General features: G+C 38.6%; 4 protein-coding genes across 6 annotated transcripts; 2 read left to right on the top strand and 2 right to left on the bottom strand.

The window, feature by feature from the left end:
* Nucleotides 1-3,517: 3,517 nt before the first annotated feature.
* On the top strand, nucleotides 3,518-12,324 carry EEF1AKMT1 (EEF1A lysine methyltransferase 1). Of its 2 annotated transcripts, XR_011600405.1 has the most exons (6): nucleotides 3,518-3,583; nucleotides 5,861-6,012; nucleotides 7,565-7,647; nucleotides 9,707-9,987; nucleotides 11,028-11,217; nucleotides 12,144-12,184. XR_011600405.1 is itself a non-coding variant. In XM_070943915.1 (5 exons), exons 2-5 carry the CDS (start codon nucleotides 5,863-5,865, stop codon nucleotides 12,284-12,286), a joined length of 657 nt encoding a protein of 218 aa, XP_070800016.1. In that variant the 5' UTR covers nucleotides 3,518-3,583; nucleotides 5,861-5,862; the 3' UTR covers nucleotides 12,287-12,324. The 2 variants fall into 2 exon arrangements, 1 of the variants encoding a protein (XP_070800016.1); XM_070943915.1 differs by lacking the exon at nucleotides 11,028-11,217 and having other exon boundaries at nucleotides 12,144-12,324.
* A 7,139-nt stretch (nucleotides 12,325-19,463) lies between these two features.
* Nucleotides 19,464-23,997, bottom strand: IL17D (interleukin 17D). 2 transcript variants are annotated; one of them, XM_070943918.1, is made up of 3 exons: nucleotides 23,983-23,997; nucleotides 20,778-21,073; nucleotides 19,464-19,785 (listed from the first exon to the last, which is right to left on the bottom strand). In XM_070943918.1, the coding sequence occupies exons 1-3, from the start codon at nucleotides 23,995-23,997 to the stop codon at nucleotides 19,464-19,466; spliced, it is 633 nt and encodes a 210-aa protein (XP_070800019.1). The 2 variants fall into 2 exon arrangements, with proteins under 2 accessions (XP_070800019.1, XP_070800018.1); XM_070943917.1 differs by lacking the exon at nucleotides 23,983-23,997 and adding an exon at nucleotides 23,605-23,691.
* Nucleotides 23,998-27,024: 3,027 nt separating this feature from the next.
* IFT88 (intraflagellar transport 88) lies at nucleotides 27,025-67,278 on the bottom strand. The gene is made up of 27 exons (XM_070943919.1): nucleotides 67,151-67,278; nucleotides 67,011-67,065; nucleotides 61,349-61,444; nucleotides 60,311-60,373; nucleotides 58,556-58,612; nucleotides 57,502-57,555; nucleotides 55,802-55,865; nucleotides 54,586-54,655; nucleotides 52,958-53,048; nucleotides 51,923-52,027; nucleotides 49,345-49,447; nucleotides 48,097-48,211; nucleotides 46,785-47,016; nucleotides 46,067-46,137; nucleotides 44,899-44,985; nucleotides 43,442-43,541; nucleotides 42,519-42,605; nucleotides 41,365-41,551; nucleotides 40,394-40,502; nucleotides 40,097-40,247; nucleotides 37,771-37,886; nucleotides 35,846-35,898; nucleotides 35,677-35,742; nucleotides 34,296-34,402; nucleotides 32,914-32,974; nucleotides 31,036-31,137; nucleotides 27,025-27,153 (listed from the first exon to the last, which is right to left on the bottom strand). Exons 3-27 carry the CDS (start codon nucleotides 61,436-61,438, stop codon nucleotides 27,032-27,034), a joined length of 2,463 nt encoding a protein of 820 aa, XP_070800020.1. The 5' UTR covers nucleotides 61,439-61,444; nucleotides 67,011-67,065; nucleotides 67,151-67,278; the 3' UTR covers nucleotides 27,025-27,031.
* A 5,441-nt stretch (nucleotides 67,279-72,719) lies between these two features.
* On the top strand, nucleotides 72,720-121,521 carry CRYL1 (crystallin lambda 1). Its single transcript, XM_070942843.1, has 8 exons — nucleotides 72,720-72,784; nucleotides 82,339-82,446; nucleotides 87,144-87,270; nucleotides 94,823-94,984; nucleotides 95,818-96,012; nucleotides 103,836-103,941; nucleotides 117,916-118,022; nucleotides 121,095-121,521. The coding sequence occupies exons 1-8, from the start codon at nucleotides 72,744-72,746 to the stop codon at nucleotides 121,221-121,223; spliced, it is 975 nt and encodes a 324-aa protein (XP_070798944.1). The 5' UTR covers nucleotides 72,720-72,743; the 3' UTR covers nucleotides 121,224-121,521.
* The last annotated feature ends 22,658 nt before the right edge of the window (nucleotides 121,522-144,179 follow it).

The raw sequence follows: 144,179 nt of genomic DNA on the forward strand, positions 1-144,179 counted from the left end.
CTTTCAAAAACTGCAATCCAGAAGACAAAAGAAGTTTATGATGTGACCTGCAGTCAGTACTAGCATACCAAAAAAAGTAGTTCCAAACAATGCAATAATATTTCATTGATTAGTCTACTATAACATCAAGTTTGTACATGCAGAATTTTGAAATCTTACCAAGTAATAATTTTGAAAGCATTTATTTTTGTCATTTTTAATACTGGCTTTCAATCATGTTCCAAACAGATTTAAAAAAACAACTGTAGATTTACTCAAGTTCTGTTTTTAAAAATAAAGACCTTTTTTTTTGCTTTTTCTTAGAATTTAGTTTGGGATTATTCTTCCACTGTACTCCGTAATTTCTTGCAGCCATCTAACATTTCAAAGGCAAGCACATTTGGCACTATAATCATGGTGTCATGTGCGCAACATCAACTTAATAACTTTTTCTTCTTCTGAATTTTTCGTTGATGATTATGGTAGAAAAACATCTCCCATTAAATAAACAATTGGGGCTACCAGGTCTAGATTGCAACAGTGCAAATAACTATTTGATGGCAACCAAAAGATACAGAAATCTCTACCTCTCTGCTTCCACCCTAGTGATTCTGCAGATGAAAGAGCCCTAACAGGCATCTAGGAATTTGGTAGCCCTTGTTTAGTGTATCTTATATTGTGTCTGTTTGAAGTTACAACAGTGATAAAAAAAATTAACTTTGCAAACAGTCCTCTCATTAACTTCCTTTGCAGATCTATAAAGGAAAGGAAAGTTGAAGTAAGATTTAAGCAGAGTCATGGCTTCACTTAGCAACTGCCTTGTTTAATGTCCAAGTTGTGAGTCCCAATTGTGATTACTCTAACTCAGGGGTGTCAAACTGGCAGCCCACGGGCCAAATGCGTCATAAACAGGTCACGTCCACCCCAGCTCCATGAATGAAAAAAATGTCATGAAACATCAGGTGTCGGCAACGTGATGTGGCGAGTTTCACACCTGTGCTCTAACATATATAGGTTAGATATATATACCTATAACCTATATATAAACCTATAACTGAGTTAGAGTATACAGAAAATCTCATTCTATTCCTGCAGCACTGCATCTTATTTGTAGGCTTTTAATTGACAAGTATCAAAAATCCAATGTATACTTGTTCATTTCCTAAGATAAAATTGCAGGAGATTCTCTGCAGAGCCCATCTATCACATTTAACTATATCTTTAGTTAATTTCATCATGGTAATACAAGTTTGGGGGCCCAGTTTGGCCTAGTGATTAAAGTGTCTGATGAGAAACAGGAGACAGTTCTTGTTGTATTTTAGGCATGAAGCTAACTGGGAGACCTTGGGCCAGTCATTGTCTTTCCATCTTAGGAAACAGGCAATAGCAAACCACTTCTAAAATCTTGCCAAGAAAACTGCAAGGACTACTCAAGGCACTCACCAGATCCAAATGTTAATACTGACTTGAGCATACACCAAAAAGAATTTGGACAAATTATTAATTACACAGATGGGCTTTGCATAACATATTAAGCTAAAATATGGCTGACCAGTCTGCCATTCAATTATTTAATAGTCATAGTATAACATAGAGCAGGGGTCTCCAACCTTGGCAACTTTAAGACCTGTGGACTTCAACTCCCAGAATTCAGGTCTTAAAGCCAAGGTTGGAGACCCCTGACATAGAGAAGTATAAACTTCAGTAAACGTCAAATTAAATTTTAAATTCAGATTAGATAAGCATTCATTCAGCTTCAATCTGAAGCGAATGTCAGGAGTCAATGGTGGGAGATAGTTGACATTTCACTGGACTGTTCTATTTGAAACAAAGGGCATTTTATAATATTGCTAGTCCTGCAAGACAGACCTGACTAGGAAACCATTGCCATATAGATCAATACTATTTTTACTGTAAAGCTTAATTCCAGAATTTTGCAAGTCTACAGTACACTACCTCCTCCCAGGTTCATGTTCTGAGACTTTTCTCAAGGTACTTTTTCTTGGCCCCAGCTCAGGCTCATTTTATCTGATCATTTCATTGCTTTGGTAGGCACTTCTAGTCCTTCAAGGCCATTGCTTCTCTTTTCTAGAAGTGTGCCTGTAAATGGCCTTGTCTTAAATGTAAGAACAAATCCCGCCCCCCCTAAGATGGAACTTCAGTTCAGTAAAATAACATCTTACCGTTTTTGGTAAGAGCCATATTCACACATATTCATCTGATTTCACTGGCCTCACCAGAGGTCTGTGCTGGATCATTTCTATTTAAGGACGAAGTAGCAAGAAATAAGTTTTCTGGGGGGGGGGGGAACCACGCAAAGTGCTACATTTTGTTTATTTTCAACCAAAATCTATAAAAAGGCACCACTGGGAATCAATTTATCATAGAATTCACAGACACTTGCCCGTAACTGGTGCCAACACTGAATAAATCCCATTTGTGATGCTGTTGAGCAAAATTGCCATTTACACAATTAGACGTTTGTAGCAATAGTGGCTCATGCAAACATCATTTTGGTAGGCTTGTTTTAGACATGGAAACTGAGTGGAAAAGTCCTCCCCTGCATTGTGCGGTAAATAAATCTTACCATTTGAAAAAGCCTTCTAAGTCCCCCCAGTGTTTTACCGTGACAGACGATATTATCTCTCTGGGCATTGATATTAGATAGAATATAAAAAGAATGGGAGGCTCTGTAAATCCTACAACAACCCAGCGACCCGACCCGACCCATCCCACTCTTTTTTAGCTATAATATGCCCTTAAAAATGTGGTGCTTGACAAGAATCAGGGAAGTCATGCTCTTTAGCTCCCTTTTCCTTGGCATGCTATTTTACCATCTTTTCTTTCTTTCCTCCCTCCCTCCCCTCCCCTCCTCCTTCTTTCTTCCTTCCTTCTCTTCCTTTAATTCCTTCTTTCCTCCCTCCCCTCCTCCCTTTTTCCTTTCCTTTTTTCTTTCCTTCCTTTCCTTCCTTCCTTCTCCCCTCCTTCCTTCCTTCTATTCCTTTCCTTCCTTCCTTCCTCCCTCCCCTCCTCTCTTTTTCCTTTCCTCTTTCCTTTCCTTCCTTCCCTTCCTCCCTCCCTCCCCTCCTCCTTCCTTCCTTCTCTTCCTTTCCTTCCTTCCTCCCTCCTCTCTTTTTCCTTTCCTCTTTCCTTCCCTTCCTTTCCTTCCTTCCCCCTCCCCTCCTCCTTCCTTTCCTTTCCTTTTCTTCCTCTCTCCCCTCCTCCTTCCTTCCTCCCTTCCCTCCCCTCCTCCCTTTTTCCTTTCCTTTCCTCTTTCCTTCCCTTCCTTTCCTTTCCTTCCTTCCCCCTTCCCTCCTCCTTCCTTTTTCTTTTCCTTTCCTCTTTCCTTTCCTTTCCTTCCTCCCCTCCTCCTTCCTTCCTTCTCTTCCTCCATTCTTTCTCTTCCTTCCTCCCTCTCCTCCCTCTCCTCCTTCCTTCTTTCCTTCCTTTCTTCCTTCCCAATAGCACCTGTTAAAATAGCAACCAGGCGAACGGCTCTCCTTCCGCGCTAGAGGGCGCCGGAGCTGCCTGGGTTACCGGGCGGAGGAAAGGCGGAGCTCCGGGAGAGAAGAGGCGGGCGGGAGCCCAGAGGCCTAGGCTGCTGGTGAGTGGAGCCGACGGAAGGCAAGGAGAACGAGCTGCCGGGGAGGGGAGCGTCAGTGGTGGAGGCAGAACCAGCTTTGGGTAGCCGAGAGCGGGCGCACGAGTAGGGTTTAGGGTTCGGGTTTAGTCTCCAGGGCTTTCCACGAGAGTTTGTGGCCGAATGGCCACCCTGCACCCGCCATGTACCTTTTGCCCTCGCGAGATATGCAGACCCAGCCCGGGCAATTAGTTCCGAGTTTTAGCATGGGGCTCCTCTGTCTGCAAGTAAGCGGCAGACCGCGAGATGGCAGCAGCGAGGGTTCTCTTTGCTGCCGCCTACTGGTTGCCTATATATACCTATACCTGTATTAGTGTGCCGCGTGAACGCAGAGCCTTTTCATCGCGGTGCAGCGTGGGTTGTTGGCTGATTTACAAAGGCAACCACTGTGGGCCCATGTCGATGTTAGGCCTTTTTGCCTGGGCAGCAAAAGAATGTGAGCAGAAAAGAGGACCTTTGCAGTCTCTCTCTCTCTCTCTCTCTCTCTCTCTCTCATTTTTTTTTAAAAAACTAGAATTCTTTATTGGCCAAGGAATTTGTCTTGGTGCATACATTCTTGGTGTACATAAAAGAAAAGTTATGTTCAACAAGAATCATAAGGGACAACATTTAATGATAGTCATAGGGTACAAATAAGCAATCAAATCATACTAGGAAACAATCAATATAATCGTAAGGCTACAAGCAACAAAATTACAGTCATACAGTCGTAAGTGGGAGGAGATGGGTGATGGGAATGATGAGAAGATTAATAGTAACGCAGACTTAGTAATTAGTTTGACAGTGTTGAGGGAATTATTTGTTTAGCAGAGTGATGGCATTCGGGAAAAAAATGTTCTTGTGTCTCGTTCTGCTGTGCAGTGCTCTATAGCGTCGTTTTGAGGGTAGGAGTTGAAACAATTTATATCCAGGATGTGAGGGGTCTGTAAATGTTTTTACAGCCCTTTTTGACTCGTGCAGTATACAGGTCCTCAATGGAAGGCAGGTTGGTAGTAATTGTTTTTCCTCCTTCAGAAGAGTAAAAGCTAGAAGGGTTCCTCTAGCTTCCCCGTCTGTTACCATCATCTCATAACTTGGCCGGAATTAAACAATCTGAACAGGGACTTAGGTTTATCAAAAATCAAAAGCAACACTACTGCTTTTCACGCAAGGACAAGGACCACCTCTATGAATCTTTGAAATGTTAACAGTGATAAATACAGCATATGGTGAACGCACATGAAGATTGCTGTTTTATAAGAAAAATTATATTTCATAATTGTGTTCAGAAGTCCTGAGCTCTGTTTGCTGGCAGATCACCTTTTCCCAATACAGGTAGTCCTTGACTAACGGCCACAATTGAGCCCAAAATGTATGTTGCTAAGTGAGAAAACTGTTAAATGAGTTTTGCCCCATTTTACGACTTTTCTTGCCACATTTGTTCAGCAAATCACTGCAGTTGTTAAGTTAGTAACACGGTTAAGTGAATATGGCTTCCCCATTGACTTTGCTTGTCAGAAAGTCATAAAAGAGGATCACAGGATCCCGGGACACTCCGACCGTCATAAATATGAACCAGTTGTCAAGCATCAGAGTGTAAATCACATGACCATGGGAAGGCTGCAATGGTCATAAGTGTGAAAAAGAGTCAAAGGTCACTTTTTTTCAGGGCCATTGTAACTTTGAATGGTCACTAAAGGAACTGTTGTAAGTTGAGGACTACCTGTAAAATGGACCCAAAATATATGGCCTTTACAAGTCTATAAAGCAAAGGAAAGCTGAAGTAAGTAAGAAGTAAGCACAGTTATGGTTTCACTTAGCAACTAACTCCCTAATGCCAAGGTCCCAATTGGTGATCACTAAATGAGGATTACCTGTATTGGCATTCACAAGTTTCTGGGCTTTTTGTATCCTGCTGAAAAGCAACAACTCTGTGCTGCAATTTGGGAGACTCAAATAGCTATTTCTGCCTCATAAGGCATCATCAGTGAGCCACATATACTTGAGAAGATACTTGAGAAGAGGGTTTTGCTCCTGGAAGCACGAAGCCAAGAACACCAACCTGAAGATGACGAATGAGACTTCGTCGAAACGTCGCCAAGACACTTCCAATTTTACGTGGGTGAAGACCCCTCTTGTTTTTTATTCATAAAAATCTTTTCCTCTCATGGCAAAATATTTGAATTTTATAGCTAAGTTGTTTACCTTTTGCCAATTCCTTTCAGCTGATAAAAGGCCTTTAATCTCATGCTTTATATCTAGAAATGAGTAATGATGATGATGATGATGTTCCTCAGCTTTCATCTGAAGCTTTAGCTGCTCTGCAGGAGTTCTATGTCGAGCAACAGCAGAGAGAAGCTAAGACTACTGATAAAACTCAAAGTTATTCGGTTGGCTCTATTGAAGAGAACTGGGTAAGCATTTTTGCTAAAATACGCTAATGGTGACTCCTGTGTAGAAAGGCTCACGAGTTTTCACTTCCAGTTTCCATGAATGGAAATAGCAGTGACTAAGTTTCCAGTGAGCTTAGAGCACTGATTAATGATCTATGCAAAAAAAAACAATGGCATTTGCACCTTGGCAGCCATTACTTATATCTTGGTGTATCATGTTAGTCCAGCTTTATTTCCCATTCTCCAGCCGTTGCATTCATGGCTGCTGTGAACTGGGAGCAGATACAGATAGTCCTCAACTTAAGACCACAACCGAGCCCCAAATTTCTCTTGTACAGTTGTTAAGTAACTTTTGCCCCATTTTACGACCTTTCTTGAAACAGTTATTAAGTAAATCACTGCAGTTATTAAGTTAGTAACATGATTTGTTAACTGAATCTGGCTCCCCATTGACTTTGCTTATCAAAAGGTCGCAAAAGACATGACCTCGGGATACTGCACCTGTCGTAAATGAGTCAGTTGCCAAGCGTTTGAATTTAGATCATGTGACCGTGGGGATGCTGCAAAAAAAATCACTTTTTTCAGCACTGTGGTAACTTTGAACGGTCACTAAATGAACTGTTGTAAGTTGAGGACTACCTGTAATTCTCAGGAAAATATATGTATAATTCCCAAACAGACCTATTCATTATTGAATTCATGGAACAATTTGTGAATGGTAACTTAATTCAGTGGTATGCCTACTCACTCTTAGTTTTTCTTTGAAACTAAACCGATTTTCTAGATTTTTGTTATTTTTGTCTTGATATCATCTAATTCAAATCTGCCAGTATTTCAGTACCAAGGATCCTTGTTTTATATATATATATATATATATATTTATTATTTTTTCTTTTCATTGTTTTTTCTTAATATAAAATAAAATTTAAAAAGACAATGGCAAAAAGGGGAAGGGAAAGGGAGAAAGGAAATAGGCGTAGGAAAGAAAAAAGAAAGAAACAAAAAGCAGTGTCTTCCAGCTTTTTTTGGTGCAGTAAGATGCATGATAGTTATATGATTAACTTTTTACTTATATAAAATAATTAATACTAGCCATTTCTATAACAACAACATACAAAATTCAGACAGTGAGAACAATCAACCAATGGAACAGCTTGCCTTCGGAAGTTTTAGGAGCTTCATCACTTGAGACTTTCAAGAAAAGATTGGACTCCTGCTTGAGTGGGGGGTTGGACTAGATGACCTATAAGGTCCCTTCCAACTCTGTTAATCTGTTAAAAATGATGAAGGCCCAAAATCAAAGTTTAATTTTTGTCTCTTTAGAGCACAAAAACCAGAAACGGTTTCCAAGTGGAAACAAACTACATTCTTTCCCCTAATTTGTATAATTAACTTCGTTATCTCCACCAATTCCTTCATCTTTTTGATCCCTTCTTCCATGGATGGATATTAATTCTTTAAGTTGGTATTTCAGCCAAACCAGACCTCTGGGTTGTAGCAAATAATCTTCTAGGATAAATGTTACTGAAAAAGTTACGCTGTTAACATTTGCACCTTTTTTTAACCCTTTCAGCAACTGAGCCAGTTTTGGTATGATCCTGAGACGGCATTTTGTTTAGCTAATGAGGTCATAAGAGCAGCTGGGAAAGGTGGCAGGTAAATTCTGTTGGCTCTCTACAAACCAAGCATTGTGACTACAGTAGAACCTCTGGTCACGAACGCTTCTGACCACGACCATATCGGGTTCCGACCAAAAAATTCACGTTTTTTTTTTTTTTTCACGGCCGATTTCCCTTTCCACGCCATTTTTTTTGTAAGCTCCAAATTTCTAAAATTAGGTTCGGGTCATGACCAAATCAGGCCTCAACCAAAGTTATGGAACGAATTATGGTCGTGACCAGAGGTTCTACTGTATCTTGTAAAAATGCTGCTTATTCCTCCATCAGCCTTCCTTTTCAGCGCATTAAACTACAAGTAGTCCTTGACTTGCAACCATTTGTTTATTAACCATTTGAAGTTAACGATAGCACTTTAAAAAGTGACTTACCACCGGCCTTCCCACTTACAAGCATTGCAGCGCCCCTACAGTCACATGATCAAAATTTGGGTGCTTGGCAACTGGCATATATTTCTGATGATTGCAGCATTCTGGCTCATGCAGTCGTTATTTGTGACCACCTCAGCTTTCTTCTGACAAGCAAAATCAATGTGGAAATTCTTATTTGCTTAATGACTGCACAATTCATTGAACAGCTTCAGTGATTTCTTTAACAACTGTAGCAAAAAAAAAAAAGATCGCAAAATCAGGTTCAACTCACTTTACAACCTCCTTGCTTAGCAACAAAGTCTGGTTTGGAATTGTGGTTGTAAATCCAAGATTACATGTATGATGCAGTTTTGACCATGGGGGTGGGGGTTCACGGTTAAGACACAGGACTGTCAGACTGGAGATAAGAATCACTAAATAGTTTTTTACATTGATCTCTCAAGCATCTGCAAACAGCTCTGGATTGTCACAATATCCTATCTTCCCCTTTTATGGATGAGGGGTTGAGACCATTCTTTTAATGAGTCTTTGATCTATAAGTAAAGGTTCTCCTCAAACATATGTGCTAGTTGTTCCTGACTCTAGGGGGTGGTGCTCATCTCTGTCTCAAAGCCGAAGAGCCAGCGCTGTCCGAAGACGTCTCTGTGGTCATGTGGCTGGCATGACTAAACACCAAAGGCGCACGGAACACTGTTACCTTCCCACCAAAGGTGGTCCCTATTTTTCTACTTGCATTTTTTAAGTGCTTTCAAACTGCTAGGTTGGCAGAAGCTGGGATAAGTAACGGGAGCTCACCCCATTACGCGGCACTAGGGATTCGAACCGCTGAACTGCCGACCTTTTGATCGACAAGCTCAGTGTCTTAGCCACTGAGCCACTGTGTCTCTTTGATCTATAGAAGAATTTGAATCCAGAGTTTTATCCAGGATTATCAGGGCAGGGGGAATGTCAAAAAAATAAAGAAAATGGCTATGGCTATGCAGTTAAGGCCCTGCACATTTTTACATGTGTAGAAACAATGGTGAGGCCTCCATCCTGTGATCGGGGTTTCCATCTTCAATTTCTGACTATCTTCTCCTCCCCACCCCACCCTACACATTTCTGCCTTTATTAGCGCAATCAGCAGATTTTTGTTGCACAGAACTCTGAGGCTGCTTCTTTAAAAAGCATTTAATATTTGGACATGTGTTAACCACAAGTGCATAAGAGAAGTGTACTTATAATAGTAGAAATAGAAGCAGCATACTTTCAGGAAACCACACCCTGTTTCATCCTATCCTGTGTATAAAATAGATGGACAGGGACTATTTATGCAGCAATCCAGAAGGTACATGTTACTTTTTCAGTGATAGGTTATTTGTAAAGTTGACTTTGGTTGCAGTACTGTGCATATTCACCCAAGAACAAGATTGCACTTGTGCAATGAATAATTATTCATGATTTATTTGTAAATAATCATTCATTCAGTTCTGTTGAATTGGCAGAACGTCCTGTCAATTCCAGAGATTTTCCTGTCCCTGGTGAGGGGAAAATAATTCTACAGGTATATTATTGAACAAGAATGATGTTTGTGGACTCATGTAAGTGGTTAAATTCAGGAAAAGGTGTGAATTAAACATTTTGATGTATTAAATAACCACTTCTTTCCTTGCTTCATTATCCTTGCAGGATAGCTTGTGTCAGTGCCCCGAGTGTTTATCAGAAACTAAAAGAGCAGGACTGCCAAGGTTTTTCAACCTGCATTTTGGAGTATGACCAGAGATTTTCTGTGTATGGAACCGAGTATGTTTTCTACGATTACAACAGTCCTTTGAAACTTCCAACCCACCTTGAAGCACATAGTTTTGATATTGTCTTAGCAGATCCACCCTACCTATCTGAAGAATGTCTCCAAAAAATAGCAGAAACCATCAAATACTTAACTAAAGGAAAGATTCTGCTCTGCACAGGTACATCACTTGTTTTCTCAAATTCATTTGCATCGGTAGTTTATTGAAAGATAACGGTAGCCATTTGTAAAATCATTATTATATAGCTGCATACACTGAAAATAAGTTTCTATAGAACAGGGGTGTCACACTCAAGGCCCAGGAGCCAGATCTGGCCTGCGGGGCGCTTAGATCTGGCCCGCGGGACCACCCTGGAAACAGTGAAGGACTGGCACGTGGTACCTCTGCCAGCAAAAATGCAGCTTGGGAGCTCTGTTTTCAGTTGCAACAGCCTCCTGCAACCCTCTGCCATTTTCACTGGCAAAGTGCTCAGGCCACCACAGGCGTCCCCGACACAAGTGACATTGAGCTGGCTACATCCACCCTGGCCACACCCACCCTGGCCCCCCAAGGTCAAACACAGCCATGACGTGGTTCTCAATGAAATTGAGTTTGACACCCCTGCTATAGAAGAATGTTCTGATAAAACTTCAGGTAGTCCTCACTTTGTGACTGCCTCATTTAGTGACCATTTACAGTTATGACTGTGATGAAAAAGTAACTTTTATGACTAATCCTAAGATTTACAGCCTTTGCAAGTCTGTAAAACAAAGGAAAAGTGAAAGTAAGATCCTAGCCACAGTTGCGATTTCACTTAATAACTGCTTCTCTGAATGGCCCACAAGGACTACCTGTAATTAAATATTTCTCCTATCATTGTTGTGCCAAAGGGGACCAGCAGACAGCATTGGAGGTTAGGGAAAGTAAAAAGGGGAGAAAGTACAGAGAAATAACAGCATTGTCAGACATATCAAAGGGCAGTGGCTTTGAGTATAAAACTATAACTGAAAACAGGTATTTAAAGCTTTAGAGGACCAGCAATAACTCATTCAGAAGTTGATGGCATTTGGAATAAATTTCAAAAGCATGCTCTGTTTCACCTAAGATATGTATTCAGGTAGTCCTCGACTTAACAACAGTTCATTTAGTGACAATTCAAAGTTACGATGACACTGAAAAGAGGGACTTATGATCATTTTTCACACTTACAACCATTACAGCATCCCCATGGTCATGTGATGAAAATTCAGATGCTTAACAACTGACCCATACTTATGACAGTTGCAATGTCTTGGGGTCATGTGATCACCTTTTGTTACCTTCTGACAAGAAAAGTCAATTGGGATGACAGATTCATTTAACAACCATGATGCTAACTGAACAACTACAGTGATTCACTTAACAAATATGGTAAGAAAGGTCGTACAATCAAGCAAAACTCACTTAACAAAATGTTTCACTTAGCAGAAATATTTGGCTCAATTGTGGTCGTAAGTTGAGGACTATCTATATTGCCATTGTATGACCAGATATGGGGAATGTGCCAGGACTAATCTATGAACATAGTATATTTGATTTATTGCTTAAAAGAATGCTGTACGAAGTGTTACTTGATTCAGAACATATGGTAGAACAAATATTCCTTTAGTGTATTTCATGGCTGGTATCTGTTGAACAGCCATTCTGTTTTGGATTGTATTTTTTTCACAATGTTCCCATTTGGGAACCAATCAGCTCTTCCCCACAGTGTAAGATTTGTAAAGTGAAAAAATGGATATCCTGGGGAAATAGTTTGAGAAGAATTTGTACTTTTGATAGCTTTATCATAACAATGGTGCTGTCTGAACATGTAGGTAGTTCTCGACTTATGACTTGTTGCTTAACAACTGTTCAAAGTTATGAGAGAGCTTGGCAACCAGCCAGCATTTACTGCCATTTGCAGAGTCGTGCAATCACATGGCAAGGATTTATAAATAAACACATTTATTTCTGGTTTCCAGCAAAAATCGTGCTGTAGCAATGAGTTCGCTGTATGACCACCATCTTTGCTTTACTGCCTGTTTACTTAATGACCAGCACAAAAGAAGTTATACAATCGGGCACAGTCATGGGTGACTGACTTAACAACCTTGAATAACAACCATAATTGCAGGCTCTGTTAACGGTCATAAGTCGAGGACTACTGTAGCAGCTTATCTGTGGATAGCAGGAAAGAATTTTCATTTTTACACCCAATTTAGGAGCTTTCTGGGAGCAGCTGATTGGACCATAATTGGAAATACATAAAACCTGTTCTGATCTAGAAGGACTATTCTAAAGTTTTGTTTTGTTTTCAGGTTTAATCATGGAAGAATATGCTGCAAAATATCTTGGTGTGAAAATGTGCAAGTTTATTCCAAAACATGCTCGAAATTTAGCTAATGAATTTCGATGCTATGTGAATTATGATTCTGGACTGGATATGGATTCTCTCTCTTGATAACCCAATAAATATTAATAGGATTTTTCAAGCTGGAATGATTTTTCCGTTTCTGACAAAATAAACACCTGCCATTTCTTTTTTTAATGATGCATCCATCAATATTTTTTGTTTCTGGTTACATTTCAGCTGATATGAATCCCTTTGTAAGGGAGATGGGCAATTTCTAAATTCGATAAAAAATATTTTTCTAGGTTTGCTTTTTGGTATCCTATGTAGAAGGAGGTGCTAGTATCCATAATTAGTATAAAGTGTTGATTTCAACTATTTAAGATACACATATTGGAGCATACAGAGCTACCTGTCTGAAATAGAGAAGAGATAATAATTATTTCAATACATTGAATTTCCTCACACTTGTTTTTAAGGAGTCTAATGAATATTGCTTCTTTCAACCATCAGTGCATTAAAACATTAGGAATGCATTCACAATATTATTTTACTATACACCATTCTGCATGATCTGTATTTTACTTTGTACAGTAATATGTGTGTGAAGTCACTTAAAAACATCTTTTGATGGAGGAGATAAAAAGTTCTCTTTTTTAGAGTCCACACTGGGCTTGATAAGACAAGCTGCAATAAAGTGATTTTTTCCCCCAACAAATCCAGTTAAACTGGATTGCAGATGAAAATTGAAACTGATGTGGAAGTGCCCTTAGAAGTCCCCCCCTCCCACTTTTCAGGATCTGATGCATTGGGCTACAACAATACTGTTGGTCATGTGAATATCACTATACAGAGGGTCAACCTATTCACCAAAGCATCTGAAGGCAGGGCAAAAAGAATGGATGGAAACTAATAAGGAGAGAACCAACTAGAACTCAGGAGAAATTTCCTGAGAATTAAACAATTAATTAGCAGAATGACTTGCCTCCAGAAGTTGTGGGTGCTCCAACAGTGGAGGTTTTTAAGAAGAGATTGGACATTTATTTGTCTGAAATAGTATAGGATCTCTTGCTTGAGCAGGGGGTTGGACTAGAAGACCTCCAAGATCCCTTCCAATTTTGTTATTCTGTTACAAATAGTTTTTTCATAAAGGTTAAAGTAAAGATTCCCCTCGCACATATGTGCTACTCATTCCCAAATTTAGGGGGTGGTGCTCATCTCCGTTTCAAAGCCGAAGAGCCAGCGCTGTCCGAAGACGTCTCCGTGGCCATGTGGCCGGCATGACTAAACACCAAAGGCGCACAGAACGCTGTTACCTTCCCACCAAAGGTGGTCCCTATTTTTCTACTTGCATTTTTTACATGCTTTCGAACTGCTAGGTTGGCAGAAGATGGGACAAGTAATGGGAGCTCACCCCGTTACGTGGCACTAGCGATTCGAACAGCTGAAGTGCCGACCTTTCGATTGACAAGCTCAGTGACTTAGCCACTGAGCCACCGCATCCCTTTCCTCCCCCTCCCCATAGATGTTAATAAATTACTACAGGAGCCAAAGTCATGTGATCACCTTTTGCGACCTCCTGACAAGCAAAGTCAATGGGCAAGCCTAATTTACTTAACAACCCTGTTACTAACGCAACAACTGCAGTGATTCACTTAACGATAGTGGTGAGAAAGGTCATAAAATGGGGCAAAATTCAATTAACACATGTCTCACTTAACAACAGAAATGTTGGGCTCAATTGTCATAAATCAAGGATTACCTATAGTGGACGCTTGAAACCAACTGAGATAGTGAGTCAATCATCAAGTAACCGAGTTTAAACATGCTTGGGATAAACACATGTCCAACATTTGACAAAAATTAAAAATAACAAAAAAATATAATAATTAAACATAATTATTTAAAAAGAAAACAAAAGACACAGTCAAAGGGCAGACTCAATGGACCGCTAGGTGTTTTTCTACCATGAGTTTTCTGTTTCTATGATCATTCCAGCTGAGAATTTAAACTACAGGCACTAGCCACAGAAGAAATTGTATAGCATTGCTGAGAGCAATAAAGGAAAAAAAACCTTGCAATTACAATAACAGCTTCAGGACAGATGACTATTTCAATTATCGGGGAAAGACACTTCCACCAGACTGATTTAAGGCCGGTTTCCCCTCCCTTTCTATTAACAGAACGCTACTGTGGGGTTGCTGTAAAACAGTTATTCCTAAACAGATGTCTTCAAAGGATGACTGCAATGTGAAGCTACTGAGAGTACATCAAGAGTCTCGGTTCCATAACCTGTGGCTTCCACTGGAATAATTTATATTTAGGTTACCGATGTCCGGATGTATATATTATCACCAGCAACTGTTCAGGGAATGGCTATAGTTAGAAACATTATAATCTCTTTCATTACTTCATCTGTGCCCCCTTTGTGCTCCTACCCAGTTTCCAAGGTTATAAGGCAATCGCATTTCCCATCTTGCTTGTAAGAGCCTTTTGTCAAACTTCATGTAAGATTTGATTTTTTTTTTGACATCGTCAGTGTCTTCTGTGTTTGTGTTTTATAGTAGAAAAGATGTGTGTATGTGTGTGTGTGAATGCATGCTAAGTCTATTTGGCCTGGATTTTCAAATATTTGAGTGCTTTCTGTAACTACAGGGAATCTTGATTTTTTCAGTGTTTTACAAATGAGGGCCATCGCGCCATTGGCTTGTATATTTTAATATTATAAAACCGTTTAATATTTATTTTAATGTAATGGAAGAGCAGAAAGGAACATTTGACTTGGCACAAAGCACTGTCTCATAACATGGATTGCATTCATTATCTTCAGACTTCAGTCTGAGACTAGATACTATTTTTGAAGTCTTGTTCGCATTTAAGTTGTCAAATAATTTCCTTGGATTGGAATTTTTTTTTAATACAATCATTACTTAATTCCCGTGATGAATAAATTGCCTAAACAATATCAGTAATATTAAAAGCGGGGAGAGGGCATTTATTACCATTATAAATTGAGGACACAAGCAATATTGCCCAACCTTTCTGAAGTTCTTTGGAAATTTAACCAATTCAGTGAATGCTCTAAGATCAATAAAGTGTCTCTCAGTTTATAATAAGGTTGGAAAATAAAGTCAGCATGCAAAGATCAGATGTAAGCAAGCTAGAACAGATGAAAAGAAAAGCCGAAGAACAAGACGACCAAAAAATAACTGAGCTGGAAATATCACGAGAAACAAGGAAAATCAAGGTAGGGCTAGAAATAATAAAAGCAGCAAATAACAGCTATAGCCAAGAAGATCAGCAAATGCATATTTGCAGAATCTCCAAATTCAGCTGAATTAGAAACATTTCTATCAATCTGTCAATGGAGAGACTGCAATAAACCAGTCAAAACCTGACAGAAGAAAGCAAACGTCTGGTCGCAGCTATGGGGCAACCCAAAGAAATACAAGAATGCAACTTGGATAAAAGAGGTAGATATGAATTCAAAAAAGAAGCTGAAATGAAAAAAAAAAAACTTGTAATAACAGCAGAAGTGGTTGAGAAAAGGATCAAGAACTGGTCCACACCAGGTGAACTGCATGGTTTTGGTTGAATGGTCTACACCAGGGGTCAGCAACCTGCGGCTCTGGAGCCGCATGTGGCTCTTTCACCCCTCTACTGCGGCTCCCTGTCACTCAAAATATGTGTCACAACCGCCAATGTGCGACACCCGCCGGCATGCGATTTATTGAGCTTTTCAACCCCCGGTAGGCCAACCATGGATAAATAGAAGAAAAGTTTCAGAATATTTAATTCAACTACATATGCTAGTTTTGTGGCCGCTCAAGAAATAGTCAGGCACGGGAAAGGTTTTGTGGCTCCCGGTGTTTTCTTTTCTGTGGGAATTGGGTCCAAATGGCTCTTTGAGTGTTTAAGGTTGCAGACCCCTGGTCTACACCTACTCATTGCCAAGCAGTTTAACAATATACTACAAGGAGGTAGCAATATCAATAGCACTTAGACTTATATACCACTTCACAGTGCTTTTACAGCCCTCTCTAAGCGGTTTACAGAGTCAGCATATTGCCCCCAACAATCTGGGTCTTCATTTTACCCACCAATAACTTACCAATAATTTTCAAATTGTTACTGGTTTGATAGCTGATGTAGTCCAAGTGCATCTAGTTGGAAATAAGCTCTTTCCACTTGAGCAGAAAGAGCTGTGAGTTTTTGTTCATGTAATAGTACCGAAAAACATTTTTAGAATCTTTAGAGTCTTTAACAACAGTGAATAGAAAATCAATTTTCTGGCATGAAATAAATTAAAATCATATGTTTGCCTTGATGAAATCATGTGTCATTTCCCCCCTTATAAAGTAAAGACTATTTGAGTTTTTTTCAACTGCAAATGTTCCTGTTTTTCAGTACAGATACTATGTGAGCCATATGCTTGGTCTGGGAGATAATTTAAAGAGAATGTTTGGTGGGAAAAGACACATATCAGTGATAGACATAGAGACAAATTCATCAATTGGTTAAGTTTTCTAGAAACGGAGGACACCTTAAATGATTAATCTATGATATAAAAGTTTAAAGATTTCCAGAGACGCAAGAGATGATAGGAATCCAGTACAGATACAAAAGTTCTTACCTACATTGTTCCTTAGATTTTGATTAATCCATCTTGTTTCCTAGATGGAACTGGTACTTTAGGAATTCACCGTGGCTCTGTTTTATTTCCATATTGTATGCACGGGAAGAAAGCATTCTGTTTTGCTTGAATTCTTGCTTGGATGCAGTGGCTATGATTTCAGACAAAGGGTTTTCACATTGCCCAGAATTTGATCTTCCTGTCTTTTGGATCAGGACAGAATAAACCCACTTAATCTCTGAATAACAGCCTTATAGAAGACAGCTATCCTTTCTCTTCAGTTTTCTCTGTTGGGATAAATAAATTGTATTTTCCATTATTCTTTCTAAGATTAATTTCCAGGCTTTTCTTTTTCCAGCCTTCTCAGCACATGATTCATAATTGCCTTGGAGTTGGGCAGTACTGTACCTAAATCTAATAAAATAATTATCCATTTTGTCAATATCAGTTGAAGAAAAACACATTGCTTGAAATCTGCTTCTGATTCTTTGGTCTCCTCAGCCTAGGCTGGCACCTTCAAACAAGCTGATAAAGGAGCATGTGTACACACACACACACACACACACACACACACACACACACACAGAGAGATTCCATAGCCAAAATTAACCATTATAGTATACTGCTTTTTATTTCTATTGCAAAAAAAATAAAAAATAAAAATAAGGTCCCAAATAAATAAATTCCCAAATCTCATCCCCAAATTTGGATGCAGACACTAAAATTGTCACATTTTATTTCTGCATTTGGGGGAGGGAGGGAGAGGTAGAGAGATGGAATGATGGAAACAGGAATCCAGTCCCTCTTGAAGTGAGACCCAATTCCCAATCAAATGCAGATTTAATCACCAATTCGGTGATTAAATCACCGGTGTCACGGTTTGCTCTTCTTCCCCACCTTAGTCACCCCTCCTGCCTTGTAGCTGTTACAAACAGATGGCTCCAAGGATAGTCACCAATGAATAATTTGGAAAAGAAATCAATTTGAGAAATGTGTATTTAGTATGGCAATTGCAGTTGGGGGGGGAAAGGAGCTTGAAATGATTAAACTCCAGGAAAACAGGGCTAAGCAGTTTTTCCTGCGTCTTGCTGTTTCAGGAGGTAGTGGCAGATGCCTTGTGCATACACAATTCAGAGAACTTTTGCTTTTCAAGAGTTTGGCTCATGTTTTCCTTGAATTTGGCCATTTCTCTCTCTTGAGAAAGGAATGCCAAAACACATTTGTCTGCCTTTTTTTTTTTTTTTTTGAACTCTCCATGATTTCATTTTATTGATGTTCGTTTATGTATTCCCAAAGCTGCTACCAAAAGTTAAAATAGTTTAGAGAGGCAATCGGCATATTTCCAGGTGTCTGAAAGGGCTCATAAACCAGACAATGCTTTGCTTTTCACAATGGTGCGAGAAGTAACCTCTGTCACAGGCAGCTTTCTCCAAATTGGGGCTCTTCAGGACTTGGCCAGCTACTGCAGTGTAGCTGAAGATAGTCTGATTGAGGTCATCTCTTGTAGTGTAGATGGCAAGATTTGCTCCAGCACAAATAATGTTTCAGGATCACAATATTCCTAGAGCTATGGCTAGCATGTGCCAGATTAGGATGTAAACCCAGTAAAACCCAAACCTGAATGTTTTTAAACAATGGTTATTTATTCTATGAACATCGATTGACAAGTACTTAATGTTTCTATAGTTGGCAACCCACACTCCTTTAGTACATTTCTGCTAGAGCTAATAAACCAACCAAGATCAATAGTCACTGACAGATCTATTCTCTATACATTTATTGAGTCTCTTTTTTAAAAGCATTTACATTGATAGCCATCAGCAAGCTTAATGTATTTAATAGTTTTTAACAGTTTTAAAATAATTCTAGTGCTTTTGACACAATACCCTACTCAACTATATTTGGTCCAGAATATAAGATTCTATATACCAAGTCAAAGCTAATTACACTTTTTAAACATCAGTTGCAGAGGCACAGCTAATGTTTCAGCATTCTTTGAAAAAATGTTTTATTCACCTATGTTGTTCTCGCTTTCATTTTCAGGGGCCCTCACTTGCATCCTGTGTACGGATTGTGAGAAAATGCAATGAAACATTGATTTCATAGACCACTGAGTGGGGAGGGGACATCCATTAAGTCTGAATGTTTGCTAAATCAGAATTTGTCATTTGCATCAATGTATGTCGTGTGTTATGTAATTGATACAAATAGCATAACTTTCAATAAAAACTTCATTTGATCGATAAACAATCCAAATGAAAAGCTTGTCCATTGTATCCAAAACCTGTTGAACCAAGATTTTATTGTACACAAAAAATCAATGCTGCATCCCTGCTCAGCATATCTTGAGTATTTGATAGCAAAGCACTGGAATATAGAACACCTATCTAGCACTTTTAAATATCTTAAACTGCTTCAACGTAAGTGTTCCCCAGCATTACAGTATTGCAACTCTCCATGATCTGTCAAACCTCCAATTATGAGGAAAAAAGCATCTTGCAAACCCCACTGTTTTTTTAAAGGAAGTACAATTTTAATTACAATTGACCCCAAGTTCTGTGAAATAAACTCTGTTGCAGGAAGTGGAGATTACAGTTCTCTGAAACAGAAGTTATGAACCAAAACATCCTTTGTTTCTGGCCTCTTTTCTGTTCCTCATTTGGATGCTGGCTTGTCATTATTCTGATTCCCCAGCAATTTTACTGCTCTTTTATCTATGCTGGAATTCACTTGCTGTGCTTCTTTTTCATGTTCTGGTACACAGGTGCAGCCCACAGGAATAGAGACATAATCCTCAGTGTAAACGTAGCGGCCTCCCGTGCAGGATGTGGTTCGGTGCAAGATGACTGTCGGCATAAATACTGGCGTACTTCGAAAATGGAGATTTTCTTCTCCGTAATCACCTGTAAGACAGCCCTTGCAAAGGCAGTAGGCTTCAGGAATGTATTTTGGATACCTGGTAGAATCGTAGGAGATTCTGTGCCAAAGGAAAAGAAGAAAGATTCACTTTGGACATTTTGTCCCAATTTCCCCCGCTACCTCTCCTGTTGCTCTTTGTCCCTCTATTTCTTGGTTGATCTGAATGGAGAGGAATGTTGTATAGCAGAATGTTGAGATATTCTTTACATTATCATGCTGTTATTAGGCCAAGAGGAAAATAAAGAACTGGACAATTTACTGTCACCTGGAATAATGCGAGTTGAGTTCCCTGGTTTCAATCAAACATCAATATGGAAACATTTGGAGATGATGGGCACAACTGCACAATCAACCCCCTTTTCTATTTTATTATTTATTTTATCATTCATTCATTTCATTTCTAGGCTGCCTGACTCCCTGCCAACTCTAGATAGCTTACAAATAAAAAGACATCGAAAAGCCACTGCCTACTGGAAAAACATATGCCTCATGTGCAAATGGATTGCATACCCACTTTTTTTAAAAAAAGAAAAGGAACTATAAATTGATGACTGGCTGCTATGAGTAAACAGAGCACCCTCCCATATCTTAATATTAACTTTAACCCAACTCTTTTTCTTCCTTCCTTTAATTGTCCTTTTAATTATGAATAAATTTAGGCTTATTTTACATATTTTATGTAAAATGAAAGCTCGTTTGCTACAGTAGTTGAAGCACGATGCTGGAAACATTTCCACTTAAACCCATTTTTTTTTTAATTTGATTTATATGCCGCCCTTCTCCGGAGACTCAGGGCGGCTTACAATGCGTTAAGCAATAGCCTTCATACTTTTGTATATTTATACAAAGTCAGTTTATTGCCCCCACAAACTGGGTCCTCATTTTACCTACCTTAGAAAGGATGGAAGGCTGAGCCAACCTTGAGCCTGGTGAGATTCGAACTTACAGTAATTGCAGACAGCTGGTGTTAATCACAATGCTTTTAGTCTGCTGAGCCACCAGGCCCATTTTAAAATGTGAAAGGTAAGGAGGAGGAGAAGATCAGGTTACCTGTAGGACCAAGGGGAGACACTGTTGAGATTGATGGGGAGCCGGTATTTCTTGTCAGTAGCTAGCCTGCCTCCCACTGGACAACTGATGTTCTGGTCATTTTCCATGGGCTCCAATTGCAGGGTGTGATGGAAGGCACTGAGCATGCCAGCTGTGAGTCTTCCATACAGCTGTTCCAAAAGCTCCTCAGGTCGGTCTGCACAGGATCGAGAGCGCATGGGACGCTTGCTTATTTTGACAGCTTCAACTCTGGAGAAACCCAGCCCACACAAAAGAAGAAAAACCAGTATCCATCCCTGTAAAGACCAGGAGATGAAACAATATAAAAGATATTTATAGCTGGGGGAGAAACAAAGGGATTCATTTCCCCCTCCCAACCCCACAAAATGCTATAGAATTTGACATGCAGAAAAAGAATATTGGTTAAAAACAATTTTAGGGAGTTTTTCTTGACTGATCATATTGTTTGCTTAAGCCTGAATTTGGAAACATTGCATCTGAGATCTTCTCCAATTCTCCAAAGAGCTGCTGATTCAGTTCTACAGAGAAATTATTGAGTCTTGTCATCTCCGTAACTGTCTGGTTTGGTTCTGCAACCAAACGAGACAGACACAAATTTCAACAGATAATTAGAACTGCAGAAAAAACAATTGCTACCAACTTGCCTTCCATTGAGGACCTGTATACTGCACGAGTCAAAAAGAGGGCTGTGAAAATAGCTACAGACCCCTCACATCCTGGACATAAATTGTTTCAAAACGACGCTATAGAGCACTGCACACCAGAACAACTAGACACAAGGACAGTTTTTTCCCAAATGCCATCACTCTGCTTAACAACTAATTCCCACAACACTGTCAAATAATTTACTAAGACTATATTACTATTATTCATCTCTTCCTTACTAGTATCTATCTCTTCCCACTTATTACTATAACCATGTTGCTTGTATCGTCCAATTTATGTTTTATTTATTTGTTTCCTATTACAATTTGATAGTTTATTAGTAACCTTGACTATCACTAAGTGTTGTATCTTTTTACTCTTGAAGAATGTATTTTATTTTCCTCATTTACACTGAAAGCATATACACCTAGGACAAATTCCTTGTGTGTCCAATCACACTTGGCCAATAAAGAATTCTATTCTATTCTATTCTATTCTATTCTATTCTATTCTATTCTATTATTCTATTCTATTCTATTCTATTCTATTCTATTCTATTCTATTCTATTCTATTCTATTCTATTCTATTCTATTCTATTCTAAACTTTGGAACCCATATCCAGAGATGTGGTGTTGGATCCAGCTAAGGTGCTGGACTAAGAGTGGGGTGATCCAGGTCTAGTCCTCCCTTACTAATGGAAGCCAGCTGGATGACCTTGATGCTTTAGTATGGATTCCTGTCCTATTGCAATGGTTTGATTCAAGTGTTCTTTTCTACCTCTTGGTTTCTGGCCCATTATTGCTAGAAATTGACTCAAGAACTTCCTGTCAGGTGCAAAAGAGCAGGACCACACATGAAGTTCAAATTAAACTAATTTAATATTTCTCATGCCTATGCACAGGATAGGACTATTTGGATGCTAGAATTCAAGAGTGGTTGAACTCAGTCCACTTATGGCTAGGTAGAGAATTCTCTTTTGACTCCATCTTCAAATTCTGCCACTTCTCCTACACTCACAGCCCTAATCAGGATCAGGTTTTGTGATGTTGGCTGATAGACGAATCCCCATTGTACTGACAGTAATACTGTTAGAAGTAGCCAAGTCCAATGGATCACCCCCCCAGCAGACTCTGCAGCCACATGGGACAAATCCTTAAAAAACCCACAATTAATTAGTGCAATTTATACCCATAATTGTTGGTTCTACAATATATCAGGATTGTACAATACTTTGGAAATAGCCGTCCAGAATCATTGATTGGGATGGGTACCTATAGAAATTGAATGAACGAGTGAGTAATATAGCTTATATAATATAATAATAATATTCAATATTCTTGCTGATATTCAAGTATTCTTTTCTACCTTTAGGTTTCTGACTGAAATTGCTCACTGTTGCTCGAAATTGACTCAAGAACCATTGGCTGGTAAGATCAGCTACAACAGGGCACCAAAGTTATTCATATAAATACGTTTCACCCAGGGGTAAAATCCAGCAGATTCTGACAGGTTCTGGAGAACCGGTAGCGGAAATTTTGAGCAGTTCGGAGAATGCTTAGTGCATTGTAAGCCGCCCTGAGTCTCCGGAGAAGGGTGGCATATAAATCAAATTTAAAAAAAAAACTGGCAAATACCATCTCTAGCTGGCCCGGGAGTGGGATGGGAATGGAGATTCTGCAATATTCTTCCCCCATGAGTGGTGAGGGAATGGGGATTTTGCAGTATCCTTTCCCTGGAGTGGGGTGGGAATGGATATTGTGCAGTATCCTTCCTCTGCCACGCCCACTAAGATGCCCAATAAGACACACCACGCCCACAGAACCGGTAGTAACAAAAATTGGATTTCACCACTGGATTCACCTGAAGCGCCGCAGCGATCAGCGGCTCTTACAAGTGAAAAAAGCAACGCCGCTTTCTTGCCACAGCGAGGATCTACGGGGCTCGTTCAAGCAGACGGCTCTTCTGGGCTTATGCCTGATTTAGGTGGCTCAGTGGCTAAGACCCTGAGCTGACTCCCTAGTACAGGTCTCCTGCGTGAGCAGGGGGTTGGACTAGATGACCTCCAAGGCCCCTTCTAACTCTGTTACTGTTGCTGTTCTCCGCCTGTTACTTTCCATAAGCAGCCTGGCCAGCCGTCGCAGTTCCGCCACTTTTACTCACCGCCGCCAGCCCGTCTCTCCAAAGGCGCGCTTTGCCTTTCCTCGTCCCGACAGCTCGCAGTCCAAAGCGCCTTGCCGTCGCCTTCATCTTACCCCGACGCCCGCTCTTTTATTTCCCACGCGAGCTCGCCAGAAGCAGCACCAGTAGCAGAGGCGAAAGGAGAAGCGTGGCCCTTGAGTGGCTGGCCTTAAGCTGCCCCGCTTGCCCGCGATGCCGAACGGGGAAGAAGAAGCGCAAGAGCGCACGTTTTGCAAAGCGATCCAGGCTGGAGCAAAACGGTCTCCGAACCCGTCGGGTCGAAGTTGGCACCGCGGGCAGGTCCAAAGGCGTCGCCCCGCTTCTTCCCCGCCTCGACACGCGTTCCCGCTCCGTCTTTACCTTGGCCGTCTGCATGGCAGCCAGGGGCGCCTCAGCGCGCGGAGCGGAGGGAAGGGCTGGCTTGGCGAGCGCTTGGGGTCCTCCTGGCCCTGGACTGGGGGGGGGGGGAGCGGACGAAAAGTTGGAAAAGCGCCCGGCTTTTCGCAGCAGAACCGCCGGCTGCCGGTGCCAGAACCCTTCGAGGCGCCGGAGGAAAAAGGCCGGTTGCTCGAGCGTTTTTCTCGCTGGGCTGAATGAAGCGGGGGACGCCGGGTTCTTTCGCGCACCGATCCGGAGGACGTCGGAGGGGACTCGGCCTTGCATCGGAGCCCCGGGACAAAAATCATCTCGAAGCGATAATTCGATGTTGTAGCCAAATTTCGAATTACTAAGAGCCGTTGATTCAAAAACGTGGGTAAGAACCCCACCCCATCCCCAAAAAGGGGGAATGGAGAGGACAAGATGGCTGGTGCTTAAAGTAAGTTCTTTATCTGGATGCACTATTTAGAAACACATTTTAAGTCCTATAAACTGGATCGTGACATATGTAAAGAAATAGTTGTACGACTTACAATAGTTCGTTTAGTGACTGTTTTGAGGTTACAAGCCAGCACTGGAAAAAAGTGATTTATGACCATTTTTCAAACTTACAAGTATTGCAGTATCCCCATCATCACGTGATCAAAATTCGGCCGCTTGGCAATTGACTCACATTTAGGACGGTTGCGGTTTCCTCTCATCTTTTGCGACCTGACGAGCAAAGTCAATGGAGAAGCCAGATTCACTTAACAACCTGGGTTACTAATTTAACAACTGCAGTGATTCACTTAAGAAGTGTGGCAAGGAAGATGTTAAAATGGGGCCAAAATTCACCTCACAAATGTCTCACTTAGCAACATAGATTTTGGGTTCAATTGTGGTCATAAGTCGAGAACTACCTGTATAGTAAGCACTTTTGGCAAAGCCTTCTGGGACGAATCCCCCTGTCACAAGGCAAATAATTGTTGGCTCACATGGTTGTTGGAAATACGAGTTTTTTTTGTAAATATTTTTTAGTTCCACTTTCTCTCCAGAGCCCACATACCAATTTCTGCATTGGTGGATCTGCAGTCCATTGAGATACAGAGTGACCGTGAAATTAGAATTAGAATTTTTTATTGGCCAAGTGTGATTGGACACACAAGGAATTTGTCTTGGTGCATATGCTCTCAGTATACATAAAAGAAAAGATACGTTCATCAAGAATCATAAGGTACAACACTTAATGATAGTTATAGAGTACAAATAAGCAATCCGGAAACAATATCAATATATTATGATGACTTACAGCAGAGTGTACCATTCAGTCATACAAATCCCAACGTTTTTGTGCTTATTACTACAAGGAGGTACAAGATCCATGACTGGGAGAGAGTTACCTACAGAGCACTTTAAATGTATGGCTTACTTTTGTGTGCGAGTGTGCGTGCACAATGCCTATACCCTATCTCTAGAAACAAAATGGTTGCCCAAACTTGCTCTGATATACTTGCCTAGGGAAAATACGGTCAGTGTTGATAAATTAAGCATTGGACATTTCGCTCCGTTTCAAATTGTAACATGGTGCAAATTGAAAACATATTTTAAAAAGGCAATGCTGCTCTAAAGTAGTCTTCATCTTTAAAACTTCAATAAACCTATTTGTGATGGAAAGATGTTTTAGAGAGCATAAGATTAATTTATCCCAGTTTTGCTTTTTTCTTGCTTAAAACTTTATGTAATGAAATATGTGTAATTAATTAAAATTTATCATTATTAACTGCAAAGGATATTTGGGCATTGCTCCATTTTTCTACACTTTCCAAATAATGACGAAGATGCAGAAAATAAAAGGCCTCTATAGAGTCAAATGGGTTTTGCTAATTTATAAGTCCAGCAAATATCTAAATTATGACTCCCTAAAGCTGGATGTGATGTCATACTATAGATCTGTTTTAGTAAGCATGGAAAAATATGTAGGCTTCCTAATCTGTCAGTTAATTATTTATTAGCTAATTAGAAAAAGTGAAGCTCTGAAACATTCCCCCCCTTTTTTTTATTCAAATCTATCATTTCTTAGATGTGCTCAGTGCTACTTCAGTTTGTGGAGCAATTCCCACAATCTCTGCAGAAAACGAACTTGACTCTAAGATTAGAACGTTGTTAGACACAAGTTCTTGACAGATGGTGTGCTGCAGTTTTTTCACAGATGCAGAGAAAATTATGGAATAGAGTTAACCTAGTAGGTATAGGATGGTTTATAGAAAATTGCTTCAGTTACAATAAGGAACAACTTCACTTGGTTAAAAAAATATTCTGAGATTATCATATCATGGCATAAATAAATCTCATGTGCACAGAACTGAATAAAATTTGGCTGTGTACAAGACAGGAAGTTCACATTTTGCAATTTGGAAAACATGGATCAATTGTGGTAAAATATAATCAAATAATGATTAGGAATGATTAAAATTTCTTACACTTAGAAATTGTAATTTATCTCCATAGATAGCATTGTTAGATATTCTCAATTCATTTTCTAAAGTATTCCCTCAAATGCCCTGGAATGGTTCTCCTGAATCAGTCATGAAGAGCTGGGAAGGGCTGATACGATTAACAAATCCACCAGCCATCACCATTGTTTTTGGCTTCCATGACTGATGTCCTCCCACTCATGGCTTGCCTCTTAAGCTTTCCTTTCAGTGGCAATACTTCAAGTAGACATCTTAGGATGAGCAATTGCTCTCCAACAAAACTCTATGCTTATCAAGGCAAATATATGGGTTATGATATAAAGATGCTTAATGCTTCAGCCTTAGGCTGTTCACTGGTCCCATAGATCATCATTTAGGCGGTTTGGGTGAGTATAAAAGATATGAGACAAAAGATATGATTGATAACAAATGCACAAAATTTTAAATTCTTACTATAAAAACTTTACTTAAAATAAAGATTTCATATATATATATAGTGTTCAAATAAATATAAATGTCTCTTAAGAATTTATTTTTCTTTTGAAACTTTTAAAAAATAATTGAACTGGTCTAAAAAGTTATTCTGGAAGCAGATCATCGCCTACGTCTTCATCAGCAAACTCATCTTCATCCATTTTTTTCCTTAGTGCTGTTTTTGGCCTCTCAGCTTGAGGTCCAAGTGGATCCAGGTAGGAAGCATCTACATTTTGAAAAGAAGGAGAAAAAAATAGATCTAAGGGATTTATTCACTTACTGAATAGCTGGAACAGCTCCTCCAACTTTTTATATTTATCCACTGGGTGGTATCAATATACTAATAATATAATCCAAAATTATCTTATTAGGTTAGAGAAACGGGCTGAAAGTTAAAATCATTACATTAAACAAAGGCAAATGCAAAGTCTTTAATTCAGATAACAGAAATCAAATTCACAGATTTGAAAATACAGAATACAAGGCTTAGAGGAATATTTGGGAAGGCAGGAAAAGGAAGGAAGGAAGGAAGATAAGTGAGAAGTGTGATGTGACTTCAAAAAAAGCAAATGCAATTTTAGACTACATCAACATGAGCATAGTTTTTAAACTGTAGGAAACTTTATTCTACTTTGCTCAAAAACCCAACTTTCAGGCACCTGTTCTTTAAAAAGGTTTTACAGAAATGAATAAATTCACGAAGTACAACAAGGATAACCAGGGACTAAAAATGATGTCATACAAAGAGACTGAACAATTAGGGAATTTTTAGCTTTGAAAAGGTGTGGGGGGTGGAACAGCACTTTTCAAATACCTGAAAGGGTATTCGCTCAGAGGAAGGTCATGACCTGTTCTCTATTATGTCACAGTACAACATACAAAATAAAGATTAAATTGCAGGTAAATGGATTCTAATTAGATGTTAAAATAAAAACTTCCTAATACTAAAAGCAATAATACTGTGGAACCAATTGCCCAGTAAAATCAATTACCCGGTGAAATCAATTATCCAGTGCATGCTTCTCTTCACTAAATGTATTCACATGGAGGCCAGGCAGCCATCTGTTGCACATGTTTGAATTTGGATTCTTGTACCCAACAGAAGCTTGATTTAGAGCCCCCCCCCTTTAATTCTGTGTTAGAATAAATCACATTTCACAGTCCAAGGAAAGTAGTCGTCCACTTTTCTCCAAAATTGAAGGCTCTCGTGTCATGTCCTATCAAATTTTAGAGATCTTTTTCCCAGTAATACTACCGTATCTTCTCTTCTGCACCCATGAAGACAAGAATCTCCAATTTGGGAGCAAAGAAATGTCATGAATCAGTTATGTTGGGGTCAGTTGCAAAATACATATTCTTCAGAAAAGCAAGAATACTAGGCACATAACTTGAATGAAAAAAAGTAGTTGGAACACAAACTGCTCCATTAAGCCCACATTTCACAGGCAAATGGCTGCAGCCACAATATAAGTAACTTGCCTCAGATCTTGAATATCTGAAGAAGGGAGGAATCAGCCTCAAACTGTAAACTTTTTCTCTTCCCATACAGTTCTGGCTTTCTCTTCCAAACTCTCAATTCAATTACTAATTCCTCTCTATTTCTATCTATCCCACTGGAGGCTCCTTCACTCACACAAACATAAATTCAATATCCCATAACAGACAAATATCCAAAGACTCTTGGCTTCCTTCCCTCCCTCTTCTTATAGTCTCCCCAATTCCATCCCTACTGCTTCCATTTTTCATTTTTTCAGTTCCACTTATTGCCATAATAATTAGCCCCAGTCTGCTTATAACCTCCTCCTTCAGCTCCAACACTGGGTAATAATCAGCTCCCCTCTTGGTTGCTCAACTTCAATTTCCAACTCTACTTTCTACCAGCCAATAGACAGAATAAGTCATCTGAGTGTTTCTGGCAAGTGGAAATTTAATGTAACCCCTGAAGCCATTCTTTGTAACTTTAACAAAAACAAGAATTATTGCAGGAAATACATGAAGTTGGGTACAGGCTTCAGGGAAAACATGGCCTATAATTTCTCATTATTTTCATATATTCAATCTCTGGAAAACATTTCCTGTAAACCACTTTCAATGCTTTGAAACTCATCAAATTTGGTACTCAACGCATTTTGATGAAAACTTTTTGTCCCAGTACTCATCGCTTGTTTGGTACTCAATGCACAAGCTAGAACTTGTCTGTGTCAGCTGCCTTGTGACTCATTACATTACTCCTTATGGGAAAAATTTGTTTCGATACTCATCATATTTGGTACTTATCGTGCCTCCCGGAACCAGTTAATGATGAGTACCGAGATACCACTGTAAATAAATCACCATGAATTATTTTTAGTGGGCATATCATCAATGTATTTAATTTCAATTTATCCTACAACTTAGTTTCATTTCCATAGGAAACGCTCTAGGAGCGTTACCGTTTGCAAAGAGAAAATTTCACTACTGGTGTTCTAAGTTAATATATAAACAGAAGAAACATTTTATACAGCTCACTTTGCATTCTACAGGTTTGCAGAATGTACATGCAGGCTATTACTGAAGTACACTTTATACATGATGCTATTGAATTTCATAAAGCTACATTGATTATATAAGTGAATTATACTTTGATGTGACTGTTCAGTCAATCAGGAGCTTCTTTGTGTTTCAATGGACATTATTTTGCCAGGATTATTTACCGGTATAAGATCGTACCCAGTAACAGTAACTAGTGACTTTATCTTATGTCACTCTTTTTCAATTGTCTTTATCCTTCCAAGCACTGAGTTCTTCTCCAAGGATTCATATTATATATGCTACATATTTAAGCTACATTATCAGCACTCTCACTGAGCAGCCTGTTTTATTTCATTTAGAATTGAATAATATACTCTTCTTGTAGTCCATTATAAGCACTGGTGGCGCAGTGGTAAGAATGCAGTATTGCAGGCTAACTCTGCCTACAGTCTGGAGTTCAATCCTGACAGGACTTGAGGTTGACTCACCCTTCCATACTTCTGAAGGTCGGTAAAATGACGATCCAGATTGTTGGGGGCAATAGACTGACATTGTAAACCGCTCAGAGAGTGCTGTAAAGCACTATGGAGCAGTATATAAGTACTGCTACTGAAGTCCAAAGTATTCTCAACAATTTTCTCTAGCAACATGCTTCAAAGGCATTGACTTTTCTTCAACCTTTCTGATGGTCTGGCTTTCATGCAAGACTTTAGCATTAATAACTGGGAAAACAAGAGCCTTGGTAGTACAGTGGTTTAAAGCACCCTGTTATTAAAAACAGCTGCCTGCAATTACTGCAGGTTCAAATCTCGCCAAGGCTCAAGGTTGACTCAGCCTTCCATCCTTTCTAAGGTAGGTAAATTGAGGACCCAGTTGTGGGGGCAATAAGCTGACTTTGTATAAATATACAAAAGAATGAAAGCTATTGCTTAGTGCATTGTAAGCCGCCCTGAGTCTCCGGAGAAGGGCGGCATATAAATCAAATTAAAAAAAAAAAAAAACATATCCCATTTCTGATATTTCTTCACATGTTGGTTAGATATATCAAACATAATGAAGTAACGTACCTTTTTTATGACTAGTCACTGTCCCTGTAAATTTTTGAGCCTACAAAGATATCTGTTACTATGTCAATGTCTCTACTTGCATTGCATTTGTCATAACCTAAGGTTTTTTTTACAAAACAAGTGAAGAATAATCTTATTTTAGCATTTTTTTCACAATTAACAGAAGACTCCATAAGTCTTTCTTACTTCTGGATACCAAAGTGTCATCGCCGGAATATCTAGGTTGATGTTTCTTCCCAGATATGCTAATGATGTCCCTTTGATATCACTTTTAAGCTGACAGGCAGTTTTAATTCCACTTTTTATTTCTTCTAGTTCAGCAATGATGATATATTTTGCATACTGGAAAAAGTCCACATGGTAGTTTTATAAACTATTTTTCTCATATAAACATTTGCTTAAAGAGTAATAGTTCCCCTTTTCTCCCACTATAAAACCTTACTTATGCCAATGACGTAAAGCGTTAAATTTTGGGCTTCTCTGTGCATCTGACCAATTCTGTGAAAGTAAATAATTAGGCACACACTTACCTATTTCTTTATTAACACTACTTTCATATGGCTCATTTGTTCCTGGCAAAGATTTCAATTTCGCACTCAGACGTTCTCCTTTAATTGTTGTGCTACCAGGTTCTGACATAAGAAAGAATAATGTTCAATATGATTTTAGGTGAACGTAGCACAAACAAAGTCTGTATGAAATATGAAAGTTAGAGCATTCCACATGCCCTCCTGGCTCATAATCAACGTTCCTAACTACAACTTGTACCCACAATATGCCACCAAGGCACAATAAGGTAAATAACGCATGTCATAATATAATTTGCCACAAAGGCAAGATATAAATCTAATAAATACCAATGGCATAGCACATGATGTCACGTTCTTCTCCTCCAAGGAAGGCTACTTTTTTTTCTATCTGAATCAGAATCATCGGGAATCTTATAATTTGTTAGTTTGTTAGTTATGACATTTCATAGGTTCTTCCCTACCATTCCCTGTAGACCTTAAGAGGCTTCCTTAAACCTGGTTCTCTTGGAGCAAATATTTTCATGAAAGTATGTTTCTTACTGAAATTACACACTTCCATAAGGTGCATGTTTCTGTTCTTTAACAGAGAAGCACTGTTTATTTTCATTTGCTTAACAAGTTGCTAAATTGCAAATTAACTACCTGCATTTTAGTTTTGCTGAGACTGAATTTTATTTGAATGACTGCTCACATTGATTGTTTCCATATATTTTAGAGATCCGAGTTTAAACATATGATTCTTTCATTTTGATGTTTTAGTTCTCTGCTGGGTTTTATGGAATGTTGCTCAGAAAAAAATAAAACATTTGGCATAAAATTTTCTAGTCAATCATTTATTCTTCCTGTCTCTTTCAAGCAGTGTTTCCCAAACCTGTGTAAATTACCTAAAATTGATAAAAAATGGTTTTTCTTTGACACAGGAATCCATTACCCAATCACAACAAGGACATTTAAATTGATTTAAACTGTTTTACCTATATTGGGTAAAAAGGACTTTCTGATAAGCAGTTTTGGATAATAAAGAAAAAAGTTTGGGAATCATTGCTTTAAGAGAATATACCTTAATAGCACTCAAATTTCTATGACAATGTTTCATGGTCTGAATTAAAAACATTATGCAGTATAGCATGCCAAAGAGAGAGAATACAGAACATCTGTTCTTTAAAAAGTTACATAACAAACAACTTTTGAAATTTGTCCCAGGTTCTAAAGCATGGGTGTCAAACTTGATTTCATTGAGGGCCACATCAGGGTTGTGTTTGACCTCGGGGGGCCAGGGTGGATGTGGCCAGGGTGGGCATGATCAACATGATGTCACTCATGTTGGGGAGCGCCTATGCTGGCCCAAATGCTCTGCCAGTGAAAACAGGCTCCTGAGCTCCGTTTTCGGCTGCAACAGCCTCCTGCAACCCTCTGCCAGCAAAAACAGAGTTCAGGGGGGCCACACACGGCCCTTGGAAGTTCCATTTTTGGTTGGGATGGCCTCCTGCAACCCTCTGCCAGCAAAAACAAAGCTTAGGAGGACCACATGCAGGCCAGATCTAAGCACCCCCCCGGGCTGGCCCGCACCAGCCCCCAGGCCTTGAGTTTGACACCTCTGTTCTAAAGCAATGCGTGATGCCATGGCATTTGTGTTAGACCAAATACTTATAAAAATGTAAAAAATATGTACTGTAGTAGGCAAATTGTGTATGTGTAGTGGATTGTGCATGAAAGCATGTAACAAATTTGTGCGTCGCAGTTGAAAAAAATCTACCAAATTTAATAAAGCAAACCTGACAGATCTGCAAGATGAGGAACAGAGATAAACTAAATTGAGACATTGCAAAAATAGTTCACCCTAATTCTAATCCTAATCTTAATTAGAAAAGTACTCACCACCTCCAGCACTCCCTTCTCTGCGGGCACGGGCGCTGCCATTTCTGCCAGACCTGACACGCTACAAATGATAAAAAAGACAGAATTACTGTTTAATATCAATAATTATTACAGCATTCTTTTACCAGAATGGGACAACTTGCCACAGACAACTCACTTTGGCCAGCTTGCCGCAACCAACTTACCACAACCAACCTGTTGCAGCCAATTCACTATAGACAATTCGCCATGGCCAACTTGCCATGAGACAACTAACTGCGGGACAAGAGTTACACTAATATCGAAGAAATGGTGGAATGGAATCATTAAAGAAAGTATGCCAAAGGAGGGACAAATTGAATTACAAAAATTAAAATATTTTTAAAATTATTTTAAATAATTAAATTGAACTATTGAATTGTCCTGTGGCAAGTTGTCCTGCAGCGAGTTGTCGTAGACCCTTCTTTTATACAAATTATACCTCACAATTCTTCCTGAGACTACTTACTAAGTTTTAAGGCTAAGAAAGGATTGATTGGGAGGACAAATACATATACATTTGTCTAGCTTACTACATACTTCTCAAAATGTAATATATTTCTCTGAACTTCTTGGATTGTGAGCCTTAAACATTAATAATGCAACTCCTGTGGCTTGAAAAAGTGATGAGAGATTGAAAATTGCCTTTATTTAACAGATCTCATTTGCTGAATTAATAAATGCATGATTTTATTGGAGTGATGGACCATTAATCCTGTTTTAGCAATAGGAACATCTAGGGGCATGCAGAAAAAGCTTCAGTAATTTCTTTAAAAATTTTATTGATCTGCATTTATTTATTATTATAGAAGAGCAAGCTATTTGAACTAATGCAATTAAGAATTTTAAAAAATCATCAGATGATTCAAAATGCGAATTGTGCAAAAAAACAGAAGAAAAGGCAGATCATATATTCCAGTTTATGCAAGATGATTATACAAATTAAAAACAACTATGTCACACTGTCATTAAAAAGGTAAAAATTAACTTGTGCCCGTAATGAAACATTAGTGGCAACATAGAGTTGAAGTAGTTGTTGAAAATGAGCAGGTTTAAATATGGTGGAATTTTTTATTTCAAGCTAATAACATGTTGATACATAACTGTGATTGAAAAGAAGAAAGCGTGGATAATTCAGATGGGAGACAGTAGAATAAAAGATAAAGAATGGGAGAAAATCAGAGAGTATCAAGATCTGAAAATCACAGTTGACATAAAGAAGTTTTTACCATTATGTGCTGTAGCACTCAAAAGCTATTTTGGTAGAATTATATTATTAGAAAGTCTAAGGGTGTAACATAATAAAATCAGATTGTATTCTTAAGAGCATTTAAGTAACCTGTGCTTTTAAAAATGACTTATACCTGTTCCCTTAGTTCTTTCAATTTTTCTACTCTTTTAAGCTTTGTTGCATATTCTTGCATTTCTTTCATTCCCATATCTGTGCAGAGTCGAACCAAGAACCGTAAACCTAGAGTATAATATACACAATATTAAGATCATAGCAAAACTGAATGGGAGTAAAAAATGCATTCACAGGTGCAGCAATACAACACAACACAACACAATATGGATCGGGAAACTTTTTCTGTAAAGGAGCAGATTCCTTTCACTCCTTCATCTCTGCAGTTATAGATGGAAGTTTTGCTGGTCAAGAAGGCTGGCAGCCCCTTGACAATGCTAGCTTGCCAACAAGGAAGTAATTGAATGGACAATATTTCATTGTGGCATTAAATTGGCTAGATTTCATAGCACCACATTTGAATTCTTAGACAACAGGAGTTATTAGAATCCTGCCTACGAAACCTCTTTTTGTTTTTGTTAATAAAAGAGTGCATGTCTTTTACCAAACTCTCATACTTCTATAATAAATACTGAATAATAAGAGGGATAGTTTTTAAATTGAATAGACTAAAGAGTTTTAAAAGTCACTTTTAATTAGATAATCTATCATCATAAATTTATTAGGTAGTAATGCCTATTAAATATTATAGCACTTACTTCGTACACCATACATCAGAATGTACTTCTAGAGAGTACCTGTGCCTGACAGACATTTATGAAGTCTCATAAGAATCTACTTTGTGCAATCGAGATTCCATCAATCTCATTTTGCTCTCTATCACATTTGATGCCCTGCCATATAACAGAATTGGAAGGGACCTTGGAGGCCTTCTAGTCCAACCCCTTGCTTAAGCAGGAAACCAGGGATGGATTCTACTTACCTTTACTACCGGTTCGTAATGGGGTCACTCGCGCGCTTCGCTCGCATGCCTTGCTTCCATGCATGCGCAGAAGCTTCTGTGCATGCGCAGATCACTTCTGGTGACGTCAGGCTCAGTGGGTGGAGCCTCCCACCGGTTTTACTACCAGTTCTATAGAACCACTGCAACCCACCACTGCAGGAAACCCTATACCATGTCAGACAAGTGGTTGTCCAGTTTCTTCTTAAAATACTCCAGTGTTGGAGGCAAGTCATTCCACTGACTAATTGTTGTAACTGTCAGGAAATTTCTTGTTCATGGCGACATCATGTGATGTATTGGGACTTTTTTCCCCTTCGTTAAACTGGGCATGGGCATGGCCAGCGCATGACTGGGAGTTTGACAGCCCTGCTTTAGACTGACTAGGACTGCCCCTAAGTAATAAGGCAAATATTTGTGCATGAAATAATCCAGCAAAAAAGTGAGAAATGCTATAAATACTATAAAATGCAGTGAGCATTATATTAGATAAATTACTTACATTCAGCATTATCTGGAAACCTTCTATGAATTGTCTTGTAGGTATCCAGAGCTTTTTGATAGTTACCTATTAGCCAGTAAATAAAGAAGGAAACAAGCTCAGGCAGATAGGCTAAATTATAGACAGGGAAAACTATTTAAACTAAAATGCAATAGGTATGGACACTTACCACTTCTTCTATAGCAGCTGGCAACCATCAATTGCCATTTCACTTGGGTTGGCCTGTAAGTACACATATCACAGTGCAATGAAACTGAAAAACTTTCCTTAAATATCTAGGATATGGATGAAATTAATCAAAATGGAACTGCTCAGTGTGAATATTTTCTTGGACAAACTAATGATTTCTTTCTCTCTAAGGGAAGGTAAAAATATGCATCTGAAGTAAGTTTCATTGCCAATTTGTAATCTGAAAAGAACAGCACTGAAGATCGTACTCTATTCTGGATGGATGAACTCCAACCATTTTCAACACTACTTGGTCCAGCTAACAGGAACATATGTGTTTCAACTCCTTCATCTGGAGAGCAGAAAGCACATGCATATGAATTATTAGATGGTTATATTATCTCAGCATCACACAGTTTTTGCTTCTTAAGTCAAACCATACATTCACATAATTTATATTATTACGTTGCCTCAGAGAAATTCTGAAGCCCATTTTCCCGCAGGCCCTACCGAGAGATGCTGTGAGTTATGTTTGGCATATAACCACTGATTTTAAAATTTAAAGCAGAAACCTATTTCCCAGAAAGCTGATTTCTAGAACAGGGGAGATCATTATTGAGATTATACATTTAATGCTCAGTGTAACATACCAAGGGGAGCACAACTTATTTGAAGCACAGTTAGAGGCCAAGGTTATTATATTGCCTTCTTTTTGTAATTTTAAAATTAAAATCTTTTCTATTTATCCATGACTATTGATTTTGAAATACTCAACAAAGCTTCAAGTTTCTGTAAGTACCTCTATTGATCTACATTCATTAAGAAATAAGTACTTTTCTATTGGTCATTTCCTAAAAGACTAGTGAATGAGAAAGTATTTTTCCTGAATTACCAAGATATAATCATAAAATGTTTTTTGATATATTATGAAATTCTTACTAGGCTTCATTTAAAAGATGATTCCATCTTTTAATAGCATAACAATAAAAGGAAAATGGTTTAGTCCTGTTGAATTTATTTCTGTTAAATTCTTAATACTTTCATGAACTGAGATTCTATTGAAATCAGGATTATACCATTCAATTCTAAATCTTTCTCATAAAAAAATAATGTTTATGAAATAGTTCTGATTTGTTTGATTTTGTTTCAGTGGTTGCCGCTGGTTTATACCACAGACAATACCTGAAAAAAATTGGGTTCATATGATGCATGAATACAAACAATGGGATCCATCAACAAACTCTACTACCCAATTCATGAGAAGCACTAATATGGTATTATTTCAAAAGAGTTTATATTTAAATTGAGGAAACTGGAAGTAAACTTTAAAATCTATCATAGCTATTGGGTTCTATAAAAGCAATGTTTTTAGAAAATAGTTGTTTCAAAGAATTATATCCCACCTCAACATTCTTTAAGAAGAAAGCATGTCTGTCTGTCTGTCTGCCTGCCTGCCTGCCTGCCTGCCTCCCTCCCTCTATCCACCTACCTACCTACCTACCTACCTATCTGTCTAATCTCCTGGCTCAGATAGAATGTTTTCAGCTATTCCTTTGTCATTTTTATTGTCACCACTAAAGTTTTTAACGTTTATCAAGTAAACCCAGTAGAATCTAGTCAAAATATTATATGTATTCTTGGCTAAACCGGAATAGTTTAAGGATATCGACCTCTTTATATCAGAAAAGATCTAGAAAACTGTAATCCAGAATAATTCATCCTTCTAATTTCTTGAAGAGTTACTTGATTTTTTTTTAAAGTTAAATCATAGCATAACTATTTTAAAAGCATCAAAGAAACACTGAAAATAATTCTTGAAAAATCACCCAATTTTCTATATCTAATTTATGTCAGTGATAACAATATTGCAGAAAATGCCTGTAGAAGTGAAATGACTCTCAACATACAAGTGTTGTGATTACTTACTGAATAAGTGCTGCTCTTTCAAAGTAGTGAATGGCTTTTTCACAAAATTGTGTGTCAATGTAATAGGCTCCAAGCCATTCTATGACCTCAATGTTTGAAGGGAAATACCGATAGGACTAAGAAAATAAAAGGATTGAAAGAAATGTAAAATTAGTGATAAGGTTTATTTCATTTCTAAAATACATTACACATTTATGTGTAATTCTCCAGCTACTGAAAATACATAGTACATATATGTATAAAAGTAGTGTACTAATACATTCATTAATCACTAAAGAGAAGGTAAAGGTAAAAGTTCTCCTCGCGCATATGTGCTAGTCGTTCCCAACTCTAGGGGGCGGTGCTCATCTCCGTTTCAAAACCGAAGAGCCAGCGCTGTCTGAAGATGTCTCCGTGGTCATATGGCCGGCATGACTAAACACCAAAGGCGCATGGAACGCTGTTATCTTCCCACCAAAGGTGGTCCCTATTTTTCTACTTGCATTTTTTACGTGCTTTCGAACTGCTAGGTTGGCAGAAACTGGGACAAGTAACGGGAGCTCACTCAATTACACGACACTAGGGATTCGAACCGCTGAACTGCCAACCTTTCAATCGACAAGCTCAGCGTCTTAGCCACTAAGCTACCACATCCCTTAAAGAGAATGTATCCATTTGCAATTAAGAGAAAAATCACAACATTTGATTTAAAAAATTGTTTATTTCTTGCATATTTCATTTTCAAGCATTTTAAAAATGAAGTAAGGAATCACTCCCTCAAATTATGATTTTTACTGGTCAATAATACTGTAATAAAATACAGTATATGACATTTGTTACAGTGTATTACAATTACAATGTATGATGTGTTTCCTTTGAATCTATACAGTAGCCAAAACTAATTTATTTTGGGTAAGCAAATTATATAGCTTAATAATTATGACCCAATTGTAAAATTTATATGTATCATAAATCTATTGACAATATAGGAAAAGAGCTCTGATAGCCTATGGTAGCTAAACATGGTGGCCATTTCATGCATTGGAAAACATGAGTCCTGAAGAGAAAAATTATATAAAGTGATCATCCCATCACCTCTTACTCTCTCTGTAAACAATTCAAAATGTCGGTTGCCAGGGCAAGGCTATAGTCAGAATATGATTCAAGGGATCTTTGTGTGTTATATAAAGAAGCCGCACATCAAAGCAAGGAGGATAATTTACTAGCAAATGTAATAAAATTATATTGAATTTTAGGTGAATGTTCTATAATTGAAGTATTTGTATTTAGACAAGCCCAATTCAGATATGACACATATAATCAGACAGCAATTGTGGATGGCTCTGGAGGTGATGGATTAGCTATACCTTTTCCAATCTGCACATGTCACCAAAACCAAGTTAACTGTATTAATTGTTCCCTTTGTTAAAGAATGTTATCTACGAAGTTTTTGGAGACAGGAATTCTAAATGTGGCCCTATTCTCTGAAACTGCATTCCCCTGGGAACTCAACTTGCTCCAATATTATTGGGGTTTAGGAAAATAATATTTTTTTAAAACAGAGGTACAGATGAATTAAGAGAGGTTCCTCTTATGTATGAGTAATGTAGGATATAGGAATATGACATTGGAATGTTTTACTATTATTGTATTAAACTTGTGGATATTGTTATTTATCTAGTGCTATTTCTTAGTTATTTGAATCCTATTTAAACATGGCAGGATTTTAAATCGCTTAGATCTGATTAACAATTGGAGAGGCTTAATAGTACTAAATTATCAGCATTTTTTAAAATAAATCTCTGGTTCTATGGTAGTGATGGATTTATTAGTCTTCCCCAACCCAATGCCCTTTAGACATAAACTCCAGGAATATTCATAAGGGGAGCACTCTATTTCTCTTGATCTCTTAATATAGATTATCTCAAATTTTCCAAAAAAATCTTTCATATTACCATGGTGAATGACAATATGTGTATAAGGGAAATCAATCTATTTAATCCTGTATGAGGATTTTTCCATGTGAAGAATGAGGTTAAAAATCAAATTTAAGTGTTGTATTACTTAATAAAATGTTTTCACTATGAAGTCCATATTCTTGACCAATAAAAATGTATTTAGATTAGAATTATTTTTATTCATCAGAATGTTTACTTCTTTGCCATCTTAAAAGTATCAAATTAAACTTATTTTCACTTACATAATATGCCTATTGTATATAAGAAAAAACAACAAATTACCCTTCCTTAATAATGACCCTCAGACGCACCAGATTTTAATTCCATTAAGCCCCAGATAAGGTGCAAGATGAAAGCTGATACAGAAATGTAATTTTTAAAACACCTACCTCATAATAATATTGAAAAGCTTGAGACTTGTCGCCTTCACTGTCATAGAGTTCCCCAAGCTTTGCCAATGCGTGTGAGTCCGTGGGAACAACACTAATAAGTTGCATAAGCCACTCAATGGCCTGACTAGGGTCCTCCATTAATTCATATCTGAAATATTGTCAGTTAAGGAATATCTTATGAGGACTTTATTCATACCCTTGCAAGGTTTAGATGCGCACCTGCTGTGCTACAGTTGAGAGCCACAGGACGCTGAATATCTATAGTGTTAAACATTGGATTTGTTGAAAAGATACATGCTTGCAATTTGGAAAAGAACTTGGGCACTATTTCGAAGAATTGCATGAAGCTTCAGAAAAGAATCCAATGCTTCATCTAGTCTATTTAGCTTTTTGTATGATAAACCTGCAAAAAGAGATCATATTTGTTATGAAAAATAGAAATAAAGTGAGGTACATCATTTTCCATGATGTAACTAAATGCAATTTCACACATGCTCGAAGGTTATCCGTTTTGGGAATCTTTTTAATAATAAACGGTGACAAAACTCTGATACGGAGCTTAGCCTGCAGCTTTGGCATCTTATGGCACTAATTAGAAATTGTGGATAAAAGTGTCCTGGGAGCTTCTATTGCTTTGCTTTATTCCCACTCCCTCACAATGCCAAAATGGGATAATCATGGGTCTTCAAAACTCTTTGATTTTATCTAAGGCATCTATAATAAACCACAATAATTTCAAAATGACATGCAAGTAATCGTCCACTTATGACTCTTCGTTTAATGGCAGTCTGGAATTATGACAGCCTCAGAAAAAGAGCTTTATGGCCCACCATATACCCCAGTGGTCAGCACTTGCCAAGCACCCGGCAATCGTGTAATTGTCATTTGCGATTTTCTCTGCTGGCTTCCCCAGAAAGTCGGTGGGGAAGCAGGCAGGGAAGGTTGTAAACTGCTGCTGGCGCCTGTTGAGAGAAGTCCCTCTCAACTCTGTGTGCTGGCTGAAAGAGCTGCCTACCGAGGGCAGCTACATTCCTTCAGAGGGGTAGCTTCTGTCTGCACTTGAACTTACCATCTTGGCCCTCCGACTGTGGACCCCCCCAATTAGCTCTTAACTTGTGGAACTCCCTCCAACTAGCTCTTAATTTCCAGTTTTAAAAATGACACATTCTTATCCAGAGTTCCAATCATCTCATATCGCCATCCAAATTGACTCATAACTAGTTCCAATCATCTCAAATTGCAATCCAAATTGACTCGTGACTTACCAATATTATAAAGCGCTTCGGTGCATGATGAATCATTCCTTAAGGCTTCCTTATAAAACTCTGCTGCCTTCTCATAATCTCCATTTATGAAAATGGTGTTTCCTTTATTTGTCAGAGCAGCTGGATTGTATCTGTCAGAATTTACGGCTAAATCTGCATAATTGCTTGCTTGTGTGATCTCATTTTCCTAAATTAAACAAAGAAAGTATCTTATCTGGTTGCTGATGGTTTGGAAATTGACCATTTAAAAATATATTTTGATTCCTGATATACAGGAATACAGATATACATTTGTTAAGTGTTGTTTCTAGCCCAAGGTTTTTATTAAAACCATACACCACCATTAGATTTTAGTACCTATTAAGATTATAACCCATTGGTTAAGTGATACAATAGTATATCTACTTTCTAAATATTTTGCTGGCATGGTTTTAAACAGATCAAATTCTTACGAATTTAATGAATCCAGTTCAGTTATCTTTTTCTTCAGACATTTGACTACCAGAAGTATTTCTACTCCCGGTTCCTCAGAATTAGTTTGAATATGACCCATGGTTCTCTTCATTGCTTCTTTCCTCTGAGAATCCATGAGCCAATCAATGTTGCCTTTCACTGACCAATTAAATATTAGGAGAAAAGATATTTAATCAATCCTGTTTCCATTATCAATAGTTTAACTTTATATCTTGCATATATTTTGCTGATGATTTCCCCAAAGATCCAGGCGGTCGTAAAGCAAGGGAATTTCAAAGTTGCCAAAAGGGTATCATTCTAATCCATGTTAAGCACCTATTAAATAATACATCTTGGAAAGTTGCTGTGGCAGAAATGGATAACCTGTGGCCTAGAATCTATGTCACTTAGAAGAAACCAACTGATGTCAACATGTACCACTGAACTCACTGCTCTGTTACTTAGGAAAGAAGATTAGCCTACTTGAACTTTGAACTGTTATCTTTAAGAAAAGAAGCACATTTCACTTGAAGTAAACAATTTCAAGATAATTAACTTCAACAATTAATAAAATATACTCTGTGGTTATTTGTTCTTAAAACTACTGACTATATTTAAAAGTAACCATATGAGAAAATCCAGAGAAGCTCCATATCCTCAGACTTAAATCATTTTTTTAAAAAAAATCTTTATTTACTCACCAAAAAGTATAGAAAAGAAAGATTTGTTGCAGCTGCACTTTTAACTCTGCTATCCTTTTTTTCAAACATCTTTAAAGTGTCAACAGCCTAGAAATAATTACAAAAGTGAAATTACTCTCAATATAAAAAAACTACTCAACTCTACTGGATAGTTGCAGAAGCATGAGCTGCTTCTGAAAATTGTTCTAAAACTTCAGTTAGTGAAACTCCTGTTTTGAACTAGTAGATGTTGACAATAATTGATTCCAAACTCTACAGCACCTGCATGATCTTCCAGTCTATTTCAGGATCAATTTATATACTGATGCTAGAACTGCCAGATCTAGCCAGGAGAAATCCATCTGTTCATTAGATGGCAGTAACGAATTAGAATTTTCTTTTGACTTGTCTACTTTTCTACAGCCCAGAAATTGTAGTCCTGTTAATATCAATCTTAAAATCCTTGAATGGGTTGGAACCAATGCAACTCCTTCTGGGTGTACTAGCCTGGACAATTAGCTCAGTCCTGAACCCCCTTTCAGGTGCTACTTCTGAAATCTAGTGGCAAAAAAAGAGAGAAGAAATCTGTATCAGAGGGTGCTTCTAGAATGTCACCCACAAGAGAGTTCAATCCTACAGAATCTTTCTCTGAGAAAGAAAATGATGGGACATTGCCCACTTATGCTCAGGATGCTTGCTTCTCACAAGCTCAGGACAGTAATTTCCCTCAGGAGTGCCATGAGATGAAGAGAAGCCATCAAGCTCTCAACAGCAACAGAGTCTTTATAAGGACACTGGGTTCATTAACCTCACTTTTTTAAATCGTTTCATAAATTGACTCATGGAGTAAAATAATATTTCAATTTGTTAAAGATATGAAATTATATTCTGTTCATGATTCAATGTAAAAATTTACCAGTAAAGTGTTTATGAAAATACTATACCTGATTAAAATCTTTTTGCCGCAAATAGGTAATTGCTTTATTGATTTCCAGGTCATTGGCTAACTCTACATATTGAGATGTTTTTACCATTTCTACACACCTTCAAGATAAAAAAAGAGATTTTTTTTCTTATAGTGAGTCTTTCTACATTAAGAAGGTAATTGTTTAAGTTGATCCTATAAACTGATTTAGATACTTGACAATTGTACAGACCCAAATATTTAAAAGGAGACTCACTGAGTACCCAATAAATTACCAAAACATAGATGAGTTTGAGAAAGGTTATATTGTATGTTACTATACACCGGGGGTCCTCAAACTACAGCTCATGGGATGGATACGGCCCGCCCACTCAAAGTATCAGGCGCACAGAGTGGTGGGATTCAGCCCTGTCTGTCACCCAACCCCTCGCCATCAGCCTTATCTTCCAGCATCCAGCTGCACTTCTGGTTATTTTGATAGTTCAACTGCACTTCTTCTCATCACATTGCTGCTGCTGAAGGTAAGGCCAAAGGGCGCAGGTGGTTGGGGGAAGGCCGGCTGACCGAGGGGTGATGCTGCCGGTGCAGCCACGTGTTCTGGGTCAGTGGGTGGGCAGGGGAGCAGCTGCGGCCAGCTGGTGGAGTAGTGATGCCGCCGGCGCAGCAGCCATGTGCTCCCAGGTTGGCAGGTGGGTGGAGGAAGGGCTGGCTGCAGTGGTGGGATTCATTCTAGCAAACCTGTTAACTGTTTGCTCAGTTCTGCGAACTGGCTGAAGCCTCACCCCTCCCTCTCAGTCTCTGCTTTCTGGGCGGCTTGTCTCGCTGCCCAGCCGCTCACCCAAGCTTGCTAGAGCCACTTCACGCCTTGATGCCACCCGAGGGGAGGGGGGCAGGAGCAGGAAGGCTCGTTTCTCTGTATTTGCGTTGTTTGGCCTTTCAGGATGTTTTTCAGCTCCCAATCTCTGTCTCCTAGCTTTTTCAAAATCAGCTGAAGTTGGCTAACACTCATTCAAATGCTCTTTAAGACAACCGCTGGAGTACCTGAATATAATGCTTCGAGGAGAATTCACCCACTGATTTGATTCTTGCCATATATATAGTACATTCTTCAAATTGGTTGCTGAACAATTTTGATAGATATATTCATGTGTGTGTATGCTAAACTGATAAATTGGCCATGCCCCCCAAGTCATATGATCACCCAGTCACATGACCACCTAGCCACGCCCACCCAGCCGGTCTGCCCCCCCAACACTCTGAGGGACCATGAATTGGCCTCCTGTTTAAAAAGTTTGAAGACCCCTGCTATACACGATCCAGGCTTTCAAGTGCAATCACACAATCAATAAAATAGAAATTATTTCATTTTACTTCATTCATTGCATATGACCATGACATAATATCCAATCTTTAACAGAATCAACCAAAGGATAACAGGTGAACAACAAAGGTCCATAGTTAAAAACTGACACCTACCAGTCATAACCTACTGCAAATGAAGTTTCAATTGCTGGAGCAATTAGTTTAGCAGCTGTCATAATATACTTTTCTGCTGTAGCTTTCCTAAAAAAAATATTCTAGTGAAAAAGGGCAAAGCCTATATAGATATAATAGCTAACACAAAACTTTATTGAAAGAATTATTAAATAAATATTAGATTTAAATATTTAAATAATAAATACTAAATAAAAACTTCAAGATACTTTGAAATGAACTGATTTGTGGCTTAAGATAAGCTTTTAGGGTATAATCCTCCATTAAAAGTACTGATTATAACACTCATCCCATCCTTATTTTGAACCCTGATTCTTTTGAGTATGAAAAATAAAGTAAAATACCAGTAAGCTTGGGAAGTTTGAAGATTTTGCAAAAGTACTGTTTCTCCAAAAATAAGACCCTGTCTTATATTTTTTTGAACCCTGAAATAAGCGCTTGGCTTTATTGCCATGAGCTCAAAGCCCGATTGGGCTTATTATCAAGGGATGTCTTATTTTGGGGGAAACAGGGTACAAATATTTAGATTATCCTACCACCCATCCAACTCTAAAGAGCAAAGAGTTAAATAGGACTGAACCTGCTTCAGGATTGTCCCAAATGAATTTCGCTTCTCATCCAAGTTCTGAAGAAGCTTCTTGGATGAGAAGTGAAACGTCTTCAAGGAAAAACAAAGTCCAGTTGCCTTTTGAAAAAGCTCCTTTGGGACTGACCTCGATGACTGAAAATCTCCATAGACATTCTGTTCCAGGATTATGGGATATTGCTAATATTACTAAATCATAGGAAGAAAGACGGAATAGAAAATCAGGAGTGGGGGAATGGAATCAAATACCTTGAAGAGGGAAAGACTATTTGGCTGGCAACTTAACTAGGAGCATTCCATGGTGTAACCTATTATTAACATGTCACCTGTCCAGTTTTTAAACCTGCCTTCCCACATATTTTCTCAAACCCTTTATGAGATTGCAGAGGTGAGGAAATTTGGTAAATAAATGAAAATAAATTGACTTCTAACTTAGCGTAACCAAAGTAGACAGATAGAAAAGCACACTGAATTCATTTACTTGTTCACTTGCTTAAACATAGCCACAAAATACGAAAAATAATGAAAGGCCTTTGGAAATACAGTAATATGAGAGAGACTTGCCTTTCACGTTCCATTTGTCGTAAGCTATCATTCTTAATAGCTTCTATCAACAGGTTTGTATGTGGATCATCCTAACAGCAAAGAGGAAAATTTAGTCCTTGACGTTACATAAAAAACAGGAATGGATATATGGACACAGAAATGTGTTCATGAAAACCATAACGTTTTATGTGTCACATTTTGTAAACTATTTTTATTCAGTCAATAAAACAGAATTACTTAACTTAGCACATCTCATTGCAAGATTTCAGTAGTCCAATCTAAGCAAAAGATTTATTTTTAAATAACTGAGTTATGTTTGTATGGCAGGTTTGATGCTTATTTCTGTGCTGAGCTGAGGATATATTTCAATTCCAAATGTATCAATTTCTATTTACTTTTTGATCTAAAAATCCCTTTATGCACATAGGGACTTTATTAAATAATTTTGTACTTATTTATAATCTTATTTATAATCTGTAGGATGATATACACATCCAAATGAGAACTATTTAAATATTGCTAGAATGCAACTATCTCATCTGTGTAATAAACTTTGCTTCAAAACTGCATTTAAAATATTTGTCTGTTGGAAAAAAAAGATCTGCTGGGATGAAATTACCATTGCTTGATATTGATCATAAAGAGTTTTTATGCCACTGTTATAGTATATGGAACATTGTTTTCCTTTCTGCAACTGTTTTTGTCTATAAATGGCAGCTTATTTGTGCATACTTACTCCTTGTGAAATATATTTGTCGTCATCATCAATTTCTAGTGGAACAGCAAGCAGTTTTTGGAAGGCTTTTTTCATTTGATCTCTGTCTCCAGTAGCAAAGTAGCACAAGATCAAATTGAAGCCTGCTTTCAAGTTTGGTGATGTGCTCATAATGTGCTCAAAAGAACTAATGGCATCAGTATATTGGCCGGTTTTAATAAACGCAACTCCAATGTTCTGCATTATTTTAATCCTAATGAAATACACCATTGTTAGAATCTAATATTAAACTGTATCTTAAAATAAATAACCTAAGACTACTGAACTCTGCTTAGAATACAGTCAAAAGTGCAATTTAACCCTGTGTACAAGAAAGTAGTAACAATACCAAAACAAATTCAATATGAAAAATTGTCGGCATAAATTCCCGTTTGCATGCAAATATCAGAGTAGGGATCTGATATTTTTACTCCACTGATTCAATTTATAAATCCAACTATGAATACCCCTGGGCAATATACAATAAAACATTATAAAAGTATATCATTATAAAAGCAATAACCACAAGTATGTCATACAAAAACATTTGAAAACAATATTTATATTACTACAATTAAGAATGGATACAAATCAACCATCGACCATTAAAAACCATCAGAACTGTTTTTCTGCCTATTTAAAGCAAAGTAATATGGGGTGATAATCTCATCTCCCTTAAAAGGAAAATACACAATAAGGGCTCACTACTGAAAAGGCCTTTTTTTAAATTACACCAAGTTGTAACTAATGACTGATACGTTTATATGGAGGAAAGCAATTCTTGACAAAATTGGCCTAATCATTATAGCCTTCATCCAATTCCCACTTAAGATGTCTCTTGATCAACAAGGTCTTTATTCAATACCTTATTGAATATCAGGTAATGTTATAGGACATTTGCTATTTTCTCTGAGTCAACTAAGTTGGATCACAAAGTATTATCAAACTATTAATGAGAGGTAGATGAAAGAAAATCAGGTATCAGCTACCTACAACCCTTAAAAGGAAGACTTATCTGTAAAAGATACACAATTGTAAGGACACTAAATTGCTTTCCACCTTATTTCCATATGCTCTTTTGGTTGAAGATCCCACATCATATTAAACAGGGCAGATAACCAAAATGCTTCCTTCTGTCATGTCTATTTTGCCCTCAAGATAATATGAAGATAGCAGTGAAATAAATGAAACGTCATAAGTAGTCTCAGTAGATAGCATATAGACGAGACCAGCAGGCCACTGTAGACAGAAAATTACACTAAACAACAAATGGTCAGATCTTGTTGGAATTTACCTCATCTCCTTGTGGACACTTGCAATCTGATCTAGAGCCATTCGATAGAACTTGATAGCCTTTGAATAGTTCCTTTGTTTCAAATAAATATTTGCCATGTTCACTTTCAGCATACCTATAAAACAATACAGAATGAGATGTAGCTCATATCCCAGTAATTTTCCAAAATATCGTTTAGGCTATATGTAGATATATAGTTGATTTGGAAGAATTTGGAGAAGAGGGACTACTTTGGACAAAAAAGAAAGGGAATGTTTGGCACCTTTATTTTCCATAATTATATACACAGCGGTCCATAATTATATACACAGTGGTCTTTTTTACTTACTTTGGGCTGCAAGTGTACTTATTTATTTGCAAACCATAATTTCTATGCCACTTTAGTCAAACTTGCTTTATTTGTATCCTACCTTTATTATTTTTAAGAAAATAATAGGCAGTGAACATACGTAACATTCCTACCTTCTCTTATTCTCCTCACAACAACCCTGTGAAGTGAGTTGGGGAGAGAAAGTGACTGCCTAAGATCACCCAGCTAGTTTTTATGGCTAAGGCAGGATTTGAACTTAGTCTCCTGGTTTCTAGCCTGGTGCCTTAACAACTATCCCTAACTGGTTCTCATTTTACTTAAAAACAACATTTAAATAGTAAAATGCTAGCTTTATTGGGCCTGCCTAATTTACAGACCTGAAAAAGTGGGCCTCAAGAAAAACCTCAATTCTTTTATCACTTGAGAATTATGCTGGAACAAATATCAAAATTTAATTGGGGGAAAAGTACACAGATTTTTCCTGTAGCTTGTAACTAGCAGGCAGTTATCAGAACACATACTTTTAAGAATACAATAACTAAATGCAGAGATTATCAGAGTTGTGATATCTGGACTGCAAAATATAAATGATCAAAAGATAGCTGCAAAATTCACTTATTCCTGACTTAGAGGAATTTATTAAAACTCAAAGGTACTACTGAACTGGCAATCTCTTTTGCTAAATAATTCACAAAAAGTTGTTACTTCAGATTTGAAAGCATATCTGACAAAAGAAAAATATCTCACTGGGCTTATAAAATGGCACCAATTTCTACATTTCTACATTCCAATATCAACGAACAGACTATGATAAATGTTATACACTGTTCAGAATCACCTATGTATGTGCTGGGTGGCTATTTAAGTTTATAAATAAACAAATAGTTTCCATTTGGTTTAATTATTCAGCATGATTTGATTTGATAAAAGTAAAGTACCTCCATTGACAAACATTTTGTTTTTTACGATGACCTGATATGTATTTAGTGCTTCTGCATACATTTCATTAGCAGAGTATTGGCTAGCCAAATTGAAGAGTACCTAAAAGGAAAGAAATGAGAATATTTCCATTGTCCTCCACAAGCAACAGTTTTAAATTTCTTCATCATAAAATTGCAGCAGTCAATAGTGTAGCAACCATATAGGAAAAAGGAGAACCGCTGCCATTTGGAAGAAAACAGAAAGCAGCTACTGTACACCAAGGGAGAGATCACAATAGCAGAACATTATTGAAAATTTGGTGTGGTATACCCTATTCCTCAAGGAAAGGGTTGAGATATGTGGTCTTTTACTTCTGAACCAGGAGCCCTTTGAGCTCACTGGTACATTTGGAATTGCAAGAACCCCTTGTGAGAGCTTGTGCATGATGGGTACTGGCCATGAAGCCTTCCCCATTCACACATGGCAACTCTGGGGACACAACTGATTAAAATGTAAAGGAAGTCAAGTGAAGCTTGACGCTGCAGGCTTCATGGCAACAATAGGAAAAGATTTCTCACTGCCTTTTTCCAGGATTTTTTTAAAAATATGGCAGCCTAGCCAAAATAATTGATTTAAAGCAGTTTTTTCCAGAAAACATTCCCTATTGCCCTATTTAACTTTGCTCTTTTTAAAGGCAAACGGTCATATTTTCAAGTAAAGTGGTGCTGTCATTTGTATTTCCTAAAAAAGCCAATTTGGGACCCAAGTGCATTTTTAGAAATAAGGGTGATGCTAGTGAATAGGCTTTGCTTTGCAGCATGTCAACTTCTTTTGAAATTTTACAATGAATTACCTACAACCTCCTCGCTATCTATTACACTCCCTCTCTACTTATCTTTTTATTAATAAGGTAAAGGAGGTATGAGCGTGTTATCATTTCCTTTACCCAAATACCATCTTCCTGAAATGCACATCTAAGATTTGCAGATAAGCCTATGAAAGGATACAGCTGTGTTAAGGAGATACTGACAGGTATCATGTACATATCCATTTAGATATGAAGCCTTACGCATCCCTACTGCAAGGCGTAGAATATGGCAAGCAGATGCTGTTAACATATAGAGCTAGGTTTGAAGATACAGACCAGAAGTCTTTCATTCCTTTCCTCATATTTAGATATCATTACTTCTATTATTTTGGAAATCATACAAATTTAATAAATAAAAATATTACAGTATTATTTTTATTCTAGAAAAAAAATGAAAATTACTACTAAAATGTTCTGTGTTGCGTTATAAACAGAAATACAAATAAAATCTATTAGCACATTCAATATTTATAGAGCACTTTCCAGAATACATTTTGCAGATGCCAAATGTGGGGGAAATAAGCTACATGTAATTTATCTAAAGTAAATTAACTCTTCAGAAATCATTAATTTAGTTCAAATTTATATGATGGTTCAACAGCTATAGGCTTTAATTCTAGATTAAAACGACTGGTCTAAACTAAAGTTTAGCTGTCATAGCTTTAATTTTGTGGGGTTGTTTTATTTAGTAATATTGCTGTTGCTACTTATACAGGGTTATATTGTATAAGATGGGTGGGCATATAAATCTTTAAACAAATAAACAAATAACATATGCCTACTATCAATATTGGCAAGTGCAAGCTTACAGTTCTAGGATAATTTTGAGCCATCTGATTTATGATGTTTATGGTCTTTAAATTCAAACACGAATGCTAACATTCAATTAAATATAATTACAATAAAGTAAAGGTAAAGGTTCCTCTTCCACATATGTGCTACTCAGTGGTGGGTTTCAAATTTTTTTATTACCAGTTCTGTGGGTGTGGCTTGGTGGGCGTGGCTTGGTGGGCGTGGCAGGGGAAAGATACTGTAAAATCTCCATTCCCACCCCACTCCAGTGGAAGTATACTGTAAAATCTCCATTCCGTCCCCAATCCAGGGGAAGGTTACTGCAAAATCCCCATTTCCTCCCGCTTAGCTGGGACTTGGGAGGCAGAGAATAGATGGGGGCAGGGCCAGTCAGAATTTTTACTACCGGTTCTCTGAAGTACTCAAAATTTTCACTACTGGTTCTTCAGAACTGGTCAGAACCTGCTGAAACCCACCTCTGGTGCTAGTCATTCCTGGCTCTAGGGGGCGGTGCTCATCTCCGTTTCAAAGCCGAAGAGCCAGCGCTGTCCAAAGACGTCTCCTTGGTCATGTGGCTGGCATGACTAAATGGCCCAAGGTGCACGGAATGCTGTTACCTTCCCACCAAAGGTGGTCCGTATTTTTCTACTTGCATTTTTTACGTGCTTTTGAACTGCTAGGTTGGCAGAAGCTGGGAAAAGTAACGGGAGCTCACCCCGTTACGCAGCACTAGGGATCCAAACTGCTGAACTGCCGACATTTGGATCGACAAGCTCAGCATCTTAGCCACTGAGCCACCGCATCCCTAATAATTACAATACACACCCTTTAATATGTACATACAAATATTCATCTGAGAGGGTCATCATTCAGGTATGATTAACCCCATTCTTAAGATTCTGAATGTGCACTGAGTGCTTTTATGGTTTACTTACAGTATAAGTAAGATCAAGGTTAATATTAGCAGGAGACATTGTCTGTTCACGTTGTCTTACTAAGGCTCTTTCTTTTCTTCCAGCATCTTTCGCCTTTTCTAGAGCCTTAAAGAAAATAGTTTATGTTTTACTGGTGTCTTATGCCCTCCCTTAGACAATGCTGCATAAAACAATTTTCATACTGTATATATTTACACAAACCTATTTCTATGCTTATAAAATCACTAATAAGATGCAACAGCAATGAATACGTTCATGTCGTAAGGATACTCAAGTAGGGAATGCATCCCTCACTAGCATATTTTAATGCTGTTCTTTGGTAGAAAGTGAGTTTACAAATTCTATTTTTGAATACTAATATGAAATCTAAAAAAAACTATATATACTAAGAAAGAAATGAACAATTATTTGGACACCTGTAGCAAATTCCTTCTCAACAAAAATTGGTTGTCTCCCATAGCATAGTTTTACAGGATTTTTGGATTTTTGGAACATGGAATAACATATTACCTTTCCAATTTGAAATTCTCACTGCTCTCATCATGTATTATAGATAGATGGACTTTTCTTTAAATGAACACAGAGGAAGCTGAATTCCAGTCCAAACTTAATTCTAAAACCCTCAGACTTACAAAAATTGCAAAATATACACATTCTAGATTATGGACTCTTTCAGCATTCCTTAGAAACAAATATTTTATCATTTTCCATAAAAGGCCTTAAACAAATACAATGGTGTCCAGAAGCAAAAATATGAGCAGGCCACTAATGATAATTTTATATAAGCATACTTGCCTTATGAATCAATTGGTTAATCAAGGGAGTTGCGTTAGTTTTTTTAACTTTATATATAATGGATGAATTCATATAGCACCTATATCTAGATGTGATGAGATTTGTGCTGAATTTTTATCCAGCTAAGATTTTTATGATGGTTCTTCATCTTTTATTACTAAAGAGAAACTGGCAATTTGAAAATTATAAAAGCGAGAGTACAGTTTGCATCTTAGGCTGAAGTAATAATTTACATCTTACCAATTTTAAATCTCCACAGCTGTGAGCAATGCAGCTTTCTTCAACCAACTCATTCACTTTTTTTTCTAACTGTTTAATCTTTCCTTCTGGACTGAAATAAGGAAAGAACAGACTCATAAGGCATCAGAAACACCAAGGCAAAAAATCTACCCTTTGTATATATATTAGGTGTACAACATTATGTTCTGCTTGGGGCTGCCCTTATTTTTATATATATTTGTTTTATACAGATAATTCTATGCTTATTTTTCTAATGAAATATTCAGGCTGGACTATTTCTGAATAAGAAATTCAAAAATACACGGTCCCTCAAAAGATCTCCCAAGAATTTTTTGCAGCAAAAACTGTTGAGGTATTATGATTTTTAGCTAATGAAAGATTCCAATGCTACTGTGTATGGTGGCCAATCTGATTTATAAAGAAATGATTTCCTGCCCACCTCTCAAATATGCTCCCAACTATCCAGGACAAATTTGAGAAGCATACACAATAGCATGAAGTGAAAACAATCCGATTTATAACAATGACTGTTTAATCTGCAGCCTAACACTAGATACAAAAAAGGCTGGGTAATTTATATTCTGCCATTCTTTCAACAGCTCAACACAACTTCCATGGCATCTCTGTTCATCATATGAAGCTAGCCTTGGCTGAAAAGAAATGAGTAGCCCGAAGTTATTCAGTTAATTTCCATAGTTAAAAGTGAACAACCTGCCCCCAATCCCCACCCCGTAGTCCAACACCATACTATTGCAACACAAATCATCATAAGGATTTAACACTCTTCCGAAAGGCGCTGAAGACATTGTTCAGAGAGGGATGGAACCCATTAAATGGCTCATATAAATATGTGCTGTTGCCAGGATGGGGGTGGGTGAGAGGCTATTATTTTATTAAATTATTGTTTTTTTATTTTTTATTATTTTTTATAATTCTTATATGTTGTTTTAATATTGTGTAAGCGGCCTTGAGTTGCCATGGGCGAGTAGGCAGTAATATAAATTTTCATAAACAAACAAACAAACATATAAACAAACAAGCAAACCTGCAAGGTGATATCAACTCTACTGGAATGGATATTTGTTAGTATATGTGACTCAACACAATTGATTAATTAGTATATTTTTTAAAATTAAAACACTGAAATTAATAATGAATCACATCTATCCAATCATAGGAAAGTATTTGAAGATGGATTTGTGTGACATCAAAACATTCTCCCACAGTAATTAATCCACAATACAAATATCACTCTTTATAATTTGGCACTAAATTTAAAACAAACACTGTTTTTTAATAATGTCATATTAGAACAGTATAGAAAAATGAAGATCCGCCTTTTTCCAATCAAATTCTGTTTTATTTCCTTACAATGAATGATGTATTCGCTATTGATTTTTTCCCCAGAAAGACATGACAAAGTAACTGTAACAGTGGTGGGTTGCTCCCGGTTCGGTCCAGTTCTGTAGAACCAGTAGTAAAACCGGCGGGAGGCTCCACCCACCTCCCCACAACATCATCAGGGGTGTTCTGTGCATGCGCAGAAGCGAGCAAAGCGATCCCGTTCCAAACTGGTAGTAAAGATAAGTAGAACCCACCCCTGAACTGTAACAATACTATCTACATACCTATCTTCATTCTTTGTTTCTAGAGGAGGAGCTGGGCCTCTTGCCTGGCCAAGAGGATCAAATGCAGAACCTACAAATTAATAGATGTAACTGAGAACTCTAGTAATGTTTCTCTATTGAAGCCTCATTTTTAATAATTTTTACAATTTATCTTTATTTGATATATAACTGCTCTTTCTACACAAATAAATATATAAGGCACTTCCAAAATTAAAAATAAATACAATCCTAGAAGATAAAACTTAAATTTAACAGTTTAAAGCCTGATAAATGAATTGTCTACAGAGTTTTCTAAATACCATATATGTTGCACCAAGCACCACTCCTGAGGAACGATGTTTCATAATCTGGAAGCAAGGCAGGAAAAAGCACTCTCTGACATGGCATGTCAGTGAACCTATCTTCAGCCCAGATAGGTGCATAACAGGATAAATGTCCCTTAGATAGTGAAATTCTAAGCAAGTTGTTTAAAGCTCTAAAGCATTATATATGACACTTTAAACCGTGCCCAGTACATGCAAGCAGTGCATGTCTTTAAGTACAAACAGCACGTAATCTCTGTATCTTGCAGAGTTAAGAGTCTATTGCTGGATTTTGTACTAAATTGCAATTTCTAAACATTTTTCAAGGGCAATTTCAAATTTCCAGGAATCAAAACAGGACACAACTAAGGTATGGCTAACTGTTGCTAAATCTGACTGGTTTAAGAAGAGTTGCATCTGGTGTGCAAAAATCTAATGTCAGCTGAGGATCGAAGAAAAACTCCCCAAATTTCAAGTCTACTTTTTCAGGTGAAATGCAATCCCATCATAAACTTCAGTACCCAAGTCCATTTTCTTATTGACCGAAAGCATCTCTCCCTTGTTTGGTCTAAATTTCAGCTTAATCTAGCCCATAACTGAATTGATGCAACACTCAAAGATATGAGTTGCTTCCATAGAATTGAATAACAGGGAGAAGTATATCTGGATGCTACCAGCATAATAATCTCACCCCATTCCAAATCTTTGAATTATTTCTCCCACCAGTTTTATGCAGATATTAACACAACAAGGGCACTCTGTGGGACACTATACAGCCGCCGTCAAAATGTCACTTAGTTGTTCTTTAGCATCACAGGAAGGACTAGAACTGCTTTTAAATCATATCCTCAACAGACAACTTTGTCAGGTGCTCTGGAAGGACATCATAGTTGATGACACACACAAAAAAATACCTCTTGAAGCTGCTTTGGTGTAACCTGCTGCCTGCACTGCTGTCATAGGCCGAGTAACACCGTCCTTAAAGAACAAATGATGAAAATCATGAGGGAAGCAGGTTCTTGCATTATTATTATATAATGCTCATATTAACTGTCAGAGTAAGACAAATACATGAAACTGAACTGCATTAATATTTCAATACAGTAATTTCAGTTTGAGAATTTCAATAATAACTTGTAGTGCGTAGGATTTTTTAAGTTAGTTGTTATACAGATACTGTGTTTCCCCGAAAATAAGGCCCTGTCTTATATTTTTTTGAACCCCAAAATAAGCACTTGGCCTTATTTTCAGGGAGGTCTTATTATTTTGGGATGCGTGGAGCAAGATGGGGCTCCTCTTGCCGTCTTATCTATATGATTTCCAGCTCTGCGTTTAAATATTTTCAGGGAGGGCTTATTTTCGGCGGGAGGCTTATTTTAGCGCATGCGCTCAAAGGCCCTATTGTGCTTATTATCAGGGGATGTCTTATTTTCGGGGAAACAGGGTAGTTATCAATTTACAACCATTTGCTTAGTGACCGATTGAAGTTACAACAGCACTGAAAAAAGTGACTTATGACCGTTTTCACATTTACAACCATTGCGGCATCCATGTGGTCACATGATCAAAATTCAGATGATTGGCATGTATTTATAACATTTGCAGTGCCCCGAGGTCATGCGATCACCCATTGTGACCTTCTGCCCAGCAAAGTTAATGAAGAAGCCAGATTCACTTAACAACCATGTTACTAAACTGCAGTGATTCACTTAATAGCTGTGGCAAGAAAAGTTGTAAAATGGGGCAAAACTCACTTAACTGTCTTACAAAAGAAATTTTGGGCTTAGTTGTGGTCATAAATCGAGGACTATCTCTCTCTATATATATATATTTAAAAATTATTTATTGTTTAATACTGTGCAATGAAATCATTAGTTTAATTCAAAGGGGCTATCTGCATATATTTCATTTATCCCATCATTGTGAATTTACAGAAGTATTACGAAGTTTACTACTGTAGGTTCATAACCCATTTTTTTTTAAAAAAAAAACAAGTTTTATTGGTTTTTTTCTTTTCTCCTCTCCCACCTTCACCCACATCTTTCTTTCTTTTTTTTTTGAACAGAGTGTTGGTCGTTTCTTATTTTATACAATTAGTCAAATTCAAATACATTTTACTCAATTACAATTTTTGTCAATATTGTCTTCCACCCTTTCCTTTTTTTTTTTTAATATACCTCAGTATTTCTATACTTGCATACGTAAACATCTTCTTTATTTATCCCTAAATTCTAACTTTACTATATACATATTTATCCTCTGTTATTCTTAAACAATTCATTCTTTTTCTTAATATATTTACATTTGTTTGTTCAGAGCTGCCTTTCTTCCATTTTATCTTTTTTTTATTGTACAGCAATCTTTCTCCTCAAACATAACCCATATTTTAAGGAAAATTTTATTTTTCAAATTTTCTGCTATAAATGGAAATATACCTTTTAGGTAAGAACTTTTTATTAAATGCCAAAATTGAGTACCTAATGACATATTCTCATTTTCACACGTTTTATTCCTTACATTTAAAACCAGCTGTTCCCCATCATGACGCATATAGTCTTAGATTCACTAACTGCTGTCTATGAATTAATTTTAGCAAAAATTATAACAGTATTACCTGTACAGCTGCTGTCATTGGTCTGCCCATTGATGAAGACAATGTTGTCTTTGACTATCATGATGCAAGAAAATATTTTGATCAATCATCACTGAAAGTTCTATTTCTAGGGGAATAAGCAGGTCTGGAGCACAAAAATCACTATTCTAGCAGCGCAGAAAGTAACACTGCTCAAATACCAATGCAAGAGCCAGAAATTTTTATTATGTCTATGATATGGAATTCTCACTTCAAGCCTCAGATTTATAAATTATGGCATTAGGGGACACCAGGCTAATCTCCTATTTGTTATTTGTTTTTTAAATATATTGAAATATGTATATAAATTAAAACTGGTGCCAGAGAGCAGAATAGCATCTGGCCTTTTATAAGAGGAATGGCTTCTGCTCAATTCATTTCAATATCCATAAGCCACTGCCATAGAAAACTGCTTAAACTACTTTCTTTCATTTCTTGCAACAAATTCAGCAGTTCTGTTCCTAGTCTTTTGTGTTTTTCAATTGTGGTTCCATTTTCCAGCTCTCTTCATTCATAGGATACCACTTTCCCTAACTTGGTGAACATACATTTACAGGGTTGCAGCTCCCAGAATTCCCAGGCAGGATGGTCATAACTACTACTGGTTGAGTATTCCAACTTCCAACAAATCCAGAGAATAAAGATTGGAAGGGTATTTTATATTCTGATTATTCCTGATTTCAACAACCTAACAATAAGTTGCATTTTTTCCTTTTCCCTTTCTCTACCAATACTTGATGTGACTTAATGCATTCTAAAATGGGACATGTTGTTTCAAATGACTGAAATAAGTATCCCTAAGTAATAGTTTTTGCCTTTCTCTCTAGCTTTCAAGAGATATCACCCCTCAACTGTGGAACTTTGCTTTTCCCTTCCAGGTTTTTAGTCCTCCTTGTGAGCATTCAAAATATGAGAGCTACATAATTTCACAGGCTGACTGGGATCAGGAACTTTGCACTTAGTATGTCTTGTTGGTGAAAAAGCATAAGCAAAGAAAGAAGAGCAGGAGAAAAATATGCAGAGAATAACAACTTACCATATACCCTGTAGCTAAAGTCCGTGCACTTGATGTACCTGGAACTTTGGCCGTAAGCTTGTAAAAAGGAATTAAGTGTTAATTAAGCCTTAATTTTACAAGAACTAGAATGCAGTAGTTTAAATATAATTACTATGTATAATTACAATGAAATTATATAATTATCTCTATAAAATTACATCAAACCTGTCAATACTGTTTTAGCATCATTTTTGAAAAGCATAGAGTAAACATAGAAGTTGAAAAACATCACATAAGCAAACCATTGTGATCACTTGCCAAGGAAAATGCATGAAAACATCAAAGAAGTTACCAGGACTTGAGCTTCATTCAAAGAAATCTTGACTTTGCTGCTTTGAACTTTTGGTACAAACTTTTGAAGAAAATTTGTTATCTCCAAAGCGCAATCAAAGATAAAATCTCCGTTTGTGTTCATTATTGAACAGGTAGGCAATGGAGAATAGCAATAGCAATAGTACTTAGACTTATATACCACTTCATAGTGCTTTACAGCAGGGGTCTCCAACCTTGGCAACTTTAAGACTTGTGGACTCCCAGAATTCTTCAGCCAGCAAAGCTTGAGAAAGAGTTGGAGTCCACAAGTCTTAAAGTTATCAAGGTTGGAGACCTCTGCTTTACAGCCCTCTCTATACGGTTTACAGAGTCAACCTATTGCCCCCAACAATCTGGGTCCTCATTTTACCGACCTTGGAAGGAATGAAAGCTGAGTCAACCTTGAGTCTGGTGAGATTCGATCTGCCAAACTGCTGGCAGCTGATGATCAGCAGAAGTAGCCTGCAGTACTGCACTCTAACCACTGTGCCACCGTGAAATTGATTGTAAGTACAAAGGTCCTCAAGACTTAGCTGCTTTTCTGGCATGGGGAATCATGAGGTAAAGTGAGTCCCATAATGTGTTGGTTGAGTGGCTTCCTGAGTTGCCATGTTTTTACTCTGGGTCATTATTGTTATTTATTCTTTCAATTTTTTGTATTTTGTGTTCTGTTAACCACCAGAATCACACTAGGAAGAGAGGTTGTCATATAAATCTATTAAAATAAATATATAAATATTTGATCAATTATCAGCATTAATGAACAAACTGATATATGTCCTCTGTAGGTATGCAATTATTCTGGAGATCTGATCTCCAAAATATCCAACTAAGTGATCAACTAGTAATATTTTTTTTATATTTTTTAAAATTCTGTTCCAGATCCAGATATGCGATCTGTTGTTAATTGATATTGTTATTGCCTGGCTATGTGAAATGGACTAGTGGCCCTTTATTTCTGTCAAGGTAAATTTGTATGCTCTTGTATGATTTTCTTCGCTGACTTCATTTAATTGGCTAATAATTGCATGTATTTTGTAATTCATGAAAATGTGTTGTCTTTACATCTAGTCTGGAATACCAGAATGATTATCAGAACATGATATTGTTGTTAAGTTACAGTATTGACATACATGTTATTCATGTTTGTGCAGGTATGTGTTCATATACATGTTTTAGAAAAGTAAAAAACCCTGGCAAAGGAACTTTTTAAAAAGTAGAAGCAAACAACTAAAGAACAACATCATATATATTATTCCATTAAGTGTAAAGTAAGGAAGGACTTAATTTAAGTCCTTAAAGTACCTTAAACAAGTACTGTAAACAAAGATGTGGGACTAGGTTAAAAATATCATAAAAGAACTGTGGCTCTGAAGAAGTTTTGTAAATGCTTAAACAGATGCTTTGTAATTTTTAACTTACTGGAGGCCTTCTACCATGGCTAGTTTTCACAGCTTGTTGAAAAGCTGGATCATTCTCTAAATCCTAGAAAAACACACAAAACTATGAATGTCGACTTTACAATAATTAAATAGCATTTTTCTTTTTAAAATTGCATGTATTAGCATATATATTTATCTTGCATTAGTATATTAAAATGCATCATGTGGATTGAATTTATACTAAACATTTATTTATGTTTCTATACAAATGACAGATACATGTCAGCTACTATTCCTTCTTCTTCTTTTGTTGTTAGTTGCAAAGTTGTGTCCAACCCATCGCGACCCCATGGACAACTTTCCTCCAGGCCTTCCTATCCTCTACCATTCCTCCAGAGACCATTTAAGATCACGCCGACTGCTTCAGTTACTCCATCCAGCCACCTCATTCTCTGCCATCCCGTTCTTCTTTTGCCCTCAATCGTTCCCAGCATTAGGCTCTTCTCCAGTGAGTCCTTCCTTCTCATTAGGTGGCCAAAGTATTTGAGTTTCATCTTCAGGATCTGGCCTTCTAAAGAGCAGTCAGGGTTGATCTCCTCTAGGACTGACTGATTTGATCGCCTTGCAGTCCAAGGGACTCGCAGGAGTCTTCTCCAGCACCATAGTTCAAAGGCCTCAATTCTTTGACACTCAGCCTTCCTTATGGTCCAACTTTCACAGCCATACATTGCAATTGGGAACACCACAGCCTTGACTATACACCCTTTTGTTGGCAGTTACTTCCTCTTTACTATTTTGAGTGCTGATATAATATAATAGACTACTATTATATTATACTACTACTACTATTCCTTAGCATAATAAATCTCATCTATGGTATCCTATGATATTCAAATGAATTTTAAAATATATGTTTTACCAAATTTACTATGTATTTGTATTTGTGCAAACCTGATTTACTCAAACTTTGTTTCTTTTTATCTTATCTCTTACCTTTAATTTATTATTTTTTATTCTTTTTCTGTGCTTTAATAATATTACAACGCAAAACAATGGGTAAATATGTAGTATATTTTACCTCTGTATCAAAAGTAGGGTTATAATCATTATAACCAGAATAAAGATCATCTTCATCTGCTTCGGGTGCCAGGTGGACATTTTTCATCATTTTAATCTATGAAACATTAAAGGTGTCAAAATACTGACTTTCAGTTTTAGCAGTCAGTAAATATCTATCAGACCCTGCAATGTTTCCATAAGTAAATCTACTTGTAATTATAATAAATGACTTCATCATAAACTTATTTTTAAAAACAAAGTTATGCCTGAAAATGACATCAAGAATGTTCCAGTCTAAAATTGTAAAATCACAATTGAAGTCTGCAGACCAAAGGCTGCTCTCTTTTTCTTTTTCTTTCTCAGTACTCCTTCATACTTTCTCGAGACAAATTGTCAACAAGGACAGTTTTAAGCATCTATTCCATAGTGCATGTGAAAGAAAGAATACGAGAAGAAGCCAAGGCACTGAGAGCCCAGTTTTCATTATGATGCAGCAGCAAAACAGCAAATGATAAGAGAATGCAGCTTTATGTCTATTCACTAAGAAGTCCCACTGACATAATCTGACTTTATCTTAAGAAAACACATTTTATCTTTCTGTTCAATCTTGTCTGATTGTGGAAGACTGCGTAGATAAGTCCATGCAGTTTTCTTAGGAAGTTTTTTTTTCCTCCCAGAAATGGTTTGTCATTGTCTCCTTCCTAGGGCTAAGAGGAGGAGACTACAAGGTCACCTTGCTGGCTTTATGCCTAAAGCAGACTAGAACTCACAATCTCCCAGTTTTTATCCTGATCCTTCCGCTATACCAAACTGACTGTCAAGAAAACAAGTACAGTATAAGACAGTAATCTTAACACTACAATTCAGAAGCTAGTCTATTGAATTTAAAAGAACTTATTCCAAAATTAGTGTCAGAGGACTGAGGTTTAATCTGTGTATGTGATCACAAGCACACTTCTAAGGCAGTAATTCTGGAAAGTATCATTCATTCTATTAATATTTGCACATGCTTCTCAGGAGCTGTTATATCACTGCCCTGTTAGTAATATCGGAAACTCATTTCAAAAATAGTAAAAAAATTGATCATAGCTCATTAAAATCTCATATTAACACCAGCACTAAAATGGGCACCAGGGTGCTGGGATACTAACCCCAAATTTAAATCAAGCTGATTTTTCTATTGTATGGTGAGTATGTTTCTCCATTTATGCAATCCCAAAGTTTATAGGTTTAGGCTAGCCCTCTGAATTAGTATCAGATATTGGCAGCCACTGGCACAGAATCATACTGCATAGCTTCCAAATAACTATGGCAACCAGATCATCTTCAAATCAAAGGGATTTCCATGCAAAACATGTGGCAACAACCCTGTCGTGGAGGAAATAAATTTACCGTAAACCTTTATCTCTATTAAGATCTACTTTAACAAATGAGCCTCTGAAGTAGTTAACAATAAATATTTTATTTACATAACAATAAATATCCTGTCAGATATATATATATATATATATATATATATATATATATATATATATATATATGTAGGTCTTTGGTTATTCGGGTCTTCTCCCACGTAAAATTGGAAGTGTCTTGGCGACGTTTCGACGAAGTCTCATTCGTCATCTTCAGGCTGGTGTTCTCGGCTTCGTGCTTCCAGGAGCAATGTGAGATCGCAGCTGTCTCTTCCTTTTAACTGCTAGTGGAGGTGTGAGCTGATTGGGTGGGAACTTGGCTGTGTTCTGATTGGGTGGAGGTGTGTTCTGATTGGTTAGGGGCTTGGCTGTGCTCTGATTGGCTGGGGTTGTGTTCTGTTTGGGTGGGGGCTTGGTTGTGCTCAGCTTAGTCTGAGTTGCAGGGGGATTTGAGCTGGTGAGCTGCGTTGTTGTTGTTTGGCTTCGTGTTTGTGGCCGTGCGAGCTCTTCATGGTGGGTGTCAGTCTGCTTCATGTATGGATTGGAGGGGTTTAAAGTGGCTAATGATGCAGCTGCGGTCTGGCTTCTGGTCCTTGGTCGTGGCTCATTATCAGTGTGGGTTTGAGTCTGCTTTCTGCGTGGATGTGTGGTGGTGACATCAGGTGTGGCACTCGTGAGTGTGGGTCTGGTGTCATTCGTCGTGTTAGGGACTCGTTTGTCAATAAGGGCGGGTTTCCAAATGGCTGGTAGGCGGGAGGTATCGTCTCGTTTGTTCATGCTGTGTGGGCGTTTTTCTATCTCAATGGCTTCTCTGATTATTCTGTTGTTAAAGTGTTCAGTTTTGGCGATAGTTCTGGTCTTTTTAAAGTCAATATCATGTCCTGTGGCTTTAAGGTGTTGGACCAGGGAAGAAGTTGGTTCCTCTTTTCTGACTGAGTTCTTGTGTTCTTCTATGCGTGCACTTATTCGTCTGTTGGTTTGTCCGATGTATGTGGTGGGGCAGGCGGTGCATGGGATTTCATATACTCCTTGATTTTCTAACTCAATTTTGTCTTTGGGGTTCCTTAGGATGGTGGATATTTTTCGGTTTGTGCAGAATGCTGTCTTGATGTTATGTTTGTGGAGGATTTTGCTTATTCTGTCTGTGGTGCCTTTTATGTATGGGAGGAGGGCCTTGCCGTTTTCTTGTTCTCTGTCTTGGATTTTAGTGGGGGTTTCTTTTTGGATTAGGTTGGTGATCTTATTTCTTTGGAATCCATTGGATGTGAGTACGTTAGTGAGGGTGTGTAGTTCGGTTTTTAGGTGTTGTTCGTCAGCTAAGCGTTTTGTTCTGGAAATGAGTGTCTTGGCTACAGAGTTGATCTGGGCAGGGTGGTGGTGTGAGAGTGCGTGCAGATAGCGGTTTGTGTGTGTTTTCTTCTGGTATATAGTGTGTCCTAGGGAGCCATTGGATTTTCTGTAGACTAAGACATCCAGGAAGGGAAGTTGGTTGTTCACTTCTGTTTCCATGGTGAACTGTATTTTGGGGTGTAGGCTGTTGAGGTGTGTGAGGAAGTTGTCCAGTTTTTCTTTCCCATGTGGCCAGATTATGAAGGTGTCGTCCACATATCTGAGCCAGAGTTTGGGTTTGTGATCGGATTTTTCTAGAGCTTGGGTTTCAAAGTATTCCATATAGAGGTTGGCAATGACAGGTGAGAGGGGTGATCCCATGGGTGCTCCTTCTGTTTGTTTGTATTTCTGTCTATTATAGATGAAGTATGTGTTGGATAGGCAGTGGTTGGTCAGATCTAAGATGTGCTTGGGGGGGTTATATTTGTTTTGGATAACTGTCAAGGCTTCTTTGATTGGTACTTGGGTGAAGAGGGATATGACATCAAAGCTCACGAGTAGGTCACTGGGCTGTAAGTTTTGTTGCTTTATGATGTCTATGAACTGGAATGAGTTTTTTACGTATGAGGTGATGGATTCTGCATAGGGCTGCAGTTGTTTGGCGAGAAATTTGGCAAACAGAACACAACCCCAGCCAATCAGAGCACAGCCAAGCCCCTAACCAATCAGAACACACCTCCACCCAATCAGAACACAGCCAAGTTCCCACCCAATCAGCTCACACCTCCACTAGCAGTTAAAAGGAAGAGACAGCTGCGATCTCACATTGCTCCTGGAAGCACGAAGCCGAGAACACCAGCCTGAAGATGACGAATGAGACTTCGTCGAAACGTCGCCAAGACACTTCCAATTTTACGTGGGATCCACATCCACGCAGAAAGCAGACTCAAACCCACACTGATAATGAGCCACGACCAAGGACCAGAAGCCAGACCGCAGCTGCATCATTAGCCACTTTAAACCCCTCCAATCCATACATGAAGCAGACTGACACCCACCATGAAGAGCTTGCACGGCCACAAACACGAAGCCAAACAACAACGCAGCTCACCAGCTCAAATCCCCCTGCAACTCAGACTAAGCTGAGCACAACCAAGCCCCCACCCAAACAGAACATACCCCCATCCAATCAGAGCACAACCAACCCCCCATCCAATCAGAGCACAGCCAAGCCCCTAACCAATCAGAACACACCTCCACCCAATCAGAACACAGCCAAGTCCCCACCCAATCAGCTCACACCCCCACTAGCAGTTAAAAGGAAGAGACAGCTGAGATCTCACATTGCTCCTGGAAGCACGAAGCCGAGAACACCAGCCTGAAGATGACAAATGAGACTTCGTCGAAACGTCGCCAAGACACTTCCAATTTTACGTGGGAGAAGACCCGAATAACCAAAGACCTACATACAAACACCCGTGAAAACCTGAGAAAACATATATATATATATATATATATATATATATATATATATATACACACACACACACACACATACATATATGTGTGTGTGTGTGTGTGTGTGTGTGTTTCCTCTAGCCAGGTTTTCCCTACGTAACCAAGGTTTTTCTGCAGCCCTAGCTCAGTAGAATCACATCCACTCGATTCTGGGCTTTTTTCTTTCTGGGAATCCCACCTAGCAGGAAGAACTTGCTGGCTGCTAGAAAAGAAAAAAGCCCAGAATCAAGTGGATGTGATTCTACTGAGCTAGGGCTGCAGAAAAACCTTGGTTACGTAGGGAAAACCTGGCTAGAAAGAATATGCATATATATATATATATATATATATATATATATATATATATATATATATATATATGTAATTGCACTAAGTGATGTTAGTTCTGGCTATTCTTCCTTAGAAGAAAGATTCTTGTAAACCATCAGAACTGCATCAGAACTGCCCTTCTAACTGACTTCCAAACTGCCCACAGTTTTCTAACAGAAGAGCTGAACAGAACTCTCCGAACTGCCTTCTGGACTGCCTTCTGGACTGCCAACGGTTTTCCGTCAATAATCTCCTTTTATACTGTCAACTGTGACACTTAGGGTAGGGAACATAAAAACCCTGGAGATTCAAACTCATCAGCTGCCTTCTGATTGGCTCACCCACTTGTCCATTCCAAAAGCCATTAATAGGTTGCCCACCGGGCTCCGGACGGCCCTCGACCTCCGTACCTTCCGCGCTGACCTAAAGACATTGCTCTTTCAGCAACTTCCCTGATCTGCTGTGGATTTTAACTTGGGGATTTGGGGTTTTTAATTGGTTTTTAATATTATTTAATTTTTATCTATTGTCGGGTTGTTTTATTGTTGTGAGCCGCCCCGAGTCCTACGGGAGAAGGGCGGCATATAAATCTGACAAATAAATAAATGATAAATAAATAAATAGGCACAGCAATTGAGAAATAACGTTTCTCTCACAAATCCCCTCGAGAGATAACCAGGGCAAGTCTGGAGAACACAAGGCTATATAGCCAGTTTCTTAAAAGATACTTCTGGCCATTTCTGTTCCCAAATTCATATCTGGCCACTATCCAATTCCCAGGATGCAGTACCACATCCTAGCTATGATTCTTTAACCATTAGATGAAAAGTGGTTTTTGGGAAGGAAAAGCCTTCGTTGTAATTCCTTGGTGTTCATTGTTGTGAGCTGTCCAGAGTCATTGGAAGTTGGACAGCATACAAGTTTAATAAATAAAAAAAAAATAGAAAGTCCTTCCCTGACTTGAGCAGGGGGTTGGACTAGATGACCTCCAAGGTTCTTTGCTACTCTATTCTGATGGATTGACTGAACGCACAAGCCTAGCTGCCTCCAGCGATTCTCCAATCGTTTATTTTCTGTCAAGCAACAGAGGGAGAGTTTTGATTTAATGCTCACCTGGCTGAGCCGTTCCAAAATCGAGAGCTCCAGCAGTGATGGAAACGATCAGAATCTGTAAAAATGCAGGAAAAAAGGAAGGATGTTAATTGGCTCAAATCCTTTCTTAAAACAATCCTTAGCAGCCACCCCCAGCATACTTGGAATTTTTCCGTGTCCCGCTATCTCCCAGATAGCCTAAGCCTCCCTCCCATTAACGCGTTTTTTTTCTTTGGCTCTTCCCAAACAAAGTGGCTTCGCAGGAGAAAAGCGACCCTCGTTGTTTTGGAAATACAGGGCCTGGACTCTCAAGCCCACAATGCATCACTTCCGGTTGCTAGGGAACAAGAACGCTCTTTTAGGAGGAAGAAAATATCCGAGCATGCGCAGTAGCCCCTAACGAAGCTCCCGCTAGACCAGGGGTCTCCAACCTTGGCAATTTAAGACTTGTGGACTGACTGGCTGAGGAACTCTGGGAGTTGAAGTCCACAAGTCTTAAAGTTGCCAAGGTTGGAGACCCCTGCGCTAGACAATTATTGCAGCATCCTGTTTGCCAGCGGTGAGTCATAGCTAGAAATTTGGCAGTAGAGGTTAAAAAAAGAAAGTAAGGAGCATTTCAAAGAATAGCTAGTAAATATTGATTTACAGTACTTTTTTCCAACTTTTCGTGCTTCAGATTCCACCAAGCGCCAGCCAATATATCATACCTCTATATCATACTATTATACTTCTATATATCTTGTAGTACAAATATATTTGTGGAGGGAATAAGGGATTATGTCTTGGCTGATTTAAAAAATCAAGCAATGTCACACCTGGTTAGAAATTAGATAGGGGATTACCAGAAAATTCCAGGACTGTAAATTAGTAAAAAATAATTAGAAAAGGCAATGGCAATCATTTTCACAATGTTGTTAAGGAAACTGTATGGACATGGTCATCAGAAGTCAAATTCAATTTGAGAAAATCATTTTTAGCTTTTTCATTTGTGCACCTTTCTACTGGCTTACTGAAAATGGGCAGTGTTTATTATAATGAGGAATAAAATTCTGCTAAAGGGGTGGGGGGGTTTCTAATTCCACAAGTATTATGTAAGATTAATTGAAGGCACACCTCTTAAATCACTACACGCATTTATAATTATTTAACTGGAAAACAATTGTGCAACTAACATGGCACAACTTGATGCTATTTAGTGGAATTTGTTCTTTAAAAGCAGCTGTGTGGGGTGGAATCAGATCCAAATCTATATCCTTATGCATCACTAGCTGGACGCCCATGCTTTGCTACGAAACTATGTGATCGGGCGTGATAAATTGACACTTAAAGCCTGAAACTTAATGTAGAACGTATAACTCGGTAGCAACTCACCAGCATCAAGAAGAGTCAAGAGGTCTTTAGTTCCTCTTCACTTTCTGCCATTAGAGTGGTATCATCTGCATATCTGAGGTTGTTGATATTTCTCCCAGCAATCTTAATTCCAACTTTTGCTTCATCTAGCCCCGCCTTTCTCATGATGTGCTCTGCATATAAGTTAAATAGGCAGGGTGACAGTATACAGCCTTGTTGGACTCCTTTCCCAATTTTGAACCAATCAGTGATTCTGTGTCCAGTTCTCACTGTTGCTTCTTGACCCGCATAATAGGTTTCTCAGTAGAGAATGAGTAGAGTAGAATGTCCCAGCCTGCAGGCCAGATGAGTCATGTGCTGGCCACACCCACACCCGGTTTAGCAAAAGGGTAGCATCAGAAAGTGTTAATTTAAGGCAACTGGCAGTTGGGACAGAGTTCCTTTCAGGTGGGGAGGGGGAGTAGAATGTCTAACTCCTTAGCATCAGAGCATGTGAATATAATACTGTATATGAAATACTAATGATCTGATGGTCATTTTGAAAAATCCTTTCTTAGCGAGGACCTTACACAGATACAGATATAGATATATAGATTTGCTGGGTGAAATGTTGCATGCCTGCTATATAAAGGGAGAAGAAGCCGAAATGGTGCATTAAACCACCATGATTGTTAAATGACAAATAAATATCACTAGCTTTTACAAAATAAAATAATGGTTATGCTTATTACTAATACCTTGAGAAAGCTTGAAGTAAACCTGGAGGTTTATTTGTAAGAATAGGAACAAATTTAAATAGAAAACCCACATTTCTATCAGTTATTTTAAATGAACTTTCCTATTATTATTCCTGATACAATCCTGATTGTGTGGCTCACAACAAATTATGGCAAGTTCTTAAAGAGATGGGAGTACCAGACCATCTTATTTGTCTCTTGAGAAACCTATTATGCGGGTCAAGAAACAACAGTGAGAACTGGACACAGAATCACTGATTGGTTCAAAATTGGGAAAGGAGTCCGACAAGGCTGTATACTGTCACCCTGCCTATTTAACTTATATGCAGAGCACATCATGAGAAAGGCGGGGCTAGATGAAGCAAAAGTTGGAATTAAGATTGCTGGGAGAAATATCAACAACCTCAGATATGCAGATGATACCACTCTAATGGCAGAAAGTGAAGAGGAACTAAAGACCTCTTGACTCTTCTTGATGCTGGTGAAGAAAGAGAGTGCAAAAGTTGGCTTGAAACTCAACATTAAGAAAACTAAGATTATGGCATCCAGTTCTCTCAATTCATGGCAAATAGATGGTGAAGAAATGGAGGTAGTGACAGGTTTTATTTTCCTGGGCTCCAAGATCCCCGCAGATGGGGACTGCAGCCAAGAAATTAAAAGATGCTTGCTCCTGGGGAGGAAAGCTATGGCAAATCTGGACAGCATACTAAAAAGCAGAGATATCACCCTGCCAACAAAAGTGCGCATAGTCAAAGCTATGGTTTTCCCAGTTGCAATGTATGGCTGTGAAAGTTAGACCATAAGAAAGGCTGAGTTCCAAAGAATTGAGGCCTTTGAACTATGGTGCTGGAGAAGACTCCTGTGAGTCCCTTGGACTGCAAGGTGATCAAACCAATCAGTCCTAGAGATCAACCCTGACTGCTCTTTAGAAGGCCAGATCCTGAAGATAAACTCAAATACTTTGGCCACCTAATGAGAAGGAAGGACTCACTGGAGAAGAGCCTAATGTTGGGAAAGATTGAGGGCAAAAGAAGAAGGGGACAACAGAGAATGAGGTGCCTGGATGGAGTCACTGAAGCAGTAGGTGTGAGCTTAAATAGACTCCAGAGGATGGTAGAGGACAGGAAGGCCTGGAGGAACGTTGTCCATGGGGTCGCAATAGGTCGGACACGACTTTGCAACTAACAACATATTATAATCTTATTTAATTCAATATATTTCATGTGATGTACTAGTACCCATATAGGATATGGTTTAAAAATTACTATAAAAATAACACATTTTAAAAGTGTTTTTAAAAAGGTAGGAAAATGAACTTTAAACAATTACTGCTTTTTATTCAAGCACGTTATCAAGATCACTTTTGAAAAAAAGTTCACAAACAAGCAATAGTACATTTTTAAAAATAATTTTTAATGGCTCCTTATTTTTCAATTATTTAGGCACATGAAAATGAAAAGAAGGAAAGCAATATCTCTTTGTATTGTACAGCATATGGAGCTGGTTTGTAAAGCCTTGTTGATGAAGGCCTATCAGTAGACAATCAGTGTAAATATTTGCTCATGATACCCTTTAGTGTCACTTTCTCCTCCTGTCTCATCAGTGGATTAAACATACTTGCCTGCATGATAAAGCTTTCTCTAAATGAAGAAGAATCTGCCTACAAAGAGGTGGTTATCCCATGAATCCCTTCCCTTGGTTCTTTTGGAAGAAAACAGCCTATCGTTATCTTTTATTTGCAGATCCTCTAAGGCTCTTTCTTACCTGGAAAATGCTCCTCATAATTTTTTTCTAGGATAATTAGAATAAGAATAGACTTGCTGCAATATTTTCAAGTTTAGTTTTAATACTATCTACAATCTTATGCACAAAAAAGTATGCAATTAAATATTTCTGCCAGGAGGGAATTCAGTGTGACTTTTGCTTTTGCTACAATAGGCATATATAACAATAACTTTTTACTTGGATTGGTTTTATTAACAGGGCTAATTTAAACTTTGAGGGAAGAAGATCAAAAGTGGATAGCAGGCCATGCTTTTCTAAAACCCAAATAAAATTTACATAATCATGTGGTTATAGATTGGGTTTTTTTTAATCTATTATATTAAAACTTCATCTAAAATTTTAAAATAAAATGGTAAATTTCTAATATTTTAACAACCTGAAAATGGAAATTGTAGGTCATATTCTGATCAAGATCAAATAAAATGTATTGAAATTTGTATATTACTAATAAACCAATGTTTTAATTGTTCAGCATTAGTATTTTGTTATTTTTATGCATTTCATGCTTTTTTTTCAAATTATACCATCCACACATCCAATCTTAAAATCTTGCTAATTATGTCGGCATGATCTTTTAACGCCTTTGCTTTTCCCATGGCTTCTCTTTCTTTCAACATAATTTTGCCTGGAGCTCTCTTGAACTTGTAACTCCAGAACAACAAAAAGCAAAGTTTAAATAATGGCAATTAAATTCATATTGTTCCCAAATAAATGTGGGCAACCACTTTCCACAAAGCAGGCAAACATGAAATACAAAAATATTTCAAAACTATATTGATTTGCATAGCAGGAATTCAAATAGACAGGATGATGTTGGAAGCCCTGTAGGGTCTGTTCATATCCTGTTCTTATGACTTGGCACCTCCATCATTGACATTGGAAACTCACACCAGTAGCTTAGTTTTAATATGAAGGACTCACAAGGTCCCCAGTGACTCCCAGAAAAAGGGCAAGCAAGTGGCAGCGGGTGAAGATTGACTCTGTTGGGTTCATGACTTCCATGGCAGAGATTTAGAATGGAATGGAATGGAATGGAATGGAATGGAATAGAATAGAATAGAATAGAATAGAATAGAATAGAATAGAATAGAATAGAATAGAATAGAATAGAATAGAATAGAATTCTTTATTGGCCGAGTGTGATTGGACACACAAGGAATTTGTCTTGGTGCACACGAGACCCAGAAAGGAAAGTGAGCGAGTGAGCTTTCTGATCCTTTGCCTCGAGACACGCGCTGGATCCCTGGATCCTCCACTGGCCCACCCGGAAAAAAAAGAGCAAAAACAAACTTCTCCACCTTTGATACCTTCAACTCCCTTCATTCCCCAAACACTAATGGGTCGGGGATTATGGGATCTGGGTCCTATAGCACACGTGGAGAGGACCAGGCTGAGGACAAGGGCTAAAAACCCTAAAGGAAAAGAATAAGGTTCGGATCCCTGGTTTTTCCGAAAAAGGAGAAAGGGGGAGGAAAGATGGAGGGAGAAGAGACACAGTCGGAAATGGGGTGGCTTCGAAGGCACGGTCGCTCTCCGCCGATTTCCAACCGGAACCAATCGGAAGGAAAGAAAAGAGACCTAAGCGACAGGGCTCCCTGATCCCGAGGCGCCTCCCCGTATCGACTCTATCCTATAATAAATCATGTGAACGTGTTGGGTAACCCCTCGGAGTCTCGGGTTCGAGCAGTTGTTTGGGGAACTCGGGCAGCCAATAGGAACCATCCTTTGCTGGCAACCAATGGCAGTGGCCGTAACATCCCAGAAGTTGGGGGTGGGGAGAACGCGTTCCCTTTTTAAACGGGAGGTGGCCCAAGTGGCCCAGAGGTTGTCCTCTTTGCCAAGCCCGCTTCCTCTGCCGAAGGCTCTGCGTTTCTCCACCATCATGAATCCTACCCAGGAGGGGCGAATTGTGATAGTTGGCAGGTAAATCTTTCCATGCACTTGTGTTGCTCCTGCTTCCTGTGCCCAGAGAAGAGGAAGAAGAGGTAGGACAGTTCAAACAGGAGGGGCTCAGAAGGTACTTGACGTTTCCCAGCCCCCCACGTCCAAGGTGGGGGGGGGCAGGTTGATGCAATTTTAGGTACAGAATTTAGCAGTCATGAAAAGCCCCAGTAGCACAACCTCCATCAGCACTTGTTGCACAGAGCCTTGAAACAAGCAAATGAAGACTCTAGTCTATCCCATGTTTGATCCCTTTACTATTACTTGGCAGGTTATCTTGGATCAAGAGATGGTTCCAGGAAAAGGAACAATTCTTTTCCTCCTCTTCCCTCTTATCATTTGGAATGGGTATTTATTTATCAGCCGTATCATTTCAAAAATTCTATAAATGAGAAATACAACTTGTGAGAAGCTCATTTGCAATGCAAGCATCCGTTCTTATCTTTTGGGAGTTAATGTAGAAGTAAGTCCCATTTTGGCCTTCTGTAGCCTTTTAAAATGACATCCAGGGGGTCAAATAGTCATCTTTTCTTTTTCTGAATTGCATCGAGTTGGAAAAGTGACAACAACCTTGTAGCTGGAATTACTTCTATTTTATATAAACAATTATGGGATAAAATTAATTTATATTGCGCTTCTACAGTATTTTTTCTGTTGAGTGAAATCTTAAGATACTGTTGTATTTCATTTTATTGCTGATTTTTCCACCCTATTTATGATTCAACCTTAGCCCTTCAAATAAAAGGGTATGAACAGAGGTTTCCACAATGGCTTCCCAATTGTAGAATTTAGAGGTATTTGGAGCATGTTTATCTTAGATTGTCACATGGTCTTTGGTTCAAATAGCAGTTAAGGTCTACTACATGAAGTCATGCCTCATTCACCAATGGTATGTAGAGTCAAGTCAGGTTTTGCCCAGTTTGCCACAAGTTTTGTGACAGCAACCAGGAAAGAATTTAAGTGTCAGCATTTGAAACGATTCAGTGATCAAGGAGCAAAGCTCAGTCACCAGCGTTTTCTGCATTTAAAATGTTGATTAGCTACCTTGTACTACACTGCAGCGTTTGCTTATGATATATGATTAGAAATATGTGATTGCAAATTTAGGGAGGAAGTAGGTCACATTGTGGAATAGAACAGTGAAGAACATGTCTCTGTTTTTATTAAGCTGCAGATAGAATTGTCTGTCCTTCTAACCTGAAGTTTAGAACATAAAAACATTATTAACATCCTAGAAAAGTTTGGGCTACCAAAGTAGACCTGGAAAAGGTTGTACCAAAGAGATGCAGAACACTTTCTTTGCTCTTATCTAGTGAACAAGTGGATTCTGGCTCACTTTGCAGGCCAAATGCGATAGCAATAGCACTTAGACTTATATACCGCTTTACAGTGCTTTACAGCCCTCTCTAAGCGGTTTACAGAGTCAGCATATTGCCCCCAACAATCTGGGCCCTCATTTTAACGACCTCGGAAGAATGGAAGGCTGAGTCAACCTTCAGCCTGGTGAGATTTGAACTGCCAATTTGTGGTCAGCCAGCAGTCAGCAGGAGTAGCTTGCATTCTAGTATTGCACTCTAACCACTGCGCCACCGTGGTAAACCTAATAAAACATGTAATGATTATTTTGTGTAACACATATAACTAACTATTTAATTGGAATTTCAGTACATTGGATTATAAACCACGTGTGCCATAGGTTCACCATCATGGATCTAGGGCATTAGCTATTTCTGCCAGCTTAGTGTCATCAGCAAATTTAATGAGTTCTCCTTCTGGCCCCTTATCTAAGTCATTTATGAAAATATTGAAGAGTACTGGGCCTAAGACAGAACCTTGTGGTATCCCATTGCTTGCTTCTCTCCTTGTAGATGTAGTACCATTAAGGACTACTGATTGAGTATGGTTTTCAGCCTGTTACAAATCTGTATGGTAATTATGCTATGTATCCCACTTTTTTCTAGCTTACCAAGAAGTAGGTTGTAGTCTACTTTGTCGAATGCCTTACTGGTCTAAATATACTATGTCCACAGCATTTTGCTAGTCTACTAATTTAGTCAATTTGTCAAAGAATGAAATAAGATTGTTTTGGCATGATTAGTTTCCATCCATTGTTTCTTGTTCTGCCTTCAGGTGCTTTGGAGAATAAGTTGAGCCTCCAGTTCTTAGATACTGGAACACTACTATCATGTCATCCCTAGTCCTTCTCATTAAAGTAGACATACTCAATTCCTGCAACTGTTCTTAATTTATTTTTTAGTAACATTGTTTAGTAACAATGTTTAGTAACATTGAGTACATGACTTTGTTCTACTGTATTTTTTAATCTATTTGATTGAAAGGCAATAGCTTCAGACTTGAGGATCTAGGGCAGGGGTGTCAAACTCAGGGCCCAGATCCGGTCCGAGGGGTGCTTAGATCCGGCCCATGGGACCAGCCTGGAAACAGCAAAGGACCAGTACACGGTGCCTCTACCAGCGAAAACAACTCAGGTTTTGCTGGCAGAGGGCTGCAGGAGGCTGTCACGGCCAAAAATGGGGTGTGGGCTCCGTTTTTGCTGGCAGACGGCTTTCAAAACAAACTAAAAACAAAACAAAAGGAGAAATGCTTCCCCTTTTGCATTTGAGCATGCAAGAAGGGACAGGAAAAGAGAAAGGGAAAGAGGAAAGACAAAGAAAAAGATGGGAAGATGAGAAGAGAAAAATAAGGAAAGAGGGGAAGGAAGAAGAAAGGAGAAGAGGGAGGGAGGGAAGGAAGGAAGGAGGGAAGGAAGGAAGGAAGGAAGGAAGGAGATTATAATGAGAGCGAGGGCAAGTCTCAGGGAAGTCCTGCCTTAGCACTTGGCCATCACAGGTGCCTTCAACATGCCCACCATGGCCACACACCTCAGCCTTCTGAAGTCAGACACAACTGTGGTGCAGCCCTCAATGAAATCGAGTTTGACACCTCTTATCTAGGGTCACCAAACTTGCCTTTCCCCTCCCCTAAGTGATACAGAACATCAGAAGAATAACTGAAACCATAAATATAATATTTACAGAATCAGAAAGAGTTTCTAATACGATGCATTATGTATGCATCTAATATGTAGATTAGATGCATACATCTAATCTACGTATGATATTCTTCATTAGTATGTGGAATAGGGGTGGCAGTCAGATTACATGTCATAGTTATCCTCTGCTTACAGATCTTGGATACCCAGGGAAGATTTAAGGACAATAGTGGGTGGGATACCAGTTTCAGAAATTGAACATAGAGAAACTAGAACATAGAATAAAAAATTACGCTAGCAAAAAAAAAATTAAAAATACTGTGGCTTTTAGCCCAGAACTCTGCTATCCATTAAGCTTGTTCATAACAAACCACCAATCTTCTAATCTTCACCTTCTATAATTTGCCATAATGATTATTTTCAGTGGCTGATAAAGAACAGAGAAGAGTTTTTGTTTTTGTTTTATATGATTCATATCAGTAGTGGGTTCAGGGGCGAAATGCTGCCGGATCGCCCGGTCCGGTAGCGATCTTGGCCGGTGGTTTGGCAATCCGGTAGCGATGGCGGAGCAAAGCTCCGCCCACCTGCCTGGGTGTCATTACTTCCTGGTTTTAACCAGAAGTAATGTGTATTTTACCTTCTGCGCATGCGCAGAATGTCTGCGTGTGTGAGCGCTTCCAAACTGGTAAGGAAGGTAAGTAGATTTCACCCCTGAGTGGGTTTCAATTTAGTTCGCTACCAGTTCGCTCATAGGCGCGCGTGCATGCATGCATGGGCGAGCGTGCATGTGCATGGGTGCACGTGCATGCATGCATGCAACACTTCTGCGCATGCACAGAGACGTCCTGGCGGGCAGAGCCTCCTGCCGCCACTACAGGTTCGCCCAATCCGGGGGAAACACATCACTGATTCATATGCTTATTTTGTATCTATTCATGCGGCGATTGCTGTAGTTATTTAATGAAAATGTTTTTATTTATGAAAAAATTAACAGAAATCTGATGGATCTTGTTAGTCCTGACATCACCTGAGATTCATGAAAGAGTATTCATGATAACAAGAAATTTTGTGGCAATGAGTAAGACTCTGTGGTTGAAAACACAGCGAACTCCTGGTATTCCAGGACTATTCCAGTAATCGCAGAAACTAGGAGCACTAGCCCTACAGATATTCATGGAAAGCAAGATTTTAGCAACAGTCAGATGTTGACAGGTCTTTTCATTTTGAATTACTTATTGCTCTGTACCCTGGGTCATAAAAAGTATTTAATTGCAAAAGAGAATGAAAAATATTCACTCCATGATAATGTGAGGTTTGAAATGCTGCTAGATTCCAATAACTTTGTAATGTGGGTAATAAAATATTTAAAAAAATTGACTGAAAGCATCTAAATAACAAAAAAATGGGCAATTCCTTGTCCCCAAAGGAACCTGTAAATAACCAAAGTGTTTCAGATTTTTGAAGAGGCCTAATAGATTAAGGTTATTATAGTAGAACCGCTCTCTAATGTCCATGACAATACACATTCCCATTTACCTTCTTTAAACCAAAACCTTTGGGGGTGATGATTCATTGTATATTAATATCCCCTATGGGGCACTGCATTATCCAAGAAGCCAACTGATGAACTAGATAAAATATTCAAAAAAGATACAACCATCCATATTATAAAAACTCTATTAAAAATTGTGTGACTAAACAATTTCTTTTAACTGCTGGAACAATGACAGTTAACTATTGCAGATGGCAATAGTTAGTAGGTAGCTGGGTTGAAAGATCTGTTTGGCTAGTTCTAAGCCACATGAAGATCTTAATTTACCTGCTAAGGTTGATTACTAACAAGCAAGCTTTTAACCCTCTGATTGTTTAGCAAGACTTATAAAGGGATAGGAGAAATTCCTCTATCTACCAACAAAATAAAACCTTCGTATTTTCTTTTATTGAAAATGAAATGATACTAAATCTTGCTTATAAGAGGATAAACAGAGGGACGTGGTAATTTAAGGGAATGCTTTATTTACTGTGAAAGCTAACTTTTTCATTGCACAATATATTTGATTGATCTTAAAAAGTAGGGTAGCTATCAGACTGACAGGTGAGAGAAGAGGTTTTGCTAATGTTGGAACATGTCATAATCCCAGCTGTGTTGCAGAGGTTTCCATGAGTGTGCAAGGAGATCAAAACAGATCAAAAAGCCCATAATCTAAGTTCCAACTGTAATTGTTCAACATTGGCTGAATGTTGGGCACACATGGTTACTCAATGAAACCCCCCTCAATTAAGAGTAATCTTTTTTGAGCAGAGTCTAGATCAGGGATATCAAACTCTATTTCATCGAGGGCCACATCAGGGTTGTGTTTGACCTTGGGGGGGCAGGGGGCGTGGCAAGGGTGGGCATGGCCAGCTTGACATCACTCATGTTAGGGGCGCCTATGGTGGTCCGAACGCTCTGCCAGTGAAAATGGATTCCAGAGCTTCGTTTTCGGCTGGGACAGCCTTCTGCAACCCTCTGCCAGCAAAAACAGAGCTTGGGAGGGCCGCACGTGGCCCTCCTGAGCTCCGTTTTTGCTGGCAGAGGCACCACGGGCCAGTCCTTTGCTGTTTCCAGGGTGGCCCCACAGGCCAGATCTAAACACCCAGCAGGCCTGCTTCGGCCCGTGGGCCTTGGGTTTGACACTCCTGGTCTAGATAGAGCAATCACAAGAGAATCTGCCCAGGCTCTTCTGAACACAACTTGCTTAATTCCTGTTTCCCCTATTTATCCTCCAATCAGGAAAGCTTACCTGCTGACAAGCAAGGTTTTAGGATGGGGAAATCAGTGCTTGGTTTTATTAATCCCTAGAGACAGACCTGTACATAGAGTTCTCTTGACTTCAAAACAATTTTGTCTTTGTTTCTACAGAATCATTCTGCAACAAATTGGAAATCTTGTCTAATTGATATGCATCTACTGGCACTTATTACAGTGTTTAAAAACAGGTTAACCATTTTCTACTTGTTGATTGTGAAATCACAATGTCAGCATATATTCAGTAGCTATGTCCATTAAAAGACAGATATTCAGAATACTATATATGCAGTTTAGCTGAGCTTTAAAGCAAGGCTGAAGTTATATAAATACTCTTGTCAATTTGGCAATTTTATATTCAAGCATTTTTCATTTTAAAATAGGTGTTTTTCAGAATATTATAGAAGTGATTCAACCATCCTTCTCTAATGCAACATTCCCTAATGTTTTTTTTTTTTAATTTGATTTATATGCCGCCCTTCTCCGGAGACTCAGGGCGGCTTACAATGCGTTAAGCATGTGTTGGGATTGCAACCCCCAGAACTGCTAACCATATATGATTGGAAATGGAATGTTAGGGATTGAATTTTCGTAATGTATGTATGTATGTATGTATACTATGCTTAAATGCTAAAATGAATTATAGTTTTATCCAGGGTGGATAAAAATCAATGATTTTTTTAAAAAAATAAAAAAAAAATCAGATTTTTTTTATTTAAATCGGATTTTTTTATTTAAATCAGATTTTTTTGATTTTTATCGAATTTATTTTAATAAAAAACTTTTGGGGTAAAAATCTATCGTAAGATAGTTTTCTATTTAAGATACATAAATAATTTAGTTTATTCAGCATGAAATGGAGCTTAGTTATGTAGCATGAGGCTGTATATTCTGCAACACTGGGACTATAGGTGAGTCAACAGTGGGTCAAAGGAGTAGCAGAGATGACAGTTGCTCTTTAAAAATTATGATTTAAATCGAGTTGATTTAAATCAAGTCTTTTTACTAGTGATTTAAATCATGATTTAAATCGACTCGATTTAAATCAAATCCACCCTGGTTTTATCATTATGTAAGCAAGACCTTGAACCTTGAACTTGAATATTTATCATTCTCCCTTACTGTTATAGCAGGGAAGAAATTGGAGAACTTTGATCAATGTTTAACCACAATTTAAAATTCAATGTTAACTATAATTTAAATGTTTAATCCAATACAGCAGGTGTGTATTCTCTGTCCCCCAGCACTAGATACATGACTCCAGATGTCCCCAGAATGCATGGGACCAAACATTTCAGACTTTTTTTTTTTCATTTTTTGCAAACATAACTGAAAGCATAATTTCTCCTATTGGGTTCGTTAAGGGATAACGAAAAAGAATCCTCATATTTTGGTCTGATCAGTCCAATGATGTCACAACACTGTCCATGGCGCCTTTATGATATTTCGAATAGAAGAGTATCCACATACTTTGAAAGAACAGTGACATCACTTCTGAACTCATAAACAACATGAAACAATAGAATATATGTCTGATTATATTATGAAAGTTTTAAAATTAAGTTTCAGTTGTGACTCAAACAGTTATCTTAAGCAGTTATATCATCTAAATTGTTTGCACTAAAGATTGAATTTCATAGAATATGTATTATGCTTTTTAAATACTCTATAAAGGACTGTCAAAAAAGAGAATAGAATAGAATAGAATTTTTTATTGACCAAGTGTGATTGGACACACAAGGAATTTGTCTTGGTGCGTATGCTCTCAGTGTACATAAAAAGAAAATATATGTTCATCAAAAATCATAAGGTACAACACTTAATGATAGTCATAGGGTACAAATAAGCAATCAGGAAACAATACCAATATAAATCGTAAGAATACAAGCAACAAAATTACAGTCATACAGTCAAAAGTGGAAGGAGATGGGTGGTGGGAACGATGAGAAGATTAATAGTAGTGCAGACTTAGTAAATAGTTTGACAGCGTTGAGGGAATTATTTGTTTAGCAGAGTGATGGCATTCGGGAAAAAGCTGTTCTTGTGTCTAGTTATTCTGGTGTGCAGTGCTCTATAGCGTCGTTTTGAGGGTAGGAGTTGAAACAGAGTCTAAATGTAATATTGTATTCCAGTAGTATTCTAGTAGCAAAAAATAATGACTAGTGTAGAAACTCCTATGCCACTAGCAGTGGAATACATACTTGCTTGCACCTTATTTTATGTTCAGATATGGCATTCTTTGTTTGAATATTTATTAATGCAGGATTGGGAAAAAGCCTAGGAAAGTGAATAGTTTCTGCCAGATTCTGCCAGATAGTTGTCCTGACTTGATAAAAGGAAATTCATATTTTCAATAATTATTTAAAATATCCAAATTATACGGATGCCATATGTGTGGGTTGGGAGTGCATAAAAGTGTTTCTCACTAATAATATTTGTGGAGGATTTCTCTTCAGTAATGGTTTTGGACTCTAATTTGCAGAATTAGCCTTTCACAGAATGTCAAAACATAAGATGATATTGCAGTGTGTTTGAATATTAGTAGCTTGGGTTGATAGTTGGTAAGGGACATGCATAAGCGCACCAACGTGCCTACGGTCCCTGTCCTACTGTCCCCAGTTATTCGTATCCATTTCCTGTATTCATAATCATGTTTATACTTATATCTGTTATACATGCTTGACAAAATAAATAAATAAATAAATAGTTGGGCTGTTGGTTTGAGCTCCGAGCTTGGCAATTTGGTTGCAAACATTTCGTCACCATTCGAGGATAATCGTCAGTGCATTTTGAGTTGTGCTCGTCTGTCAGAACACAGGTCTTTAAGATGATATTCATGTGTCTCTGGTACAAGACCATTTGCCTAGTGGTGTTTTTTTATGTCTATTTCCACATTACTAGTTCAATGTGTCTTCTAGAATCAGCTAACCATTTTTGAACTGATATAAAATCAGTACTGTTATATCAGCACAGTTATATTAGAATAGTGGAATATAATACTGTGTTTCCCTGAAAATAAGATCCTGTCTTATATTTTTTTGAACCCTGAAATAAGCGCTTGGCCTTATTGCCATGTGCTCAAAAGCCTGATTGGGCTTATTATCAGGGGATGTCTTATTTTTGGAGAAACGGGGTAGTTGAATATAATTTTATTTAAATTTATATGTCACTTGTCTGGTTATCCAGTTACAAAAGTTTGGTTTGGCCTAGTGGTTAAGGCATCAGTCTAGAAACCAGGCGACCATGAGTTCTAGTCCCACCTTAGACATGAAAGCCAGCTAGGTGACTTTGGATCAGCTATTCATTCTCACTCTCTCAGCCCAATCCACCTCAAAGGTCATTATTGTGCATAAAATAGAAAACGGAAGTAGTTTTAGATATTTTTGCTATCTTCAGTTATTTATAAAAATAATAAAGGCAGGATACAAATAAATAAAGAAGAAATAAAGAAGTAACTCTAGAAGCTGCTATAAGTGATGAATGGCCATCTCAGAGCTTGAGTGTGAGCTGATCTCTTTGTTACATGTCTGTCCTGTTTTTTCTTCTTCAAGGCAGATTTTGAACTTCCACTACTGGATCTGAACAATCAGTTAATGTGTGTGAGAAATAATGTGTTCCATATTTAAATTGCTGTTGCCTTCAAGGAAATACTCAAATTGAAAATCTAGAACCAATTTCCATCAGCTCTGTTTGACAGTGTCCTTGCTAACAACCATAAAAATGCACACTGACCTTTTCTTTTGATTTCTTCCTTAGTGGACTCATTGGGAGCAGCTGGGCCATGGTTTTTGCATCTGGTGGTTTTCAAGTAAAGCTTTATGATACTGTGGAAGCACAGGTTACAAAAAGCTTGAAAAAAATTGGGTAAGTCATCTAACTTTCTCTAAGTCCAGATAAGGTATTGTAAACATTAACATTTTGATCCTAATTTTCTCCTCAAGTCTCATCAAGAATAATGCGAATATTAGACCAAAATTAGAAAATCATAAAGCAGGCCCATATGATAAAATATTTGTGTAAAATATTTTGCATCTTTAATATAAAACATTGACATCCCTCCCTTAATCCTCTATTGAATTATATAAGAGATACTGAAAAGAATTTGAGAGTTTCAAAAATTGTTGGCACATCAAGGATATAATAAGAAATCAAAAGCCTTTTAATTTAAAATATAACTATCATCCAGTTTTAGAAGTCCAAATTTATCTTCAAGTTCCTCAAATGTTTTATTGTCAAAACATTAACAGTAAGATAAGTACCATTTTTGCCCAAGTAATAACAAAAATTCACCAGAGATTTTTAGATTGGGTTTATTCCAGATTATCTCTTTTTTACATAAAGAATTGAACTCAAACTTCTATCTCTAAATCTTCCAAATGCATGAACAACCTTTAACTGGGAAAACAACTAAATTTTTACAAAAAATAAAAACAAAAACCAATGCCCTGTCAAGACCAGTCACAATTCAAGGTGTTGGTTATTACCTTTAAAGCCCTACATGGCTCAGGGCCAGGTTATCTTCGAGACCGCCTTCTACCGCAAAGCTCCCAGCGACAGGTAAGATCCCACAGAGTTGGTCTCCTCCAGCTCCCATCAGCTAAACAATGCCGGCTAGCGGGCCCGCAGGGGAAGGCCTTCTCTGTGGCTGCCCCAGCTCTCTGGAACCAGTTACCTCCTGAGGTCCGGATCATCCCCACCCTATTGGCCTTCCGAAAAGTGGTGAAGACCTGGCTTTTCCGGCAGGTCTGGGGCTGTTGATCTCGCTTTGCGATCTGACGAGATCTGGCCATCAATGGTGTGAATGGGTTTTAATGTCTTTAATGTTTTTAATTTTTAAGTGTTTTTATAGTGTTTTTTTGAGTCTATTGTGAGCCGCCCTAGGTCTTCGGAAAGGGGCGGCATATAAATTGAATAAATAAATAAATAAATAAATAAATAAATAAATAAATAAATAAATATCAAATTATAACATTTTAATTGTCTCCAGTGGTTTTTGAAGTAAATAATTTGAATTCACAAAATCTGAATGTTAAATGACTTGAACTTAATGAATATACAACAACAGAGAACTGTGTCACAAAAGTGTATACTTCTTTCTTCCCAGTGCCTTATCATACCTGATCTAGATAGACATCATTATTTTTAAAACTTTGCTCTTTGGTTGATCAGCTAATAAACTGCAATGTACATTATGTAGTTATCTCATTACATTATTGTTTTCAGAAATTTCTAAAGCATAAATTTAAATCTCTAAAGCAGAAAGAGATCAACTTTCAGTTTAACAAAGATTTTGTAGTTGTTAAATTTGAAATTGATCCTTGTATGTTTAAGATACTGAATTATTACAGAATTATTAAATTCTATAAAACAGAATGATTCAGAATATAGCAAATATTATTCCTACAATTAGAGTTTCTCAGGATATATAATTATATATTTTTAAAAATGTTAGCTTTCATTGATTCAGTGATTCCAGATGAACATGTTAAAACTTTGTAAGTCTCCTATAAAATTTCTCAAAGGTTTTTAAATCTTCCAAAGAACAGACATTTTCTCAAACAGGAATCTTAGTTTGATCTCTGATTTGCATTAAGATTAACAAGGTTCAATTTCAACATTACCTGAGAATCTCAACCAAGAATGAAATGTAAAAAACCTGATTTATAGTCCTTGTGGCCATGGAGATAAGCTACTTGCACATGATGTCTCTTTTGTATTTACTCTAGTATGTATTGTTTGGCATATCATATTCTGAAACAAAATACTTGAGAGAAGTCTCATTTTTCAAAGCATAGGATTACTAGATGAAAAGGAATGATCTCATTATCTTCATTGCTGGTGTTTTTGTTATACTGTATTTCCATGAAAATAAGATACACACTGAAAATAAGCCGTAGCCTATTTTTTTGGGTGGGTCTAATATAAGCCCTACCCCCAAAATAAGCCCAAGGGTTAGGCGTGGCCAACCCAAGAGGCAGCGCAGGGGCCAACTGTCTGGCAGGGACTGCAGCCCGCTGGCCCCTTGGCGCAGCGCAGATAAGTCTGAGCACAGAGGCGTGGTGGTGGTGGAGACGGGTGATCCAGACGTACTGTGTGACTGCCTGGTTCACGGGAGGTTCGCAAGAGGCTTGCATGGTGGCCGAGGCAGAGGCACAGGGGAGAGGGGAGGCAGGCGATCTCAACACCCCACACGGCCACCGGCACGGCTGCGGCAAGCCGAGAGACAATGGGGTAGAGTGGGCGGAGCATTGGGATTGCCTGCCTCCCCCTCTATGCATCTGCCTCCCCCTGGGTCCGTCGTGCACTTTTCGGCCAGAAGGAAACAAAGCTTTGTCTGCTTGCAAATGGGACGTGATTTTCAAACCAGTTACGTTTCCATCAAGTTGTCGTACATTTAGCTCACACAACTACCGTGGGAATTAATCTCATGGGCTACTTCATCAGATTCTTTGCTTAAGTGAAATTATATTCACAGCATTCTCACAATCTATCAAGGAAGCTATTCAACTAAAAAATGAGATACGTTTAGTCTCCCAAGTATCACTGTTATATTGATTGGATTGTCCTTTCCCCTTTTTGAAAAGAGGTAATATTTGCTCTCCTCAAGATGCCTGACATTTGTTGGCTTTCCAAAATTTGTCAACAATTGATGCATAAAGGTTAACTCAGATTGTTAATTCCTGAAGAATTATCCTGATTGTTAACAATCCTGATTGTTAATTCTTCAAACTGAAGAAAAATATGCCTTGAACTTGCTCTGTTTAATCATGCAGGGTTATTTGAAGCAATAAAAACTTTAAATCAGGGCTGTCAAACTTGCGTCGTCACAGCGTTGTCATGTGATGTATCGTGACTTTTCTCCCTTCGCTAAACCGGGCATGGGCGTGGCCAGAGTGTGACATATCCGGCCCATGGGCGGGCCGCAAGTTTGATACCCCTGCTTTAAATGCAACACCCCAGCTGGGTTTAGATCAATGACTGGGAAGCTATGGAACAGTTCATTTCCTTAAAGCTCCCTCCCTCTCTCTTTCCTAAGACTTGCCATCTCACTTAAGCCTACTTAGTATTAATTTCATAAATTTTGAGAAATTGGGGGCTGGAATGATTCGCTGTTCTGTTTATAGCTGGAGACAGTATCTTGGAAGTTGTACTTGCAACAGAATAGAAATGTGGTTGAGATTGTGTACTGTTTGTTCCTTCAATAATTGCGCCACCTAAGGTCCGATTTAAGCATAGTAACACAAAATTGTCTGCTACAACGTCTTGCCTATCAACGACTTCTTCAGTTTTAACCACAATAGTACACAGGCAAACAATCGATACAAACTCAAGGTAAACTGCTTCAAACCCGATTGCAGGAAATACAGTTTCAGCAACAGAGTGATCAATGCCTGAAATGCTCTACCCAACTCCATTGTTACAGCCTCAAATCCTCACAGTTTCAACTTCAAACAGTTTACCATGGACCTCATTCCCTTCTTAAGTGGTCCGTAAAGGGGGTGTGCATAAGCATACCACCGTGTTTACCGTCCCTGTCTTACTGTCCCCATTTATTTGTATTTACTTCCTTTGTTTAGATTTATGTTCATACCTATACTTGTCATCTTGTACATGTTTGACAAACAAACAAACAAATTAGTTATTAATGCATTTTTTTTTATTTTATGCGGATTAAAAAATGCTGCAGTCAAAATGAAAAGAAAATATTTTGTGAACAGATCTTGAAAAACTTGAAAGTTTCCAAGAGGAAGTGGAAAACAATCTTGAAATTTAATTTCAATATATTTTAAAATAAATAAGGGATAATGTTGGTTATGCTGTTAATTACCTTTTCCAGTTACAAATGGTGTTTAAATTTATACTGTAAGTCTTCATCTACTGCAGGTATGTTTGAGGGCCATCTGCTGGTTAGTTGTTGCAAATGCTACTATATTTTGCACAAAACAAAACAGGAAAACAATTCCCCATTTTAGGGGAAATAGCAGCAGATTTTACTTAGAAAATTTATGCAGAAATAAAAAGGTTCAGATATATGCTGTCTACTTGTCTAGAAACTTCAATGACCATCCTCCTTAGATTTTTTTCCCCCATCAAACACTTGACTTTGACCTCAGCAATTTACTAGTTGGCAATCTGGTATCATACTTCCAGCAGGCATTCCAGTGGATCCCATTGATTGATAATAGGGAGATTCATGCAGATCTACTAGAAAAAAACGTGAATTTCTTTTAATAAAGCTTATTTGACGTTTCCAGGTTTACAAGGGATTTTTGAAACTGGCTATCATCAGTTATCTCACACTTTCTTCAAGTTTTAAATTTATTTCCATGGTGACTGGGAATGCTGGAAGTTGTATCCTACACAACTGAACGATGCTGTGTTGAGAAAGGCTGCAGTACAAACTGCCTTATACCTTTTTATATGGAGGTAGCCATAGTGATCTACAAAAGTTGGAATTTGATACTGATATCAATGAAGCATTTAACATGTGCTTAAACCCAATATATCCCTGGAAGTGCTTTTAAAGAATAATCCCAATGTTCACTTTATGTTCCAAATAGCGAACAAATGAAAGAACTCGAAACAGCTGGAATGCTGAAAGGCTCCCTCAAAGCTGACCGGCAGATCACTCTCATTAGTGGCTGCACAGATTTAAAAGAAGCTGTCAAAGGTGCCATTTATGTTCAGGTGAGTCCATGATGATCCAGTGGAATTCCCACGAAAGAGACTTTGTGAGTTAATCTACCTTTTGTATATATTACAAAACATCAATAACTATTCCGTTCATTTGAACTGTTTCAGTTAAAGATAGTCCTCGGCTTAATGGAGCCTGCCCAGCATGGTGGTAAATTGTGATGGTCATAAAATATAGAACCTTTCACTCAAAATACAGTAAAGAAAAGTTTAGGCTATTAAACCAAAGCAAAGCAAAATTTAAAGCACAGTCCTAAAGTAGGCATATACATACCTTGGTTGAATAGATGTTTGCCAAATTCATTCATTCATTCATTCAAACATTCATTCATTCAAATTGTACACTTGCCCAACTAAACAAGTAATTCTGTGTGATGAACAAAATTAATTTAAATAAAAATAACAATAGAAATAAAAACATTAAAATAGATAGCAGCCAAGAAAATATAATTCTCATAATCACTAACGCAACCCAAAACAAGTCCGTTCACACACTCGGGGGACCCAGAGCCAGGCCTTTAGGGCCTTCACAAAAGACCAGCAAGGTCAGGACCATCTTTACTTAAAATTTCTCTCTAAAAGTGAGCATCATCCCTCCAAAAATCAGATTGCTTCCAACCCTGCTGACTCTTTGTAATACTTTGAAGACTTGATTTTGTGCCAGAGCCAGATTTTGTGCGATAGAACTCTCTCCTGGCTGTATTCATGGCTGTATTTTATGATTTTTCTGGCTGCTGCATGGTTTATTTTTTTTAATATATGTATATATTTTCCATATTGTAAACCACCCAGCATTATATATTTGAGACAGGTAGCTATTAAAAAAAATAGATAAATAATTATCCTTGACAGCTGTATTGAGGACATGTGCCACTAGAGGGGGCAATGCGCTAAAGGTATTGAGAAAATGATTGCAAGGTTATTCAACAAGTGACAATTCTCACTTTCTTTTGGAATACTTTTTAGGAATAGAGCCGTGGCTTAATTTTAAGACTTGTTACACACTTGTAACTTAGTGTGTGTGTGTGTGTGTGTGTGAGAGAGAGAGAGAGGGGGGGGGGAGAGAGAGATTTTTCTAGACCATAGCAAAATATCAGCGACTTGATTTATATAGTCTTCTCTTTCCTTTCCCCTTCTTTTCACAAAGACACCTTATATATGTCCAAGCTACTTATTAATAGGATTTCATGAGAAAAAAATGACAAAATCATTTAGTGATCCAGCCAATGGATTACTGCAATAATCCAGCATGAACCAATGAAATAAACCTGCTATTTGTCTTTCTGTAATAAGAAACCAATGGATCCTATGAACAGTCATTAAATGAGACACATTTCTGAAGTTCAATATACTTTAGGTCTGTGATGGCAAACCCATGGCATGCGTGCCAGAGGTGACAGTGGCACACAGTGCCCTCTCTGTGGGCACATGAGCTGTTGCTCCAGTTCAGCTCTGCCATGCCTGTGCATGCGCCTCCCACTGGCCAGCTAGTCTCTGGGTCTCTGCTGCGCATGTGCATGGTCAGGGGGGATGCACACATGCATGGGGGGCAGGGGTGTGCAGGGAGGCCACATGCACATGCGTGGGCAACAGTGCATGTGGGGGCCGTATGCACATGCATGGGGAGTGGGGCACATGCACAGGGCTGCACGCGCATTGCATTTTGGGGGTTTGGGCACGCGCATGCAGAAAAGGTTAGCCATCACTGCTTTAGGTCAACCTCTCCTCTCTGGTCCTCATCCTTAGTTAATTCTGGCCAAGCTGCCTAGGTAGGATGGGGATTGTAATCTCAGGACAGCTAGGGTGCTCTTAGTTGAGGAAGGCTACCATAGGCATTCTTCAGTGGTGGGCTCCAACTAATTTAACAACTGGTTCATCCTAAAGACCAGATGGGCGCAGCTGGGGGGAGGGCTCATGTGACTGAGTGGGCTTGCCCAACTCGATGTCACTCACTGCAAGGTGGGGCAGCACAGGTGGGCCGAAGCGGCGGTGGCCGGAGCCTTAGACTTACTTTTGTGCAGCATCAGCAACAATGATTCTCCGATGCCTCATCTCTTGCTGGGTCTTGCTGCCCGACAGTCAGGATTTTAAAAAGGGTTTTGCAGCAGGAAACGGCAGGCGGCTACTTCCGGCCTTTGTTGGTGTAGCTGAGCACACAATCCTGCTCTGAGACACTGGCCTGCAGCCACCAGCGGTCTTTTTCAGTATGAGAAACCTGCAGCCGCTCTTTTTCAGCGTGAGAATCCTGCAGCTGCCACTTTTTTCAGTGCGAGAATCCTGCAGCCTCCGCTTTTTGCTGGCGCAAAGGGCCTGCAGCAGCTGCCTCTTTGCCAGCCGTAGCCAAGCCGTGTGCAGCAGCTGGAGGCTTCTCACACTGAAAAAGACTGGGAACTGCAGGCTTCTCACACCGGCAAAGACCAGCAGCTGGAGGATTCTCGTGCCAGCAAAGACTGGCGGCTGCAGGATTCTTGCGCAGGCAAAGACCGGCGGCTGGTACGTCCCCCGACCCAAGGCAAAGGGCAAGTGGGTGGTATGCAGGCAGAGGCCCCAGAGAAGGCCAGAGCCAGGGACTGGCGCATCCCCGACCCAAGGCGCAGGGCAACCGGGCGGCATGCAGGCGGAAGGACGGCGAGAGCCAAGCTCTCTCAAGCATTCACTACACATGGATGTAGCGAATTAATCCTCTCTCTTGCACATTTGACACTAGGCTCACATTCCTATATCAGTATGCTGTATGCAGCATTGTCAAGCTTCTGTGACATGGGGGAAAGACCTCACAATAGTACAAATATCTCTTTAAAGACTGAGAATCACTATTTGGTAATAATTTGTGCTGAATATCTTGAATATGAATATCTTGCTTCCCCCCTCCCCCCAGTGGTGGGTTGCTCCCGGTTCTGTCTGGTTCTTTAGAATCAGTAGTAAAAGAGACAGGAGGCTCCGCCCACCCGCCCGGATGTCATAATTGATGATCTGCACATGTGCACTCTCCCATTGCGAACCGGTAGTAAAGGTAAGTAGAACCCATCCCTGCCCCCCACCCCTTTCAGTCAGAGGCTAGATTCACAAATCACATGAAGCTGACATTGGATTGTGATTTGCTAAACAAGCCAGTTGGATGGATTTATTAATAGATTTATAAAACCCACTAACCCAAAACCAGAGCCCTAATGGCAGGCAGAATCGAAGGTCCTCCCTCAAATATTTGAATGCTGTTTGAGAATTGTACACTAGGAAATAGATGAACTCATTTAATATAACAGTGAAAATGAAAGCAAATGCAAATTTCTATTTCTAAAATCTATTACACCTACCCTTACTTTTGAAAACCAAAGAACAGAAAATCTCAAGTTAAATAAAAGGAACTCTGTGGAATTATTACACACAAAAGAGAAAAAAAAATTCTTCAGAGTGTAAATAAGGTTAAAGAATTAACCTTATTAAAAAGTTATTTTATAATTCCATGGAAAAATTTATACTTCAGAGTATATGACCTTTCCCTCGTTACCCCTTAAAGATTAAGCCCTAAAATCAAGGTAATTGTGTGCCAGACAGAACTAGAGTAAACATCTTACACGCAGTATTTGTCTCTGGCTTCTGCAAAGCAGACAATTGGAGCCAATAAAGCAAACCTTTTACTACTCGGAAGACAAAGAATGAAATAATCCACAGGATCACCAGCCAGTTTGAATAAGATAAAATTTCTTTATGACTTCAGATGGATGAAAAATAATGTTGCATGCCAAAAAGCAGTGTACTTCAGCACAGTAATACTCTTGTAGCTTTTATAAGATAACACGTATGTCTTGTTATTTTAAGGAAATATTGATGATTCAACAGGTGCTGTTGGCTTCATTACATTTGGCCAATGTATTTTCTTTATAAAATCAGGGTTCTTCAAAACTCACGACTCCCCAAAAATGTGAAAATAATTTTTCCAAATGCATTCTAGTTGTCTAAAAAAAAAAATTATCCATTGGAACTGTAATTTTTATTTAGCAGATGCTATATTTATGGAGCAGAAAATTATATAACAATATTTTTAAAATATCATTTAATCATAAAATTTATTTCTTACCTAGCCTCAAACAGTTTTAGGAATACAGTTCCTAGTATATCACCCTGGCCAAAGTTTTGCCACTAAACTTTAATTTTTCTGTAGCTTTACAAAAATAAATTTGGCAATTATGACCATCACCACTAACAACAAAGATTAAATTTCAAGTGTAATCATGTTTCATGTTTATTGTCTGGGGGACAATGCATTTTTAATTATTACTACTAGAGTATATTATTTATTTATCCAATTTCCTACAAAATATTCAACTGAGATAAGTGATTTAATTATTCCCTAGTTCAGAAATCTTGATTAATTCATTTCAAACAATTGTTTTATGTAGATTATTTTTACATTCAGTTCTTGGTTAATGGCTGAAATAGACTAAAAGGGAATGCTATAAAAGAGTTCTAAGCAAACTTATCAGATGTAAATCTCTTCCCATACTTTCTGTTAAAAGAGCTTGTTGTAATTTAATGTAACAATTTTGCATAATATTTAATTATTATTTTAATTATGTGGATATACACCATATAGATTGTACTTTTATTTGAAATCAAGTTGGAATACTTAGTTGATATCAAATAGTGACAACTCTTACACCGAAAATATTAAGAAGAAACATGTTTCCAATCAATAATCGATAGTTTTCTATTCTCTTATTCTTTGCATTGCTTTTGACCCAGTTTGGAATGGAGTTAAGTGTACCTAAAATAAATTTTAACCTTTGGTTAAAATTGGTTAAAACCTTTTCCTTTTAATAAGACATTTTGAACAACTACTCAGATGAGATCCAAATCTAAAAACTACAACCGGTAAAATTATTTTGATAGGTACATCACACAACATATTTGTGAAGACCAAAACAAATCCATTTAGGTTAGACCCATCTGGATGGGTGCATGTATGAAAAATAACTCAGAGCCATGCAGCTTTCATTGTGGTTTTTAGAGTCATGGTATCCTTATGGCTTTGGTATATGATTTGTTCTAAATTGCATACTTTTTCATAGTATAGAGTTTTAATGTATAGAGTTTTAATACAGAAGTGAAAGGCAAAAATTTCAGCAATATGTCCTAATTAGGGATGTTACAAGGAATGTTTTGGCAAGATTCCGTTAAAATTGAAAGGTGTGTTACAGGGTCCTTACTGACATTTTAGAGGTCAGTTAGATATCTGAAATTAAGGGTTTCTGTACAAATGAGAAATGTAATCCTTGTCAGTACAGAAATGGGGAAGCCTAAACTTTAGAAAATAGGCAGTGGAAGAGGGTAGAGGTGGGAGAAATACCTAGATCGGACATCCAAGAAATAGATATAGATGTAGACTTAAGAGAGGAATGGGGGAGGCGAGTCAAAAAAAGAAATCATAACTATTGAAATATTGAAGCGGGCAAGAGATGATGGGTAGATGATTTCCTTTTTATTGTTGTTTTTTACTTGCTTTTCCTTTTCCCCCTCTTTCTTTTAAAGCATAGCAATTAAAGTATAAGCAGGCAAGAGATGATGGATGGATGATTCCTTTTCTCAGTTGCTGCTTTGAATTGTCTTTCCCTTCCTCTCTCTCTCTCTCTCTCTATTCTTTTTTCTTTCTCTCTCACCTAGGCAGGTGAGAGACATGATCTCTCACCCAGACATGATTAGACGTTAGACAGGAAAGAAAGAAAAAGCTTTTTAATATAGGGTGATATGATTAAAAGCTAGAATAAGTGATAGAAATAAAGGGAATATTAATGTACCATATTTTCATTTGATAAAATGAAAATAATGAGAAATAGGTGGAATAATTGAATAATGATAGAATGTACTATAGATGTGTATTGTTATGGGAATTACATAAGTCGATTAAATGTAAGAATAATGTTTCATTTGATCAGTTTTGTTTGTATTGGAATGTATGGTGCCAGTGGTGGGTTTCAAATTTTTTTACTACTGGTTCTGTAGGTGTGGCTTGGTGGGCGTGGCATGGCTTGGTGGGCGTGGCTTGGTGGGTGTGGCAGGGGAAGGATACTGTAAAATTTCCATTCCCTCCCCAATCCAGGGAAAGGTTACTATAAAATCCCCATTTCCTCCCAGTCAGATGGGACTTGGGAGGCAGAGAATAGATGGGGGTGGGGTCAATCAGAATTTTTACTACCGCTTCTCCAAACTACTCAAAATTTCTGCTACTGGTTCTCCAGAACTGGTCAGAACCTGCTGAAACCCACCTCTGTATGATGCCCAAGTGCCACACTGCTCACACATTGATTTGAAATTTTTATTAAAAAATAAATAAAAAATTTTTTGGGGGGGGAAGAAATGGGCAAGCCTACATTAGAGTCCTTTAAAAAGCGCTCAGGCTTACCCTTGTGAGGATCCAGCTGATAAAACTGTGCTTTTTCCATTTGTGAATAGGTTCTACAGTTTTGTAGCTTTTAATGCCTTATGCAACCCATGATTAACAGCAGATTAGAACTTAATTTAGTTCTTCAGGGAGCCAGTCTCACAAAAGAACGTAAATCCATCCCTGAGGACAAGGACTTTTATTCCATTCAGTATCCAACAAATTGAATACAGTTGTCTCTCCAACAGAGACATTCTTAGGAAATGCTCCTGTTCAGTGACTTTGCATAATTTTTGCAGGCTTGAGTTACTGAAGGTATTCAGTGATTATCGCCAGATCTGTAAAAAAAAAAATGGCTTTGGGTTTCAGGTGGAGAATTTCATAAAAACACCACTCAATGCCACTCATTTATTCGTGTGTACAAGTATCCTCACCGCTCTCCAACCCTGTGACTTTGTTACAGAAGTATTTGAAAGTAATCTTTCCTTTGCAGAATGATCCAGCAATTGGGAGAAAAGCAAAGGCTTTTGTTTCAAAAGTAACAGGATGTATTACAATTTGTCAACAATACTAGTGAAATAAATTACAGGACAAACTACCGTATTTTTTGGAGTACAAGATGCACCTTTTTCCCCCCTAAAAGGAGGTAAAAATTTAGGTGTGTCTTATACACCAAATGTAGTCCTGCCCACCCACTGGCCCCCACCCTTTGGCCTCTGCCTCGCAGCAGTTACCTCCTTGCAAGCAAACAGCAAGAAAAAACAGCTCCTTTCAGCTTCAGCACAGCCTAATTAGCACAAGTTGATTGGATCAGCCTCCCGACTCTCAGCTGTTTTGCGCAAGGCTCTGCTGCTTGCTGCAAAGAGGTAAATTGCTAGAACAGATTTTTTTTTCCTTGTGCTAATCAAGCTATGCTGAAAACGAAAATGAAAGTAAAACAGGCTGTTTGCTGCAACGCAGAGGCAGAGGGAGATTTCTTTTTCTTCTTTTCCTTACCAAAAAAGGTAGGAGCATCTTATACTCCAGTGCTTCTTATACTCCGAAAAATACAGTAATAAACATTTCTAAGCACTGCATAGCTTGGGTTCCAAAAGCATCTGTAATTGTATTGAAATATTTGTCAAAAGCTCCCATTATATATTTTAACATACCCATTTTGTATTCTAGGAGTGTACACCTGAGAATGTAGATCTGAAAAAGAAGATTTTTTCTCAGTTAGATCTAATAGTCAATAACGATACTATCCTAGCTAGTTCAACCTCAACACTGTTGCCTACAAAATTATTCACTGGACTGAAGCATGTGAAGCAGTGTATAGTTGCGCATCCTGTAAGTATCTCAAGGTATTTTGGAGATATGTTTTTTTTTAAGCCTAAATGGGAAGTCAAAGGAAAGAGATTTATATGTATTTTATGAAATTTTTGCATGTGGCATGTGAAATTTTCAAAAGGCTGTCATTCTGAAATGCAAACTTACAAAAAGTGATGCCTTGTATTATATCTGTGGTCATAACAGTTTTACAAACTGCCCTGGAGATATGATCAAAGAATGGCTAAGACGCTGAACTCGTTGATCGAAAGGTCAGCAGTTCAGCGGTTCGAATCCCTAGTGCCGCGTAACGGGGTGAACTCCCGTTACTTGTCCCAGCTTTTGCCAACCTAGCAGTTCGAAAGCACGTAAAAAATGCAAGTAGAAAAATAGGGACCACCTTTGGTAGGAAGGTAACAATGCGCCTTTGGCATCTAGTCATGGCGGCACATGACCACGGAGATGTCTTCAGACAGTGCTGGCTCTTCGGCTTTGAAACGGAGATGAGCACTGCCCCCTAAAGTCAGGAACGACTAGCACATATGTGTGAGGGGAACATTTACCTTTAAATATATAGAGCAGCAAATGAGGAATGTTTAACAACATTTGATTAAAGTTTATTAAAATAATTGTCAGACTGCATCATGGAGATTTACTCTGTAGTTTGCTTCGTTGTCCTTTATATTCATCTTAAGATAACTAGGCTTTGGGGTGCCAGATGATTTTGTTATGATCAAATCATGTTGTCCTTGTGCTCCTTTGGCTTTAAAATTACTGTAAGGCTGCCTGATTAAATAATAGATCCATTAACATCCTTTCTTTCTTTCTCTCTCTCTTTAAATGGTGATGTCAAGGTAAATCCACCATATTATGTGCCGCTTGTTGAATTAGTTCCTCATCCGAAAACAGATCCTTCTACAATGGAGAAAACCTATGCTTTGATGAAGAATATAGGACAATCACCAGTTAAATTAACAAGAGAGATAGATGGATTTGTTCTGAACCGACTTCAGTATGCTCTTATTAGTGAAACATGGAGACTTGTTGGGGTATGTATAATCTCTATTCTCCTTCGGACTTCTTCAGTCTACAATATATGACTTAAAATTTGGCCTACAAATTGCATTGAGTTTGGGTTTGTTTAACTGGATTTGTTGAACACAATTGGCATTGTATGTAAAGCACTAAGCCAATAATAGTTTACAAAGAATGGGTCCATAGATTATACTAAATCACTATTAAATAAAACCACATCATGGCTTAGTATGATATACAGACCTAGTCTTATAGTATAACCTTATACATAGTTACTCAAAAATATGTGGAATTTACTACAAGTTAAGTATAACATTGCAGTTAGAAGCAAGTCTTATAGAACTCAGTAAGACATCCAACAGGAGTTTCATTGATCTAGTGATTGATCAATAAGATTGATTAATAGACAGATAGGATTGCACTATATATTTTAATAGTATTTTATGTTGCCCTTGAACTTTGTCAGGTAGAAGTGTTGGAGAGTCTAGACCCACAGCTTGGGGCAATACATATTTATTCTTTGCTAATCTAGAACAAGATAGCTAGTGTGAGATCAGGCTAGTTACTGGATAAGGACCACCATATGCTGTGAACGTTGGGTCTAATATTACTTTTCCTGTATAACTAAGTTTGTGGAATGGAGGAAAAAATTGATCAAGAGAGAACTGGTGGCAAAAATAAACACATTACTCATTAAACTTGGATTTGGATACCTGGATTTGGTCCATCATGTAATAGAGAAGTTCATATTTCTACTCCATCTTTAATGAACACAATATAATCCTGCATTAAGTATAATAAAATTAAAGTAGATAACATGACTAACAAGTCAAAGTAATATTCATTTCATAATATAGCAGTTTTAAGATTTTTTCATACTCATTTTCTGTTGACATAATGACGAGACGTTTGATTCTGTAGTGAACATGCTAAAGCTAAAACATGGAAAGAAACAAATGTGTTTTAAACATGAAAAGGAAAACATTTGAAAAAAATCCAAAATTCTTAATCTGTTAAATTGTTACGCAATTGAGATTTCTTATTTTATGTGAATTTCAAAGGGCATTTTCAAAAACTTATGCAGGAGCTACTTATGAGTACTCTTATTTGGTTACCTGTTTATAAATATGCTATCTGTATGTTCAAATTTCTTGCCTTGTTTTCTCACATTGCACTTCTGAAGAGATTATTTTAGTAAGTGTCATGTCTCAAAGGATCGGTTTAATTATATTGGTAACTTTCCACTCTGGGCTTGGCCTATTTCAAGTAAAATTGACTTTCAAATGTCCAGCATGCTAATAAGATTAGGACTGTAGAACATCAAATATTCTCAGAAGAGTAGAAAACAGAAAGCAGAATTTTAGCCTCATCAGTTAAATTTGCAATCAAATTAAGGTCAGAAATTGGTGAAGAACCATCTAAAGCATGGCCATTCAGAACTGAGTGCTTATAACCAGATTGTGATAATAGTTATACTTTTCAGAAATGATTGCTCATGAGTGAACCCCAATAGGTTCTTTCTTACCAGAAGACCTGTTCCTTGATTTTGGAACATTTTCAAATCTGAATAGTTTCAATAGTTTACTTTATTGTTATTGCACCTCGTACAACAAAATTAAATGCCATCTTCAGTGTACATCATACATAAAAAAAGCTATAAAAATAAAATAAAAAGACACATCCTTCACATTCTTTACAATTGAATTGAAAACCCCTGATACTGCATTAATATTACACTCTACAGTAGAATTCAATATAGTTACTGCTCTGGGATAGAAGCCTATTGGTCCTTGTTTTTATTGTCCTGTACCGTCTGCCAGATGGTAATAGTTCAAAAAAAGGGTGCCCAGGATGAGATGGATCTTTAAGAATGTTTTGAACTTTCTTAAGGCAGCGGGAGCTATAAAGCTTTTCCAAGGAGGGGAGAGGACAACCAATGATCCTCTGGGCAATGATGTTGACCCTCTGGAGTGCTGTCCTATCTGCCACTGGGCAATTGGCAAACCATACACAGGTGCAGTAAGTTAAAATACTCTCTATGATGCAACGGTAGAAGGTCACCAGCAGTTTTTCATTCAGTTGTTGTTTCCTGAGAAGTCTCAGGTAGTATAATCTCTGCTGAGCCCTTTCGATCAGTGCTGCAATGTGAGCACCCCTGGTCAGGTCCTCTTTTATGATTAACACCAAAAATTTAAAACTGGCCACTTGCTTCACTCTCAATTGCTCTCAATTGCTAAACTTGTGGAAGAGTTTTGAGTTTCTTCTAACAAAGGGGAGTGGCTACTGGTATCATAAAATAAGTGTGAGCCAGCATATGTCATACCTTTGGTTCAGGATTCTATGAAGTCTTTATGCTGATAGTCCAGAATCATTTTGGGATGTGGGCTTTTCCAAAGGAGATATAATAAGGTTCTTTTTTTATAGTAATACAGTATAAACCCATAGAAACATTCTATATGGCATTTATAGACCTCAGTTCTGAATTTGATTCACTTTGCGGAGTTAAACTTCATTAAAGAAAACAGTTACACATGCATACCTTTCTTCTTTACCAGTTGTTAAGAATGATGGAAGGAATCATAATACTCACAACAATTTTGAAATCTGTGAATTCTAAAATTTCTGTTGGATTTAGTCTTTCAACAATATAAACCCAGAACGTTGAAAATTTCTTAAGAGGCAGTGCTAATAGCTTGTAAGAACATGTGTTTACCTGAAGAATTTGTGCCAGTTGTAATCCTGTTTCACATCTGTTCCTAATATACTTATATTTCCTGAAATTATCATTATACACAGTTCATGAGAAAACACTAGTAGGAATTACAGCAGATTATAGTGTCTGTGTGTGTGTCTGTGTGTGTGTATTTCTGTTCTTAGTTTGGGTCCACAAGTTACTCCTGTGTCCTCTGGGCCTCAAAAATATTAAGCATGACCAATGGCTCCTGAAATGTGAATACACAACATGTTTTATATCAAGATAATGTTATAAATTACTAGCATGGAAATCTTCTGATTTGTGCCAATTTTTTTGTCTTAAATGGGGTTTGTTTTAAATGTTTATTATATTTTTTGTTCTTTGTTCTTGACTAATGGGAAATAAATGAAGATATAAGGCACTTAGAGCCTCATTTTTATTATTATTAGAATGTTGGAATAAGTTCTCTGGTATTTTATGGAAATAAACTTTTGTGGGTATGGATGAGGTATGTTATGTGTTAATTCCACAGATTTTCAGAAGTGGAAAGGCAAGCAGTGGGCTTTAAAGCAGGGGTCTCCAAGCTTGACAACTTTTAAGACTTGTGGACTTCAACTCCCAGAATTCCTCAGCCAGCAAAGAATTCTGGGAGTTGAAGTCCACAAGTCTTAAAATTGCCAAGGTTGGAGACCTCTGCTTTAAAGCACTCCTCTAAGACACTCCTCTCATCGGGCATCTCTGGCACCTCTAGATTTATGGCACTTCTAGATTTATGATCTAGCCTCAGCACATACAATTGACCTCCTTCCTCTAGTGCAATGTTTCTCAACCTTGGAAGCTTGAAGGGAGTTGAAGTCCACCCATCTTCAAGCTACTAAGGTTGAGAAACACTGCTCTAGTGTGATTGGGAGAAAGAAATCAGGGCACTTGGATCAAGCAACACTCTACAGTATTAAGAAAAAGTATTCATTTTAACGATGGTTCGCCAGAATGATCCGTCTTCTTACTTTGGCTAATGACCTAACTTTCTTTGGTTTGGTCATAGAGAGGTTTATGAATTCAAGAAATAAGCCATTATTATTCCATTCATTATAGCATAATACTGCATAATTCATACCAGTATGGCTTGCATAAGAAACTATGGTTTAAAATTTTGCATCATAGTTGATTGCAGCCAACTGTAAGTAAATGAAGAAGTAATGTTTATGGTCTATGTATCAGCCATGTAATTTCATCTTTTGAAAAAAACAGCTGTATAAACAGTTTAAATATTGGGCAAAGGTTGTCTATAGCTTATGCATTTCCTCTGGGTGTTTTGAAGCAATCAGGCTGGTTCTGTAAGTTTATCACTTAACTCTCTGATTCATATTAGATAAGACTGTGGTTGTCCAATTATTTCTAAACCATAACTTCACCATAGGCCATGCTGACTAGTGGTGGAAGTTCAGCAATGAATCCACCACTATTGCAAAGACATAATAGAGTTATTCAACTGATGCACTGTATCAACTGGATTTTTTCCATTCATAAAAAATGTGTTGTGGGGAACACTGCCAGTAGAAAGAATATAGTAGAATTCCTCCACTATTAGCAATAGCACTTAAACTTATATACTGCTCCATGGTGCTTTACAACACTCTCTGAGAGGTTTACAAATGTCAGCATATTGCCCCCAACAATCTGGGTCCTCATTTTACCAACCTCGGAAGGATGGAAGGCTGAGTCAACCTTGACTCGGTCAGGATCAAACTGCTGACAGTGGGCAGAGTTAGCCTGCAATACTGCATTCTAACCATTGTGCCAACACAGCCCCTTTATTACTAAGGACCAGGGATGAAATCCAGCAGGTTCTGGAGAATCGGAAGCAGAAAGTTTGAGCAGTTCGGAGAAGCGGTAGCGGAAATTTTGAGTAGTTCGGAGAACTGGCAAATACCACTTCTGGCTGGCCCCAGAGTGGGGTGGGAATGGAGATTTTGCAATATCCTTCCACCAGGAGAGGGGAAGGAATGGGGATTTTGCAGAATCCTTCCCCTGGAGTGGAGTGGAAATGGAGATTTTGCAGTATCCTTCCCCTGCCATGCCCACCAAGCCACACCTACATAACCAATACTAAAAAAAATTGGAATTCCCCACTGCTAAGGACTACATCTGACCATACATTTTGCTACTTAAATCCTATTTTAATGAAAAGATTTTAACAAAAGGATTGGTATGATTGGTTATTTATGCCACTGTTTCTGAAATGAATCTGTGATCAAGTTCCTGGAATGTTTAGGACTATCAAAAATGTGGACTACAAGTCTTATGTTACTGCTTATATTGATGTATGTATGATGTGCCTCCTTTTGATTATTTTTAATCTTTTTCTGTTTAATGCAATTTCCCTGTATAATCTGGTCTTCGATTGGAAGACATAATTTTTTTTTTTGATTTTCTTGCCAAGAACATATATTCTGAACTGAGATTATTGTAAAAACAATTCATTTAAAAGTATATTGTTGGGAAGAGCTTTCAAGAAAGAGGCAGATGAATCTGAACAGGGAGACTTGTCTTATCTTGCTTTTTGGGTGTGCTGGTTTGCTAGGAAATTTATCCTCTGGATGTTAACTGAGTTTCAAACAGCAGCTCATGGCATGCCTATGTTGGAAACTGGGAGTTGCCTCTTAATAAACCTAAGGAGCTGGGCATGTTTAGGCCATGCGGATTGCTTTCATGAGGCAACCAAAGTGTAAAAAACGCATATGGCAGTTGGATGTTCTGTATTTAATTATCATGTTTGTCCATTTCCACCTCTGCATAATTCACATACTGTAACACATCCCACACCCCAGTTGAAAAGGTTAATGAAAGCCTCCAAAATCATACTTCAATGGAAACTGGTATTTTATATGATGAAGAGTCAAGCTGCAAAATATCAGTGATATTGCATCATTTTTTTAAGGGGTAGTGGCGGGCAGACAACATTGTAGCATTAAGGTGCAAGCCCCCCTTTTTGCATCATAACCTCACACTCATGACCACAAAGAGCAAAAGCAATAGCACTTAGACTTAAGTGCTTTACAGCCCTCTCTAAGTGGTTTACAGAGTCAGCATATTGCCCCCAACAATTTGGGTCCTCATTTTATCCACCTCGGAAGGCTGGAAGGCTGAGTCAACCTTGAGCCTGGTGAGATTCGAACTGCCAAATTGCTGTCAGCCGGCAGTCAGCAGAAGTAGCCTGCAGTATTTCACTCTAACCACTGCGCCACTGCAGCTCTTGAACGCAAGGCTGCTTTTGTCCTTCTGACCAAAAGAGCAAGATCTCACAACACCACTGAATATGAATATTATGGACTATGAATAGTCCTCAACTTACGACCACAATTGTTGCTAAGTTGTTAAGTGAGTTTTGCCTCATTTTACGTCCTTTCTTGCCACACTTGTTAAATGAATCATTGCAGTTGTGAATAACATGGTTGTTAAGTGAATCCGCTTCCCCATTGACTTTGTCAGAAGGTCACAATATGTGACCTTGGAACAATGCAACAGTCATAAATATGAGTCAATTGCCAAGCATCCAAATTTTGATCACATGACCATGGGGATACTACAACGGTTTTAAAGGTGAAAAATGGTCACAAGCAGAGGTGAAATGCTCCCGGTTCGGACCGAATCGCCTCATCCGGTAGCAATGGAGGCAGGTGAACCGGTAGCAAAAAGCGATGGAGGCTACCGGAGAACCGGTAGCAAAAATCCCTGCCCCCCTCCCCATGCCCAGCTGAGCCATACGATCATCAGAGGCTTTTTTTTTTTTACTTTTAAAAGCATTTGTTCTACAAACTCTTCGGCGGAAAAAATGCTTTTAAAAGTAAAAAAGCCTCTGATGATCGCGCGGCTCAGCTGGGATCGTCAAAGGCTTTTAAAAGAAATGCCTCTGACAAGCCCAGCTGAGTTTTTTAAAAAGCCTCTGCCGATCAGGCAACTCAGCTGGGATCGTCAGAGCCTTTTGAAAGCATTTTTTTACAACGTCTTCGCTGAAGAGGTTGTAGAAAAAATGGTTTTAAAAGTAAAAAAAAATTGGCGACACCCACCCAGTCACATTACCCCCCCAAGTCACACCCACAGAACCGGTAGTAACAAATTTTACATTTCACCACTGTATAATATGCTGGTCACACTGGTCACTTTTTTCACCACTGGTCACAAGTCACTTTTTTTAGTGCTATTGTAACTTCAAATGGTCACTAAGCAAACTGTTGTAAGTTGAGGATTACCTGTAAAGGACCTATGTTTCTAATTACATCCAGGACTTGTATCATTTAGAAAGCAATTTTATATCATGTTCAGGAAGGCTGCATAATGTATGGTTATTAATTTTGAGAGAAGCACTCTGACTGTCCTGCCAAAAATAAAGTCTCCTTCAATTTGAATTCAGCTCATCTAATAACCCTTTTAGATTATGCCATTGATCTTTCTGTTCATCAGGCACAAATCATTCAAAATTATTTTTGATCATTTTGTAGAGCTCTTCAGTAAGAGCTGAGGTGGCGCAGTGATTAGAGTGCAGTACTGCAGGCTACTTCTGCTGACTGCCGGCTGCCAGAAGTTTGGCAGTTTGAATCTCACTAGGCTGAAGGTTGACTCAGCCTTCCATCCTTCCGAGGTGGGTAAAATGAGGACCCAGATTGTTGGGGGCAATATGCTGACTCTATAAACTGCTTAGAGAAGGCTGTAAAAGCACTGTGAAGCGGTATATAAGTCTAAGTGCTATTGCTATTGCTAAAATCAGAGGTATAATTTTGTATGGTTTTCCCATTGGCAGCTAAAGAAGTAAGGCGCTATGCCTTCAGATAAGCTTGCTACATCTAAATTAGCAACAAAACCCCCACAGTTCTGAATTCTTCTGAATTATTTTCCTTTAATGTTTTTTTAAATAAAAACTGACATCTTTGCGCCATCCTCCCCAGCCATCAGAAATAATCTGAGAGACCATATTACTCTGTAAAGCACCATGCAGATTGATTGACATGTCAACAACTTTTGTTCTACAATGAATGTTACCCTTTTTGTTTTCCAGTATTTCCTATCAGCAAAGTGATTATAGAGTAGATTTGAATTCTAGCATTCTTTAATATTCATAATTAATATTTTTTTTCTATGCAGGATGGAGTAATATCACCAGATGATCTAGATCTTGTGATATCCGATGGTTTGGGAATGCGGTATGCGTTTATGGGACCTCTGGAAACAATGCATCTAAACGCTGAAGGTTTGTAACTGTTGTGATATTTAAACAGCAGACATTTGTAAACTAAATAGGTCTTGATCAGCAATTTCTGTTACGAACCTGATGACATCAAAACGATGACATATGTGCGATAGTATCATGCAAATGTTGAGGTTATTTACTGGCATGGTGACACCCGACGCATGCATAAATCATAGCATTTCCATGAACAGATATGTGCAGTCATTTTGTCCACGCCCCAAAGTCATGATTACATCAAGAATATTCTCATTCTCTTTCTCTCTCTCTGTATGTGTGTACACACCAGTGGTGGGTTCGTCCCGGTTCGGCCGAGCCGGTAGCGGTGACGATATGACGTCACCGAACCGGTTCTCCCCCTCCCACCCCCCCCACCCACCCACGTTATTCTTACCTTTTATTTGGTCCCACCCCCAATCTATTGCTGCCTCCTGAGTCCCAGCTGATGACTAGAAGGAAAAAAACTGTTTAAACTCTTGCCGCGGGGCTTCAAAGGGCCGTCCTACAGCTGATCAGTGTTAAAAGCAAACAAATAAGTCGGGTCGTAAGTGCGAGGACTGGTCATAAGTGTGAGGACCTTCCAGAAATGACTCTGACCAGCTAGCCACGCCCACCTAGTCACATGACCTCCAAGCCACACCCACAAAATAAGCCACACCCACAGAACCGGTAGTAAAAAAATTTAGAACCCACCCCTGGTACACACACATATACATATATAGCAGAGGTATCAAACTCACATCACATCGTTGTCACGTGACATATCGCAACTTTTTCCTCCTTCGCTAAACCGGGCATGGGCGTGGCCAGTGCGTGACGCATCTTGGCCCGTGGACTGCAAGTTTTACACCCCGATATATAAAGATACATACATACGGGTAGTCCTTAACTTACAACAGTTCATTTAGTGACCGAAGTTACAATGGCACTGAAAAAGCGACTTATGGCTGTTTTTCACACTTACAACCATTGCAGCAACTCCGTTGTCAGGTGATCCAAATTTGGATGCTTGGCAATTGGATCATATTTATGATAGTTGCAGTGTCCTGGGATCATGTGATCCCCTTTTGTGGCTTTCTGACAAGCAAAATCAGTACAGAAGCCAGATTCCCTTAACAGCCATGTTACTAAGTTGAAAACTGCAGTGATTCACTTAACAACTGGGGCAGGAAAGGTTGTAAAATGGGGCAAAGTTCACTTAACAATTGTCTCACTTTGCAACAGAAGTTTTAGGCTCAAGCATTGTGTTGGTTGGAGCTATTTCATGAAAATATGTATTAGTTACACCATGTTTAAACATACTATTATTCTCCTGGCATGACTATAACTTTTGCATTCTCTAAAAATTATGACAATCGCTCAGTATCACATGATTTGGGAGTGTCTGCCTTTCCAGTTCAGAGAACCACCATCTTTTCAAGGTTATTAATTTAAAACATTTTTCCATGACTTAAACTTAGTGACCATGTTTTAGCTATATTTTAGTTCTATAGCTTTTAATATTAAATTTGTTTGCCGCCCATCTCACTATGAACTTTATTATTTAGTATTTGTAAAATTGCAGGCTGCCATGGCCTTCCCAGGTATACAGAAAGATCAAATATAAATTAAATAAATAAACATAATAAACTTCCAACTGGTTGTTAGGGCCAAACAGAAGTGCCAAACTTGTGGCCCATGGGCTGGATGTGTCATGCACTGGCCACCCCCACCCCCGGTTTAGTGAAGGGGAAAAAAGTTGTGATACGTCATGTGATAACAATGTGACGTCGCAAGTTTGACACCTGTGGCCTAGAAAGAAACTTTGCTGTCCCACTTCCCCTTTCTAACAGGCAAACCCATTGTTCCTATTTAAATTGGACAAGCTGTTTCTGGTTTTCTGGATTTTGAAAGCCTGTCTAATCTAGTCTATATCATTTCTAACTGCAGATAGATAGATAGATAGATAGATAGATAGATAGATAGATAGATAGATAGATAGATAGATAGATAGATAAAGTTCTCCAGCGCGCTGCCTGGAGAATCCAAATAATGGGTAGTTCCTCAGCTTCATTGCTGGACTGGGTGACTGTTTCTTTAAGAAACATCCTTGGCCACTCCTCCTTTGCCTGGCTAATCTCCAGTTCATTCACTCAGTCAAGTGAGAGACTGGGTTTTTTCCTTGGCTCTAGCAATTTGGCTGGTGAAATACCTCATTATTTGGATTTTCCATCTGAAATTCTTCTAATAACTTCTTCAGAGTGGTGTGGATTCAGTGTCACAACGAACGGCCCTGTTGTTACTGCGCCGGGTGAGTTAGCCTGGGGTTCTATCCAGGGGACTCCTCTCCGCTATTTCTTTATGTAACAGACTCCTCGGAGCTCTACCTGAAGGCAACTCCGAGTGATTGGCCTGCCGCCGGGGTGCTGCGTGGGGGTCTGGATAGCCGGACCCCCCCCTCTGCCTCCCACACCACTCCAACGATCTCTGTGGCGGCTGGGGGTCCCTACATTACCCCGCAAACCCCCTTGATCGCTTCCTCAAGGTCTGAAGCGATCGTAATTCAAAGAGCGAGCCGATTCCCCTTTTTTTCTGCTGGCAGCGCTCGGCGGCTAGGCTGAGCTGAGCGCGCCGTTTGGATTTGATTGACGGCTTCGGCGCTCGACCGTTATGGCGTTGGCGGCGAAAATTCTAGCCGCGCGCCATTTTTAAACTGCCTCAGCGCTTCTCAGGCTTCTCGTGATTTCGGCTACATAGGTCTTTGCTAGCCGTGTGCGCCTGTTTTGGGGAGCCTAGCAGCTTCCCTCTCCTGTCCTATCTTCGGCGCTTGGGAGCTGAGGCGCTTGAGGGCTGAATTCAGCCTAGCGCCCGTTTATTGTCAGCCCTGCAGTTTTCCCGCCATTTCTGTTGCTGGGCGGGACGAATCTGCCACAGAGTGTGGTGAAGATGGGCTGATCCACTATGGTTTGATATCCAAAGCTGAAGCCACTCCAACCTCCTTTCTCCTAGGCAACCCTGGGTTCCTTTGTGGCCAATAGGCTGGGGGTGTTGTGACACCTGTTTGCCCTGATTAATTGGTTCCTTTTTCCGAAGTTTGCTCTTTCCTCCTGATTGGCTTATCCCTGGATATATATATATATAAAATAATAATAATAATAATAATAATAATAATAATAATAATAATAATAATAAATGATAGGAGAAGTGGAGCTCTCTAAATATTCGGTTTATGATAAGGAATCTTTATAATACCAAAAAAAAAAAAAAAAAAAAAACGAATTAATTAATTATTTTGCATCTCTGACTTGTTTCAGCTGCTTACCTTTTCTGTGTCGTCGTTATGGCGGATTCGGACATGTCTTCCGACATTGAGCAGGTCTACAGTCCTCCTGAGACCAGGAAGAGAGCTAAAACCTCATCCAAGGGTCCTAAAAATCGTGAAGTCAGGGCTAGGTCTGCCAGCCCTCATTCTTCTAAACGCTCCTCTGCTGCTGACAGAGCTGAGGAAAGGAAGCGTAAGGCCTTTGAAAGGCAATATCTTCTTGCCCAACAAAGAGCTCAACCTTGTCATCGCCAGCTGTCTCCAGCCAGGCCACTCCCTGAGCCTCAAGCTACATCTGGGTCGCCTCACGGCTCTTCTGATGTTCAACTTTTGAGAGCTGCGGCCTTCCCGTCTGTGGACCCAGGACCCAGTGCACCTGTCACCCGACCTCTGGGAAAGTCCCCTCCAGAGGCTACCTTTACGCCAACTGCAGCTGGTCTTCGCACATCTGAGGGCCTCCAGCCTGCGCTTTCTAGGGACATCCAGGATCTCGTGTCTCAGACGATGTCTCGCATCCTGTCTTCGGATCCTCACCAAGTGCCTCACGCCCCGGCCAGGGCTCAGCCTCCCTTGGTTCATGTCTGTGATGATCCGCGACTTGCCTATTCTTATCATCCGGATCCCCTTATCATGGAGGACTCTCCTTGGGAGGAAGACGAGCTCGAGGAAGGGGAATTATCCGAGGATGAGGATCTAACTCCGGAAAGGCCTGCTTTTACGGGATTTTTCCGACCTTCCATGTTTAAGTCCTTGCTCCACAAGGCCAAGGTTACAACTAACATGGGGATTGCTCCATCTCAATCATCTCAGACCTCGGATCCCAATCCCCATGGTGACTTATTTCTCCTGCAGAAACCGGACCAGGATTTTATCCCATGTCCGGAATTATTCACCGATGTGGTTCAAAGGTCCTGGTCTCAGCCGGCCTATATCTCGGCTCCCACCGGTCTTGACAAACGATTGTATTGCTCTGATCCTTCCTTCCAGGACCTGATCCAGTTGCCTGCTGTTGACCCCCCGGTGGCCCACCTTACGTCTTCCTCGGTGATATCTAACGACGTCCTTGATGGCCTCAAGGCCGAGGACAGGAAGTCTGAGCTGTCTCTCCGTAAGACACACCAAGCCGCTGCTTGGGCCATCAGGTCTTCTACTGCGACTTCCTTCTTTGCCCGCGCATCGCTCATCTGGATGCGCCAATTACAGGAGCGGCTCCCACCCGAGGACAGCAGGCTGCATCACGACATTAATAAAATCATTGCAGCCACTGAGTACTGTGCGGACGCCTCTTTAAATGCAGCAAAGTTTTCGTCCCGGGCCCTTGTTTCCAATGTCACCACCAGGCGTCTTCTTTGGCTCCGCCATTGGAAGGCGGACCTCAAGTCAAAGTGGAAGCTGGCATCTGCTCCCTACAAGGGGTCTCTCCTCTTTGGTGACGCTTTAGACCCTATCCTTGTGGAGGACAAGGATAAGCGTAAAATCATGCCATCCTCCTACAGGCGCCACGATAGGCGGTTTACCCCTTATGGCCAGCGTCAGCCTTTTCGGACTGATTCCGGACCCAGGGGGTCCTACTTTCCAAGACAACATTACACCTACGGAGCAGATCGGGCCTTTGATCGGCCCGCCTACCGTGATCGAGGCAGAGGCCAACCCTCCTCCAGACGCCAGTACCGCGGAGCATCCAACCGATCTTTCAGGAGGGGCAAGTGACTATTCCGCAGAGCTTCCTATCGGTGGTCGTCTTCTCCATTTTTTGCCCCAATGGATCTCTTCCACAACGGATGCTTGGGTCCTTCAGACTGTGCGCTTCGGTCTCACCTTGGACTTCCTCTCCAGCCCTCCGAGCCGCTTCCTGCGATGTCCTCTTCCGAGCAATCCGGCAAAGAGGGCGTTAATGGACGCAGAGGTTCAACACCTACTCAACATCTGCGCTATCGAGCCAGTGCCAGTAGAACAACGGGGCTCCGGGTTCTACTCGCGCCTGTTTCTCGTCCCCAAGTCCTCCGGGGACTGGAGAGGGATCTTGGACCTAAAAGCATTGAACAAGTTCGTCAAATACCACCATTTCAAGATGCACTCGCTCAGATCGATTCTGCAGGGCGTCCGACGAGGCGACTTTATGACATCAATCGATCTCAAGGAGGCTTACCTGCATGTCCCGATCCGTCCTTGTCATCGACGGTTTCTTCGATTTGCCTATGCCAACAGGCACTTCCAGTATCGGGCCATGCCGTTCGGCCTCTCGTCCGCCCCTCGGACCTTCACGAAACTGCTGGCTACATTAGCAGCTTCTCTGCGACAAGTCCCCATCAGGATTATGTGCTATCTGGACGACATCATTATCCTTTCTGCCTCTCGTCATCAGGCTGTCGTCGATCTGAAAGTCGTTTCTCGTGTCCTGCGACAACACGGGTTCTCCCTGAACCTCAACAAAAGTCAAATCTGGCCTACCACTCGCATCCTCCATCTGGGTGCTCTCATCGACTCCATCAGCTGCCGGGTTTTCCTATCCCCCGACAGGATTCAAAGCATTCAGTCATCAGTGACCAAGGTTCTTGCCCGCAGGTCCGTGTCCCTGATCACCTTGTCCCAATTACTCGGCAAGCTAATTTCGTGCATCTCCATCGTCCCGTGGGCTCGTCTACACTCTCGCCCCCTCCAATGGTTCCTCCTGCCCTATCAGAGATCCCACCGGGCCTGTTCAAACATCACCGTGGTCCTTCCAACGACGGTACGGCTGTCTCTGAGGTGGTGGATCTCCCCGTCCATACAGAAGGGCTCCTTCTTCCTGGAACCCTGTCGCTTAACCCTGACGACGGATGCGAGTCAATTCGGCTGGGGCGCCCATCTGCAGTCGTCAGTTGTCCAGGGCCGCTGGTCCACTCGGGACTTACGGCACGACATAAATTGGCTGGAACTACGAGCGGTCCACCTCGCTCTCCGTCACTTCAAGACGTCTGTGAGAGGGCATCATGTCCTAGTCCTAACGGACAATACAACAACGAAAGCCCACATCAACAGAGAGGGGGGAACTCGCTCCAGACAGCTAATGGAGGAAGCGACCAGAATGCTCCTTTGGGCAGAGAGGAACGTCCTCTCCCTAGCAGCCGAACACATATCCGGGGTCGAGAACATCACGGCAGATTGGCTCAGCCGGACTCCAATAGATCAGGCGGAGTGGCGTCTAGCTCCGGCGCTGTTCGGGGAGCTGTCGAAGCGGTTCGGCCTTCCAACGGTCGACTTGTTCGCAACCCAGCTGAACACTCATCTTCCCCGGTTCTTCTCCCGGTTCCCCTGTCCAGGAGCAGAGGGGTGCGACGCTCTTCGGAGCAGATGGCCACAAGGCCTTCTCTACGCCTTTCCCCCATTGCCTCTCATTCCCCGAGTGATTCGCAAGTTGCTGGAGGAGAAAGCGGACCTCATCCTGGTCGCCCCCAATTGGCCGCGTCGCCCTTGGTACGCGGACCTTCGGAACCTCTCGGTGGAACGTCCTTGGCACATTCCCAACGACCGGATATCTCTCAGCCAGGGGGTCGTACTGCACCCAGATCCTCAATGGCTGCAGTTGACCGTCTGGCGTTTGAGAGGATCAGATTGAGGAAGGACAACATCCCGGCCTGTGTGATCCACACCATGCAGTCTGCCAGACGTGCATCCACTAACCGTATATACGACGCCACCTGGCGTGCCTTTTGCACATGGTGTTCCAAGTCTCATCAGGACCCTACTACTGCTTCTCCTTCTGACGTGCTTGTCTTTCTACAGGACGGCTTGGACCGTGGCCTTGCTCCTAACACCCTGAGGCGACAAGTGGCCGCCCTTAGCACAGTTCTGTCATCTGGGAACGATCGTCCTTTGACCCAGAATTCCAGTATACGGACATTTTTACGGGGCGCATCCAATCTCCGTCCTCCTACTATTCATAGATACCCAACCTGGGACTTGCCACTGGTTCTATCAGCTCTCATGTCACATCCCTTTGAGCCCTTGGCATCTATATCTCTACGATATCTAACGCTTAAGGTTGCTTTCTTAGTGGCAATTACTTCGGCAAGACGTGTGTCTGAGTTGGCGGCGCTTTCGGTACGGCCGGACCTTTGCGTGTTCCATCCCAACAAGGTGGTTCTTCGTACAGATCCTTCTTTCCTGCCGAAGATAAATTCTCTATATCACCGTGCCCAGGAGTTAATTCTGCCTGACTTTTGTCCGGCTCCTAGCCATCATCTTGAACAGCAATGGCATACCCTGGACGTTAAACGGGCTCTCCGCCGCTATATCAAACGGACTGCGGCCTTCCGTAAATCCGAAGCCTTGTTTCTGTCCTTCAATCCTTCTACTTTGGGCATGAAGGTTTCCTCATCCACGATAGGCCGTTGGATCAGGGCCTGCATCATCATGGCGTATCGCACAAGACGGGCTCCTCTGCCAGGGAAGATACTTCCACACTCCACCAGGAGCGCAGCCACCTCAGCGGCTTGGGCTACTCAGGCTTCCATCCTTGATGTCTGTAGGGCTGCCACGTGGACTACCTTGACTCCTTTTGTTAGACATTACAAAATTGACTCCTTTGCCTCGGCTGAAGCTTCTTTTGGACGTCGAGTACTGCAGTCTGTCCTGGCTGTTCCTCACCGGGGTGACGCAGCCTCCCACCCTTCTTCTAACTAGCTTGGGTATATCCCATTATTTGGATTCTCCAGGCAGCGCGCTGGAGAACGAACGTTGTCTTACCTGAACGTTCCTTCTCTGCGCGCTGATGGAGAATCCAACCCATCCCTGGGCTGCTTCCGGCCAGGACTGCCTTGTTTTCTCTTTCCTTCTGTTGTTTCAGGAATATACCATCCTCTGTTGACTTCGCGAATGAACTGGAGATTAGCCAGGCAAAGGAGGAGTGGCCAAGGATGTTTCTTAAAGAAACAGTCACCCAGTCCAGCAATGAAGCTGAGGAACTACCCATTATTTGGATTCTCCATCAGCGCGCAGAGAAGGAACGTTCAGGTAAGACAACGTTCGTTCTATACCGCCCTTCTCCCGAAGGACTCAGGGCAGTGTGCAGCCTATTAAAAGCACAAAGACAGACATCAGTTAAAAATAATTAAAATTATTAAATAATTTTGGCTCAGATTTAAAACCCCAAAAATTTAAAACACCCAATTTAAAAATCATTACATTGATAGCCCGGCTTGGCGGAACAGCAGGGTCTTGAGAGCACAGCGAAATACACGGAGGTCGGAGATCTTATGCATTTCCGGGGGCAGTTCATTCCACAGGGCAGGGAGTTTTCTCAATTGATTTAACAAGAAACAATCGTTTGAGTCCACTGGGTCACAGAAGCTTTCTCGAGCTTGTTAACTTGTTCCATCCTCAACCAGCAAAAAATGTATTTGCTAAGTTGTGTCATTATTTTGGAATAAATAATGTAATATTTGAAGGTTTAAAATAGAGGCTGCTGTTTTGGTATCTTCCAGAAGTTTTTGCCATAGCTCCTACAATGTCCTGCTTTCGAACATGTTGCCTGGGAATTATGAGAATTATAAACTAAAACATAGTGTTGAAAACCATGTACTTGGATTTATGCAGACATGGATGCCTAAGAAGAGGCATTGCTACGTGTTTGCCTAATCATTTGCAAACAAATAATATTGCATCCCTATTCAAAAGCCTCAGGTCTCTTCACCTAGAGCAGGGTGTCAAACTCGATTTCATTGAGGGCTACCTCAGGGTTGTGTTTGATCTCGGGGGATGGGGTGTGTGGCCATGTTGGACATGGCTCCCTGAGCTCTGTTTTCACTGGCAGAGACACCATGAGGCGCTCCTTCGTTGCTTCCATGGGCCAGATCTAAGCACCTTGCGGGCCAAATCTAGCCCACTGGCCTTGAATTTGACACCCCTAACCAGAGCATCCCCAATCTCTTTTTGTACAGAATGTTTACTTGAATTTAATTTAATAAAAAATGTAAACATTAGAATGTGTGCTCTCCAGTGGTGGGTTGCCCCCGGTTCAGACCGGTTCACAAGAACTGGTAGTAAAACCGGTGGGAGGCTCCGCCCACTGACCCGACGTTATCATAGACCATCTGCGCATACACAGAAGAGCGCGCGAGAACAGTGCAAACCGGTAGTAAAGTTAAGTAGAACCCACTCCTGGTGCACTTCCATACTCCATCCAAGAACATTTCTTAAAGCTATCATTCTGTGTGTGTGTGTGTGTGTATGCGCCATGTCTTTACTAGAATAGAACAGAACAGAACAGAATAGAATAGAATTCTTTATTGGCTAAGTGTGATTGGACACACAACACACACAATGAAGTTATAAAGAATCCTCTAGTACGGGGGTCTCCAACCTTGGCAACTTTAAGCCTGGTGGACTTCAACTCCCAGAATTCTGGGAGTTGAAGTCCTCCAGGCTTAAAGTTGCCAAGATTGGAGACCCCTGCTCTAGTATCTCTCAGCCATTGGTGAGTTCCGTTCACTCAAGGATGTTTAAATAACCATCCGTGCTTCCCAGTTTCAACAACTTTAAGATGCATGCTGGTTGGGCAGTTTCTGGGAGTTGAAGTCCTCCAAGCTTAAAGTTGCCACAATTGGAGACCCCTGCTCTAATATCTCTCAGCCATTGGTGAGTTCCATCCGCTTCCCAGTTTCAGCAACTTTAAGATGCATGCTGGTTGGGGGGATTCTGGGAGTTAAAGTCCATACATTTGAAAATGGCTGAGATTGAGAAGCCCTGATATGAGCCGTTGATGAGGGTCCTGCTTTAGATGGGAATAAATCTGGATACCTGTGAGATTTACCTCGAAGTAAACCAGTACAGGAGCAGAGTTTCAGCTTTCATTCCTGAGAAGAGAACTCTGTATCCAACAGTAGAATACTGTATGCCAGAAGCTTTGGGATAAAGAGCAAATGCCAACAGCAAGTCATTGCAGACAGAAAGAGAAAAGAAACATGAGAATGAAAAGAAACAGAACAAGGACAAAAACCCACAGTGTTTTTCATAGGAAAAGGTAGTTTAAGGACACCCAACTGAATTAATATAAATAGTGGTGAGTCCTGATTTTATGTCTTGGAACTGGACATTTTAACAGTTTGGCAGGGTGGCACTAAAACACATTTAGTAAAGAAAAACAACAACAATCAGCAGTGAGTGCTACTAAAATAATTTTCTCAGATACCCTATTACTATATAATCATGAAACAACGGACCTCCTGTGCATAGATATAATCTTTTCAGGTTCCGCAGAGGTGGTAGAATTACCTGCTTCTTTTCAACTTTCCCAAAAACACTTTGGGACAGGCTATTTGGCTCTTAACAACCAGATTCTTAAATAGCTTCACCCAAATTTGCTTTTTTTAATCTCAGTATGGTTCATGCCAACAGGAAATACATATCAGTAAAAATGCATAACCTAGGGCTTTTAATTTTTTTTAGCAAAAGTACTTTTTTCTACCTTTTTTTTTTTTTTTACAACTGTGATCTTTATAATGTAAAAAGTAACAGCTTTAAAAGGCTTCTCAGCCTGTCACTTAAGTATAGCCATTTACAAATGCTGTGAAGCTTGTGACGGCTGGAGTATGCTTGGGAATTCTCACTAAACATCATTGTGTGTGTAAGTAGAAGCAACTAATACTTTTATTAGTTCTGCTATTAACACTTTAGAAAAACCAGGGAACCCTTTGTGCTCCATTTTGCTTCTGCAAAAATTGCAGAATATAAAAAAGAAGCACTGTTACAATTGAAAATCAAATGATTTTCTGACTGTTCTCTTAGAAATATTTTGAAATAGAATATCAATTGATGGTTCCCCCTTTTACATTAGCTCCTTAAATAGTATAGTCCTTGGGTTAATATACGAACAATAGATGTTTGTAATCTATTCATGTTTACTCAGAATGAACTCTATTACACTTCTATCAGTTTTAGTAAGTAAGTATGCCAAGGATTGCAGACTTCTGGACATATTTCTTGAGATTAAGAGTAGAATTTTCTCATATTCATGCAGAGCTTGCTCTTTGGCATCTTTAGAGTTCTGATTTTATAGCCAACCACTTACACAAAGATCATGACTAAATATTGTTTTAATTAAATAACAAATATGCATACGTGCACTAGTCACAAGTAACATTTAAAATAATTCAAACTTCTTGGAAGTAGCTCAAAAACGGGAAGTCCTTTTTTAAAATATTGATATGAATCTGTTCTAACATATTTCATTAACCCTCTTCCAGTATTGGTCCTTTGTTTCCTGAAATACTGCAGCTAAATGTTTTTGAACTGGATGCTACACAACCTTTGTTTTGGCTCTCCCCCAAGAATCAACATTTTGGTTTTATGCCATAGCAGCTGGGTTCCAAGTGGAACCCATTTCCCAAACTTGGCTTGACCCCCCAACATTCCCAGTCACCTAACAAATCTAAACTGCTCTGGCTTACACCATGGTCTAGCAACTGATTTGTATGGCTCATTATGTCTACAACCTTTGGAGCAGGCAAACAAGTCACCGTGTGATCCTCAAGCTTATATGTTTATGTTTTGTTTGTAAAGGTCAAATTGCAATAAAAATCCCCCCAACCTCCTGGAGGTATGTTTTCAATACGAGAAGATTTCATCATCCACAGACTGGACCCTTCATTTAGGAACATAAGTTTCATTCTCAATGTCCTCCTTCCCCATTCTCCTTAAAAATAAGAAATTCATCACTTTGGAAGTAGGAAGAAGTTATCATATCTTGAAGGCTCTCATCCAGCTATGTCTCTGGTTGCCTAAGTATCGCCAGTTCAGCCATTCTGATTTTAGGGGAATGGACTTGCTATTGAAATATTGCCAACCAGCAGATAGTCATACCAATTGGGGGACACGCCAAATGTATGTATATTTAATAAACCAGAAAATATTTCCTTCTCCTACTGGCTTTCTATTTTCATTCTTAGTGACTGTCTATTCTTTTTAAAGAATTGTTTGAAGTAGAAGGTAGATCTTTGCTGCCTGCAAAATGGCCAGCACCTGGACTCCTGGTGCCCTGTCCCTTTAAGACACAGGTGTCAAACTCAATCGCGTCACGTGACCTATGGTGATGTATCATGACATTTTTTGCCTTCGTGGAGCCAGGGTGGCCGTGGCCTGCACGCGATGCATCCGGCCCACAGGCCATCAGTTTGACACCCCTGCTTTAAGACCTCTCTATAGTTAGCCCAGAAATGTTTTCACTATAAAAGCTGAGCAGAGGGGCAGTTGAGTTTCGTGTGGGTGGGTGTTTGGTGAGGGGTCGTTGAGGAAGGTGGTTTGTGTTCATTTGGGAAACTAAAACTGCCTAAGGCAAATATAAGAGTTACTATTTTCCAGAAAGAGGTTCACAAAGAGAAGTAGTGGAGGAAAAAAAGTTGTAGTTGAGGAAGAAGAGAAGGGAGAAGTGGTATAGTAAACTATGAATACTAGCCTTTGAGTACTTACGGTGTGTTGCTGAATGGTCAGGAGTTGTGTTGGCTCCCTTCGAGTTTTGGAGCCCACTAACCTTGATATATGTAAAAAAACCTGTGACACTTATATTTTCAGAACCTTGAACTCTGGATTCTTCATCCAAACTCTGAATTTATCTTGTTTTGTCTCTGAAAGTGAGAGATTAGTAAATTCTTTCTTCTATTCACCTAATCCCCTCTTCCTGTTTGCCGTCCTGTTTGCTCACTGATTGTAAGCTCCCAAATGTTTTTTCTCTTAATGCTACTTAGGACTGAGCTGTTGGCTAAGTATTCACTTGATCAATCAATTACCTGCAACTTAAGTTCCTGATTTTAATGGTATGTGGGAATGACCTTGGATGACTGGCCCAAAGATGCTGCCTAGAGAATGGTCAGATAAAAGACAGCATCATCTGCAGTGGGATAGTAGGTGGGATAAGATGCTCAAAAGAGATACTCCTAATTTCTTGGTAAAGGAGAGAAAGGTAGAATTGTTCTTCCAGACTTGCAAGATTCTATAATATAGCTTTACAACAAGTAGAATTAGCTCACTTGATTGTTTTTCCAATCTTTTTACTTTACTTTTTACTTTTATTTGATTTATATACCGCCCTACTACCGAAGGACTCAGGGCGGTGAACAGCCAACAATAAAATACATACATACAAAATTTAAAAAGCAGAGATAAAATCAAATTAAATAGTTAGGCCCAGACTGGTCTGGTCTATCTGATGGAGCTGATATTGCTCCAAACTCTATAGTCTTTAAATAAGCATATACAGTTCCTTAATAATAAGGAAAAAAAGCATTTACCCAAACAACCCTCAAAAACAAAACTCCCTTATATCTATTTGACTGTTGTATTTGCTTCTTCTGCTCATAAGCTCCCAGCTGCTTCTCTTCCATCCAACATAATGTTGGCTGAAACTATGAGTGCTATTAAACAGTCTGAAATTTTGAATTGCTGGGAACAATCTCAAGAAAGAGGATTTTTGTTAAATGTAAAATACATCCTAACTTGGAAACAAAGAAGTTCTCAAAGGATGGTATAGAATTGTTTTTCTTCGAGTTTCATTCTTTGAAAAAGAATTAGCAGACATCTGTTTGGAACCCCTAGACAGAAAAAAGAAAGAAAGGATTCCAGACAGTCAATAATTCCTCTCAAATTCAGTTGTAGACTTTCTTTGTTTGGGAAACATTAAACAGTTTCCAATTCTCTTTCAGGAATGCTGAACTATTGCGATAGATACCGTGAAGGTATTATCCATGTCTTGAAAACTTTTGGACCAATACCAGATTTTTCTGGGGAAACAGAACAGAAAATCAATGAGGTATATATACAAACTGAATATCGGGCGGAATTGGCAAAATGTATCGGCTGCATTATCATATTACCTTGTTTCCCCCAAAATAAGACATCCCTTGATAATAAGCCCAATCGGGCTTTTGGATGCATGGCAATAAGGCCAAGCGCTTATTTCAGGGTTCAAAAAAATATAAAACGGGGCCTTATTTTCGGGAAAACACGGTAGGTGCTCTATGAATTTATCAATTTTAGGTTACCTTATTTGGGTTCATTAATTTTTTTATCATGTTGTTATTTGTTAACAGTCTTACAATTTTCTGTGTGGTTGACACATATAAACTTCAGCATATAGAATGCATTACAACCAAATGTGCTTCTTTATATGCAGCATGCATTACGTTGTTCCTATTGTCAAATGGAGGTTAAGAGCAAAATGGAAATATGATAGTGTGATTTTTAAGAAACAAAATCAAATTCTACTCTGCAGGTCCCAAAAATACCATATTTTGTTTTAGATAGATATTATATATAATGGTCCGAAATGGGATAAAATGCTCAGTTTTGATTTGATTACATCATTTTGTTTTGATTACATCATTCATTCAACACATGTGTGACTGTTATTAAATGTAATGAATTATCTTCTGTATTTAGCAAACATAAGGACTATCTGTTATGAATATGAATTCACTGTTCCTTTTTTTTTTTAGCTACTTCATTTTTTCCACAATTTTCTGTTCAGATCCCCATTCCTTAATGTAGTAATCCCTGCCCAGACATTTTTATGTTGGGGTCCCCAGTATTTATTTAATCTCTAAGGCCTGGTTTTTAAGGACTGTAGTACCTTTTAAAACTATGTAAAATAGAGAATTATTCATCTGCATGTCATTCTATAATTTGCTTTGTGATTTGTAATTTGATTTGTAAAGAGCCATGTATAAAAACAACTTCTAATCCAGTGTGTTTTATAAAATATATGAGGAGAAAAAGTAGTCAGATGATTAAAGTATAATCTGAAAAACAATATGGCAGCCTTATTTTTTAGCTTCAGAAGGCAGTGGATTCAGGGACAAGTTAAGAACTAGGCAAGGTAATTGTAATTGGGCCATCATCCTCTTTTATTCTTCAGAGGTTTAGTAAAGCAAATAAGTGAGTTCCCTTTGCTTGGCTTGAGGTTTTTATTAAATAGGCCATCATCGCATCAGATTTATTTTTCTAGGATTTCACTGTCAAAAAAGATGGCAAAATCATAAACCCATTCGTTCTGGATAATCTCTCAATCTTTCATCCAGTGCCAGCATTCAAGTATCTGTTTCCCATGTAATAGAGATAGGATAGTTCTGCTAGAAAGGGACAGGCATGTTATTGTTAACAACCTCACAATGTGGAGCATAGTTTGATGACATGGTGAGCAGGGAAGCTTTTTAAAAATCAGGTGAATGAGAAGATCTTTTCAAAAGCAGTAGTGTTTTCATTGCAGCCTGATGGTCTCCTGATGTGTCAGACTACAGTTCCTGGAACTGTCAGTCTTTATAACCAATGGTCCATTAGTTTGGTATTTGGGGTGATGTGCCCTGGGATATTTGGCAATACCAGGTTTTGCCAAACATTGCAGTAGCACATAGGGTAAGAACATTGGAAAAATATATTTTAAATGTTTTAAAAGTCTGCAAGGATTAGAGGAGACACTTCTATTATCATTAACACCAGTAAAAGGTAAAGTTTCCCCTCGCAGATATGTGCTAGTCGTTCCTGACTCTAGGAACGACAGGGGGCGGAGTTCCTGACTCTAGAAATGATGGGGCGGTACTCATCTCCGTTTCAAAGCCAGCACTGTCTGAAGACGTCTCCGTGGTCATGTGGCCAGCATGACTAAACGCCAAAGGCACACGGAACGCTGTTACCTTCCCACCAAAGGTGGTACCTATTTTCCTACTTGCATTTTTTTACGTGCTTTCGAACTGTTAGGTTGGCAGAAGCTGGGACAAGTAACGGGAGCTCACCCCAATACACGGCACTAGGGATTTGAACTGCTGAACTGCCGACCTTTCGATCGACAAGCTCAGCATCTTAGTCACTGAGCCACCGCGTCCCTATAACACCAGTATACTCATGCATATAATAACAAGCATACAGATTGGAAAAGAAAGGCATTTTTCTAGCAATAAACTGTTGCTGATCTAGTGTGAGGGAGATGTGATGTCTCTTCATAAATAAAACTATGGGTGGGGGGTGTAACACATTAGAATTACACCTAGAGCAGGTGCTCACTTATAAACTGAACTACTGTATTGGAGCCAAGCTGGAGCTACTGTGCAACAAGGAAGAACTACCAACAAGTTACTCCATGATATCAAAAAGAACAAAGCTACCATCACTTTAGAAGTGCTAAAATAGCAGTCCCCAACTTTTCCAGCTCTGCAAACAGGCTGGGTGAGGGGATGGTTTCACACGCACATGCCTGCCGCTTGCACAAATGTAGCTTCGTGCGCTTAGCTTGTTGCTTGTGCAGCCCAGTTCCCAACTGGCTGTGGACCTGGTACTGGGTTTTTAGGGTTCGGGATCTCTGCCCTAAAAGACAAAATAATCCCCCCCTCGTAAAAAAGAGCAAAGTTTGCTTAGCTGCTGTAGAACGACCACTTGAAGATGTGTGGACATCAACTCCCAGAATTCCCCAGCCAATTCCCCTAGCTAGCTGGGAATTATGGGAATTGAAGTCCACGTATCTTCAGTTGGCCAAGGTTTTAGAAACAGTGTTCTGGGGGGAATGGAATGCTGTTGGGCTGCCTGATTGGGTTCCTGCTTAAGCAGTCCCAGCTAGATGGCAGCACCTAACTGACCTTGCCTGATTTAGAAGCTAAATCTAAAAGGATTGCTAAAAGGAAGCTAAAAGGAACGTTGAACAATCCTTGCCCAGGAAACCACCCCAAATCCAGACTAAACTGGAAAGTCAAAAAAAAAAAAAAAAGTCAGTGGCAGATCATTTCCATACCATTGCCAAGAAAACTGTATGGGCACGATCATAGGTCGTGCCAAATCAGGCTACTCTAAAGCAAACCTTTATCTTAACGTATAACTTATTTTGTCTTTGTTTCAGGCCATGGTTAAAAAAACTCCAAGTGATCCAGAGCACCTAAATGCCAGGAGACAGTGGAGAGATGATTGTCTCGTGCGCCTGGCCAAGCTGAAAAAGGATATTAAATCGGATGACATGAACCACGTTTAAATCACAGAAACGGGCATCATCAAGTTGGCATTCAAGAGGACTCCTCCCTTCCATGGCCAAACATTACACATGCAAAAAAAGCCAGTTGAACCACTTAAGTCAATTATTTAAGGCTGGAACATTTTTTATCCGAAAACGTTTCTATGTGATATTTTAAAGCCACAGTCTTAAACCCCTTGGTTGAGAATCTGGGGAGATGGTCAGTTCTCCAGGTCAGGGATCTCCAACCTTGGCAACTTTACGACTTGTGGACTTCAACTCCCAGAATTCCTCCACCAGCATGCGCTGGTTGAGGAATTCTGGGAGTTGAAGTCCACAAGTCGTAAAGTAGTCAAGGTTGGAGACCCCTGCTCTAGGTCATAGTTGTCTCAAAGATGCTTTTTTTCTTTTCTTCAAAAAGCGACTGGAATGCTTTTTTTTTTTTTCCCTCCAGGGGAAAAAAAACAACAACAGTCCAGTTGCCTTTTAAGGGGTGGGGGAACCCCACCTTTGAGACCCTTGCTTGAGATACTTGCATTTTGTGGGAGGGCTGCATAGAAATGTATTTGTTGAGAGTAGTTTGCAATTTTCCTCATTGAAACAAACGGGATGCAAAGCGAAATAAATTTCAAACAAGATGCTGAACTTCAAAAACTGCATTGCTCTTGGGCTTCCGTAATGAAAAATAGTTTTATACTTTTATATAGTTTTTTAACTTGCAATTGAGTCATAATTGAGCCCAGAATTAAGATGGTAAATCATGTCGACCTGATTTTATGACTTCTTTTGTGGCAGTCATTAAATAAACGCTGTCGTCATTAAAGCATCACATTTTCTGCAATGGGCACATTTTGCCAGAAACTGGAAGTAAATGCTGGTCCCCGGAAAACCTATAAATCACAGTCACATGACCGTGGGGATCCTGCAAATGGTTCTAAATATGGCCTAGTTGCTGAGCGCCCAAAATATAATCACATGACTACAGTGGGAGGGAATGGCCATCAGAAGTTCAAATCCAGGTTACAAGTATGTTTTTTTTGGGGGGGAGGGTTGTCCATCATAACTGAACAGTTGCTAAGCAACCAGTCATAAGTCAAGGACTATCTGTATCAGTTCTTGGTTCATATTACTCTTAAACTACAATGTAACAGAACAGTAATATTTATTTAAAACTAACTTTTTAAAGTCTGGCTTGTGATTAATTTAGCCCAAGCATCGATTATTTTTTTTGCATGAATCGAACTATTTTGGCAATGAGGGTGAGGTGGGGGGGAATGCTGTTTTCTGGCCTACATTCTCTTCTGTTCGTGTATTTATAGGCAAGATAAACCATGATATCCAAGTTTGTACTTATTCTGATTATAGCCAAATAAGATTTCCAATATTAGTTTTTATATGAATGGATCTTATATTCAAATGATTATGTTTCACATTAGAGGCTTTGTGCTGTATTGATGTATTATGCAGATTAGCAATCATACCAATATGGGAACAAAGGACTGGAAGATATGGTAATGTAGACCATAATTTGTTCCCCTTGGCAGTTCTTCCAGCTGCAAGGGGACATTAACTACTTAAGACTGGAGTTGTGTCCTTAACAATTCCTTCATTTTATGTCATGGATGTTTTAGGATTCTTTGTCAAATAGCAGATGTGCTAGATCAGAGTGCCACTTTTAAGGTATTATATTAGATGTGGAAGATTCTTGGTATTATACAACATTACCAGTTGGCTGCAAAAGTAGACGCAGTGATTTCAAAGCAAGATTTCCTTGCACTATTTCATCATTGCACCAACATCTGATTGAAACTATTTTTGTGGAGAAATGGGTGGCTTGGGTTTTAGTGTTGCTGACTAACAAACTCTGCCTATTTGTAAGATCAGTATATCTGAAAGCCTGGCAGTGAGAGCTCTTTAAAGATTACACTCAGAGAAATAAACCCCGTGAACCATGAACTATAGGCAAGTCCATGGACTATAAACTGGAGAATACAACTGAAATACCTGTACATCTCTTTCTTCATTGCATTTATGCAATATGGGGAATTCTTTGAGGTTTTCTATATGACTTAACCTACACTGGAGATTGTTCAACTGAGGAAGCATATCCTTGTCTTCTTTGTAAAAGTATGGGTGATAACTACATTACCAAAGCTTTCTTGAGAAGGCTGCTCAGTCTTAGGAATTCCTGCAGTTAGGAGACCAACCTAGTCTCTTGTGACATTTTATAGCTTGTCCTGACAAGATTGACTTCCAATGAATTAATGATCATAATCCTATAGGATTTCATACTTGGCTGATGGGGCCTTCTATTTTTTTTTAACTGAGCATGATTGTGTTATGAATTTTTATTAATATTGTCACTGAGGACTTCTGTTCCAAAATCAATAACTTGCCATAACATTTAATGTATTTTATTGCCAGGCATATATATGTTTCATTAACTATTAGATTTCATCAGTACAAAGCTCAGGAACATTAGTACATTAGTACAAGTTCAAGACATTTAATTAGAAGAAATATTTAAATGTATCATAGACGACTCTGCAATCATTACATTATGTTAAATTGCAACGCTCAAAAATACTAAATTTTATGTTTCTCTTTATTCTTCAAGCTAATGAAATATCTGTACATCTGTAATCTGCCTACCAATAAATATCTTTATTGAAATCAGCCTTGTATATTTATATGGAAGTATTGTATCATTTTTCATTTTAACTTTTTATATTCAAGGATGAGTTTGTGGGCATCATTACACAAGTAACATGAATTGCCGTGAATGACACAAAATTTAATGCATACTAAACTGCTTGTCTGGATTTCTTTGGGTATAGTGGACTTGTCTATTGTTTTGGCAGGTGGGAATATTTAAATCAAAATTAGATTTGTTGTATCTAACATAAGGGGTCATTAAATGGAAGTTGCCACTTGTATTGTTAAACTGCAATACAAATTACCATTAAGTGCATTCAAAGGAAATGAAATTGATCAGGCAGGCTATATCAACAGAAATTCCCTAAATCAAGAAGGGAATCTTGACTTGGTTTCAACATGATTGCAAGATCAGATTTGGCAAAATTTCTATAGAGAGTTTTAATGCTAGATCATCATTTGGAGAAGAGTCTTCAAATGGGCACCGTATAGAAAATGATTTATTTAGCTATTTGGCTCTCTAGTTATACAAGCTTAGTTTGAATTGACTTTAGAATCCAGTACGTTAATATGACATTTGTTTTAGAATTATCCCAGTATGATCCCATTTGGCCTCATCTTTCTAACACTTCTAGCCAAATTCTTTCAAATTGAACCTTCAGAAACTGAACTTTCAGAGTTTTCTTCAAGGGCAGCCCAACATTGCCATATGCACCAATAGCACATTGCCATAGGTAGTTCAACCATGAGGTTGGCAGGGCATGGAGCACTGAGCAAATTATTTCCATATTTGATTTGTGGCGGTTGATTCTGAGCAATCAAAGCAATCTGGGTTTCTGCATCGAAACATACAGATATTATTGTATTTGCCATTAGATATAATACCTGCTGAAAGATTTGGTGTAATGTATCTGTATAACACCAAAAGTCCTCAAACCACTTACAGTGGAACATAAAATGAACATTTTCTATTAAGATTTTTTTTTTTTACAGAATTACCTGTTTGTTTAGTGGTACATTCATAATCTCAGTGGTACAACCTATTGAGTTTACAAAACATGACGTACGAATGTAATTTATAAAATTGTATTTCCTGACAAGGATTCTGAGCAACAGTTTTATTTTGCTGTTTAAAAAAAATCATAAAAATAATTATTCCCTATTCAGTTTATCAAGAACGCTGTCCTATTTTAAATTTAAGTAAGACATTTGTATAAACAGATATAGCTCTTTACGTTAAATAATTTCACCAATTGTCACAGGGAACTAGATCAAATAAATAAGAAAATAGTTGAAGATCAATCAATTCATTATTGGGACATTAAATCCTCCCTTTAAGCACTGTACAAGTGAATTAGTAATAAAGGCCCATGTCATATGTCTCTAAATCAACTTGAAACCTGTTAAAAAGGCATTGCATTCTTCCAGTAGACCAAGGCAGTTTCTGATGGATTTTCACATAATCCCTTGTGGGTGCAGCAATAGATAGTGGATGAGCGCTACATTCCTAGAGGATTATTATGACCGCATCCCCCACTTGCATGAGACAATGTCATAGGAGATGCATGAATACCACCGCGCCATTCTTTTGAGAAGACAAGGTTGTATCTTCTGAAATCTATCCTTGAAGCTAGAAGACCTGAAAGGAGACCATCTATGAGGTAGGGTTTCATTGAATATGTATCTACAGCTTTCCTTCAAGAGTTTATATACCAAGGTACTAATGCCTTGGATAGAATTATGATGATGTGATTCAAATTTTAATAGTTGCAATTCAAAATCTATTGATCTGTCTTGTTTTATGCAAGGGAATGCAGCAGATTTATATGCATTTGTGTACGTATCTAGGAATACAATAAGGCAAACGTTTCAAGAATGAAGCTGAATCCACGAGGAATAGTTTGATTTCTGCTTCATGCTTGCCTAGCATCTAGAAGTTTGTTGTACATAGAATATACTGGTCTTTTCGTGCTTGCAAGATAAATATTTTAATCATATTTACTAGTACTTTCCTGCATCAAATATTAGAAGTACAAATACAAATCATTGACTGGGGTTTTTGGTGGGTGGCAAAATAATGTTGGGAGGAGATGCTGTGTTCATTAGAAAATTAGTTCAAATTAAGATCAGCCTACTCCTTTTATTATAGTTGTTTTATCACCACAAAATTATCGCGGTGGTAGAGACAGGAAATGCAATATTGTGTGTATTATTCACACCATGAACATTAGTAGAAGATGTAGTGTTCAGTCTGATTAGCATTAATTTTGCTTTGTTCTTTGTTTCCTGACTGAACAATATTGCATTATCTGTTAAATTTCCTTCTGCTATTTCCATTTTAAAATCACTCAAAGTATATAGGTATACTTTGTATATAGTTTCTGTCAATACTCAAACAAGCATGGTGACTTTAATCAGAACCCCTAGACTAATTTTTTCAGATTCACTGTCATTTACAAAGCAAATGGCATTCCTCTCAAAAGCTCAGATAAACAAGAACCTAAAACTATGACACTATAGACTTCAGACAAAGCCATTGTCTAAGATATTAAATTATTGAACTGAAGTCTTTTTTGATAATTAAGAATCTTTACAATAAAAAATGAAATTTTTTCCTGACAGATTTTAGTAATATAATTTTAAATTTTAAAATATTCTATGAACAATTCTTAAAACTTCTCTTGGTATAATAATGTCACTAGTGAATTAATTCCTTTATGTATTATTTTTCTGAATCAATTTATTTCATGTTTTTAATATAATTCCTAGAACATTTCAATGAATTTAGACCCATCTATAACAGAACAGGAAAACTGGAGGAAAGTTATCCATGGGGTCGCGATGGGTCAGACACAACTTCACAACTAACAACCAAAAACATAACAGGACAGATAAAATAGAGGAACAATAAACTGAAACATTTAGAGGATATTTTTTGATGATGAAATGCAGGACCAATGGGAGTTTTCTCTTTGAAGGAAACCTTAAAATGATCTAAGATTGGCTCTTTCAAATGTGTATCCCTGACTTTGGAAAACAACACCAGAATATTTGTTCATAATTCACTGGGTGTGAGAAAGAAGAGGCTTCACAACACAGATCATACTGAATAGTGATTAGAATTTTATTTATCAATTAATTCAGTATTAAAATCAGTACACAAACAAATAGCAAAGTATTGGGGTATGACAAAATTCATGAGAAGAAAACCTGTTGCAGCAAGTATATATTTGACTGGAGATTGGCCTAATAGATTGTTCAAGTTCAGATGAAACATTCAGACTCAGACGAAACAGAAGAAAAATGTCCCTTATTCTTGAAGTAGTAGTTGAAGTAATGCAAGGTATAAGTCTGAAATCCACATTGACTGGTGTAACAAGCCCAGTTCAACCAACCACAAAGACAAAACCAGAAGTTCCAGATCACATGGAGGCAATTATGGTATAGTTATTTCCAGGAAAGCTCAGAATAGAATAACAGAGTTGGAAGTGATATTGGAGGTCTTTTAGTCTAACCTCCTGTTCAGGCAAGAAACCCAATATCATTTCAGACAACCTCTTTTTAAAAGAGCAAACACAACTTCTGGAGGCAAGTTGTTCCACTAATTAATTGTTCTAACTGTCAAGAAATGTCTCTTTAGTTCTAGATTGCTTCTTTCCTTGATTATTTTCCATTCATTGCTTCTTCTCCTGCCTTCAGGTACTTTGGAGAACAGGTTGACCCCCTCTTCTCTATGGCAGCACCTCAGATATTGGGATACCGCTATCATATCTCCTTTTCTAGCCTCTTTTTTCACCAGACTAGACATACCCAATTCCTGCAACCGTTCTTCATATGTTTTATCCTCCAGATCCCTGATCATTCCTGTTGCTCTTCTCTACTTCTCTACTGCTTCTCTACTGCACATGTAATACCTGAATGTTTAGATACATAGATTTATCATTAACTCCAAATGCAATTATTTCTCTATTAGCAGAATTGGCAAAAAGCTTGCAAAAACGGATTTCTGCCTTAATTGCAAGTTTATCATTATTTTTTTTATGTGGTTCTTGAAGCATCAAGGGTGGTGCATTAAAATTGTTGCTCTATGTTTTTTTAAAAAAAAAAACCTCCTCCCGAATGAAGAAACATTTGTTTGCCTTCATAAGTTATGACTTGCAGGACATGTTATGAAGATGTCATCAATATATTTTTCACACATCATTATTCCTTTCTTGTTTGTTTTATATTTACAGCTCTCAGTGACTTGTCATGACATGAGCCAGCAGGAAAATAATCCTTACAAACCTGAAATATTGCAAGTTAGAATATCTACAATAGATGTTTTTCAGGCACTATTTAGTCTCAGAGCATTCCTACATTAATTCTTGCACCTCAGATCTTAAGGTTAAGGAGTTAGAACAGGCATGTCAAACTGAAGGCCCGGGGGCCGGATTCGGCCCCCACGGTCCTTAAATCTGGCCTGTGAGGCCACCCTAGAAACAGTAAAGGACCGGCCCGTGGTGCTTCTGCCTGCGAAAACGGAGCTCGGGAGAGCCGTGTGTGGCCCTCCCAGGTTTCATTCTCACTGGCAGAGGACGGCAGAAGGCCGTCGCAGCTGAAAATGGAGCTCTGGAGCCCGTTTTCGCTGGCAGAGCACTTGGGCCACCACAGGCGCCCCCAACACTAGTGTCATCAAGCTGGCCATGCCCACCCTGGCCACCTCCACCCCACCCCCAAGGTCAAACACAACCCTGATGCGGCAGAGGTTTGACACCCCTGAGCTAGAAGATGGCTGTTCACCAGTGAGACAGGGCGAACAAGGTTTTCTCTCTAGTATTATTTTTAATTTCTATCACAATAGCAGTCTCCCTAATACTGTGATTCCAATGGGTGCATATGAAGGTATCAAACAGTAACTATATAAAGACTATTCCAATTGAGATTTTGGTGAGTTTAAATGGTAAAACCCTTTTTGGTTTTATTCTGTAGTTTTGACTCACCTCAGTTTATCCCACTGACTCTTGGCAGGAACTGGGAGGTGTTAGTGAAGTCAAGATGGTGGCTATGACCACAAAATTGAAGCCCTACCACTTCTTTTTCATGTGTCACATGCACAATACACATACGCAAAGAGGCAGCATTTAGTGTGGTTGCAATTAAAGTCTTGACTTTTTTTATTTGCCCTTTCCATGGAACTCTTGTCTTGGCATTGACTATATAAGATTTTTTTTTAATCATAACATCCACTTTGTCTGACACTGAATAAAATTATTTTGATTGTTTAAGCTCAGTCTACAGTTCCCTCCTACTTCATTTCAAATAAAAGCCAGAATTTCACTTTTCTATAATGGGTTTAATGGATTAGCTAATGAATTAGTTATTTTTCCTTAGCTTACATTGCTGTTAAAATTTCTGTTTGATTATGCCCCACCCAATGGAAAGACTTTGCTTTTATGATTCACGTTTCATTTAAGAAACTTTGCTGTTCAGGGAATTCTTTGTAAACAAAGCATCAAGCATAGGCGATATCTTTTTTACTACAGTTCTTTGCCAGTGCAAAATTGAGTATGGAATTATTTATTTTCCAATGCTTATGTTGAAAAGTTTTTTTAAAAACCAGCTTTCTCCCACCTCAACTTGGAATCCTCTTTATCTAACACTTCTCAGCTGGCATGGTAAAATGTACTGTTGGATGAGAATTAGGGAGCTGCACTGTAGTCTTAACTTATAATGAAAATATCATCTAAATATAGATAGTCCTTGATTTACAATAGTTCGTTTAGTGATCTTTCAAAGTTACAATGGCAGTGAAGAATATGACTTATGATCGTTTTTCACAGTTACAACCTTTGTAGCAGGGGTGAAATTTACTTACCTTCCCTACTGGTTCGGAAGTGTGCGCACCACACACGTGCCATCATCAGGTCAATTTTGACCCTCTGTGCATGTGCAAAGCCTTCTGCACTTGTGCAGGTCAAAACTAGGTTATTTCCTGGTTAAAACCAGTAAGTAACGATATCCGGGCGGGTGGGTGGAGCCTCGCGCTGCCGCCACTTCCAGTTTGTCAAACCACGCACAGCTGTCGCTACTGGTTCATGCGAGCTGGACAGAACCGGCAGGATTTCACCACTGCTTTGCAGCATCCCCATGATCATGTGATCAAAATCCAGATGCATGGCAACTGGTTCGTATTTATGACCGTTGTTGTGTCTCAAGGTCATGTTATCACCTTTTGTGACCTTCTTATAAGTAAAGTCAATGGGAAAGCCAGATTCATTGAACAACTGGCTTACAAACTTATCAGCTGCAGTGATTCACTTAACAACTATGGCAAGAAAGGTCATAAAATTGGGCAAAATTTACTTAAGAAATGTCTCACTTAACAACAGAAACTTTGGGCTCAGTTGTGGTTGTAAGTCAAGGACTACCTGTATTACTCCTACCCACTGTGCACTTAGAGGTATCAAACAGTTCATTATTTGTTGGGCATAATTTGTAGCAATGCTATTCAGCTGAAGGATATAACAGATGAGTGAACTCACTTATCCATTTTTAATAGCAATGGCATTCTCTTACATTTCTGTGGCTAACTTGAAAAATACATTAAAAACAAAACATTTTCTCAAATGGGGACTAAGTTACAATAAGAAACTCATTCATGACAGAGGAGTCACTGGAGTGAAATATAAGGAAACAGAAATATAGTCTTGTTTACTTGTTTAAAACAATGGTAATGCAAACTGCATGTTGACTATGCCATGGGAAACTAGTCCCACTTCACAGATATTTAGAAATCTACCAGTGTGCAGCGTACTGAGAATGGTCTCAGTGCTGAACTTGATGTATACCCTTTTCTTAGTTGTTCAAGTTTATTTTCATGAAACAGGTCATAAATGGTCCTAAATCTGAGAGATCAGAAAATACCTGCACACGAAACTTTGAGAAAATGCTGGTGAGTTGAAAGGAAACCCATATTGTGCTTATAAAAGCTGATTGCTTACACTCTGTGTCAAATGGAAAATACAGGTATTATTTCTTGAATCCTCTGGGCTATGTTTTTCTTGGAAATCTGTCTAAAGAGTCCTGCAAACAAAATACAAAAGAGAGGTATGAACAAAGAGCTTATGGTTGTATTCAAGATTTTGTTGAAATTCTTTGGTTAATGATGATCTGCTTACCCACAAAGTTAAGTCTGTGAGTTGTTTCATAACTTTTTAAAAAATATATATATATTGTAGTTGCACAACCTTTGATTACCAAATATTTGCAGTTTCCTTAAGGGTACACCCCAGAGGTGGGTTTCAGCAGGTTCTGACCACTTCTGGAGAACCGGTAACGGAAATTTTGAGTAGTTCGGAGAACCGGTAGTAAAAATTCTGACTGGCCCCACCCTCATCTATTCTCTGCCTCCTGAGTCCCAGCTGATCTGGAGGAAATGGGGATTTTGCAGTAACCTTCCCCTGGAGTGGGGAGGGAATGGAGATTTTATAGTATCCTTCCCCTGCCAAACCCACCAAGCCACGCCACGCCCACCAAGCCATGCCACTCCCACCAAGCCACACTCACAGAACCGGTAGTAAAAAAATTTGAAACCCACCACTGATGCACCCGGTTTGTTTATTCCAACTACAATTCATTGTTTTATGAATCCATTTCTCTTTTTCCCACTAGCTGATGAACACCATCCTCCAAATTTGGAAGCGTTTTCCAGCTATTAAGAAAAATTAGGCTCTTTTACCTCTCATAATGCGTCATGTTATCAAAACTGTAGCTGTTTTCCCTATTGTTAATCGTCAAAACAAGTAACATACTTATATCAATATATATAAAATCAGCTGGTAGATTGAGAAGGAATATTGGTGCAAAGTAGTTTTTGTAGGAAAATATATTCTGAATGTAAAAAATAAAATCTCAATCTGACCCATGAAGAAAAGTGCATCAGTATATAAATGTATGACTTTTGAGTATTTCTCCTCTTTCCTCCTTTTATATCATTTTTATGTTATGAAGTATAATATTTAAATATTGAAAGCTTTTTTTAAAAAAGAACATAATGTGATTATTACTGAAGGGTAATATATTTCAGTGTTCTATGGGTAGTGAAGGGCACTCAGATGTATGTTATAGTATCATAAAAAGAGATGTTAGGTAGCATGTTGTAAATACCATTTGTTAAAGAATATTGAAAGGAAATTATTCCGTTCTGCTTATGATTTTCCTCAATGCATCTGTTCAGCTATTGTGAGACACAGAATATTGAAATAGATAGAAGGCTCCATTTACATTATTATGTACTTTAAAAAAAAAATTTGTGGTTAGATTTATTGTGTCGATGGATCCCGAACAATAATGTGATTTCTTTAGTTTTGGCTTAGTATGTTGTATTAAGCACATTGTGTTCAGTTTATAAAGTATGATGGATAGTTTACTGTGATGTAATGTGAATCCATCCCATTGTGACCAAATCAGTAAACCATAGTTAAAAAAATGCTTAGTGCAACCTATAGATGAAGACAATAAATTAGTGGGGATTGATTTTTATAGGTTCTGTTGATGTGGTTGAAATGGAGACAATAGTTCTATCTGGACATTTTTAGAAAATAAAGTGGTATGTGTGACTTCTGTCTTTAAAGATTATCGTTACAGAGTTTTTAGTATAGACAACTATTTATATTAATTTTAGTATAGATCCCAGTAAAGATGACCCCTCACCTCTAAAAGCTTGGAACAGTGGAAAAGTACAATGATGTAATGAAATAATCTGATGGAAAAAATTTACGTGCAATCCTTGGAGTGCATTTCAATGGCCTGTGTTGACCATTGAACATAATTCTTCGTTGACATAATTATATTATTAAAGCCAACTTTATCTCTTCAGTCTTTTTCCTTTGAATTATTTCTGTTTTTTTAAATGCTACCAAATGGAAAAATTGGTTACTTTTATCCCTTTTAATGCAGCACTCTAAATGATGCATCTTTGGAAGAATCCTAAAATCTTCAGCAATTTAAATCAGTCAGGTTTTTAAAAGACTCGAGCAGAGCATTATTGCAAATTCAGCACAACATTAGCAATGATTTGTAACATGATACATCATCATCATCATCCTTTATTATTCCACGTGAGGTGGTTAATCCATATCAAGTCAAATCATTGGCCCTTCTAATAGTGTTGAATGTTTGAATTAATTTCATTGCTGCTGCAGAGATTCAAAAGAGAAATGTTTTTAATCCTATTAGAAGATACCAAGAAGAAGAACAAAAAAAACTTTGTATTTATAGCACTTGTATTACCACCTAGGACCATGATGGCGAACCTATGGCACGCATGCCACAGGTGGCACGTGTAGCCATATCGGTGGGCACGTAAGCTCAGTTCCAGAGCGCATGTGCACACTGGCCAGATGATTTTCAGGCCTTCTGGGAGGTCTTCCTGCCTCCTTCCTGGGAGGCAGGAAACAGGCTGTTTCCTGCCTCCAGATGGCCTCAGGGGGGTGGGGAAGGCCTGTTTTTCTCTCTCCCCAGGCTCCAGAGCCTTTCTAGGAGTCTGGAGAGGGAGAAAACGGACTCCCCACCCTGGAGGTCCTCTGGAGGCTGGAAGCGGCCCATTTGCCAACCTCCATAGAATTATGGGTGTGGGCATGCGGGCATGCGATCCCACCTGCGCTCCCCCCACTCCTGGCACACGATGGCAAAAAGGTTAACCATCACTGATCTAGAATGATTGGCAACAGCATAAAAAGAAATTTTAGTCTCAAACCAACTTTGGAAAGACACATGCCGTATATATGTGAGCTAGTTTGGGTAGTGGTTAAAGCATCAGGCTAGAAACTGGGAAACCATGAGTTCACATCCTGCCTTAGCCATGAAATCAGCTGGATGATCTAGCGCTAGTCACTTTCTCTCAGCCAACTCACCTTGCAAGGTTGTTGTTCTTGGGAAAATAAGAGGAGGAAGGAGTATTAGATATGTAAAAATAATAAAAATGGGATGCAAGTAAGTAAGTAAATAAATAAATAAATAAAATATGTGGTGTAAGCATGTGTACATACATACACACGGTAATTCTACCTGAAAAGACTGATATTTTATAATGTAATTCTTTATTTAGAAATTACTTACTTCTAAAAAAATAGAATGTTATCTGACCTTTTTCCTGATATGTCAGTAACATTAATGCTGTAAGCCAGTGGTCCCCAAGCTTTCCAGCTCTGTGGGCAGACAGCGCTAGTGGCAGGGGGGAAGAATGGGATGGTTTTGCACGCATGCATGCCGCTTAGGCAAATGGAATTTCACAATTGCACGGACTGGTTGTCAACAGGCTGCAGACCTGTAGCGATCCGCATACTGGGGGTTGGGGACTCCTGTTATAAGGAAAGATAATGCAGGACATTTAGGAAGAATACATGCACACTAACTCTCAATGCACAGTTTGAACCAGGAAAACAGACCAAAAGATGCTTTCCCTTCTTCATAAAGGAAACTCCAAAATTTACAAGCAAAAGAAAATTTTGCCTAATGAAAAGCCAATGAAATGCATTATTTACATTTCTTTACTTCCTTCAGAAACCTTTTTTAAAATAAATTTTAAGTTTCATTATAAGATAAAAATGCAGAAAAAAACAAAAGTTAGAAAAAACTAAGAGAGAGAAATGTGCAGAGAAAGAGAAAAACATTGCTGACTTCTGACTTTTTTCGCTGCAGTCAAGCACACACAAACACAAAAATTCGACCTCAACTTTTTGCTTTACATTTTGCAACATTTCAAACTATTTATATAATAACAAAACCATAATCTAATCATAAACACCTACAATCAAAGTTTCATTTTTTTCACTTTTGAGCAAAAAATCCAGGAGCAGTTTCCAAGCAGAAATGAAATTAGATAAATTCTTCTCCAGTTTCACCTCTTCCGCTAACCATCACCTTTACCACTCATTCTTTATGAGGATTGGTGTGCCTTTTCATCTTTGTGCACATAAGATTCTCGCATTGTCAACATAAATAATAACAAAATTTCAAATTTTCTTTCAAATTCCTTATCCATCAAACCTAAAAAGAGACTTTTTTGGTTTCAATCTTATATTTATTTTAAGAATCTTGAGTTAAAGTAAAAATCTGATCGCAATATTTCTTTGCTTTGTTACAAGTCTACCAGAGATAACAAAAAAAGGCCCAACTTCTTTGCATTTGCAATTCCAACTCAGAATTCAAAATCTGAACAATAAATATTTGTTCACATTTGATGAATGATGGTCTAGAGTATTCATTTTTCATTTATAGTGGGTTCATCATCTGCATATAAAAGAAACAAAAGTAAAATTGTGTACAGGAAATTTTGTGAAAATGTTCTTACTGATATTAACATGCGATCTGCTTTTGTATCATACTTTATAAATTTGTACTCAGGAACATAATTGATATTAGAAAATATGTCTAGATTATAAACTTTAAAATGACTGAGGCAGGATTAAATGTCTTTTATTACTTAAAATACCGGAGTAATGAAACAGCTAGAATTCTGCTGCCATGTGAATCAAAACTGAGAATTGCACTAACATGCACTTAAAATGACAAATCTGTCTCCTCCCAATGATCCAAGAGAGTTTAATTATTAGGGAAGTGCTGTAATATTAGTCAGGCTTTAGTATACCTTTGCAAATTGTGGGAATGATTCACTCACATTGGGAACTAGCATTTTAAAGTTTGCAACTTGTTCCTAAACTTCCCATACCTATAGTTATTTTACCTAAAAATTCTGTCCTTTGTTGTTGTTGTTGTTGTTGTTGTTGTTGTTGTTTAACTTTGCTCCAGGTCCTGTTTTAGATGAATTTGTAAAAAAAAACAAAAATTGTTGGCTGTCCCATCAGTGAACTTGTAAAAAAATAGCACAGATTAGACAGCACTGCTGTGTGCAGGTTGCAAATTTTCATGCTTTTCTGCTCTTGGAAATGATCAGTGGCTTCTCTGTATTTGGGCAAACTAGTTATGGGCACCCCTTAGAAAACAGAGAGTCATTCTATTCTTTAATATTTAACATATTTATTCTGGATGTCAATTATTGTGATAATGCAGTGTATGGAGAACTGTGCTAAGAATAACCATGTTACGTTTTACACAATTTTAATTATTTTTTTAAAAAAGCTTTTTGTTTCTATAAATTATCAATCCATCTAGAAATGGCTTCTGTAAGCTTTGGTTCTCTTGAAACTAGAATTCCCAAAAACGGGCGGGGGGGAGGGAGAGATCTTTTAAAAAGAGATAATAGTAAACGAAACATGTTTGCTTGTTTCATATTCTGCTCAGTATGAACTCCTTGCAAAGATAATCACATCATTAACTTTAAGGATAATCAAAGAAGTGATTAATGGCACATTTAGATGTTGCAGTGCCTGCTTTTAGGAGATGCTATCAGATACCATGAGCAAAAAATCATTGGTTTCTTCCAATGACTATTATCCTGTAGCCTGAGCCAGCTGTCTAAAGCAGTCACAAAAAAACTGTGATTCAGTGTCATACTCACTCTTTGCGTTTTGCTCTCCTAAAATTGCGAAGTCCCCATGGTGAGCTGTTAATCCATAACTTCTTTGACCTTTATGCTAAACTTTGGTCTTTTTTGTTAGGAAACTTTCCAAAAGTACCAGGGTGCTCCTTCTGTGTCACATGTTTGGCAAATGAGTAAGAGTTATGAAAAGAGGATGAACATCTTGCATCGCCACTTGTGGTTCTAAAAGTTGGCTATGAAATATGTAGATTATAATCTGAGCAAAAACTATATCCCGTGAATAAGCCATTTTAATCATTTAGAATCTTGTGACGTTTTAAAGACAAGCATATTTATAATGTCATAAGACTTGGGTCTTCAACATGATCCTTAGGCCCAAAATATCTTTGTGGACACCCCCTTCAGCTTCCATCAATATTTCTTCCCCATGAGATTTTACTTTGTTTTATGTTCTTTTGAAGAGGGAGGAGTGGGCTCTAATTGGCATATTATGGAGAGAAGAAAAGATGGGCTATTAACATGCCAGGAAAGGAGAGATATTAGATAGCTTGTGCTTGTCCTCTTTGCCTTAACTGGGCTATTCCTAGTCACATGACTGCAGATGTTGCTATACTCCATTGGTCAAATCTATGAGGTAAACTACATCAAGAAATTAATTCCATTGGAAGACTGTAGCTATAACTTATTGAGATAAATTATTGTAGGAAATCTTGCAAAACTATTTGTGTTCTATCTTCCTTCCCTTTTATACCCCCTTTATATCGTTGTATCCTTTCCATTTAATCCAATGGACCTTTTGAGATCTTGCCAGATTGCATGGAATCTTTGCTAATTCACATACTGAATACAGATCGTTTGTAACTAATGTTACAAAATTACAATGGCACTAAAAAAAATGTCTCATGACCCTTTTTCATATTACCGTTCCAGCATCCCTGTGGTCATATGATCAAAATTCAGATGCTTGGCAATTGGCATGTATTGATGATGGTTGCAGTGTTCCAAGGTCATGCGATCACAGGTTTTGTGACCATTTGACAAGCAAAGTCCACGGGGAAGACAGATTCAATTAATACCCATGTCACTAACTTACCAACTGCAGTGATTTAACAAATGTGGCAAAAAAGATCATAAAATGGAGCAAAACTCACTTAACAACTGTCTTGCTTATTCAATGAAAATTATGGGCTCAATTGTGGTCGTAAATCAAGGACTACCTGTAGATGTTTTGAGGACAAAAGATAGATAGATAACTGGCTTTTATTGCTTTTCCATACTATACAAAATTTCCTCCACCAAGAAGTGAGAGGGAAAGAGCTGGATTTGCTCTGAGTTGATTGAATCATTCTTTATGATGAGGATCAATTGTTTCTGTTTTAACTTACTCTCTTAATATTAGGACCAATCGTAGATATGTACTCTTGGCAAATGCTTGTTCTATATCCCAAAAGTGCTTTTTCAAAACTGGACTTTGTTTTTCCTTGTTTTCCAATTGCTTTTTGAAAAAGCACCTTTGGGACAACCATGACTTGGATGACTGAGAATCTCCATAGCTATTTGCTTGTTGTATAATTTTGAATTCTTTCTGACTTATAGATCCTGAGGATATAGGCTAATAGTATAGATGAGTGCTTACACGATTCTTGCCTCAACTTAGCTGATCAAATTGGCTAGGATTAGACTAGCCTCATGGCTACGAGAGAGTGATCATTGCCTGTTTGCAGTGGAACATGTGTTATTCTCTATTCTTAGAATAATAATACCTGTCCATCTATGAGATCTGTTCAACTATTCAGTTCTAGGAAAAATAATGAAGAAGTGAACACGTTCCTCAGTGACGTATCTAATTCTCTAGACACAGATTAGGTTGTTTTTGGCCAAGATAGGATATTGAAACTCACTTGATCATGTTATTTCATAACCAAAGCTAGAAACAGATTGGGAGCTATGCAGTTCTGCTAGTTTACCTTATGCTAGCTTTTAACACCATCAACCATACTATCCTTCTGGACTTCATGACGCAAATGAACCTGGAGAGGACGGTTTTACAACTTCAGTTCTTCCCAGTTGGGCTCACCAGCACAAGGAAATATGATGCTTGCACTGAAAGAATCTGCACTGGTTAGCAGTTACTTTTTTTCCTTCTTCTGTTCAATCAAGTCTGATTCTCGGAGTCTTCCTGGACAAGTACCTGTGGTTTTCTTGGCAAGGATTTTCATAAGTGGGTTTATCATTGTCTCCTTTCTGAGGCTGAGAAAAAGTGACTAGCTCAAGGTCACTCAATTGACTTTGTGTCCAAGGCGGGACAAAAACTCACAATTTCCCGGTTTCTAGCCTGATGCTTCAGCCATTATACCCTACTGGCTCTTCCAGTTGCTTACTAGGCACAATTTAAGATATTGTTATTAATTTTTAATGTTCTAATTTAAGGATCCATTTTGCTCCTTAAAAATGTGTTAAGTCGTTTGTTAAAACCTACAAGATCCTCCTGGCACAAAAGGAAGGTCTTTCCTTAGGTTGCTCCTGGCTATGATATACTCTTCCTGAAGAATTCTATTTAATTTTCATTTTCCTAGTGTTTAGAAAATATTCCCTTTACTGGATTTAATTATTGCATGCCTTTAGTATTTATTTCATCTTAGTTTTAGTCTATGTTTTTACTTAATATACTTTTTGTTTACCAAAATTTCTATACTGCTAAATTTCAATAGCCTCTTTAAGTGACTAATAACAACTCTAAAATATAAGCAATATCACTGGTGTTTGCCAGTTTTATCAACTATAAAAGGGGTGGAAGTCCATAAGTCCACCCATCTTAAATTTGATAAGAGGGGCTAAGGCTTCTCATCCTCAAATGCCTTCTTTAAACATTCAGGTCTTCATAGCTCCTTGGAAGTCCAACAAGGCAATTGAATATGTGATATTTCCTCTCCAAAAAAGTGAGGCTATTGCCGGGAAGGTTGACCTCTAGGTACCCATAGATATCCTTTCCTCAAAGAAAAGCACCTTAGAAAATTTTATTCACCTCCTTGAGCAGTTTCTAAAGCAGAAATATGGAATATAAATCAGGTAAATATGATAATTAATTACCTTGGTTAAAAAGGACTAAAATTTATTTGAAGCAGCAGAAATTTACCATGGCTAGGGGGTCAAATGTATTTATGCCAATTTTCTTCATTGCGACACATTTTTAAAATTAGGGTGTGACATTTAAAAGAATAACTGAGTTGGAAGGACCTTGGAGGTCCCTTCTGCTCAACCAAGAAACCTATACTATTGCAGACAAATGATTGTCCAATCTGTTCTTTAAAACCTCCAGAGTTGGGGCACCGACAACTTCTGGAGGAAAGTCATTCCAAAGATTAATTGTTCTGTCAGGAAATTTCTCTTTAGTTCTAGGTTGGTTCTCTCCTTGATTAGTTTCCATCCATTGCTTCTTCTCCTGCCTCCAGGTGCTTTGGAGAATAGGATGACCACATCTTCTTTGCAGCTGCCCCTTATTATTTATTGTAGTTTTTTATTGTAGTTTCCACCAAATAGTTTATTGTAGATTCTGCCAAATCCCTGACTCCTTTAACAATTATCTTGCAACTGGGAGGCAATTCAAGAGGCAATTGGAGCAGAAGAAGCTTCTTGGATGAGAAGCTATATGTCTTCAAAGAAAAAACAAGAAAGCTCAATTGCCTCTTGAAAAAGCACCTTTGGGATTATTGTTGCAGTCATTATAACATTAGTGTTCAAATTTTATGCATCATTTAATCTGTGTGGTTGCATTTGCACATGTTCAGTATTGTGTGGCATTCTGCACTTTGAGGGAAACTAAAAGAGCATCTCAGAAGGATAATTCTTTCATGTCTTGTCAGATTATATATGCTATGACTCAGGACTGATCTGCACAATCTTTCTGAGAAGAATTACTATTAATTGACTGACAGAAAATGACTTGAGAAATAAAAATAATATAAGATTTAATAATTAAAACATAATTGTGAAGGGTACTGTGATCAGAAGCAGCTTAAACAGAGAAAGTGCAAATGATTGTTTATTACAATCATGATTAGATTAGATTTTATTACTTTATAAGGAACTCAAGGCAGCAAACATACATAAAACTCCATATTTTCCTCAGAAAGCAATCCTGTGAAGTGGTTTGGGCTTAGAGAGAATGACTGGCCCAAGTCACACAGCCATTTTTCATGCCTAAAGTGGGACTATAACTCACAGTCTCCCAGTTCTAGGCCAGCATTTAACCACTACACCAAACTGGTTCCCATTCTTTGAAATTACTAATACAAAAACTAGAATATCTAGTGTAGATATTTTTCCACAATGAAATTGCCACAATCTGCATTTATCTGGCACACAAAATAAGAGAGAGCAATAGCAATAGCAGCAATAGCATTTAGACTTATATATTGCTTCATAATGCTTTACAGCCCTGTCTAAGCGGTTTATAGTCAGCATATTGCCCCCAACAATCTGGGTCCTCATTTTACCAATCTTGGAAGGATGGAAGGCTGAGTCAACCTTGAGCTTGGTGAGCTTGGTGCCAAATTCTGCAAGCAGCAGAAATAGATTGCAGTACTGCATTCTAACCACTGCGCCACCACAGCTGTTTTAATGATTAAGATTAAGAGCATTAAGATACTTTAAATGCTCTAATTGCCCAGTCCTTCACACAACTATGCACTTTGGACATTTAAATTCTGTTAATTGGCTAATAGCACCTTGAGTTCAAAGATGTTTAAACTACAAAGACAAATATTAGGAGTCTTTTTCTGATAGCTAATACTTAATCCCATAATGACTTATTATGGACAAAATATAAAGCAACATTTTAAATACTATTACATCACATGTAATAGCATCGAATTCTGCCAGTATACTACACAATAGAACAATAATAAAAAGCACACCTGCATAAGATAATGATGTCAAAGTAAGCAAATTATTTTAAATAGCACTAATAATTGTATGTTACAACAAAGAACAGGAAAGTAACGATTTATTTATTTAGTCTATTTTAAACTATCTCAATTGCAAAAATAAGTCTAGGCGATGTACAAGAAATTAATAAACGCATTTAAAAGCAAAACAAAAGAAACCCAGTAAAGAATTGTCTGAAGAACCAGTCTCACTCCAATTGGATTGATCTGCTCCATTGTGTCGGCAGAAGAGGCATGCTGTCGACCTTACAGGTCAAGGAATTTTGGTTGACAGGGTCCAAGGGAAGAGCCTTTTTACTCTTTAGAAATTATACCCCTTGAGGTGAACTCTGACCCCACCCTGCTGACCTTCTGTAAGGGCGTGTCAGTTGACCTGGAACCCCAATGGGGGTGCATCATTCCAGAGCTGGCTATTGAATTAAGAAAGGCCCCCACTTCTTCATGTACTCCATGCTCCCCATCTTTTAACTCTACTTATTTAATTGTTGTTATTTATTGTCTTATCATTTTAATGTTGACCAGTTTTCATGTTTGTAAGCATCCCAGAGTAGCCTCCAGATGAGATGGGCAGCACATAAATCTAATAAATATATAAAAAGCAGTAATAACAACAATAAAATGCAGGAAAATGCCATAGTTTAAAAAGTATTAAAATATATAGTATTAAGTGCAGCTCATAAATCACTCTGCAAGGGGGAAAATGGTGCTGGAACAAGACCTTTTGATTACCTTTGTACAATCTGAAGAATATTTAGGACTATAGTTAATCCACTCTCTTGTCTAATCTGAATTTTAGCTGAAGGTTTTAGCTGGCATCTAAACTAGGAAATGGAAACCTAAGACTCTTTGAGTCACAAATACATTTGAGACAAGGAGACTGATGGCCCACAAGAAGAAATAGCATTGCTCTGATCTCTTGAGCATGCAGCTGGGAAGCTAAACAGCTGAAAATTGACAATTTATAGGTGGTAAGAAAGGAACTGTGAAAACGCATTAGAAGTTCAAGGGAAAAAGAAAAAGAGTGTTCTTTGACAAGGACAATCTGAGGTAGCTAGCAAACATCTTTGAAAGGCTGGGTCAAAATCCTCTATTAAAAGTACTATAATAGTGTGTGGACATTTCAAAGATTTAATCAACATGTTTGACCAAAATAGTATGGATAGCAGAATTTTGTAAAGCCTGCTTTGCAGTTGTGGAAGATGGAATGGAATAATAATTCAAAGGAATAATATGATTTATATTAAAGTATTATATCTGAATAGAATATGCTTATTTGTAGGGTCCCACACATATCAAGTATCTCTTAAATCCATGAAAAATATGTGCCTTTAGTATAGGACTTGGACTAAATTTTGTGGTCTCAATTTTATTTCTTTTACTTATATGTAAGCCATCCAAAATCCATGCATTATATAAATACCTTATAAATTCGAGGGTCAGGCAACACTCTGATCAAAGTAATAGATATTACTTTCTACATACGTTCTTTATTGTGCAATAAACTTATTGCATTACAAGATGATCCACTTCATCTTCCATTTGTTACAACACCTGTTTTTCTCATTATATCAGGGGTGGGTTCTAAAACTTTTTACTACCGGTTCTGTGGGCGCGGCTTATTTTGTGGGCGTGGCTTGATGGTCATGTGACAATTCTTTAGGATTTAGTAGAGGTACTGGTCTACCAGGCTTTTAACTGCTTGCAGAGCTGTACCGGTCTACCCATTTATTTTTGCAGGCACTGGTCTACCCATTTATTTTTGCAGGCACCAGTCTACTCATGTATTTTTGCAAGCACTGGTCTATCCATTTATTTTTGCAGGCACTGGTCTACCACCAAACTGCCTTTTACCACGATCAGCTGTAGGGCAGCCCTTTGAAGCCCTGTGGCAAGAGTTTAAACAGTTTTTCGTTACAGCCCATCAGCTGGGACTCAGGAGGCAGCAATAGGTTGAGGGTGGGGCCAAATAAAAGGTAAGAATAACGTGGGGGTGGGGGGGGCGGGGGGACAGAACTGGTTCGGTGACGTCATATTGTCACCACTACCGCTATTGTCACGGCAGAAGCGGGCCGAACCGGGAGGAACCCACCACTGCATTACATCTTTATTTTTTCTAACATCTGAGAAGGGAAAGTTGAAATAACTGCTACAAACCTCAGTCCTCAAAGACCCTATTTCTTAAACAGGAAACTGGTTAGCAGTTTTCATTTAAACGTCACAGCTTATCAGCATATAATCAAGAGGAATCTCAGTTTATAACAAATAATGGCAACACATTTGCATTCAGGAAGGGGAGTTTAAAATCTGCTAGATGGCAGGTTTAAGGTTTTCCTCCAAGCCCGGCCCTTTTTATGCATATAATGCGCAGACAAAATGCATGCCGGTTGATACCCAATGCCACAGCAGCCATCTTAAAGATTTTGACCTCCCCTGAAGTTGCCATTATCTGCATTCCCAACACTGGAGTTTTTAGAGTAAGAAAAGAAAAAGAAAAGCCTTTTATGAAGAGATATCTAATAAAGTTATAGCTATAACAAAGGATCTTAAAAACTGAATGGAAATAATACAGAATACAATTTATTTGTTTATCTAAAACATTTAGTATATAGCCAGCCATCTTCTAACTATCTCTGGGTTAGAAGAAATTTTAACATTCTAGCCAATGTCCACTATTACTTTCCAACCAATGTTTTTCCAAATTTGTGCCACAGTGAAAGTTGTTTTTGTTATTTGCCTGTGCATTATAAAAAATAAATTATGTTAACTATGCTTCAGGGTTTGGCATTCTGAGATCTTTATCTTTAGAAGAAGAGGCTGTTGAAATCATTAAAGACAAACGTTCACACATCATAAAGTCATGTCTGCACCGGCCCATAAGAGAAGCTTTCCTTG

Source organism: Pituophis catenifer, unplaced genomic scaffold (assembly GCF_029215685.1).
Source record: "Pituophis catenifer annectens isolate HBS135680 unplaced genomic scaffold, rPitCat1.0.hap2 SCAF_4, whole genome shotgun sequence".
Classification (NCBI taxonomy): Eukaryota; Metazoa; Chordata; class Lepidosauria; order Squamata; family Colubridae; genus Pituophis; species Pituophis catenifer.

Bases quoted from the DNA above. Each gene is read 5' to 3' on its own strand.
- EEF1AKMT1 (XM_070943915.1), top strand. From the start codon at position 5,863: ATGAGTAATGATGATGATGATGATGTTCCTCAGCTTTCATCTGAAGCT. The intron at 7,648-9,706 runs GTAAATTCTGTT...TTATCCTTGCAG, and splicing joins GCAGCTGGGAAAGGTGGCAG to GATAGCTTGTGTCAGTGCCC. The intron at 9,988-12,143 runs GTACATCACTTG...TTTTGTTTTCAG, and splicing joins AAAGATTCTGCTCTGCACAG to GTTTAATCATGGAAGAATAT.
- IL17D (XM_070943917.1), bottom strand. From the start codon at position 23,691: ATGAAGGCGACGGCAAGGCGCTTTGGACTGCGAGCTGTCGGGACGAGG. The intron at 21,074-23,604 runs GTGAGTAAAAGT...TGGTCTTTACAG, and splicing joins GGAGAGACGGGCTGGCGGCG to GGATGGATACTGGTTTTTCT. The intron at 19,786-20,777 runs GTAACCTGATCT...CCTTTGGCACAG, and splicing joins GTCTCCCCTTGGTCCTACAG to AATCTCCTACGATTCTACCA.
- IFT88 (XM_070943919.1), bottom strand. From the start codon at position 61,438: ATGATGAAAAATGTCCACCTGGCACCCGAAGCAGATGAAGATGATCTT. The intron at 37,887-40,096 runs GTAGGTGTTTTA...TTATTTTCTTAG, and splicing joins CTTTTCAATATTATTATGAG to TCCTATCGGTATTTCCCTTC. The intron at 32,975-34,295 runs GTATAAGTCATT...TATCATTTGTAG, and splicing joins TGAAAGAACTAAGGGAACAG to CGTGTCAGGTCTGGCAGAAA.
- CRYL1 (XM_070942843.1), top strand. From the start codon at position 72,744: ATGAATCCTACCCAGGAGGGGCGAATTGTGATAGTTGGCAG. The intron at 72,785-82,338 runs GTAAATCTTTCC...TTTCTTCCTTAG, and splicing joins CGAATTGTGATAGTTGGCAG to TGGACTCATTGGGAGCAGCT. The intron at 82,447-87,143 runs GTAAGTCATCTA...TGTTCCAAATAG, and splicing joins AAAAGCTTGAAAAAAATTGG to CGAACAAATGAAAGAACTCG.